Raw genomic sequence first — 144,179 nt, forward strand, 5'->3', positions numbered from 1 at the left:
CTGTACAATTATCGCAGTTCTTTTTCAATTTCCACTTTCCTCAGCATAGTATCACACAGTTGATACGTTAATCTAGGATTATTACCATTTTCTCCATTTCTCTATAAGAGATTTCTCCTTTACTATGTAAAGACTTGAGGTAATGCAATGGAAAGAAAATCTGAAGGGAGGGATTTGTCCCTTTTCAGGAACTGGTTGGATGCGAACAAATTTCCAAGCAGAAGGAGAAGCACCAGTGGTATGAGAAAGTGTAAAATGCAATACAAGACAAGAGTAAGGAATGTAAAGAAGACTGGATCTTGCCACGATGCCCCTTATGAACTCAAAAGTCATACTGTATGACCGATGTATTTTTTTTTGGGGGGGGGTTGTCAGAGTTTGCAAGATCCAAGTTTGCATGACACTAAACGTGGATTTCATCATTTGAAGTCCCCAATGATTAAGGTGGTGGTATTATCGTTTGATAAGAGTCATCTACCACCAAGTATTGCCTGCTGATACAGAAGGCGGCATTTCTCTGTGTGGTGTGTACACCCACTTTGACCCTGCTTATGTTGGTTCACACTTGGGTCGTTGCCTCTGTTATGCTAGGTTAAGTCTTTCAGGGCTTCCATTGATAATAATAGTTATTACTATCGGTGAAGTTAATTTTTGAAGCGAAAACTTTCCTTAATAAAATATCTCAATTATACTAATCAAATATGTACATGACATTATCGATGTGTGTGTGTGTGTGTGTGTGTGTGTGTGTGTCTTACTGGAATGGCATACTGGCGCGTTCTGATTCTTGCTTTTGTTGTGTTTCAGTCTTGGTATGTCAAATGTCTTTCTTGAAACGTTAGTACAGATGCACTGTTCTGTAGTGGTTACTTTATGGTTTGAAAGGTCATTTTAATTTTTTTTTATCACAATTACTTTAGCCACACTACTCCAAAATAAAAAATAAATAAATAAAATAAAATGAATAAATACTGTATAAAATAGTTATTGGCTTATTTCACACAAAGATTTTGCCGATATCAAGACAGGTGGCACCACTTTCTCTCACGCCTTGTTTTGTGACCATGGCCGGAATGTTTATACGCGTAGTCGGGCAATCATTATTCCGAAGTAAAACGAATGTAATAAATTCTTTGAGGCCAACATTTAATTGTTATGCGCCACGGTTCGTCCCAGGAAATAACCTTATATTCAAATGTTACTTGTGTAGTATTAAAAGAGATTTATTTAAGTGTAGTTCTTATGTGGGACGAAAAGCAGTAAGTCTCTATTTTTTAATTTTTTTTTTTTTTATTGAACTAATTCTTCAGCATGGTATACTAATTTGGAGAGTTTTACAAATCAGTTACATATATCATAGTTTTTTTTTTATGGATTCAAGTACTTTATGATTGCGTAGTTAAGAAAAAAAAAAGAATGATATTAGATTGATGATGCACCTTATATGGTACAGTATTTGGAAATGAAATTTGACCTCTGAGTATTGGGGTACTTTATTCAGGCTGAATCGCATTGATTTGAATGCGCTCCAAACCCAAGTTGTGATTTGCAAGCACACAACTTTGGTTTGGTGTTGTTAGTATGCCATTAAATAAATTGCGACCATTCCAAAACCTTTAAGTATTTCACATGAAATCATTGAACGTCATGTTGTTCAGATTTGAGGAAGATGACGGTGAAAGCAGTTAATTACTGCTTTAGATGCCAGATCAAATTTATGTTAGGATGGTGAATGTCACAGAACCTTATTCCCGAAAGAAAAGTAACAGGGACCCAGAAAATTGTTAGTGGTGCATCATCAAAAAAAAGTTTGAAAAGCAATGTAGTAGATAATAAGTAGAAATTTCTTAGTAAGTTGTCCAGTTTTTTTTTTTTTTTCTGTTATCCAGAAAAAAAAAAAAAAAAAAAAAATATATATATATATATATATATATATATATATATATATATATATATAACATGACTACATAATTCCTTGGCAACACAACATATTGCAAGAGAACCTAAAGTCAAAACTGGATGTGAAAATAATACAAGAAGGTACATTTTGAGTTTTGTATTTGTTTGTGCCAAATCTTTTACATGGTTACAGCCAGTCTTGGTAATTTTACCTGCTATTGCTGCTGTAAAAGCAGTAAAAGCTCTGAAGAGTTTTCAGAGCTTTTACAGCAGCCAAGGACATTGCACTGCACTTGCACTACAGGACTTTCCCCACATATTTCTCTGGTGTTCCTATAATATCCATGATCCCCTTCATGTCCAAGATGCATATAAGTTTGTTTGAAAATATGTAATTTATTGCTAGTTTCATTTTTTATCGAATTTTCAGTTCTGATTATGTAAGTATTTTTTTGATGTCATTTATTATTAGATTGCTGAGTCGACACATTCCTTCTGTACAGAACCTCAGAAACTCACACTGGAAGGTATTACACAGAAGGTTATGAATGTTTGTAGATCTTTTGATAAAATTGAAGAAAGTAAGGTATGTGGTTATATATTTTTAAAGTAGCATTGTGTTTATATATTGAAAATTTAGATTTATTTGTACATACAGGCCACGCCTTGAGTACTGTGTACAGGTCTGGAGCCCTCATTTTAGGAAGGATGTAGATTTACTTGAGCGTGTACAGAGAAGGGCAACAAGATTCATGAGGGGAATGAAGGGATCCTCTTACCAAGAGAGGCTTAAGTTCTGCAAATTGCAGTGGCTGGAGACTAGGAACCTGCCCGGTGATTTGATTGAGGTGTATAAGGCCTTGAATGGGTTGATAACGCTGAATTCTGATGGGATCCTTCCACTTGTTGAGATTACGAACCTAAGGGGGCATAAATTCAAATTAAGAAAAGACAGATGTAGAATAGATGTGTGGAAATTTGCCTTTAGCCAGCGGGTGGTTAATTGCTGGAACAAACTTCCATCTGTCGTTGTGGAAGTTGAGGTTGAATAAACTTAAGGAAGAACTGGACAGGCATTTGGAGGGAATGGTGTAAATTTTTTTTTTTTTTTTTTTTTGACTGATGCTGCATAAGCTCATACACTTGCTTTCTTGCATCGCATGCCACTACTACTTGAAATGTTTCAAATGACCGGGTAGCTAATGCAAGGGAAGTGAGCTTAAATAACTTTAAGGGGTGTGTCAGGGTAGTTAACTATACAAGAACACTAAGTCTTAATTGTTTATACAGTAATTTCAGAAGAGTCGCCAGCGAAATGGGTGAATTCGAACTGCTGGTTAGGACAAGTAACGCTGCCATAATAGGGCTTATGGAAATGTGGTGCTCCTGGATATAGGGGATGATGAGTTTCAGTACTGTATGTACAATGTATTTAGGAAAGATAGGGCTGATGGAAGGGGTGGTAGGAGTCATGCTTCTTATCAAAAGCAGCCTGGGCGCAACAAAAGCTTTCCCTGATTAAGATGTTTCGCATGCTAGTATAGAATCTGTATGGTGTGAGATAGTTGGAAGCAAAGGTATAATGAGAGTGGAAGTAATCTACAGGCCAGGTGATTGTGAAGATTATAATGAGAATCTCTACATACAGACGGAATGGGCAAGTAAGCATGAATGTCTTATTATGGGTGATTTTATTTGCCTCTAATTCATTGGAGGAAATGGGAAGGAAACTCCACACGGTGGACAAAATTTTTAAATCAACTAGATAATTTTTATTTGTGCCAAGAAATAAAATGAATGTGTATGCCTTGAATGCATATATATCATTAAAAAAATACTCCACAAGAATAATGAAGTTACTTCAGCAGAAAATGATGGCATGGAAAAGTTAGAGCAATAAAAAGTACTGAAGCCATTGACAGCTACAAAGTTATCTGTAATAGTACCACAGAGAAGGTTAGAATGGCAAAGGCAGATTATGAGAAATCCATGACAGAGAGTGTGGGGATGAGGAATTCTTCACATATATGAATGCAAAGAAGATAAGGACAAACCAGATCAGACCCTTATATAAAGGACGTGGAATAGTATTAGATACCCCAGCTGATGTTGCAGATGTTTATACAGAAGAAATCTCTATTTACAGAAGAAAAACCCTTTATGCCAAAGAGAAATTATGGAATTAAAGTTGAAAGATATGTAATTAATGATATTGAAATTTCACATGATTATTTAATGAAAAAAACTTTTGAGTCTATAGGCCAGTAAGGCTCTTGGGGTTCATGGCATTTACCTTATAATCTTAAGGGAGGCTGCAAGTGAGTGCATTGAACCATTGAGTACTTAGGAGTAGCTCCATTGGATTGGAAAAGTGCCAGTGTATCTCTAATACAATAAGGGCAGTTCTAAAAGTGAAGTGGGAAATTACTGACCAGTCAGTCTAACTTCAGTAGTAGGGAAAATCATGGTGGCACTGATCAAGGGTAAAATTCAGGATCATTTAGATAGAAATGAAATTCTGAAGGATACTCAGCATGGGTTTGTAAAGGGAAAATCATGTGTAACAAATCTGGTTAGCTATTTTGACAGAGTCACTTATGAGCTGGATTTAGGAAATAATTTTGACATTGTTTATTTGGATTTCAGCAAAGCATTGGACTCAGTCCCACATGGTTACTTTATAAGCTGGAACAGGTTGGAATCACAGGGAAAATCCTTAGATGGATAGCAGGATGGCTTTAGGGCAGGAGGCAGAGGGTTGTGATAAATGGTTATTCCTCTGATTGGGTTGATGTAAGAAATGGGGTTCCCCAAGGATCAGTATTAGGACCATTATTGTTTTTGATTTTCATAAATGACATCGATGAAGGGATAGAGGGCGTGATGTCTAAATTTGCAGATGATATAAAGATTGGTAAAGTAGTTAATGAACACTGCCAAGCAGAGCTTCTTCAGAGTGACCAAGATAGACTTCTGGGATGGTCAGAAAAATGACAGCTATGCTTTAATCCAGCAAAGTGTAAGGTATTGCACATAAGGAACAGTAACCCTAAAATAACATACACTTTGTGGAGTTGAACTAAGCCACTAGTGGAGGAAAGGGACTTGGCTGTTACAATGTGGTCCAACATGAAGTTCTCTGAGCATTGTAGACAGGCTGCAAGGAAGGCCCATGGTGTCCTATTGATGATTTATTGAATATTTGCTATTAGAGATAAGGACGTCATAATTTCATTATATAAGGAGACCACACTTGGAATACTGTTTTCAAGTATGCAGAATGCACTGAAAGAAAGACATTGAGCTTCTTGAAAGGGTCCAAAGATGGGTAACTCACCCAGTGAGATTGACAAAAGAGTGTCTATATGAGGAAAGACTTCGAATACATGGGTTGCAGAGCTTGGAAACTTGGCAGCTTAGAGGAGACTTGAGTGAGGCATTTAAGGCTCTGAGAGGCATAAGTAAAATGAATGAGGACAAAATTTTCATGGTTATAAATGATTCTAGAATCATTTCAATGGCAAGCAGCATTTTATAATTTGAGATCAGTAATCCCTACATCAGGAACAAAGAAAAGGCCATAAATTCTAGATAATTTAGGATCTAGATAATTTGGGCAGATGGGCTAAGAAGTGGCAACTGAAGTTTAACCTTGACAAATGCAAAGTACTGCATATGGGTAGAAGTAACCTCAGAGAAACGTACCAACTGTGTACTACACTTAAGGTGGTAGAAAATGAAAAAGACCTGGGAGTAATTGTGCAGTCAGATATGAAGTTTTCTGAGCAATGCAGACAGGCTGCCAGGGCAGGTCATGGGGTTTTGTCAATGATATATAGGAATTTTGCTAGCAGGAGGTGATTATCCCTCTGTATTAGGCAATGGTCAGGCCACGCCTTGAGTACTGCGTACAGGTCTGGAGGCCTCATTTTAGGAAGGATGTAGATTTACTTGAGCGTGTACAGAGAAGGGCAACAAGATTGGTGAGGGGAATGAAGGGATCCTCTTACCAAGAGAGGCTTAAGTTCTGCAAATTGTAGTGGCTGGAGACTAGGCACCTGTCAGTGATCTGATTGAGGTGTATAAGGCCTTGAATGGGTTGAGCACGCTGAATTCTGATGGGATCCTTCCACTTGTTCAGATTACGAACCTAAGGGGCATAAATTCAAATTAAGAAAAGACAGATGTAGATTAGCTGTGTGGAAATTTGCCTTTAGCCAGCGGGTGGTTAATTTGTGGAACAAACTTCCATCTGTCGTTGTGGAAGTTGATAGGTTGAATAAATTTAAGGAGGAACTGGACAGGCATTTGGTGGCAATGGTGGACAGGCAATGGTGTGATTTTTTTTTTTTTTTTTTTTTTTTTTTGGCTGATGCGGCATAAGCTCATACACTTGCTTTCTTGCATCAAATGCCACTACTACTACTAATTCAAGTTAAGGGAGAGGGGGAGAAGTTAACCGGATTGCAGGAAGTTTTATTTTTCAGCGAGTTATAAATTACTGGAATAAGTTGCCTATATGGGTGGTAGAGGCTGACAGTTGCAGAAATTCAAAGGTCAGCTGGAGTTACGTAACTATGGGAGGAGGGAAATACATAGGTTTGTCTATTTCCTTTTATTTTATTAATTATTTATTTTTTAAAAATTTCTTCTTATTATTATTTTATTTTTTTGGCTGGTGCTGCATAAGCCATAGGCTTCCTTGCACCATGTGTGTATTGCTAATACTAACTTCTGTGCTGGTATATCCTACAGCAGTGGTTTTCAACCAGGGTGCCGCAACAACATTCTTGGGGTGCCGTGTAATTTGGGTTTAAGTTACTTAAAGTTATTATTTTTTTTTAATTTGTATATTTATTTCATTATAAAAAGGTGTACGGCATCCATTGTACCATATCTTTTTAATTTTGTGGTGATCTATAATTGATCTTTATTTAGTACCTCTATATAAAGAATAAAATTATTATATAGGTGTATATATTAAAAGGTCGAAAACCACTGTGTTAGGTATTTCTTTGGCCTAGGGTTGCTGTGAAAAAAAATTACTGGGACACTTAAGGGTGCCGTGAACCGAGAAAGTTTGGATACCTCTGTCCTACAGGAAGCAAAATAGCTTCCTGTAGATTTCATAGGTTGCATAGCCTGTGATATGTTCAGAGGTTGATCTATTTGATAATCATAGCTTAACTGATGATTATTTTCTTTGTTCCTGATGTAAGGATTACTGATCTCAAATTATAAAATGCTGCTTGTCAGAGACCCAGTTATGCCCAGTAACGAGTAACATGGCAGGTGATGCAACCCATGATTTGGGCCCCAGAACAGTCAAGTGCATACTGTTCTCATTCGAGGGCATTTAGTTTTATTGGAAGATTCTCTTGTCAGTGAAACAGATAACATTTTTTATAATAAGGATGAGTGGACTATTTTAAATATAAGAAGGCTGTTCTTATATTTAAAATAGTCCACTAAATACTGCTTGTAGAAAATATAGAAAAACTGCATGAATTTTAGTACACAGGTGACAAGTTACATCCCATGCTCATATACAGAACAGTATGCATCCATCCACCACAAATATGAGAATATAGAAGTCAACTACAGATTTCTAATGAGATGCCACAAAAATAGTGACAACAGATTATAGTAGCTTGTCTTTCAGCATCCTGCTAGAAATTTGTAGTGCATTTCCATATTCTCATATTTGTAGTGGACGAGTGCTCTTTCATTGTTTTGAATGGCAGTATGGGAGTAACTTGTTTCCTCAGTGCTAAATTTCCCAATTGTAATTAATGTATTTTCTACACGCAGTACATTTTTAAAAAATGAAGGAGGTGTCTTTTTATATTTAAAATTATCAAATTCAGGATACATTGGGTCCTTTAGTCCTTTTATTAAATATTGGTTGGGTGAACTTGAACCAGAGTGTCTTGGAGCAATAATTAATGACTTTACCAATAGATTGCAGATTTTATGGGGGGATAAAGAATGCACTATTATTCATGTAGGGATTAATGATATTATGTACACATGAACTGGTGATTAGTTGGATAAATATAAGACCATGCTGGGAAAAAAAAATTCTCTGAATTAGCTCAAAATGTCTGTGTTCTCAATTTTGCCCAAGAGGAACTATGTGCTGAAAGCCTTGTGGATTAACCAAAGACTTGAGAGACGCTGCAAGTCTTTTGGAAGGGGTAATAGTAGTAGTAGTGGAGGAATGTGATGCAAGAAAGCAAGCGTATGAGCTTATACAGCATCAGCCAAAAAAAAAAAAAAATTACAAAACAATCCCTTCTAAATATTTGTCCAGTTCCTCCTTAAATTTATTTAACCTATCAACTTCCACGACAGATGGAAGTTTGTTCCAGCAATTAACCACCCGCTGGCTAAAGACAAATTTCCGCACATCTATTCTACATCAGTCCTTCCTCAATTTCAATTTATGCCCCCTTAGGTTTGTAATCTGAACAAATGGAAGAATCCCATCAGAATTCAGTGTGCTCAACCCATTCAAGGCCTTATACACCTCAAACAGATCACCGCACAGGTGCCTAGTCTCCAGCCACTGCAATTTGCAGAACTTAAGCCTCTCTTGGTAAAAGGATCCCTTCATTCCCCTCAACAATCTTGTTGCCCTTCTCTGTACACGCTCGAGCAAATCTGCATCCTTTCTAAAATAGGACCTCCAGATCTGCACGCAGTACTCAAGGCGTGGCCTGACCATTGCCTTATACAGAGGGACAATCACCTCCTTTTCCCTGCTAACAAAATTCCTGTATATCATTGACAACACCCCATGACCTGCCCTGGCAGCCTGTCTGCATTGCTCAGAAAACTTCATATCTGACTGTACAATTACAGTATTACAGGGTGGGGAGTTATTGTTATCAGATTGGCCTGTACTTGTAGCACATAATATTTTGTGCAGGGCATAGTCAAGTGCTTTGCTAAAGTCTAAATTAATAATATTAGAATTTCCTATTTCCATCTCATGAGTGTCTTTCAATATAGCTAAACAGATTATTAAGTAATATTTTCCATTTACAAAACCATGCTATGTTTCATTAAAAATACCATTTCAATTTAGATGTCCTTGTATTTTGAGGGCAGTGCAGTACATTCTCTTGCCACTTCCCTCAAAATTACGCTGTTGTGGATAGTTGGTAGAATCACTACCCTCCCCACACTGGGTGGAAAAGATCTCATTTCGAATCCCTGTCAACAATGTGAGGAATTTTTATGTGGCTGAGTTAGTTTATCAGGCAAGGGTAGCATGATTTTTTCTTCCAGTAACTAGGGGTTTTTCATCTAGCAAACAGGCAAATCGACCACAGAACACATGCGATTTACAGACATAACAATATCATAATCATTATCTTAAGCCATTATTGATCCACTGCAGGACAAAGCCCCCCATCCCCCCATATATTTCAGCAACTGCAGAAACATGCTGAGGAGGTGCTTTCTGTTGCCAATGTACACCAGCAAATTTCACAATTTCATTTATCTGCCTCATACTTGAAATCGTTGAACAAGGTGGCAGGTTCTCGCGCAAGGGTAGCTTGCACGAGACTGAATAAGAGTCATGGTGTGGGAGAAAAAAGCCTATAAAAATTCCTTGCATCATTGACAGGTTTTGGACTCAGCCATGTCACTGTCCTCCTGACACAACCGGTTGTGTCAGGTTTTAGGAGCATCGGTGACTAAAGCCATGTTTCTCCTTGTATATTGTCTGTAAATTGTGTGTGTGTTCTGCGGTCGCTTTTCTGTTTGCTGTACGAAAAACCAGAGTTTCCAAGAGAAAAGACCATTCTACTCTCGGCCTTCTTGTTGGGTATTTAGAGTCAAGTGGAATTCATTTGATCTATCTGTTGAGAGTTCTTTTTGATTTGTGAATTGACCATTTCCATTTTAAGTGCTTTGTTCTCTCATTGATGCCGCAGACCTTGGTTTGTTGGCAGATCCATGCACATGTTTTTTGGTCTCTTTTGGTTATGTTCAAAATTTGGCATTCAGTGTCCATATTTCATAACCATATTTTAGGACAGGGAGGTATATTGAACAAAAACTTTTCATTTGAGACAGAGTGGCAAGTTTTGTCTTGAAGACTTAAGCTCTCCAAATGCTTGCCATCCCAATTTTATGTGCCTTTCAATTTTCATTATGATATTTCTGTCTGTTGAAATTTCTTGTCCTTGGCTGTGCTTTTCTTTGGTCTGGTAAATTTGTTGAACATAACCTGTGTTTTCTTTATTTTCATCTTCAAACTGAACTTCTTGCTTTCATACTGTGTTCTTTAATATTTTGCTTCAATTCTTCTGGTTCATTGGCAAAGAGAATAATAATATCTGAAAACTGTAAATGATTCAGGTAATCTCCTTTTATCTTGAGTCCTTTATTATCCCAATTCAGCTTGCAAAAAATTTCTTCTAAACAGGCAGAAAATAGTTTTGTGGAGATTGTCACCTTGTCAGATGCCTTTTTCTATGTTGACCCAAACTTAATCATTGTTGACCCATATTGATGCAGTTGCCTTTTTGTATATTGATTGGAGAATATTGATGTAAGCTCTGGCTGCACCTTGGTTAATTGGAGTGTTAATTATTGCTTGTTTTCTGACCAAGTCAAATGTTTTTTTTCATAGTCGATGAAAGCTATACATAATGGAAGGTTGTATTCATTGTGCTGCTGTATAATTTGCTGCACTGTTTGTACCACTCTACAACTTTGCTGCACAAACATAATATATACAGTGCAATATGGCCAAAGTTGCTGATGTGCCTAAAACCCAACACCAACCTCAAAATTTCTAAGTATATGCCATCAACTTACTTGTCTTTAGTTTCTCAAATTTTTCTAATAGTCTTCTACAATTTCAATAATGTGATACTGTCTGTGTATCTCATACAGTTTCTGTTCTCCACGAAGGTTTTCATGTGTAAAGATTGAAGTACTGATCAGTTCATCAGCCAAGTTATATGCATTAAATAACATTAAAGTAACATTTGCAGACATGGCTTTCAGCATGTAATCTCTGCTATCATGATTGGTTTGGTTTGGTTTGGTTTTGTGTTTACTGGCACAACACTGCTATCATGAGCATATCTATATTACCCTTAGGTCCACCTTCTACTAGCAGTTTCTCTGAACCCTTAAGGCTCTTCCCAATTGGCAAAGACCTTTGTACCATGCCACCTGTGTTCAAATGTATTCCATCTTTACAAAATAAATTCTACCCACACTTGTTGGTAGTATATAGGATTAAAAACTTTTCCCCATAATCATGTTTTGTGTCCTAGGAGATTGAAGTTTGGTGTGACGTAAGCACTGCGAAAGCAAAATAAGAGTAGGAGTGTGCTATAGGCCTAATGATTCGAATGAGTACAATGAACAGTTGTACAGAGAAATAGAGTGGGCTAATAAATCAGAATGTCTTATAATGGGGTTTTTAACTTCCCAGATATAGACTGGAACTTATGGTTGGTCACTCGCACACTAATAAGACTTTTGTGGATTTATTGGGTGATTGTTTTCTGCAGCAGCATGTTCGAGAGGCAACCAGAGGGTGTAATTCTCTTGATCTGGTTATCAGCAGTGATCATTCGTGTATTAAGAATTTGCAGATAAAGGAACCATTAGGTGGCAGTGATCACAGTGTACTCATTCGAGTGGGATTTACTAAAAGATATAATTACTATCAGGGGTAAAGGAAGGGGTTTTTGCTTCCGTTAAGGTGACTATAGTGGTCTCAGACAGTTTTTAAATTCTGTACAGTGAGACCAACTGATGATGTTACCAACAACAAATTCTAAGTGGGAAGCATTCAAGGAATTAATAGTGAAGCTACTAAACGTTTCATACCTATTAAGGCCTAAACCTTGAACAAGGTTTAGGCCTAAATGGTTGTCAAATGAACTAATGACACTCGTGGCAGAGAAGAAAAATGCATGGGATGCATATAAATTATCAGGCGACACAGAAGTCTATCTAGGTCTCTCTGAAGACGCTCAGCTTGACAGTGATCATTAACTACTCTACCAATTTTAACATCATCTACAAATGTAGACATCACACGCTATCCCTTCATCGATGTCGTTTATGAAAATTAAAAAACAACAGTGGTCCTAATACTGATCCTTGGGGAACCCCACATCTTAAATCAACTAAATCTGAGGAATAGTCATTTATCAAAACCCTCTGCCTCCTGCCCTGAAGCCATCCTGCTATCCATCTAAGGATTTTCCCAGTGATTCCAACCTGTTCCTGCTTATAAAGCAACTGCTCATGTGGGACTGAGTCAAAAGCTTTGCTGAAATCTAAATAAACAATGTCGAAATTATTCCCTAAATCCAGCTCGTGAGTGACCCTTTCAAAATAGCGAACCAGATTTATTAAACATGATTTTCCCTTCACAAAACCATGCTGAGTATCCTTGAGAATTTCAGTTCGATCCAAATGATCCTGAATTCCACCCTCGATAATTGCCTCCATGATTTTCCCTACCACTGAAGTCAGACTGATAGGTCGATAATTTCCCACTTCACTCTTAGGGCCACCCTTATGTATGGGAGATACATTGGCACTTTTCCAATCCAACGGAATCTCCCCAGAGTCTAGTGATGCTCGCATAATTAGCCTCATTGGTTCAGTGCACTCACTTGCCACCTCCCTTAAGATTATAGGGTATATTCCGTCAACTCCAGGAGCCTTACTGGCCTGTAGGCTCGAAAGTTTTTTTTCATTAAATAATCTTGTGAAATTTCAATATCATTAATTACATATTTTTCAACTTCGCTCCCACAATTTTCCATCGCCACAAAAGGTTTTTCATTTGGTAAATATCGATGCAAAATAACTGCTGAGTTCATCTGCAACAGCAGCTGGTGTATTTATTAATATCCCCTTTCCCTTACGTAAAGGTCCGATCTGGTTTGTCCTGCTCTTCTTGGCATTTATATATGTGAAGAATTCCTTATCCCCCTCTTTGCTCTGTTTGCTAGTGATTTCTCATAAACTGCCTTTGCCTGTCGAACCTTTACTGTGGCTCTATTACAGATCACCTTGTAGCTGTTATAGGCTTCAGTACTCTTTATTGCTCTGTAACTTTTCCATGCTACCTTTTTCTGCTCAAGTAATGTGGCAACTTCACTATTCATCCAACTTGGAACCCTCCTCATGGAGTATTTTTTTTTAATGGTATATACACATTCAAGGCATCTGTGATTAATGTTTTCAAAGCATACCACAGTTCAAATGTATTCATTCTCTGCGCGATATCTACCCAGTTTATAGAGGCCATGTATTACCTTAAGGCATCATAATTTCCTTTTCTGAAATTAAAACCAATACCTTTGCCTTTTACTGCTGCTACCTCTGTCATCAGCATCCACCGTAGAACTCCGTGATCACTTCCTGCTACTGGTTCCTCTACTGTCAGCCCTGTTATGTCATCTGATTCATGGGTGATGATGAGGTATAGGATATTTTTTTCTCTAGTACTTTCCCTGACATGTTGATACAAATAACAGTCATCTAGTTACCTCTCTATTGAGGATACCTCTCTAAGGTATCCTCAATAATACTGGCAAAAACTTTTGCACCACATTTGTTTAAGTGTATCCCATCTTTACAAAACAAATTCCTTCTACCTACAAGTGTGGGCCAAGCTAATAGAAATTTCCCCCCTAAAACCTTGCAGAGTTCTTCAAGTCTTGAGTTAATTCACAAGGCTTTTAACGTATAATCCCTCCTATCGTGTCTGGGCAGAATTGTAGACACATAGACATTGTGGCCTAGCTCGCGGCATTTCCTCAGCATGGTCCTGTATTTTTCCAACAAATCGTCAGATCGTGTACGTTTAATGTCATTAGGCCCCACATGAATAATAATATTCTCTTTACCCCCCTTAAAATATGACAACCTGTTGGTGACATCATTAATAGTTGCTCCCGGCAGACATACCCTGGTTCTACTCCACCTATCCTTATTACAAAAAATATTTCCCGTTTCCCTGACAATGGAGTCTCCTAATAAAACAATGTCCTTCTTAACCAGAGTAGTTTGCATTTGGTTTTTCTGTTTTGAGGCCCGAATCAGGTGTGTATCACTTTGGTTACAAAGGAACTGGATGCAAAAAATAATTTTGATATCATATACTTGGATTTCAGGAAAGCTTTTGAAACTGTTGCGCATGTAATAATTGGAGCAGAATGGTATTAAGGGTAAGTTGCTACAATGTATAAAAGGATGGGTGAGTGGGAAAAGACAAGAGGGTGGTAATCAATGGGTGCTGCTCTTCGTGGACTAATGTTATTAGTGGAGTCCCACGGGGTTCGGTGTTGGATCCACTGTTGTTTTATATACTGTATTTAGCAATGATATTGATGAAGGTATATCAGGCTTAGTATCGAAGTTTGCAGATGATACAAAGGTTGGCAGGGGTTGTTAATGACAGTGTGGCAGTGTGTTACTGCAACAAGATCTAGAAAATTTGGGCAGATGGGCTGAGAAGTGGCAACTGAAGTTTAACATTGACAAATGCAAAGTACTGCATGTGGGTAGAAGTAACCCCAGAGAAAACGTACCAACTGTGTGGTACTACACTTAAGGAGGTAAAAAATGAAAAAGACCTGGGAGTAATTATGCAGTCAGATATGAAGTTTTCTGAGCAATGTAGACAGGCTGCCAGGGCAGGTCATGGGGTGTTGTCAATGATATACAGAAATTTTGTTAGCAGGGAAAAGGAGGTGATTGTCCCTCTGTATAAGGCAATGGTCAGGCCACACCTTGAGTACTGCGTGCAGGTCTGGAGGCCTCATTTTAGGAAGGATGTAGATTTGCTAGAGTGTGTACAGAGAAGGGCAACAAGATTGATGAGGGGAATGAAGGGATCCTCTTACCAGGAGAGGCTTAAGTTCCGCAAATTGCAGCAGCTGGAGACTAGGCACCTGCGAGGTGATCTCATTGAGGTGTATAAGGCCTTGAATGGGTTGAGTACTCTGATTTCTGATGGGCTTCTTCCACTTGTTAAGATTACGAACCTAAGGGGACATAAATTGAAATTGACGAAGGATAGATGTAGAATAGACGTGCGGAAATTTGCCTTTAGCCAGCGGGGATGGTTAATTGCTGGAACAAACTTCCATCTGTCGTTGTGGCAGTTGATAGGTTAAATAATTTAAGGAGGAACTGGACAAATATTTAGAGGGGATTGTTTTGTAATTTTTTTTTTTTTTTGTTTTGGATGATGCTGCATAAGCTCATATGCTTGCTTTCTTGCATCAAATGCCACTACTACTTCTATATATATTACCCCTTCTGTGTAGTCACTCCAAAGTTGCATATTTCTCCCAACTTTTAACATTAGCATTAGTAGAGGCATATGATGCAAGAAAGCAAGATTATGCAGCATCAGCCAAAAAAAAAAAAAAAAAAACCCACTTCATTTCACCGCTGGCTAAAGGCAAATTTCCGCACATCTATCCTACATCTGTCTTTCCTCAATTTGAATTTATGCCCTTTCGTGATTATTCTGAGCAAGAGAACGAATTCCATCGGCATTGAGCATACTGAAACCATTCAAGGCTTTATACACCTTTATAAGATCACCTCGCCGGTGCCTAGACTATAGACACTGTAATTTGGAAAACTTAAGCCTTTCTTTGTAAGAGCAACTTTGTAAGAATAAGGAGGTGATTATTCCCTTATACAAGGGAATAATCACCTCCTTATTCCTGCTAGAAAAATTCCTGTATATCATTGACAAGACACGATGAGCTACTCTTGCAGCCCATCTGCACTGCTCAGAAAACTTCATATCTGCCTGCACAATTACCCCCAGGTCCTTTTCATTCTCTACCACTGTTAGTGTAGTACCACAGAGTTGATACGTTGCTCTGGGGTTACTGTTTCCTATATGTAGTACTTTACATTTGTTAATGTTAAACTTCATTTTCCACCTCTCAGCCCATCTGCTCAACCTTTCCAATTCCTGTTGCAGCAGCATTGCATCAGTAGTGTCCTTAACAACCCTCCAACCATTGTATCTTCTGCAAACTTGGACATTAAGCTTGATATACCATCATCAATATCATTTATAAATACAGAAAACAACAATGGATCCAACTCTGAACTCTGAGGGACTCCACTAATAATATTAGTCCACGATGAGCAGTGTCCATTGATTACCACTCTGTCTTCTCCCCCTCAACCATCCCTTTATCCATAGCAGCAATTTGCCTCTAATGCCACACTGCTCCAATTTGTGCAGCAGTCTTCCATGTGCAACAGTATCAAAAGCCTTTCTAAGATCGAAATATATAATATCAAAGTTATTCCCTGCATCCAGTTCTTTTGTGACTGCATCATAGTATCAAATCAAATTGGTCCGGCAAGACTTTCCCTTAACAAAACCATGCTGTGTCCGAGCTATAACCGAAGTCTTGTCTAGATGGTCCAGCAGTGCTTCTTTAACCAGTGCCTCCATTAATTTTCCTGGAACAGATGTTAAACTCACAGGTCTATAATTTACTTGTGGCAGCCTTTGATCCTCCTTTGTGAATTGGGGTCACATTTGCACATCTCCAGTCTATGGATACCTCCCCTGAGTCCAAAGAAACTCTCATAATTATGGCTAAGGGTTTGCTTACTTCCTTTGCTGCCTCCTTTAATATAACTGGATAGATCCCATCCACCCAAAGTGCATTTTTTATGTTTATCCTCAACAATTTCTCCTCCACTTTCCTCTCAGTTATTACAAAATCATCTAGCTCACTGCCAGAGTTTTCTTTATCTCTGGCATTCCCCTTCCTGAATAACTCCTCATGTGTGAATGTAAATGCAAAATACTCGTTTAGTTTGTTAGCCACTTGAGCAGGATCCTTAACTGTTGAACCATCAATGTCCAGTGGACAAATCTTATTCATCCCTTTCCTTCTAGAGTTTACATAGGTAAAGAACTCTTTTCTGTTTTTCTATGCATCCTTTGCCAAGGATTTCTCATAATCTACCTTTGCCTGCCTAATCTCCTTTGTGACTTGGTTACAGACCAGCTTAAATCTATCATAGGCTTCCATGTCACCCATTAATTTATATGTATCCCATGCATTTTTCTTCTCTGCCATATGTCTCATTAATTCATCTGACATCCATATAGGCCTAAACCTTGAACAATATTTCTTAGTTGGTATATAAAGCCTAGGAGCTTCCAAGATAAGTTCTTTGAATGCTTCCTATTTTGAATTTGTTCTTGGAAACATCATCAGTTAGCCCACTGTATAGAATTTAAATACTGTCTCAGACCATCGTAGTTGCCTCTACGAAAGCAAAAACCCTTCCCTTTACCCCTGATGGTAGTTACATCTTTGAGTAAATCCCACTTCAGCACACTGTGATCATTGCCACCTAGCGGTTCCTTTATCTGCAGATTTTTAATGCATGAAGAATCACTTCTGATAATCAGATCAAGAGTATTACTTCCTCTAGTTGCCTCCTGAACATGCTGATGTAGAAAAAGATCTGATGTACAGGAACCACGAGGTGGCAGTGATCACAGTGTTCTGAAATGGGATTAACTCAAGGAGGTGACTGCCGTCAGGGGTAAAGGGAAGGGTTATTCTTTCGTAAAGCCGACTACAATGGTCTGAGACAGTATTTAAATTCTATACAGTGGGACCAACTGATGATGTTACCATCAGTTGTTACCAATAGCAAACTCAAAATGGGAAGCATTCAAAGAACTTATCTTGGAAGCTATTAGGCTTTATATACCAACTAAGAAATATTGTTCAAGGTTCAGGCCTAAATGGATGTGAGATGAACTAATGAGACATATGGCAGAGAAGAAAAATGCATGGGATACATATAAATTAACATGTGACACAGAAGCCTATGATAGATATAGGTTGATCTGTAACCAAGTTACAAAGGAGGTTAGGCAGGCGAAGGCAGATTACGAGAAATCTTTGGCAAGGGATGCAAAGAAAAACAGCAAGGAGTTCTCTAGAAGGAAGGGGATGAATCAGATTGGTCCACTTGATATCGATGGTTCAACTGTTCATGATCCTGCTCAGGTAGCTAACAAACAAAATCAGTATTTTGCATCTACATTCACACATGACGAGTTATTCAGGAAGGGGAATGCCATAGGTGAACTAAACACTGGCAGTGAGCTAGATGATCTTGTAATAATTGAGAGTAAAGTGAAGGAGAAATTGTTGAAGATAAATACAAGAAATGCACCTGGGGTGGATGGGATCTATCCAGTTATATTAAAGGAGGCAGCAAACGAAGTAAGCAATCTGTTAGCCATAATTATGAGAGCTACCTTGGACTCAGGGGAGGTATCCACAGACTGGAGATGTGCAAATGTAACCCCAATTCACAAAGGAGGATCAAAGGCTGACACAAGTAATTATAGACCTGTGAGTTTAACTTCTGTTCCAGGAAAATTAATGGAAGCACTGGTTGAAGAAGTACTGCAGGATCATCTTGACAAGAATTCAGTTAAAGCTCAGACACAGCATGGTTTTGTTAAGGGAAGGTCTTGCCTGACCAATTTGATTGGATACTATGATGTAGTCACAAAAGAATTGAATGCAGGGAATAACTTTCATATTATTTATTTGGATCTTAGAAAGGCTTTTGATACTGTTGCACATGGAAGACTGCTGCACACATTGGAGCAGTGTGGCATTGGTGGCAAATTGTTGCTATAGATAAAGGGATGGTTGAGTGGCAGAAGACAGAGAGTGGTAATTAATGGACACTTCTCATCATGGACTAATGTTATTAGTGGAGTCCATCAGGATTCAGTGTTGGGTCCATTGTTGTTTTCTGTATTTATAAATAATATTGATGATGGTATATCAAGCTTAATGTCCAAGTTTGCAGACGACAATGGTTGGCAAGGTTGTTAAGGACGCTACTGACGCTATGCTGCTGGATCTGGAATGGTTGAGTAGATGGGCTGAGAGGTGGCAAATGAAGTTTAACATTGACAAATGTAAAGTACTACATATGGGAAACAGCAACCCCAGAGCAACGTATCAACTCTGTGGTACCACACTGACCGTGGTAGAGAATGAAAAGGACCTGGGAGTAACTGTGCAGGCAGATATGAAGTTCTCTGAGCAGTGCAGACGGGCTGCAAGAGTAACTCATGGTGTCTTATCAATGATATACAGGAATTTTTCTAGCAGGGATAGGGAGGTGATTATTCCCTTGTATAAGGCAATGGTCAGGCCGCACCTTGAGTACTGTATACAGGTCTGGAGGCCTCATTTCAAGAAGGATGTAGAGCTACTGGAATGAGTACAGAGAAGGGCAACAAGGTTAGTGAACGGAACGAAGGGTTGCTGTTACGAAGAAAGGCTTAAGTTTTGCAAATTACAGTGTCTGGAGACTAGGCACCGGTGAGGTGATCTGATAGAGGTGTACAAAGTCTTGAATGGTTTGAGCATGCTCAATGCTGATGGGATACTGCCTCTTGCTCAGAATAATCACCTGAGAGGGCATAAATTCAAATTGAGGAAAGACAGATGTAGGATAGATGTGCGGAAATTTGCCTTTAGCCAGCGGGTAGTTGGTTGGTGGAACAGACTTCCATCCCTTGTTGTGGAAGTTGATAGCTTAAATAAATTTAAGGATCAGCTGGACACGTATTTCAAACGAACGGAGGGGTGAAGTTGAAGGTTTTTTTTTTTTTTTTTTTTTTTTTTTGGCTGATGCTGCATAAGCTTGTTTTCTTGCATCATATGCCTCTACTAATGCTAAAACAATCATCCAATAAATCCACAAATGCCTTGCTAGTGTGTGAGTGACCAACCCACAAATTCCAGTCAATCCCCCAGTATAAGACTCTGATTTACTGGCCCACTCTATTTCCCTGTGCAATTTCTTATTATACTCATCAGAGTCATTAGGCCTATAGCACACTCCTACTCTCAATTTTGATCTCCCAGTGCTTATGTTACACCAAACTGCTCGACATTGCACTGTCCAGTGATGTCGTCTGGCTTCACTTCCTTGGATTTTATGTGTTTCTTAACTAATAGAATAACTCCTCCTCCCTTCCTATCCTGTCTATACTTTCTGTACACATTGTACTCCCCAAATTCCAGTTCTGCATTCTTTATATCTGTGTGACACCACATCTCTGATATCCCAACAATATCTGCCTTTGATGTTTTGAGCAATACCTCAAATTCATCAAATTTATTTACCAAACTCCTAGCATTGGTGTGCACAGAAGTATACATGCACCTGTTCCTATTCTTAGCTACCCTAGCACAACCCATGTGTTTACTTGTACTGCAATGACTCCCGGCAGTCTCTGAAATACCCTGCATCTTGTTTTCCAGGCTGCTGCTCATTTGACTAGAAGCAGTGCAAGAATCACTTTCACCTCTGCCAATTGGCTTCTGTTAATCTATTGGTCTTTGTCTCCCCCCAAGCTAGCAGTTTTCCGACCCACCTAACACTGCGTCGATAGTATCAACAAATATTCTTGCACCCTTTCTATTTAAGTGTATGTCATCCCTGTAGAAGCAGTCTCCCCTTTTAACAAGTACAGACCATGCTGAAAAAAATTCTACCCCTTGAGCCTTGCACAATCTTTCCAGGGCCGAATTGATCGACAGGGCTCTCATCATATACTCCCTCCTATCGTGTCTGGGCAGAATTGCAATTACTTTCAAATTCAACCCTAATTCGTGCCTTTTTTTCAACAGTGACCTGTACTTGTTAAGTAATTCCGTCGGTAGCACTCCTTTATGCCATTTTTTAAAAGGTCTTGCTTTCCTCTTGAAACCATGCTTCTGCCACAGAGATTACTACTACATCGTGAAAAAAAAAAATACACACAAAAATGATTTCAGCTGTGGAAAGAAGAAAAGGTCAAAATGTGCCAAGTCAAGAGAATAAGGTAAATGTGGTAAGATAATAAAGATAGCAAAAACAGGAATTTGTTAATGAATGGATATTGAACTTTATCCATGATGATACTCTTTCATATTCAGATATTTAAAAAAAAGGAAATATAAGAGTTCATAGAATGCACAGAAGAAGGTCAAGGGAAAAACTTTTTGATACCTCCTTGCAAGTTCCTTCTACCTACAATTTACCCTTAAATGCCTTGTAGAGTTCCTCTAGTCTTGAGTTAATCCACAAGGTTTTCAGCATCTAACCTCTGCTATCATGTGCAGAATTACAGATATAAATACATTTTGACATAACTTGTGGCATTTTTTCAGCATGATACTATATTTCTCAAATGTTTGTGTGCAATTAACGTCATTAGTTCCCACAAGATAATTCTTCTTTACATTTCTCCTCTCTTCCTTTAAAAACTGTTTTAAAGGAAGGGAGGAGAAAGTGATGTTTTAACTCTTGGCAGATAATGAAAAGAATGGAAATCTAAAATACCAGAACTAACCTCCCAGCTACTTATGTCTTAATGAATGATTTCGGGATAAAAGGATTTAGAATGTGGTCTTCTGTGGAAGCTAAATAGATTTTCGAAAGTGGGGCTGAGATACCAGACCCATTGGAAGCCTGTATATCTGTTGGTAAATATGAGTCAAACCTAAAATGCTTGGTATGAATAAGGAAAGATGTAAATATGATAATATTGTATGTGGAGAGTGTGGTACATTATTTTAAATTAATATTTCATGTAAGCCACTTTTTTAATTTAGCTGATGTGTAATCTACATCTCTGTTAATGTGTAATGATACAACATTGAATCCAGGTGGGCAGGAGCAGCAGTGCGTAGCACAAGCTTCTTGATTAGACCGGGGTTCAAGCCTGTGATCACCAAATACAGAGGATGTGGAAAAGTCAGAGAATGACCACCACATATCTCCAGAGCAATATGGCCTTAGTTGCTAATGCTCCTAAAATCCAAATAACAATAACAACATCGAACGATGCTAGGTTGTCTGTGTCTATTTCAATATTACTAATTAAAGATTGGACGTGGGCTAGGTTCTGTACTTTATGGGTTTAATGACTAATGTTGTTTAAGTGTGCAGATGATAGCAAGGTTGGCAGGGTGATTAATGACAGTAATGACAGTATGCTACTGCAATAAGACCCAGAAAAATTTTGATTGATGGGCTGAGAAATGGCAGTTGAAGTTTAACGTTGACAAATGAAAGTACTGCATATGGGTAGCAGTAATCCTAGAGTAGCTTATTAACTGTGGTACTACACTCAGGGTAGTGGAAAATCAAAAAGACCTGGGGGTAATTGTGCATCCAGATATGAAATTCTCTGAGCAGGGCAGACATGCGGCTAGAAAAGCAAATGGGGTTTTGTCGATGATATACAGAAACATTGCTAGCACGGATTAATCCTTTGTACAAAGCCATGGTTAAGCTCCATCTCAAGTACTGTATACAGGTCTAGTGGCCTCATTTTAGCAAGGATGTAAATCTTCTGCAACAGGTACAGAGAAGGGCAACCAGATTGTTGAAGGGAACAAAAGGGTACTCTTACCTAGAAAGGTTTCAGTTCTGCAGATTGCATCATCTGGAGACTAGGCATCTGTGGGGAGATCTGATTGAGGTATTTAAGGCTTTGAATAGATTGAGTAAACTAAATGTTAATGGCATTCTTGCTCTTGCTGAGACTACATACCTGAGGGGGCATAAATTCCATTAGCATTAGCATTAGTATAGGCATTTGATGCAAGAAAGCAAGCTTATGCAGCATCAGCCAAAAAAAAAAAAAAAAAAAAAAAAACCATTTCCACTTCACCCCTCTGTTCGTTCGAAGTACCTGTCCAGCTGAGCCTTAAACTTATTTAGGCTATCAACTTCCACGACAAGGGACGGAAGTCTGTTCCACCAACCAACCATCCGCTGGCTAAAGGCAAATTTCTGCACATCTATCCTACATCTGTCTTTCCTCAATTTGAATTTATGCCCTCTCAGGTGATTATTCTGAGCAAAAAAAAAAAAAAAAAAAAACCCATTTCCACTTCACCCCTCTGTTCGTTCGAAGTACCTGTCCAGCTGAGCCTTAAACTTATTTAGGCTATCAACTTCCACGACAAGGGACGGAAGTCTGTTCCACCAACTAACCATCCGCTGGCTAAAGGCAAATTTCTGCACATCTATCCTACATCTGTCTTTCCTCAATTTGAATTTATGCCCTCTCAGGTGATTATTCTGAGCAAGAGGAAGAATCCCATCAGCATTGAGCATGCTCAAACCATTCAAGGCTTTATACACCTCTATCAGATCACCTCGCTGGTGCCTAGTCTCCAGACACTGTAATTTGCAAAACTTAAGCCTTTCTTCGTAAGAGCACCCCTTTGTTCCATTCACTAATCTTGTTGAGGAAGGATGAGGAAATCTAATTTGAGGAAGGATGGTTGTAGGATAGATGTACAGAAGTTTTCCTTCAGCCAATAGGTGGTTAATTGTTTAGAACAAGCTTCCATCCATTGTTTTCGAAGTGGGTTTGAATAAATTCAAAAGGGGTACTAGACAAATTGTTGTAGCGTGTGGATTGGTGAAGTGTGTGGGTGTTTTTTTTTTGTTTTTTTTTGGCTGATGTTACATAATCTTGCTTTCTTGCATCATTTTTTACTATTATTACTGCTTTAAGCTTCAAATTTTTATGATGCACGGCAGAAAACATCTGTACTAAACGATAGGTCGAATTGGTTTATCTGGTTTATATAGTTTGATAGTACCGAAGATATGTGGTATTGGAAGATGTGTAGATTAATTTTTGTTTTGCTACACAAAAGGTATAAACTACTTGTCTATTTTGCTTTTTATTTTAGGCTAAGGTAAAGAAAGCCAACACATGAATCATGGGAAACTTCGGGAACTTTACCGGCAAACTCGTTTCCCGCAACCGTAGTTTCTCCCTGCATTCTCGGTAAACAATGGTCCATGTTATCGGTAGTGGCAGTAGAAGTTGATAACAATGTATTGATTAGTTTTTTCTCATTATTAAAAGCAGATTATTGGAGTTCACGATTGGGCTAAAATTTACATCCTCCAGACTGCCTCAGTCGTAGGGTGTTTATCCCCCCCTTCCCGATGTTTTAACCCAATAAGAAAATGACTTCTACTGCAACTACCAATAACATGCACCGTCTGTAGAATTCGTTTTCTTATTTTAAAACATCAGGAAGGGGGATAAACACCCTAAGAATGAGGCAGTCTGGAGAGTGTACTCATAAGTAAATTTCAGCCATGAAGGCATTACACTCATTGGAGTTCTCCAATAATCTGCTTTTAATAATGAAAAAAACTAATCAATACATCGTTATCGTCTTCTACTGCCACTACCGATAACACACATCATTTATTTACTGAGAATGCAGGGAGAAACTGCAGTAGTGGGAAACGAGTTTGCCCGTTAAGTTTTCTAGAAATTTCCATTTGGTTCTCGCATTGGCTTTCTTTACCTTTGCCTTTTTTATGGTATAAAATTATTATCGATTATGTACGGGTCTTGGTCTTGTAATTTTTTTAAAATTTTCTCTTTATATTCATATTCTGGCATATCTAGAGTTACTGTAGTATCAGCTTTCTGTATTTTGATGTCTGTTTGTTGTCATAATACTTTCAGGCTATTTAGTTGTAAAAAAGTGACTCTTGATTACATACGATCTAGTTGTAAAAACTTGTTTAGCCACTGTAATTATCTTCTTATTTATAATTGTGTTTGTGGCATGCATTATTTTGTTTTTATTGAATGATTATTTAATTTTATTTGTACTTCAGCTATACAGTTTTTTATAAGTTATTGATTGCTTTTTAGGACAAAATTGAACACGTATTCCAATACTGAAAGCTGTTGGTAAACTTTTTGAATGACAGATTCATTACTGATGTAGTGGTAGTGTAAACTTCTCGAACTTAGATTTTTAAAGATAATAGCCAATTAAAAATTGTATTTACAGGAAAGAACACACACATGGAAATTTTTGCATTTTTTATTCGCATCATCCATATATAATGTTAAAAAATCTGTTTTCTTTACACTAATCTACAATGCAATAAAATAGTGTCATTATGAGAATCACTTAAACACAATTCCAATACTTTAATGCTTTCTTATAAAGGAAATATCCATGTAATATCATTCCAAATACCATATAAAAAAATAAGAAATAGATTAGAAAATCACCAGCAATAAAAAAACATTCTGCTAAAAATGCAAAAATAATCCTTCCATATCATAGTAAATTAGCTAGACTACTCAAATACATATTTTCCAACACTGACCTCACTTTAGTATTTTCACCTTATAATAAAATCAGCACATATTTTAACAATTATGAAGACTCTTTCAAGTATAATATTTCAGACATCAGTAACATAGTACAGTCAGTCCTCGTATAACATGATAGTTGTGTTCCTAGAAACCCTTGTGTAATGCAAAATTGTGCAATATAAATAACAGGCCTTATGGGAAAAATAGGGTTAGGTGCTGACCACCCAAGATTGAACACATTTTGTAATCAAAACATTACCAAACACAATAAATAATCGTAATAAAACACTTACATAGTTGAAAAATATTTAAAAATAACTAAATGCACAAGAACGGCCTCCGTAGCCGAGTGGTCATGAGCGGGAGTGCAGTAGCACCCGCTCTTTGAGTAGACTGGGGTTCAAGCCCCTTACTGCTAAATACGGTCGATCTGCCAACCCACACTGGACCAGTGTAGCAGATTATGGTCCATTTCCCTCAGCATGAATTGTTGAGGTGGTTTCCATCCTGCAGTGGGTTGATAATTGCTGCAGTTTACCTTTTTTTTAAATGCACAAGGCATAGTTTAAGAGTGTCATCATCATCAACCATTTTCAATCCACTGCAGGATGAAAGCTTCTCCAGCAACTTTCCAGTTCCTTCTGTTTTGAGCACTGGCTATCCATCTCCGCCTTTGTCTTCCAGGTTTTCTTCTAGCTCCTCTTGGATACCATTCTGTTATTTTCTTAGTCCATCTGTCATCATGTCTTCGAGCTATGTGTCCTGCCCAAGACCATTTTAGTTCTTTTGTTTTGATAAGAATGTCCTTTACTTGAGTTTGCTGCCTAATCCATGTGTTTCCCTTCTTATCTAACAGTCTGATTCCCAATATAATTCGTTCCATTCTTCGCTGTGTAGTTCTCAGCTTCTCTTTCATTCTTTTGTTGAGTGCCCAAGTTTCACTTCCATAAGTCATGGTGGGGAGTATACATTGGTTCATTGTTTTACGTTTCAGACAAACTGGGATATTGCTCTTCAGTATGTGACAATATTTCTCGAATGCTATCAATCCAAAATTTATTCTTCTCTTGACTTCCAGCCATTTATCATTATTACAGCTAATAACTTGTCCCAGATAAGTAAATGACTCCACCTTTTCAATTACTGCTCCTTCAATCATTATTTCCCTTTCTGTGGCATACTTGTTCATCATTACTTTTGTTTTAGCCATATTCATCTTTAGTCCAAAATCCTTACTAACTGTGCGTAACTGATTAAGATTTTCCTCTAATTCTTTGGGATCGTGGCTTATGACCACAATGTCATCTGCAAATCGTAAATGGTTTAGGTACTCTCCGTTCACATTGACTCCTTTCTGCGACCAGTCTAATCTTCTGAAAGCTTCCCCAAGGCAGCAGTAAACAGCTTCGGAGATATTGTCTCCCCTTGTCGAACTCCTTTCTCGATTTTAAATTTCCTACTGTCTTTGTCTAGTCTAATAAAGGAGGTAGCATTCTCATATATTTTCTTCAAAATCATAATATATGGGGTATCTATGCCTTGTCTTTCCAGTGCCCGAAACATTGCCTTATGCTGTATGGAGTCAAATGCCTTTTCATAATCCACAAATGCCAGGCATAACGGTGTTTTATATTCATTTGCTTTCTCCATTAGCTGTGATATTACGTGAAGATGATCCATAGTTGAGAATCCTGTCCTAAAGCCAGCTTGTTCTTTCGGTTGATTCTCATCAAGTATTCTTTCTAATCTGTTAGTAATGACCCTTGTGAACAACTTGTAGATGTGGGATAACAAGCTAATTGGTCTATAATTTCCAATTTCTGATTTATCTCCTTTCTTATGCAGCAAAACTATGATTGCATTATTCCACTGCTTAGGCGTCACACCTTTTCTAATGCACTTTGTGAAGAGCCTTGCCAGTTTTTGTGTTATGTCTCTTCCTCCCAATTTTAACAACTCTACAGTAACTTCATCTTCCCCTGGGGCTTTCTGATTCTTCATTTTTTTCAATGCATGTTCTACCTCATCAGGAAGAATATTGGGTATGTCGTATGTGTTGCTACTTTGCAATCCACTTACCCACTGCTGGCATCATTCCCTCGCTCCTTGTATAATTCTCTATAGTAGTCTTCTGCTATTTGAATTATGCCTTCTCTGCTGTTTATAAGTACACCATCGCTAGGCCCCGGGTGCCAAGCGTTCCGTGGCCAAGCGATTAAAGTGCGTTCATTGAAGCGATCTTTTCAAAAAGCTTTTGCTATATATAGAGTTTCTTTTTGTTGTGATTACCGTTTCTTTCATTTTATACTAGAGTAGCTCTTTGACACTACAGGAAGTAGGCAAAGGCCCAGAAAGGGAAGTTACCTTTCTGTTTCTTTTTTATATCTCTCACTAACACAACTAACAGCCGCTTGGTCACCTCGTGGCACTGCTCCTGCCTCCCCGTGGCGGGGCCGGAAACCTGGAAGGAAAAGTTATCCTTCCAGGGCTAAAAGGAGCAATCATGGAAAACGAAAATTTCCCTCCTCTAAAGGCTGCAAATCCTATGGATTTGCAACAAAATTGTGACAATCAAAACCGTAAAAGGATGAAAACTGATGTACCTGAAATGGAATACCCATCTTTCCTCATAATGCATTCTTTAACGAATCAATCATTAGGTACACTATCTCCCTTCTACATACAAAAATGTTTAGAAAGTGTAGCCGGATCACCAAAAATGGTACGCAGACTGAAATCTGGTGACTTATTAGTTGAAACCACCAACCGCAAACATTCTGAGTCTCTCCTCAAACTAATTTCATTTGGTGGAGTCCCCACTAAGGTCTCTCCTCATGCCACCCTTAATACCTCTAAAGGAGTCATATCCGAATGGGACCTATTGAACGTCAAAGAGGAAGAGATTGTTCAAGAACTCCAAGACCAGAAAGTGATTCAAGCGAGACGAATAATGTTAAAGAAGGATGGAGAATTTGTACCCACTCGCAGCATTATTCTTACTTTTTCTACACCGAACCTACCTTCATCAGTAAAAGCTGGATACCTAAACTGCCACATCCGCCCTTATATCCCCAATCCTATTCGATGCTACAAGTGTCAGAAGTTTGGGCATTCCCAAACTGTCTGCCGAGGAAATTCAGTATGTTCAAACTGCGGATCAAAGGAGCATATTCATACCGATTGCAATGCTGAATCATCGCTATGCCCAAACTGCAAAGGCAATCATTCAGCATTCTCTAAATCCTGTGAGCAATGGAAGCTGGAGAAAACAATCCAGAAATACAAAGTAATTAACAAAGTCACGTATCTCGAAGCGAGAAAACACCTTCTACAAAGCATACCTAAACGTTCATATGCTGAGGCATCCAAAAGATACCAAACGGTTTCAACTCAGACGGATACAACTGTTCCACCAAAAGTGTCAATTTCTGACTGGGCTCGGTCACTCTTATCATCTGCACCACAATCCACAAAACAAACTGTCGATAGGACTAATAATACACCAATCTCAATACCACCTACTACTCAAGCTCCAGCTATTTCAGGACAAATGGAAAACTCAGATTATGCCAGAAAGAAATCATCTGATACCACAAATATGGATGTTGCAGAGAATAATACCTATGATGAACCCATTCTAGATCTATATGCTGAAGACGACATGGACACACGTCCATTCTTCCCAAAAAAGGAAAAAATAAAATTTGACCGTCAAAAACAGAGCACGTCTAAAAAACAGACGGATTCGACTGCTAACTCTAAACCTAAACAATGAATAACATAATCCAATGGAATTGCAGAGGGTTTCGTAGCAACATAGATGACATATACGAGTTAATCGACCGTTATCATCCTGTGGGTATATGCCTACAAGAGACAAATTTAACACATCAAGTATCTGTATCAATTAAAAATTATACTCTTTTTCGTCAAGACAGGTCCACTACAAAAAATGCTCATGGAGGAGTAGCCATACTGATAGACTCAACAGTTCCTTGTAAGAAAATTGTTCTCCAAACTTCCTTAGAAGCCGTCGCAGCTCGTATAGTGGTTGGCACTGCTTTAACGATCGTCTCAATCTATCTTCCACCCAATAAACCATGTTCAATTCAGGAACTGGAAAACCTTATTCTGCAATTACCTTCTCCCATCTTCCTGTTAGGAGACTTTAACGGTCACAATCCATTATGGGGATCTCCTGTCTCAGATAGACGTGGAGAGCTCATTGAAATGTTACTAGACAGACAGAATTTAACATTACTGAACACTGGCTTATCCACTTACATTCATTTTCCTACTGGTTCAACCTCGGCAATAGATCTTTCGCTATGCTCTCCTATCCTCTTCCCAAGTGTCGAGTGGACAATACATGACAATCCTCTGAACAGCGACCACTATCCTGTCATATGCCGAATTCAAACCACCCATTCTAAAACAACTGAAACCCAAACGAAATGGAAATTTTCCAAAGCAGAATGGGCAAAATATAAAAATTATGTCTCTTTTAATGATAACATCATTGAGTCTTCTCCCGTCGATACCGTCACAGAGCATATAACAGCACAGATACTTAGAGCTGCAACAGTCGCCATTCCGCAGTCTCAACTAGGAAACCGCAAGCAGATCAATCATTGGTGGAACAAAGACTGTTACACGGTTAAAAGAGAAAAAAATGCAGCATGGAACCAATTCCGCAAATACCCAACCACTGTCAACCTTATTAATTATAAAAGACTTAGAGCCAAAGCACGATACATCCACCGAAAAGCCAAAAAAGACTCTTGGATAAAATTCGCTTCAACAATTAACAAAGATACAGACTCCAGAATAATTTGGAAAAAAATAAGGCAGTTGAATGGCAAATATCTTAAATCACCTTCAGCTATTCTTAACTGGAATGGGAAGGAGATCTCTGATCACACAGAGATTGCAAACACTTTAGGAACTGCGTTCTCTGAGTTGTCCGCCTCAATAGCTTATCAGCCATCATTCCAAAAAATTAAAGCCGAAGCTGAGAAATTCAAAATAAATTTCAAAACTTCCTATTCTTTGCCTTATAATCAACCACTCACACTATCTGAACTGAAAGAATCCATAAATACCTCTAGAAACAGCGCCCCTGGCCCTGATGGTATTTACTATATAATGCTGAAACATCTACATGAGAAATCTCTATCCTCACTCCTAAAATTCTACAATAGGGTCTATTCTGAACACACATTCCCCTGTTCCTGGCAACATTCTTACGTAATAGCTGTCCCTAAACCAGGAAAAGATCACTCGGCTCCATACAACTATAGACCGATATGTCTAACCAGCTGCTTGAGTAAAACTTTGAAAAAATGGTGCACCGCCGATTAACATGGTACCCGGAGAAAAGAAACATAATCAGCAGCAATCAATTTGGCTTTCGGAGGAATAGATCATCTTTAGATCTTATGGTAAAGGCGGAATCAAACATAAGAAATGCGTTTATTAGAAATCAACATCTGGTCATGGTTTGTCTTGACATAGAAAAAGCTTTCGATACCACATGGCGTTATGGAATCCTAAAGGATCTCTATACTATTGATATGAGAGGCCATTTACCATCTTTTATTGAAAACTTCCTTCGCCACAGGTCTTTCCAAGTCCGATACCATCAGGCTCTGTCACAAACATACATACAAGAAGAAGGAATCCCACAAGGCTCTGTACTCAGTGCCACTCTATTTGCAATTCGAATCAACAATATCACAAACAGAATTCCAAACACTGTCGACTCATATCTCTACGCTGATGACCTTACCTTATCCTGTCATTCCCAGAATATGAATTATATCGAGAGGCACTTACAAATATCAATAAATAATATTGAACTGTGGATGACTCAAAATGGATACAAGCTATCAAAGCAAAAGTCTACAGCTATCCACTTCTGCAACAAGCGCAAAATCCATCCAGAACCTGAGCTACTCTTGGACAGTCATCCTATTCCAATCATGAACAATATTCGTCTCCTAGGACTAATTTTCGATAAGAAGCTAAATTTCCAAGACCACATCAAAAACCTACGAACTACTTGCATCAAGAAAATGAACGTACTCAGGGTAATCTCCAGTACATCATGGGGTGCAGACCGTTACACTTTGCTCCGTCTATACAGATCCATAATTAGATCTCGGCTGGATTATGGAGCACCTGTTTATAGCTCTGCTAGAGAGAGTACCTTAGCTCGTCTTGCTCCCATCCAACACACTGCTCTTAGGATTGCTCTAGGTGCATACAGAACATCGCCAGTTCAAAGTCTGTATGTTGAGGCCCACGAACCTCCACTGAATATCAGAAGAAAGATGTTATTGATGACATACTCTGTTAAAATTAAAAGTCACCCCACACATCCTATTTGGCCACTACTACATGATCCTCAGTACATAATCCACTATGCAAACAAACCAAGAACAATTCGGCCTACTGGTATCAGATTCCAAAATCTAACAGAATGCTGGAATATTCAACTTCATAATGTTCTCAGTGAGTTAAGAGTTCCAGACCCTCCGTGGATTACCTTCACGCCTTCTTGTGATGATTACTTTGAGCAGTGGGGAAAAGGTGCTATACCAGATATCAACATCCAACAGCTACATCTTGCCCATACACAGAATTATTCCCTCTTTACTAAGATCTATACTGATGGCTCTAAGTCTGGTAATAAAGTGGGTGCAGCTGCTGTCTTCCCTAACAGAACTATTTCAATTACACTTCCTGCAGAATGCAGCAGTTATACTGCTGAACTTCATGCCATTAAGCTTGCTTTGGAACATATTTCACTCCTGTCAATCAATAAAAGCATCATATATACGGATTCCAAAAGTGCTCTCTCAGCTCTCAAAAACACGACACCTCACAATCCTTTGCTAAAAATCTTAAGACATGCGCTGATACGTCTTCACGAACATCAGCAAACTGTTGTCTTCTCTTGGATTCCAGGTCACAGCGGTATTAAAGGAAATGAATGCGCAGATAATGCTGCAAAACATCCCTCCTGCATAAATTCAACAAATGGCCTTGTCCCATATACTGATTGTAGATGCAATATCCAAAAAAAATGTATGGAGCAGTGGGCACTTATGTGGAGAAACCAAACACAGAACAAGCTGTTTCAGCTGAAACCTGAACCACAATTATGGAATTCCAGCCTGCGTAAAAATAGAAAAGAAGAAGTAATTCTAGCCAGAAGCCGAATAGGCCATACCCACCTCACTCATCTTTCTTTGCTCACAGGAAACGATCCTCCGCAGTGTACGCACTGCTTGAAACCACTGACAGTAAAGCATATACTCATTGAATGTAGCTTGTTTAATAATGTCCGACAGTGTATTTTCAGCTCCTTGTCAAATTTACAAGAACCGTTGTCACTCAGCCGCATAATAGGTAATAATGCAAACCTCTCCGAATTCTTTTTGTACTTGAAACGAATTCAAATGTATGATAAATTTTAACTGCTCCCAGAGCAGTCATCACATACAGCTTCACTACCTTTGGTAGGCGCAATATGGCCAAAGTAGCCCTTGCGCCAGAAACTCCCATAACAACAACAACAACAACACCATCGCTATTCTTCAGTTTCAGTATCATTTGTCTTTCTGTATTACTGCTCTTGGCTGCTGATTTAAATCCTTTGTCTTCCCTTAATGTTTGTTCTACTTTTCTTTTGTTAAATCTCATGTCCTCTCTGAGTCTCTTTCTAATGGCTTTGCATAACTCAGTATACTCAATTTTCTCCCTGCCAGTGTTTTTCTTGCTCTTCATTTGTCGTCTTCGGTTCATCATGACAAGTGTTTCTTGACTAATTTTTTCTTCTTTGGATTTCTTTTTCCCTATAGGTTTCTTGGGCTTTATCACTTTCAGAAAGTTGTAGTATTCCTCATCGATACCTTGGTCCTGGGCAGTCTGCAGAAGCTCAAACTTGTTCTTAAGTTCCAGTACATACTGCTTTTTCTCCTCCTCTGTTATCCCAAAGACCTTTGTATTATTTACTCGAGTCAGTTTTTTCCTTTCCTTTCCTACATCTATATCAAGTGTACATCTTACCATTCTGTGATCACTTCCAACATTTACCTTATTCAGGAGGGTAACATCATTCACAATATATCTTCTGTTAGCAAGGATGAAGTCGATTTCATTAGTTGTTAATCCATTTGGACTCTTCCATGTCCACTTTCTGTTCACCCTTTTCTTGAAAAAAGTGTTCATTACTGACAGTCCTTGAGATTCTGCAAATTCCACAAGTCTTTCACCTCTTTTATTTCTTTCACCAATTCCAAAATTTCATATAGTTCCTCTTTCTGCACTGTTTTGCCTTTTTCCAACCTTAGCATTGAAGTCCCCCATAATAATAGTGTAGTGGGTTTTCTGCTCATCTAGAAGACTCTCAATTTTGGTGAACATTTCTTCAACCTCTTCATCATCGTGGCTCGATGTTGGTGCATAAATCATTATAATCTTTAGCTTGTACCTCTTTGAAATCTTGAGTATTAGTCTTAGTCTTAGTTAAGAGTGTAATATCTATATAATATCGGTGTATCTACACCGATATTATATAGACAATTGAAAAATATAAAATTAATCTAATCATTTAAATTTAGATTTTTACCTTAAAAATAAATGAAGACAGCTTGTGGGAAAGGGCGTGAGAAAGGGCTGAAGCAGCGAAATTATGGGGAAAGTGGCGGCAGGTTGTCATCATTATCGGAACTGGAAGGTGGAGGAGATACAGAAGAGGGCTTTGGAAAAAACGTTTCCTGCTCCCTGATGGAGTGCCCCAGTAAAACACTTGGGTCATTCTCCCCTGTGGACTGAATTGCCAATTTAATACTTGCAATGCTGCAAGTATTAAATTGGCACACAGAAGATAATCGTCAGTTGAACTACGATTACCTACAGGATGACTTTGGAATACACGTTATAGACTGTCTCCCCAGAAAATTTTTCCAGCCGAGTGGCATTATGAAGTAGCCAGTTGGGGAAGTGTATTACTTCGCATAGTATGTCCGAATTAATATTGATCGAGATCAGTGAGCAGTACCATAGGGTACTGCGAGAATCGTTTAAATTTTAGTCGGGTGGTTAGTTAAATTCACTGGGCGGTGCACCCATTCGATGAGTCCTGGGGAAAACACTGAGACTGTACAAGTAATGAACCCATGACTCATACCTGAATTAGCTAATCCCCTTTGAGTCATGATATCTTAGGACAAAGAATTCAAAGCAGATTTTGTGGCAATCATTATTAAAGTAAAAATTTAGCTTAGGTTTTACAAAATAATGCAGTAATTAAATTAATATAATATTAAGAAATTAAGTAGATAAAAGAGATTAATCAGCTACTGAAACTTTAAGAATGTTAAATTTACAAGGAAATAATTCTTGTAAATTTAACGAAAAGAAAATAATTTTGAAGAATTATATTAAATACTGTAATGAAATGCCCTTATATCACGTGAATAATTCAAAGTTAGTTTATTAAACACTTGTGATGTCATTACTCTAAATATGAACCTTCATATCAAATTTAGGGTAATTGGATCACAAGTGCTTAATAAACGATAGGAGTGTGTAAGAACATTTCATTACATTATTTAATCTATGGATAATCACTATGTATCGTCATTCCCAAATTACAATTCAATAATAGAATATTAAAAAATTAGAAATGAAATTTGTGATATTATAAAAATTGAGCAAATAAAAATTAAGATATACCTTGACTCCTTGCTGGGCTCAGAATAGTTGTGTGATCTGTGGCTTCCAGTTACTGAATTTACGGAATGGCCTTTTTTTTTTTTTTAAGTGATATATAGGTTAGCATCACACAGCCTACGAGGACAGTGATAAGATAACTTTTATTCTGCAAGATTTGCAAGGATAAATATCATATTATGGGATTTATACTACTCCCTTAGTTAATTGTTTTACCATTTTTTTTCTTGTTAGTTGTTCCTGTCTTGTAAAGAAAAATACTTCAGAGAATAAAAATGAGAATAAAAATTAGTTGATTAAGGAAACATTGATACTTATATAGTCAATATAAAAAAGTCTACTGCATTTAATTTAATTGTACATTTTTGTATTAAATAACAGAGCAATGTGTCTTTTTTTTTTGCAGGTTACCATGGAATCACATTTTCTAAAAGATTTAGGCTTGGACAGCCTTGATCATGTTGAACTTATAATGGCCATTGAAGATGAGTTTGGTATTACTGTTTTATTTTTGCTATTTTTATTTACTTATTTTTAAATTAAGGAAAAATGATTTCAAAGGGTTGACGATATTTTCTTGTATGTGGCATTAGCGAACATTCTCCTTTCAAGGCTAACTGCTTATGATTAGCAATTTGGATATTAGCCTTGTGATTAGCTTGTACTTATAACAGGTTTTTTTTTTTTTTTTTTCTTTTTGCTTTTCTACAATCATGCCTTACACTCAGTATTTAGATACCCTTCCACAAATATTGTGTAATTTGTCAAATGTCCCCATGCATGTGTTTGGGTCGAAGAATTTAGAGCTCATGGGAATGGATAAGTTTATTGGAAATTTTTGATTAATTAACATATTAAATTGTGTTTGACAAATAGTTTAATATGTCTTAGTCATGTTCATTAGCTTATTTTTAAATTTAGCTAGTGATTTTGTAAATTTCTACTTAATCGTACCACTATTGCATTGGTGTTTTGGTGTGAATATCATAACATGTAACTAGTAGTGCAGTGGAATAGTAGGATTCAGTTGTGATAAATAAGTAGCATGACGGTTCTAATCACTTGTTAGGTGTATATGTATATATATACACACACAGTCGATTCCGGTTATTTGGGACACATCGGGACTAGTGCATTTTGGCCTGATTAAGCGGCTGCCCCAATTATCCAAAGTTTTCACGTAAATAGTTAAAAATACAATCAACCCTCGCTTTACAGTTGGTTCACTGTACAATCAAATTATGTTATGATGGACTTGCCATAGTAAAGTACCATTCACTATATGATGTGTAGTAAGCTCCGGTCATTGTGATCATGTTTGTGAATTGAATTTTAATTCTATTAAACAGCGATTCTAATCAGCGAAAATAGGAGGAATATTATCCACAGGCTATAAAAGTAAAGATATATTAAGCACAAATTTACCCATTATTACCTTACCAATTAAATGATACGTGAAAATCGGAAGAATATACGTGATAATCGGAATAATTAATATGTACTGTAATATGTACATACTAACTGGTTGATATTTCTGTTCACTGACATTTGCGGGTGGAGGTTAAAATTTAAAACAGTAAAAAGATAAGCAATCAGTAACAAAGAACACAGCACACACAAATTGCAAGTAACACAATACACGCAAGTGAGAACGGAGTAACAAGTTACGAAGCTTTAAAAATAGGAATGAAGAGAAGATTCTGAAAATTAATTTTTTTATATGATTGAAGATTCCATGAAAGTGTAAGCACATTTCACCATAATAATCCACAGAATTCCAGCTGTCAGTATTATCGCAGATTCAATAAGATTGAGTTTACTCTCCCTTTATGATAGATTGCACTAACAGAAAAGCACAATAAACAGGTGACTGCTAATTGTTTTTATTGTTTTATGGTTGTGACCTCCAGAAATCGGACTGAACCATGTGGTACAGCCGGAGACAATCGTAGGGTAATCTCCAGTGTTGCGTTCTCCTGCCCCGATTAAACGGCATCTTGTCCCAATTAAGCAAAGTAAACCCTGGCTATTTTTTCGATTGGGTTCTGTTTTTTAAGATTTTCCGCAAATAACCGAATCCACTGTATTTGTTTTTATATTCTAGAAATAAAAAATATTTCCCATGTTATTTGTAATATGGGAAATATTTTTTATTATTTTTTTATTCACAATATTAAAATTTTATCATGAAAAAAATGTATCCATTATATTTTCCTAGTTGTAAAAAAAAAAAAAAATAAATAAATAAGTAGCACGTCTGCCGAGCATGTGCGGTAGATGGTTTTATGTGAAACAGCCTTCATGTTTCTTTTAGATATTTTGATTTGTATATATTGATTACGAAATAAAAGAGCTTTTATATTGTAAATATTTTATTGATCATTCACAAATTTCCATAATTTCTGGAAGGCAACATACAATGGAAAGCTATGTTTACCTCATTTTCCATGACAAACACATCTTTCGGCATTTCTGACCTCCTATCAGATTTGCCACATGCGACCAAAATTTTTAGTTTCCTCAAACAGATAAAACTGTACAAAGCATGTAAACTTGAATAGCATCTACACAGATATAACTATGTATTTAACATCACCATAGTTAGGTGCATTATGGCCTTGCTACCCTTGGGCCGTAAAGTCTACAAACAAACAAACAAACAACAAACATCTCCCACTCAACCATCCTTTTTATCTATTTTAGCAACTTGCCCTTAATGCCATGCTGCTCCAGTTTGTATAGTAGTCTTCCATGTGAAAAAGTCTTCCAAGTATCAAAAGCTTTCCTGAAATCCAAGTATATGATATCAAAATTATTTTTTGCATCCAGTTCCTTTGTGACACACATGATAGTATCCAATAAAATTGGTCAGACAAGACTTCCCATTAACAAACCCATGCCGTGTCTGAATTACGGCAATTTTGTCTAGATGATCCTGCAATGCTTCTTTAACCAATGACTCCATTATTTTCCCCTGAACAGAAGTTAAACTAAGGTCTGTAATTACTCATGTCACCCTTTGTGAATTGGGTATACATTTGCCCATCTCCAGTCTGTGGCGACTGAATCCAAAGATGCTCCCATAATTATGGCTAAGGGTTTGCTTACTTCCTTTGCCACCTCCTTTAATATAACTGGATAGATCCCATCCACCCTGGGTGCCTTTCTTATGCTTAACTTCAACAATTTCTCTATCACTTTGCTCTCAGGCATTACAAAATCATTAAGATCTCTGTTAAAACTTTAATAAGCTTCTATCCTCCACTTCTTTACAGAATTCCTCATGCATGAATGTAGATGCAAAATACTCATTCAGTTTGTTAGCTGTCTGAGCAGGATCATCAACAAGCGAAGCATCAATAACAAGTGGTCCAATCTGATTCATCCCTTTCCGTATAGAGTTTACACAAGTAAAGGACTCTTTGCTGGTATGTAATCAAGTGACTTGATTATATACCAGCTTATATCTACCATAAGCTTCTGTGTCACCTGATAATTTAAGTTCATCCCATGCATTTTTCTTCTCTGCCATGAGTCTCATTAGTTCATCTGACATCCATTTAAGCCTGAACCTTGAATAGTATTTCTTAGTTGGTATGAAAAGCCTAGTAGCTTCCAAGATTAATTCCTTGAATGCTTCCCATTTAGAATTTGCTGCTGATAACATCATCAGTTGATCCCACTGTATAGAATTTAAAAACTGTCTGAGACCACTGTAGTCACCTTTATGAAAGCAAAAACCCTTCCCTTTACCCCTAATGGTAGCTACATCTTTAAGTAAATCCCACATCAGTATACTGTGATCACTGCCACCTAGTGGTTCCTTTATCTGCAAATTTTTAATGCATGAATAATCACTGCTGATAATCAGATCAAGAGTCACTCTGGTTCCCTCTTGAACATGCTGCTATAGAACACAATCATCCATTTAATTCACAAAAGTCTTGCTAGTGTGTGAGTGACTGATGCACAAGTTCCAGTCAATATCTGGAAAGTTAAAATCCCCTATTATTAGACATTCTGATTTTCTGGCCTACTCTGTTTCTCTGTACAGTTGTTGGTTGTACTCATCAGATTTATTAGGCCTATAACACCCTCCTACCCTCATATTTGGTTTTCCAGTGCTTATGGCGCACCAAACTGACTCAACATTGCACTGTCTAGCAATGTCAACTGGATGCACTGCCTTAGATTTTGTTTCTTAACTAATAGCATAATCCCTCCCTCCCTCCTTCCTTTCTATCCTGTCTATCCGATTTGAGGAGTGTAATGTGTACACCTTGTACTCCCCAAATTCCAATTTTGCATTCCTTATCTCTGTGACACCACGTCTCTGATTATCCCAACAATATCTACCTTTGGTGTCTTCACCAGCACCTCAAATTCATCTAATTTATTTCTATACTCCTAGCATTGGCATGCATGCAAGTATACATGCTCTTTTTCTTACTTTCACTTACTTCTTTTATGATGATTGCAAGCAGCTTGCTTTCCAGGTTACTGCTCATTCCAATAGAAGCAGTACAAGAATCACTCCCACATCTGCTTGTGGCTACTGTTAAACTATTAGTCTATGTATTCCCAAGCTAGTAGTTTTCCAACCCACTTATCACTGCCTCGATAGCATTGGCAAATATTCTCACGCCCTTTCTATTTAAGTGTATCCCATCCCTGTAGAAGCAGTCTCTCCTGTTAACAAGCACAGACCACATTGAGAAAAATTCTATCCCAATAAGCCTTGTGCAATCTCTCCAGGGACGAATTGATTGAAAAGGCTCTCATCATATACTCTCTCCTATCGTGTCTGTGCAGAATTTCAGACACTTTCAAATTTTACCCTAACTCGTGAATTTTTTTTTTTTTTTTTTCAACATTGACTTTTTTTTTTTCCAATCATATAAAAAACAAATTTTCAGAATTTGCTCTTCCTATATCAAAATTTGGTAAACTGTTTACTCCATATTTCACTTTCACTGATGTGTCAGTTCAAGTTTGTGCGTGCCGTGTCCTTTATTATTGATTGATGCTTATCTTTTTTACTGTGTTTTAAATTTTACTACCCCATAAAAATGTCAGTGAACAGAAAGAGATTGAATTTCAGTGTAAAAGAAAAGTTACAAATTATAGAAACATACGACAAATTAAACTTAAGTAATATGTCTCAAAGGATATCAGTAAAATTGGAATGCCTCAGTCATCTTTATCAAAATTATTAAAATCATGTTGCATATTAAACACTAATGTGTTTAGTAAAACCAGAAAAAGGAAGCATGAAAAAAATGCCAAACAGTAGATGAAGCTCTGTTTGGTTCAAACAGTCCAGCTCGTTTAATGTACCAATCAATTATAGCATACTTTTCAAAAAGCTATTGATTTTACTGAAAAACTACACAACGAGTTTAACACATTGACTGTCACGTCGGCCGTATATGTCTGACACCATTAGGTTTTTCAGGCGCTGTGTCTGACATATTGCCGACACTCACTGTTTCAGTGGGAGCTACGTTGGCTGTGTAGTGCTTGCGACTGTTGGAAATTTATATTATGTAGTTTTTGAAAAGCACGGCCCCTGGTGATACATGTGATGAAATTTGCATGGCGCTCTGAGAAAAAATAAGTGAATAACTGCTCATCGTTTAAAAATTCTTTATTATACGAATTTTACAATTGCAAAATTATGTAGATTTATAGTGTTGTCCAAAACTCTCTAAACACATGGAAGGCTGATGAATACAGTTTCACCAAATACGGAGGATGCGGAAAGGTCAGGGAATGACCACTACATATCCCAGAGCAATATGGCCTTAGTTGCTAATGCTCCTAAAAAAAACCAAATAACAAATAATAATAAATGAATAGTCTGGGCAATAAGTAGAAACACTTTTCCCCTTTCTGCTAGCAACTGATCTTCCCTCAGACCCTTTCAATTTTGCATAACAAAAAATGCACATTCTTCTAACTTTCTTGTTGTTTGCATCTAATTTTGTAGTTAGTATATGAGTATTACCACATTTTAGCTTTTCACGTTTCTCTTTCCATTCTATATTTAGTAAATCTGTAACTATATCTTCCCGAAAGCTTCTTATCTGGCGCCTCCATAGCCAGGTGGGAAGGAGCAGCAGTGCGTAGCACACGCTTCTTGATTAGACCGGGGTTCGAGCCCATCACCACCAAATACGGAAGATACGGAAAGGTCAGGGAATGACCACCGCATATCCCGGAGCAATATGGCCTTAGTTGCTAATGCTCCTAAAACACCAAATAACAACAACAACAGCTTCTTATCTTTATATTTTTTCGCTTGGCACTCTTGTACACCATGTAAGCATTGACATGCGATATACCAAGTATATATTCTATCGCTAATTTGTGGTACCACTTTATCCCCTTTCTTAGCGTTGTGGCATATGAACCCATTTATCCTGACAGATCGTTAGCATTAGTAGAAGCATATGATGCAAGAAAGCAAGCTTATGCAGCATCAGCCAAAAAAAAAAAATCAGTGCCTGCTTTTCCTTTATTATGCATATGCAAAAAAAGGAAGTGGTTTTTGTTTTGGCTTCTTTTCATCTTCCTTTACTGGTGGAGGGTCCGTCAACCATTTCTGGGACATGCTTTGTTGTCAGTAGTCTCACATCTCGAGCATCTTGCCACTTTAGAACAATAATTCTATTTTTTCTTCCTTGGCAATCATCTTCCCTTTATTTAGCTTTGAGTACATACCATCTTTAGGCATAAATTTTTTTTTATGCCTAAAGAAGGCATGCATATAAACCGAGCTAGTATAAAAATTGTCTCCATACAAGGTGCGACCTTCATTTAGAAATCCTTGTGATAATTCTTCAGACCTTTGCAGCTAAACCTACGGATTTTCTATAATTTTCAGATTTACCTGAATAAATCTTACTCGACCAGGTATATCCTTCAGTGGAACATAACTTAAACAGCTTGATTCCATATCTGTGACCTTTATTTGGTATATATTGTTGGAATATCAGCCCACCCATCTAAGGAATTAGAGTTTCGTCAATGATGTAATCTTGGCCGTGGAAAAATATTTTCTGATATTTGAGCTGAAAAACATCTATCAGATGTTGTATCCTACTGAGTCTGTTCCCTGGAATGGCGGTTTTGTTGTCTGAAAAGTGAATGAGGCACAACAATTCAAATCTGTTGCAAGACAATTTTTGTTACTAAGTTATTTTTATAGATAGGTTTGGTTGACCAGTAAGATGCAATACTGCCCAATCTTACTAGTCTCATCCACATAAGAAGCCTGAAAAACTTTCTTATCTTATCAGCAGTTGTTGGAACCCACTTTTTTAGATGACTCTGCTGCAAAGCTTGGGTACTCTGAATTTTTGGAACCCTAATTGCAAAACTTAAATTACAAGTCATCTTGTCGAAGCAGCAAAAAGGTTGGAACTCTGAGAAAATTATTGTAGAGTTAGTGGGCAAATCCTCAGAAGCAGATTTTACTGACATGTGACAAGGGTACATAAAGTAGGCTCATGCTGTTAATGTTTTTCTTATAATTTTTATCTACTGTACATTGTAGAAGTCACCATTCGGTGAGTGTATGTAGCCTAGCATTTGCATCAGTTTGATAACTTTAGCTGGTTCGGGTTGGTCCTAAACCTTGGAACTGGGATCATGCAGCTGCAGTAAGTGCAGAAGTTGGGTTGAGAGATGAACCTAACCTCACCTTGACATTCTTTTTTTGTATTCAGCTCCAATCACATGCAAAATTTGAGACCTCTTTTGAATGTTGGCTAGATGATGTTTGGTATTAAGAGTTGCCAACATCTGAGTTAGTGATGGAAAAAGCCAAATTTCTGAATGGTCCACTTCAACAGCTCAAATACGCCTGCAGAAATATTTCTGGGATGTGTTGTAGCAGTTAATATAGTATTTGCCATTAGTGCAAGAAAGCAACAAGTTTTTGCTGCACTGGCCAACAAAAAAAAAAACCCCAAGTAAATAAGAAATTATATGCTTGCTTCTTCATATAGATAACTATCCAGTTGATCTTCAAATTTATTCAACCTCTCAGCCTCAGCTACCTGTGAGGGCAACTGGTTAGAGCAATCAGTGATTTACTGATTTACTAGCTAAAAGAAAACTTCCTACAATGTAGTCTAAACCTCTTCCTCTGTAATTTGAATTTAGGGGCCCCTAGTTCTGGAATTCTTTATAACTGAAAATTCCACCTTCATTCAATTTACTAGCCCCTCTCAGAGCCTTATAAACCTATCAGGTCAACTCTGAGGTTGCTAAGCTCTGTAGCCCACATAATTATTCTTTCTTCATACAGTCACCATTTTGCTGATCTCGCCGTGTGAGTTGGCTGTCTTTGGACCATTTCAAGAAGCTCAATGTGTTTATATGAAGTTTCCATACTTGAACTCAGTATTCCAAATGTGGCCTTATAATTCCTTATACAGTGGGATTATGACCTTACTATCTCTACAGGATAATGTTCGATAAATCATTGGTAGGACGCCGTGGGCTTTCCTGGTTGTCTGCTTACACTCCTCGGAAAATTTCATACCTGCCCATAACTCCCTAGTCCCTTTCTTCCTCTACTGTTTTTAATTCAACCCCACCAAGAATGTAATTTATTTTGGAGTTTCTATTTCCCCAAGTGTAAGACCTCACATTTTGTTGCATTAAAACATAGCTACCACTTTACTCTTTTTAGTCTGTTCAAGTCATCCTGAAGGATTCACTGCTTGGCACTTATCATTAACGATTCTGACATCACTCCTTCTTTCACTTTGATGCTATTTCTGATTTTCAGAAACAACAGTTATCCAACCGATCCTTGGGGACCCCCACTCCTAATGTTATGCTAATCTGAGGAATGTCCATTAATCACAGCTCTCTGCCTTCTGCCCTACAGCCACCCAACAATCATCTTAGAATCTTTACAATAATCTCAACATGTTTCAGCTTATACAGTAACTTTTTACGAGGTACCGAGTCAAATGCTTCGTTAAAATCCAAATAAACCATGTTGAAGTTGTTCCCTACATCTAGCTCATGAGTAATTGTGTCAAATTAGCCTACTAAGTTGACACAATTATTATTTCCCATTTAATTAAGTTAGTTAAACATGATTTTTCCTTAACAAAATCATGTTGTGTCTTTCAGAGTGTCATATCTGTCGAAATGTCCCTGGGATTGCACTCTTAATCATTGCCTCTAAGATTTTTCCATACCAGTGAAGTCAGACTAGCCGGTCTGTAGTTAATGACTAACCAATCTAAAGGAATCTCTCCTGAGTCTAGAGATGCCCTCATAACCTCACAGGTTTTGTATATTCCCTGTCTGCTAACCTCAGAATTACTGGGTATATGCCATCAACCGTGGAACTCTTACATTCCTCTGTGCTTGAAAGATTTTTTCTAATATGCAGTCACCTGTAATTCCGAAATCACTCATTTCTAATTGCTCACATAGCCTCTTCTCAGCAAGAACACATGTCCTCTTCTCAGCAAGAAAACATAGCCTCTTCTCAGCAAGAACAACTAACTTCTCACATAGCCTCTTCTCGGTTGATTCAACTACTGCTCATCTCAGATGCCCAAATTATTCGCTGTATGATTCCTTTTGCCTCAAAGGTGGCACTTGTGCATATGTCCGTTCTGATATTCCCTGTCAGAGACTTGGAAATTTGGAATCTCCTCTCTTTGATCTTCTCTGGCTTAAAATCTCTCTACCTCATTGTGTCAAATTCATCTGTTGTTTCTACCGTTCTCCCAACTCCACTAATCACTTGGAGCTCTTTGACTTTCTCCAGTCGAACTTTCCTAACAGTGAGGTAATTTTCCTTGGTGATTTTAATGTTCACAACTCCAGCTGGCTTCCGTTTTCTAGTCACACCGACCCAGCAGGTCGAGATGCTGAGGCTTTTGCAATTACTAATGACCTAGCACAGATTGTTCATTTACCTACAAGAATTCCGGACAATCCTAATCATACAGCCAATACGCTTGATCCTTTTCTCACAAACAACCCTTCTAAGTACACGGTTGAAGTGAGAGGTCCTTTAGGCACTTCAGATCACAACTTGGTGATTGTCTTCTCCAATGGAACCTTTATCTCATGGCTATTCCCAACCTTGTGTTGTTTGGCATTACAAGAATGCAAAATGGGATGACCTGCGAGACTTCTTTTCTTCTTTTCCTTGGTCGGATTACTGTTTCAAAACTTCTGATGTCAATGTTTGTTCAGATCGTGTCAGTGAAATTATTCTTGCAGGAATGGAATCCTTTATCCCACACTCCACTTTAAAATCTCGTCCTTTATCTAAACCTTGGTTTTCCAATAAATGTGCTAAGGCTGTTCAAGAGAAGAATGTTGCATATCATAATTGGCTTGTTTCTAATTCTTCAGTTTCATTTTCTGCCCACACCAAAGCTCGCAACAATTGTAAAGCAGTTATTAATCAGTCCAAACTAGAGTTTGAACAGGCTAAGAGTAGAAAACTTGCTTCTTGCCCTAATGGTAGCCGAGCATTCTGGTCTTTTGCCAAAGCTATTGGCCGCAAGTTTTGCCCATCTCTGCACCCACCTCTGTCCAAACCAGATGGTTCTGTTGTCACTTCAGCCAAAGGTAAAGCTGACCTGCTAGCATCCCATTTTTCTTCCAGCTCATGTATTAATGATCTTGGTAAAACACCTCCCACCATTCCCAACATGTTCCATTCAATGCCTCCTGTGGTCTTCTGTCAAAAGGATATCAGAAGGATTTTGATGAATCTTGATGCTAAGAAAGCTCCAGGTCCTGATGGTATTTCTCCACTTGTTCTCAAAACCTGTGCTCCTGAACTTACTCCTATTCTTTGCTGCCTTTTTTCACTTTCTTATTACAAAGGTGTTTTTCCTTTTGCTTGGAAATTTGCTCATATCCAGCCAGTTCCTAAAAAGGGTGACAAATCCCTCCCATCCAATTATCGTCCCATTGCAATTACTTCTACTATTTCTAAAGTAATGGAGAAATCAATTAACCGCCAACTCTTAAACTACCTAGAAACCTTCCGTCTGATCAACGATCGCCAGTATGGATTCCGTCAGTGTCGATCCACTGGTGATATTCTGGCTTATGTTACCCATTTATGGACTAATTCAATGCAAAGGTTCGGTGAAACACAGGTAGTTGCCTTTGACATCTCAAAGGCTTTTGATCGTGTTTGGCATAAAGGTCTTCTAAACAAGCTTCCATCTTATGGTTTGCCAACTGTTTTTGGTAATTGGTTATCCAGTTTTCTCTCTGATCGCTCACTGAGGGTGATGGTAGATGGCTCTCTGTCTTCTAACTTCTCCACTAATGCTGGTGTCCCCCAAGGTTCAGTTCTTTCCCCCACTCTTTTCGTCTTGTATATTAATGACTTTCTTCCATTAACTGGAAATCCTATCCATAGTTTTGCCGATGATAGCACATTGCATTCCACTTTCCATTTTGAGAAACCCTGTCCTGCTCAATCAGCTTCAACTTCTCGAAAATCTGCTACCAATTCCTTAAATGCCGATCTTCAGGTAATTCTCCAATGGGGCAAAGACAACTTAGTTGATTTCAACCCTTCTAAAACTCAGTAGTAGTAGTAGTAGTAGTAGTAGTGGCATGTGATGCAAGAAAGCAAATGTATGAGCTTATGCAGCATCAGCCAAAAAAAAAAAAAAAAAAAATCACACCATTCCCTCCAAATGCCTGTCCAGTTCCTCCTTAAATTTATTCAATCTATCAACTTCCACAACGACAGATGGAAGTTTGTTCCAGCAATTAACCACCCGCTGGCTAAAGGCAAATTTCCGCACATCTATTCTACATCTGTCTTTTCTTAATTTGAATTTATGCCCCCTTAGATTCGTAATCTGAACAAGTGGAAGGATCCCATCAGAATTCAGCATGCTCAACCCATTCAAGGCCTTATATACCTCAATCAGATCACTGCGCAGGTGCCTAGTCTCCAGCCACTGCAATTTGCAGAACTTAAGCCTATCTTGGTAAGAACATCCCTTCATTCCCCTCACCAATCTTGTTGCTCTTCTCTGTACACGCTCAAGTAAATCTACATCCTTCCTAAAATGAGGCCTCCAGACCTGTACGCAGTACTCAAGCTGTGGCCTGACCATTGCCTTATACAGAGGGATAATCACCTCCTTTTCCCTGCTAGCAAAATTCCTATATATCATTGACAAAACCCCATGACCTGCCCTGGCAGCCTGTCTGCATTGCTCAGAAAACTTCATATCTGCCTGCACAATTACTCCCAGGTCTTTTTCATTTTCTACCACCTTAAGTGTAGTACCACACAATTGGTACGTTTCTCTGGGGTTACTTCTACCCATATGTAGTACTTTGCATTTGTCAAGGTTAAACTTCAGTTGCCACTTCTTAGCCCATATGCCCAAATTATCTAGATCCTGTTGCAATAGGACACTGTCATTACTGTCATTAACAACCCTGCCAACCTTTGTATCATCTTCAAACTTTGACATTAAGCCTGATATACCTTCATCAATATCATTTAAATATACAAAACAACAGTGGACCTAACACTGAACCCTGTGGGACTCCACTAATAACATTAGTCCAAGAAGAGCAGCACCCATTGATTACCACCCTCTGTCTTCTAGCACTTAACCATCCTTTTATCCATTGTAGCAACTTACCCTTAATACCATTCTGCTCCAATTTGTACAATAGTCTTCCATGCGCAACAGTGTCAAAAGCTTTCCTGAAATCCAAATATATGATATCAAAATTATTTTTCGCATCCAGTTCCTTTGTAACCAAATCATAATATCCTATGAAATTTGTCAGACAAGACTTTCCCTTAACAAACCCATGCTGTGTCTGAATTATTGCTGCAGTCTTGTCTAGATGATCCTGCAATGCATATTTAACCAGCGACTCCATTATTTTACCCGGAACAGAAGTTAAACTAACTGGTCTGTAATTACTCGTGTCACCCTTCGATCCCCCTTTGTGAATTGGGGATCATTTGCACATCTCCAGTCCAAGGTGAACCTCCCCTGAGTCCAAGGATGCTCTCAGTCTTGTCTTATATCTCGCAAAAAGGATTCTTCTGCTCCTATGCTTATCTTTAGTGACACTCCGATTTCTAGGCAAAATGATATATCTCTTTTGGGGATTACCCTGACTTCTAATCTCTCTTGGCACAAGCATATTACAAACATTGCTTTCTCTGCATCTAAAAAAACTTGGTTTTCTCTTTCGCTCTCGCCGTTACTTTTCTTCCAAACAGCAGGCGCCTCCGTAGCCAGGTGGGCAGAAGCAGCAGTGCGTAGCACACACTTCTTGATTAGACCGGGGTTCGAGCCCGTCACCACCAAATACCGAGGATGCGGAAAGGTCAGGAATGACCGCCGCATATTCACGGAGCAATATGGCCTTAGTTGCTAATGCTCCTAAAAACCAAATAATAACAACATAACAACATCTTCCAAACAGCTGCTCTCACTCTGTATAAATCGCAAATCCGCCCTGCCGTGGAATATTGTTCCCACATCTAGGGTAGTGTCCCCAAAATCTCTCTCAAGCTTCTTGATTCCATTCAGAAGAGGGCAGTTAGGTTAATTAATGATTCATCTCTAACAGAGTCTCTCCACTCGCTTTCTCATAGACGTATTGTTTCTGCTGCATGCCTCTTCTACAGATACTTCCATGGGCACTGTTCTTCTGAATTGGCTTCTATAATTCCTGCTCTCTCTTTCAAAACAGTCCGAACACGTGCCGCCACCAGCCAACATCCATTTACTGTCCAACTTCAAACCCACAGAACCAACTTTTCATCTTCCTCATTTATTCATTCAACTGTTGTTTACTGGAACAACCTTGCTTCATATGTATTTCCTGAAAATTACAATCTACAGAAGTTCAGGTCCAATGTCAACAAATATCTTTCGTCTTCTCAACCTCCAACCCAAGCACGGTACTAAGTACTATAGGTTCTAATACCTTTCGTGTTTGGGGTTCACATAAAAAAAAAAAAAAAAAAAAAAGAAGGGTCTTTCATCAGTAAAAGAAAATGTGAAGTACCTATTCAAGTTATCTGCAACATCAGCTGGGTTATTAAGAGTTTACTACACTCACTGCACAAGGGTCTGATCTGATTTGCTTTCTTCTTTGTTGTATTCACATACATGAAAAATTCCTTTCTTTGTAGTTAAGAGCAAAGAATGTCTCCATTCTTTGCTCTCGTAGCTTTTTTTCACATGCAGCCTTGGCCTCCCTAACTTATTTGTGGTACTATTACAGATCAACTTGTACCTGTTGTGGCTTTAGTACTTTTCATTGCTCTGTAACTAACCAATGTTGTCTTTTCTATTTGACCTACCAGCTCTGCATTCATCCATTTCTGCATCCTCCTGCAATATTTTTGTAATGGTATGTATGCTTTCATGGCTTTTGTAATTTTTGTTTTAAAAGTATTCCATAATTCAAATGTTTTACCCTAATTTTGCAATCTGTCCAATTAATGGATGACATCTAGTGCATTAAACTGTCAAAGCCCCCTTTTCTGAAATTAAAACCGTTACTTTTAACTACAACAACATCTTCCAACAGACAATTGCATGATCACTACCTGACAATGGTTCTTGTACTTTAAGCCCTATGATGTCATCTGATTTGTGAGTAATGATGAGGTTGAGGATATTTTCAGCCCTAGTATTTTCTCTCATATGCTGGTACAAATAATATTGATCTAGTTTATTTTAAAAATATTTTGACCATGGTGAATTCCCCTCTTACTTAATCCAGTCAGTCTGGGGCAGATTGAAGGACATATAGGTAAAAAGCATTAGAAATTGGTTTTACATTGCAGACTAAGCTGTCCAGGTTAGAAAATATTCCCAAAATTATTCATATGGGGGTGGGGGATGAAGAAACATCTCTATACTTATTCCTTTTTTATACAATTTTCTATTTTATAAGAAATATAAATTTATTTTTTATAATTAATATAATTCGCTAATATTATTACTGAAAATTATATTTTTTATATAATTTTCACTAATAATTGTAATTATTGCTGGTAATTGGTTGCTATATAGGAATGATATCTCTTCAGGATGCCATATCATTTCACTATTTCAATGAATTTAATATTCATTATAGTATTTAAATTCATTGTGGTTATGAAATGATAATTGATGGGATAACAAAGAAATAAATAAAAAAATATATAAAGACATATTAGTGGCTATAATGCATACAAGTAAATTACAGATCTAAATTAAATTAATAAATGTTTTACAGAAGGAATGTATCTGATAATTTCGAATCAAATAAAAGAATAATTCAACAAGTTCTAATGATAAAATATAAGAATAGCAGCAAGCTGTTCCTATATTACTCTCCTTAAGTAATATAAGAAATAATATGTAATATGTTCTACCGGTGTAAGGAGAGAAAAAAAAAAAAAGCTGACTAAAGACAACATGTATGTGTGTGTGTGGGGGGGGGACAATTTTCGGAGTTGCTGGAAGAATTGACAATGGACACAGACGAAAGCAGTTTTTTGAGGCCCTGGGTGATGATTTGGATAATGTGCTGAGTGTATGTTTATTATTATTATTAGTATTAGTAACGGCCACATGGTGCAAGAAAGCCTATGGCTTATGCTGCACCAGCCAAAAAAAAAAAAAAAAAAAAATCCGAACAAAACAATGATAAAAACAAAAAATAAAATAAAATAAATAACTAAATAATAATAATTAATAAAAAAAAAAAAAAAAGGAAATTAAACCTATCATCCTATGCACTTCCCTTACCCAAAAGTACTATCCAGATGACCTTTGAATTCCCCAAACTGTCGGCCTCTACCACCCATGAAGGCAACTTATTCCAGTAATTTATAACTCGCTGGCTAAAATAAAACTTCCTGCAGTCCAATCTAAACATTTCCCCCTGTAACTTGAATTTATGTCCCCTAGTTCTAGCATCATTTATAATCTTGAAAATTTTGTCCTCGTTCATTTTACTGATGCCTCTCAGAGCCTTAAACATCTCAATCAAATCTCCTCTAAGGTGTCTAGTTTCCAAACTCTGCAACCCACATATTCGAAGTCTTTCTTCATAAGGACACCCTTTTGCCGATCTCACCAGGCGAGTTACCCTTCTTTGCACCCTTTCAAGAAGCTCGATGTCTTTCTTTAGGTGCGGTCTCCATACTTGAACACAGTATTCCAAGTGTGGTCTAACATAAGCCTTATATAATGGGATTATCACGTCCCTATCTCTACTTGCAAAAGTTCGATAGATCATCGATAGAACACCATGGGCCTTCCTTGCAACCTGTTTACAATGCTCAGAGAATTTCATGTCTGACCGTATCGTAACACCCAAGTCCCTTTCCTCCAGTACTGGGTTTAGTTGAACTCCACCAAGTGAATAAGTTTTTTTGGGATTACTGTTTCCCAGGTGTAATACTTTACACTTTGTTGGATTAAAGCACAGCTGCCATTTTTCTGACCATTCCTGAAGTCTATCTACGTCTCTCTGAAGAAGCTCAGCTTGACAGTGATCATTAACTACTCTACCAATTTTAACATCATCTGCAAATTTAGACATCACCCCCTCTATCCCTTCAGCAATGTCGTTTATGAAAATTAAAAACAACAGTGGTCCTAATACTGATCCTTGGGGAACCCCACTTCTTACATCAACCCAATCTGAGGAATAGCCATTTATCACAACCCTCTGCCTCCTGCCCCGAAGCCATCCTGCTATCCATCTAAGGATTTTCCCAGTGATTCCAACGTGTTCCAGCTTATAAAGCAATCGCTCATGTGGGACTGAGTCAAAATCTTTGCTGAAATCTAAATAAACAATGTCGAAATTATTCCCTAAATCCAGCTCGTGAGTGACCCTTTCGAAATAGCGAACCAGATTTGTTAAACATGATTTTCCCTTTACAAAACCATGTTGAGTATCCTTGAGAATTTCAATTCGATCCAAATGATCCTGAATTCCACCCTTGATCATTGCCTCCATGATTTTCCCTACTACTGAAGTCAGGCTGACAGGTCGATAATTTCCAACTTCACTTTTAGAGCCACTCTTATGTATAGGAGATACATTTGCACTTTTCCAATCCAAGGGAATATCCCCAGAGTCTAGTAATGCTTGCATAATTAGCCTCAATGGTTCAATGCACTCGCTTGCCGCCTCTTAAGATTATAGGGTATTTTCCATCAACTTCAGGAGCCTTACTGGTCTGTAGGCTCGAAAGTTTTTTCATTAAATAATCTTGCGAAATTTCAATATCATTAATTACATATTTTTTAACTTCGCTCCCACAATTTCCCATTGCCGCAAAAGGCTTTTCATTTGTAACTATTGCAAAATAACTGTTGAGTTCATCTGCAACGGCAGCTGGTGTATTTATTACTATCCCCTTTCCCTTACGTAAAGGTCCGATCTGGTTTGTCCTGCTCTTCTTGGCATTTATATATGTGAAGAATTCTTTATCCCCCCCCTCTTTGCTCTGTTTGCTAGTGATTTCTCATAAACTGCCTTTGCCTGTCGAACCTTTTCTGTGGCTCTATTACACATCACCTTGTAGCTGTTATAGGCTTCAGTACTTTTTATTGCTCTGTAACCTTTCCATGCCACCTTTTTCTGCTCAGGTAATGTGGCAACGTCACTATTCATCCAACTTGGAACCCTTCTTGTGGAGTATTTTTTTTTAATGGTATATACGCATTCAAGGCATCTGTGATTAATGTTTTAAAAGCGTACCACAGTTCAAATGTATTCATTCTCTGCGCGATATCTACCCAGTTAATAGAGGCCATGTAGTTCCCTAAGGCATCGTAATTTCCTTTTCTGAAATTAAAACCCATTCCTTTGCCTTTTACTTCTGCTAACTCTCTCGTCATCATCCACCGTAGAACTCTGTGATCACTTCCTGCTACTGGTTCCTCTACTGTCAGCCCTGTTATGTCATCTGATTCATGTGTGATGATGAGATCTATTATATTCTTTTCTCTAGTACTTTCCCTGACATGCTGATACAAATAACAGTCATCTAGTTGATTTAAAAATTTTATTCCCCATGTCGAGTTTCCTTCCCATTTACTCCAATCAATTAGAGGCAAATTGAAATCACCCATAATAACATAATAAGGCATTGACGTTTACTTGCCCATTCCATTTGCATGTAGAGGCTTTTGTCATAATCTTCACAATCACCTGGTCTGTAGATTACTCCTACTCACATTATACCTTTGTTTCCAACTATCTCACACCATACAGACTATACTAGCATGTGAAATGTCTGAATCCGGGAAAGCTATCGTCGTACTCAGGCTGCTTCTGATAAGAAGCATTACCCTACCACCCCTTCTATCTAACCTATCCTTCCTAAATACATTATACAAGCCGTACTGAAACTCATCATCCCCAATTTCTGGGTGGCACCACGTCTCTGTAAGCCCTATTATGTCTGCTTTACTTGTTTTAACCAGCAGTTCAAATTCGCTCATTTTATTGATGACACTTCTAATGTTACTGTATAAACAATTAAGATTTACTGTTCTTGTATATTTAACAACCCTAACACAACCTTTGAAGTTTTTTAGGCTCTCTTCCCTGATATTAGCTACCCGTTCACGTGAAACGTTTCTTCCCCCAGAACATCTAGATAATACATCCAGTTGGGATAACAGATAAGAACTCTTAAGGTATGTGCAAGAGTTACTTTGACCAATATTATCAGATAAATGCATGTCAGTATTACCTACATCCCCCCTAACTAGCAGTTTCCCTGAACCTTTAAGGTATCCTCAATAATACTGGCAAAAACTTTTGCACCACCTTTGTTTAAGTGTATCCCATCTTTAGAAAACAAATTCCTTCTATCTACAAGTGTGGGCCATGCTGATAGAAATTTACCTCCTAAAGCCTTGCAGATTCCTTCAAGCCTTGAGTTAATCCACAAGGCTCTTAACATATAATCCCTCCTATCGTGTCTGGGCAGAATTGCAGACACATAGACATTATGGCCTAGCTCGCGACATTTCCTCAGCATGGTCCTGTATTTTTCCAACAAATCGTCAGATCGTGTACGTTTAATATCATTTGTCCCCACATGAATAATATTTTCTTTACCCCCTTTAAAATCTGACAATCTGTTGGTGACATCATCAATAGTTGTTCCCGGCAGACATACCCTGGTTCTGCCCCACCTATTATTATTGAAGAGTTATTTTTTAATTTTATAGGTACTGCAATTTATTTTAAGAAAAAACTGTTTCCATCTATTGTACTCATTTTGCTTTTAGGGTTTGAAATTCCTGATACCGATGCTGAGAAACTTCTGCGGCCAGAGGAAATTGTAAAATATGTTGCAGATAAAGAAGAAGTTAGTCAATGAGGCAAGTTTATAGTGAGACAAGTAAGTTCCTATAGATGATAATACTTGTAGAATTGGGAGCTTTGAGGGAATATTTCATACATATAAATTTGGGATGGTTAGTACTGGATGATTCAAGGCTATTTTTCTCTCCAAACAGATACAGATTATTCAGAATATAAGTAATTTGAAGATCTTTACATAGTGGAAACTTATGTAAAAATAATGGTTGTGATGAATTAATTTCTAGACAGAAATGGAACTTTGCCATTACCCAGCTTGTTTATGTAGGGATTAGGTCTATAACTAAAATGAATGTGTGAGGCTTTACAATAGTATAAATAAAAAATGTTTACAATTGTTTATTTAAAAGGGAAAGAAGAAATGTATATGTTTTTTCTTTCCCATTTAATTTAAATAGCGGATGATATAGAATATCAAAAAATTGATTCAAGTCTTTTAGTATTGGAAAAAAAGATGTAAGAAACCAATCTTCCATCCCACTATCAGGCAAAACAAAAAAATAACACTTCCAATTCATTTGCCAATCACCCTAATAACACTGTATAACAAATTTTTCAAGGAATGCACATGAACAGAAAATTTTCTGTTTTCTTCTCATCAATGCATTTCTGGTTTGTCATCCAGAAATGCAAGTCAATATGCAATATAATATATCAGATTTATTAACAATGTCTAACTCTCTATACACAGCCCAAGCTTTAATCTTTACTATGAGAAGAGGTTAAAAAAAAATTAAAGCATGTGTAGCCTTGTATGCACAAATGATGTTTTATGGGAAAACATCCTTGGCTTGGAAGAGGTTAGTGAAATCCATTTGTAGAATAATATGATGTCACAATCATAAGGAAGTATGTTGTGCTCACGCCTGCTACTTACTGTACCGAATCAGCTAGCACACGCTTCTTGATTAGACCGGGGTTCGAGCCCGTCACCACCAAATACGGAGGATGCGGAAAGGTCAGGGAATGACCACCGCACCGGAGCAATATGGCCTTAGTTGCTAATGCTCCTAAAAACCAAATAACAACAACAACAACCGAATCAGCGTTAGTGACTGAGTTAGTGTCATTTCCGTTACACTTCCATTACATTCTATTGTTAGGTGGTGCTATAGATCCTTACACATCAAAAAACTTGTGAATTAAACAGTAGAAACACTCTTTAAGTTAATTGGAAAAAAGTTCCTTAAAAATGTACATTTGAATGTTCTTTGTGGTCAAGGTGATCATCCTGAACCGAGAAACAGATGTAGTTTCTTATCATAGCTTCGTCGTACCTCCTTTGATACATCTTTTCCATTGACTGTATGCCTTGGTAGAAACTCTCCCTGCTGTTCACTAACTTTGCTCAGATTTGGTCTGAAAAAAAAAAAAAAAAAGCTTGGTAAGAGCGCAAGTAATGGAGCTTAACTGGCATTCTGTATCCTATTTTTCTATAATTTTTGATCAACTTGTTAACCAGTTATTTGTAAATTTTTGCTCTTAATGTTACCAAAAAAGTATTCTTTACAAAGCAGAATGACCGTTAGGCATTTTGTTCAGCGTCAGGTATTTTGTTTTCCAGTTCGCATGAAGCCAACATCTGCTTAACTTGCAGACCTTGCAGGGTTGTTAATGACAGTAATGTCAGTGTGCTACTGCAACAGGATCTAGAAAATTTGGGAAGATGGGCTGAGAAGTGGCAACTGAAGTTTAACATTGACAAATGCAAAGTACTGCATATGGGTAGAAGTAACTCCAGAGGAACGTACCAACTGTGTGGTACTACACTTAAGGTGATAGAAAATGAAAAAGACCTGGGAGTAATTGTGCAGTCAGATAAGAAGTTTTCTGAGCGATGCAGACACGCTGCCAGGGCATTTATGGGGTTTTGGCAATGATATAAAGGGATTTTGCTAGCAGGGAAAAGGAGGTGATTGTCCCTCTGTATAAGTAATGGTCTGGCCACGCCTTGAGTACTGCGTACAGGTCTGGAGGCCTCATTTTAGGAAGGATGTAGATTTTCTTGAACGTGTACAAGATTTCTGAGTCGACATCTATCACAACAGAATGATTTACGACGACTTTTATTTATTTTTTTCAGGTAAGATTGTATGCAGTCATTGCATATTAATTGCTTACACTCAATACATTGGATAATTGGGTCAGAGCTGGTCCCACAGATGGTGCAGACACTAGACTTTTGACAGATAGTAGTATTTGTCATATTGAATTCAGATACTGTAGTGTTACTAGACAATTTAATATTACCACCAGTTTTGGTTTTGCAAGCAATTGGCGCTCTGACCAGCCTGTCTCTTAGTTGTCCCGCAGTGAAATCCACAGGTAGCAGGGGTGTGAGTGGGTGGGGAGGAGAGCAGAGTGGCTATGCAAAACTCTAATGCCGGGTCAAAGTCAAGTGTCTGTTGGACACATGTATAAGTTGAACTACAAGATAATGGCTGAAAGCGCTTGTATAAAGAAGCAGGATGAACATGCAGAAATTCATTTAATACTTATCTGTTATCTGCTCAAATAATTTTTTGGCTGTACCCTTGAAGCATAAGGAAGATTGGATCTCACCATGATGTCTATCATAACCAACATGATGGAAGAGATGATGGGGTTGCTAGAGCTTTGCTCTGGATACTAAATTGGTTTCTCCATGTCAAGCCTTCAGTAAGCAAAGTGGTGGTAATGCACCTGTTGAGAGTCTTTTACCATCTAGTATTGCCTGGTGACAAAGAGGGGTGACATTTCTCTTGGGATATAAGTTTAGGATTTTAATTTTGTACTGAAATTGAAATTTTATTGAAATTAAATCGAAATCATGACTCAGATCAGAGCAGCAAAGCAAAAGGCTCAAGCCAATGGGAGTGCTGTGGCTCAGGGGAGAACTGAGGGGGGCAGTTTCCCTCTGAATCACAGCCTATTAAAATGCACTACTTGCTTGATGTTTGTGGAGCAGTCGGGTACGGGACATGATACTGCCATGGGGGATGTCTTTTTGTGTGCACGATGCAAGGAGTGTAAGGAAATCAGGCGACAACTCAGTGTTGTTATGGGTCTATATGAAAGCTTGAAGCACAGGGTGGATGCCCTCGAAGGATTAAAAGTGAGGGCCCATCAAGCTCTCAGTTGCCCACACCAATGCCAGAGCTTGCACTTGGTCATCACGCGACACAACGGCAGCCCCAAGGCAGAATGCGCTGGTCCCAAAGGAACTAGTAGTTGTTGGTGACTCAATTGTCGGGGAAACGGGAAACATGCTTTGTAAAAAGGATAGGTGGAACAGGACCAGGGTATGTCTGCCAGGGGCAAAGGTTGATGACGTTGTAGAGCGGATATCATCTTTTAAGGGCACAAAAGGTGATATAGTTGTACACGTTGGCACTAATGATATTAAGAGTAGGAGACCAGCGGAATTACTTAACAAGTACAGGTCACTGTTGAAAAAAAGCCGTGAATTAGGGTTGAATTTGAAAGTGTCTGCAATTCTGCCCAGACACGATAGGAGGGAGTATATGATGAGAGCCCTGTCGATCAATTCGGCCCTGGAAGCATTGTGCAAGGCTCAAGGGGTAGAATTTTTTTCAGCCTGGTCTGTACTTGTTAACAGGAGAGACTGCTTCTACAGGGATGGGATACACTTAAATAGAAAGGGTGCAAGAATGTTTGCTGATGCTATCGAGGCAGTGTTAGGTGGGTCGGAAAACTGCTAGATTGGGGGAATACAAGGACTAAAAGATTAACAGTAGCCACTGCCAGAGGTGAAAGTGATTCTTGCACTGCTTCTATTGGAATGAGCCGTAGCCTGGAAAATAAGATGCAGGATATTTCAGAGACTGCTGGGAATCATTGGGGTACAAGTAAACACATCGGTTGTGTTAGGGTAGCTAAGAAAAAGAACAGGTGCATGTATAATTGCGTGTACACCAATGCCAGGAGTTTATTAAATAAATTTGATGAATTTGAGGTATTGCTCAAAACATCAAAGGCAGATATTGTGGGGATTTCAGAGACATGGTGTCACACAGATATAAGGAATGCAGAACTGGAATTTGGCGAGTACAATGTCTACAGAAAGGATAGGAAGGGAGGAGGGGTTATGCTATTAGTTAAGAAATACATAAAATCCAAGGAAGTGAAGCCAGTCGATATTGCTGGACAGTGCAGTGTTGAGTCAGTTTGGTGTGACATAAGCATTGGGAGATCAAAATTGAGAGTAGGAGTGTGCTATAGGCCTAATGACTCTGATGAGTATAATGAGAAACTGTACAGGGAAATAGTGGGCCAGTAAATCAGAGAGTCTTATAATGGGGGATTTTAATTTCCCAGATATTGACTGGAATTTGGGGGCTGGTCACTCACACACTAGCAAGGCTTTTGTGGATTTATTGGATGATTGTTTTCTACATCAGCATGTTCGGGAGGCAATTAGAGGGAGTAATACTCTTGATTTGATTATCAGTAGTGATTTTTCATGCATTAAGAATCTGCAGGTAAATGAACCACTAGGTGGCAGTGATCACAGTGTTCTGAAGTGGGATTTACTCAGAGGTAACTACCATTAGGGGTAAAGGGAAGGGTTATTGCTTTCGTAATGGCGACTATGATGGACTGAGACAGTATTTAAATTCTATACAGTGGGACCAACTGATGATGTTACCAACAGCAAATTCAAAATGGGAAGCATTCAAAGAACTTATCTTGGAAGCTACTAGGCTTTACATACCAACTAAGAAATATTGTTCAAGGTTTAGGCCTAAGTGGATGTCAGATGAACTAATGAGACATGGCAGAGAAGAAAAATGCATGGGATACATACAAATTCACACGTGACACAGAAGCCTATGGTAGATACAAGTTGATCTGTAACCAAGTTACAAAAGGAGGTTAGGCAGGCGAAGGCAGATTACGAGAAATCTTTGGCAAGGGATGCAAAGAAAAACAGCAGAGAGTTCTTTACTTATGTAAACTCTAGAAGGAAGGGGATGAATCAGATTGGTCCACTTGATATCGATGGGTCAACTGTTGATGATCCTGCTCAGGTAGCTAACAAACTAAATGAATATTTTGCATTGACATTCACACATGAGGAGTTATTCAGCGAGGGGAATGCCAGAGGTGTATTCAACTCTGGCAGTAATCTAGAGAATCTTGTAATAACTGAGAGTAAAGTGGAGGAGAAATTGTTGAAGATAAATACAAGAAAGGTACCTGGGGTGGATGGTATCTATCCAGTTATATTAAAAGAGGCAGCAAAGGAAGTAACCAAACCCTTAGCCATAATTATGAGAGCTTCCTTGGACTCAGGGGAAGTACCCATGGACTGGAGATGTGCAAATGTGACCCCAATTAACAAAGGAGCATCAAAGGGCGGCACAAGTAATTATAGACCTGTTAGTTTAACTTCTTTTCCTGGAAAATTAATGGAAGCACTGGTTAAAGAAGCACTGCAGGATCATCTTGACAAGAATTGAGTTAAAGCTCAGACACAGCATGGTTTTGTTAAGGGAAGGTCTTGCCTGACTAATTTGATTGGATACTATGATGTAGTCACAAAAGAATTGGATGTAGGGAATAACTTTGATATTATATATTTGGATCTTAGAAATTCTTTTGATACTGTTGCACATGGAAGACTGCTGCACAAATTGGAGCAGTGTGGCATTGGAGGCAAATTGCTGCTATGGATAAAGGGGTGGTTGAAGGGGAGAAGACAGAGAGTGGTAATCAATGGACACTGCTCATCGTGGACTAATGTTATTAGTGGAGTCCCTCAGGGTTCAGTATTGGGTCCATTATTGTTTTCTGTATATATAAATGATATTGATGATGGTATATCAAGCTTAATGTCCAAGTTTTCAGACAATACGAAGGTTGGCAGGGTTGTCAAGGACACTACTGACGCTATGCTACTGCAACAGGATCTGGAATGGTTGAGCAGATGGGCTGAGAGGTGGCAAGTGAAGTTTAACATTGACAAATGTAAAGTACTACATATGGGAAACAGCAACCCCAGAGCAACGTATCAACTCTGTGGTGCTACACTGACAGTGGTAAAGAATGAAAGGGACCTGAGGGTGGTTGTGCAGGCAGATATGAAGTTTTCTGAGCAGTGCAGATGGGCTGCAAGAGTAGCTCATGGTGTCTTATCAATGATATACAGGAATTTTGCTAGCAGTGATAGGGAGGTGATTATTCCCTTGTATAAGGCAATGTTCAAGCCGCACCTTGAGTACTGTATACAGGTCTGGAGGCCTCATTTCAAGAAGGATGTAGAGATGCTGGAACGAGTACAGAGAAGGGCAAGAAGATTAGTGAATGGAACAAAGGGGTGCTCTTATGAAGAAAGGCTTAAGTTTTGCAAATTACAGTGTCTGGAGACTAGGCACCAGCGAGGTGATATGATAGAGGTGTATAAAGCTTTGAATGGTTTGAGCATGCACAATGCTGATGGGATTGTTCCTCTATCTCAGAATAATCACCTGAGAGGGCATAAATTCAAATTGAGGAAAGATGGATGTAGGATAGACGTGAGGAAATTTGCCTTTAGCCAGCGGGTGGTTGGTTGGTGGAACAGACTTCCATCGCTTGTCGTGGAAGTTGATAACCTAAATAAGTTTAAGGCTCAGCTGGACAGGTATTTCGAACGAACAGAGGGGTGAAGTGGAAGTGGTTATTTTTTATTTATTTACTTTTTTTTTTTTTTTTTTTTTTTGGCTGATGCTGCATAAGCTTGCTTTCTTGCATCAAATGCCTCTACTAAAGCTAATGCTAATATCTGAGAGAATGTCTGTGACAGCCTCAAGGACCAAACAGGGAAATATAGAATATAGGATTTTACACTAATCTAAAGAATATCCATTAATCACAGCCCTCTGGTAATGCTGACATTTTCAAGTTTATACTGCAACCTCCCGAGGGACTGAGTCAAATGCCTTTCTAAAATCCAAATAAACTATATAAAATCTGTTCCCTACATCTAGCTCATGAGTTACTAAGTCAAAATAGCTTACCAGGTTAGTTAAATATGATTTGCCCTTAATAAAACCATGTTATATGCTCTTTACAATGCCATTTCTATCTAAATGCCCCTGGATTGCACTCTTAATCATTGCCTTTAAGATTTTTCCCCTACCACTGAAGTTAGAATAAGATGGATCTGTAGTTACAAACTTCACTCTTAGAATCATTTTTATATATTGGTGATACATTGGCACTTCTGTAATCCAAAGGACTATCTCCCAAGTCCAAAAGTTCTGTCATTGGTACTGTGAGCCCTATTTCATCACCAGGTTTGCTAGTAATGATAAGATTTAGAATATTCTTCTCCCTAACATTTTCTCTAATATGCTATTGCAAATAATAATAAGGCCTGTACAGGCAACTCTCGGTTTATGAATGTTCAATTTACGAACATTCGCTATAACGAACGTCACAGTTCATTCAAAATTTCTTAAAGTCGTTATAAAACGAAATGCCAAACGTATAGTGAACATAATTATAAGATTTAAATAAATAAACTCTCGGTTTATGAATGTTCAATTTACGAACATTCGCTATAACGAACGTCACAGTTCATTCAAAATTTCTTAAAGTCGTTATAAAACGAAATGCCAAACGTATAGTGAACATAATTATAAGATTTAAATAAATAAACTTATTACAATAATTATCAGAAAATTATTATTGATAATTATACTGAACTGTTCTTAGTTAATAAAAACTAATCTAGCCAGTAAAAAAACGGTTACATACCATGCCACATAGAATGTTTTTTTGTGGGAAAGAAATCGGTAATTCCCCCTACTATAATATAATAGGATGATTATTTGCTTTGCCGAGGTTATCTTAGATGGTCAACTGTTGGTTCACTTAGGGTCTGGGAAAGGAAAGCTTCCCCATTCCTTTCTGTTATAATCGTAAAGATACCTGAAATGGAAAATAGCAGCGCTGCAAACAGCAAAAAATGCTCCTGACAGATCTTTCACGTTGCACAACAACAAACGTGGTCAGTTGTTTTATAGACACTGTTACAGACTCATCTAAATTCTGAAGTAACAGAAGACCCTGATATTCCATGGCCTCCCAGAACATTTGCAAGGCAGAAAATGGCCGCAGCTTTTAAATCAATTTCTGAGGGATTGGCAATCTTTGAAAAAGACGCAAATATGGAATGAATTGCAAAAATGATGAGGCATTTATGAAACAGCTGGAAAACCCAGCTGCTTCTTCATTATCAGACTCCCGTCCATCTTCCTCATCTGCACCTAGTGTCACTTATGTGGAAAACTCTGATGAAGATATTGATGAGTAAAAGTTGAATACATATGTATGTACAGTACATATTTATTCTTTTCTTATTTTATTTTACATTATGTATCATATAAGATAAACCATAACGTATACATACATTATAATAAAATGTATTGTATAGACCATTCGATGTTTAGTACATGGTTTTAATGCTTTAAAATGGCTGCTAACATGTACGATATGTATCATAAAAGCTCAGGAATGAAAGATACATATGACGAACAACGTCTTGGAATGGAACTCTTTCATTAACCGAGGTTTGTCTGTATATTTCTTTAATATATAGGCCATCTTATGCAATCTCATCCCCCCACCATATGATAAAGACAGCCATTCCTGTGATGGCCATAGAATCAAAATGCAAGTTGAGGTAGTGTTTACCTGTGTCAACAGGCAAAGTCAGCTAAAGGTTAGCCCATTGTTTGCCTATTACCAGATTTTATGGTATCATTCCTTGACTTTTGGAAACTACCGTATCCCAATCTGCTTGGTAACTATGATCCGTATTTATCCATCTGGTTATATCTGCTGTTTTCAGATCTACTGGGGATTGGAGGAATATTTAAATGTTAGCAATCAGGGCTGTAGTTAGCCAATATCAGGCAGAGGGAATAGAGCATTTCCCCATGAGGTATTCCAAGTTTTTCAGTGTACCCAACATATATATTTATGTGTAAACAGATGTTTCTGCAGACATGATATACTAGTGCAGTAAGGCCTATTTTATAACAAAATAGGTCTTACTGACACATTATGCACAATATGTTGCTTAATGTGTCAGTAAGGCCTATTCACAAATCAGTAAGGTCTGATGTCACAAAAACAAATTTATTTGTTTTTATGACACACAGTTCAACTGCTTGAGACTGATAAATGACTGAATTCCAAAGTTTTTAAAACCAGTATATATGTCATTTGCTTTTGATCTGATTAGAAATTGGTAACATAAAAATTTAATTTTAATTTCATTTCAGAGAAACTATCCAGTCTGGATTATGATTTCCTGCAGTTCTAGGCAGTAGAAGTAGCCTTCATTTGCTATCCAAGCTTTCATTATTCACTTCAGTCTGGTGTGTATAGAATCAATTCAGTTCAGTTTATACAGTGTAAGATCATATTCTTTCAAGAATAAAGAGGTCACTTTCAAATATTTCTTTTAAATTTCAGACTTTATCAAGTAACAAATTCCGTTAACAATAACAGCTCTGTTGTTTGAGTTGCACATTATAAATTCTGCAACACTGGTTACATTTATATTGAAAACCACAAGCCTGCTAGATTTTTTGGTTGCAGAATTGTTTTATATTAATTGAATTAAATATAGGAGAATTCCCAGTTCCTTCTCACATGCATTCCAATACATAAGTAAAAGAACCATGATTAAAATACAAAAAAAAAAGTGTTGAGAAAATTGGTTGAATTTCATACATTATTCAAATCCAGTTTATGGAAATAAAGTCAACATTAGAGCTAATTAATTTTTACAGGCATTGTTATGAAAGTTGCAGTTATATAGTAGTAGTATGCTTGTTTATTTGGGATGCGCAAAAACACAAGCAACTCCATATCTGACAAAGGTAGAAACAATGTAATTTGCAGGGCACCTTCCTAACTATTTGTTAAATAATCTTTATTGATAAGATAGTCTGTGTTATCTGTACGAGGGCTGTTCAATATAGAATGATCATAATTTTTCACAAACAACCATATTGCTTGCTGTTTCGCTGAGTTGTGGTATTTAAGACCAAATCAAGCTGCATCATAACAACTGTGCAGTTGACCTATGTGCATGGTGTGAACTTAGCTGTCGGTTTATGTTCAATTATATACAAAATGGACATGTCACTTGAGGAACAGTATGCTTGCTGCTCAAATTTTGTTTCCCTATCAAGAAAACATCAGCTGAAGCATATGAAATGTTAAGAGGATTGTATTCACAGCAAATGACCATGACTGCACCCAGACGAGTAGATGCTGCATCATGACAGTGCAATATCTCACATTGCTCATATGGTCATTGAGTGTACTTAGCCAGCATTAATGTCAAATTCACAGCATATGGCTGTGTATTTCTAAAGATTTTCATGTGCAGGTTAGTTTTTGAAATAATTTTAAGGTTTTTGTTTATTCAGTATACCAAACTGTATACTGGATATATTCGAATAGAAATTCAAATTACTATTTAAAGTTAATAGTAATTTGAATTTCTAATGGTCACGTAGGTTATTTTATTTTTGTATTTAGATAAGTATTTGGAAAGCTATAGCTTAATATTCAGATAGCCTTTGCTGTCGATATCTTGGTAGAAACTTCATAACTTTCATTGGGTATCTCAAATTTAATTTCACTAGTGGTTAAAAGCTTTTTCAGCAGTATAATTTCTGTAATGCTCTGTTAATTTAAATTCCATAGTATACTGCAAGGTTAAATTTGTAAAGTTAAATTTTTTTTTTAATTTTGGAAAGCTACAGCTTAATATTCAGTTAGCCTTTGTTATCGATGTTTTGGTGAGAGTTTCATAACTTTTGTTCAGTAGCTTAAATTTAACTTTAGTAATTTTAAGTTTTTTCAACAGTTTAATTTCTGCAATATAGTGAAAATTTAAATTTTGTAATTACAAAGTTCATGGACATTGGAACTCACACGGAAATGCCTGCGAACATTTCCGTGTGAGTTGTGACTTCATTGTTTGTACAGCCTGTGGCATTCTTGCCTGACCAATTTGATTGGATACTATGATGCAGTCACAAAAGAACTGAATGCAGGGAATAACTTTGATATTATATACTTGGATCTTAGAAAGGATTTTGATACTGTTGCACATGGAAGACTGCTGCACAAATTGGAGCAGTGTGGCATTGGAGGCAAATTGCTGCTACGGATAAAGGGGTGGTTGAGGGGGAGAAGGCAGAGAGTGGTAATCAATGGACACTGCTCATCGTGGACTAATGTTATTAGTGGAGTCCTTCAGGGTTCAGTGTTGGGTCCATTATTGTTTTCTGTATTTATAAATAATATTGATGATGGTATATCAAGCTTAATGTCCAAGTTTGCAGACGATACAAAAGTTGGCAGGGTTGTTAAGGACACTACTGACGCTATGCTGCTGCAACAGGATCTGGAAAGGTTGAGCAGATGGGCTGAGAGGTGGCAAATGAAGTTTAACATTGACAAATGTAAAGTACTACATATGGGAAACAGCAACCCCAGAGCAACGTATCAACTCTGTGGTACTACACTGACAGTGGTAGAGAATGAAAAGGACTTTGGGGGTAATTGTGCAGGCAGATATGAAGTTCACTGAGCAGTGCAGACGGGCTGCAAGAGTAGCTCATGGTGTCTTATCAATGATATACATGAATTTTTCTAGCAGGGATAAGGAGGTGATTATTCCCTTCTATAAGGCAATGGTCAGGCCACACCTTGAGTACTGTATACAGGTCTGGAGGCCTCACTTCAAGAAGGATGTAGAGCTGCTGGAACGAGTACAGAGAAGGGCAACAAGGTTCTAAGGCAGATCTAGTAGACAGCCCTGGCTCATCTAGTGATTCTTTTCTTTGCAACTGTTGTAAGGAGTGTACCGATCTCAAATTACAACTTGTGCATTACGAGAAGGGGTTGCCATTGGTTGGCTGGGACCGCTTTAACTAATAAATATCAATGTGCATTACAAGAATAATTTGAGTTTCATTTAAGAAACAAGTGCTTGCTCTAGAAACAAATGTAACTGGGAGCTCATCAGGGCCTCAAGTATCTCCTAACCTTTCAAGTGATGCACCCCCGATTCGAGACCCAGAAAAGAATAGTCTAGGGCAGACTGCTCTGTTTGAAGGTGATCTTTTTTTTTTATTGGGTGACTCTGTTGTCAGGGAAATGGGTAACATTTTTTGTAATAAAGATAGGTGATCCAGAACCAGAGTGTGTTGCTAAGAGCTACAATTGATGATGTTACCAAAAGATTGTCAGATTTTAAGGTGGGTAAAGAGAGAATTATTATTCATGTGGAGACTAATGATATTAAGCGTACACGACCTGACCGTTGGAGACATATAGCACTATGCTGAGAAGATGCCGCAAGTTAGGTCTCATTGTGCATGTGTCTGCAATTCTGCTTCGACACAGTAGGAGGGACTATATGCTGAAAGCCTTGTCCATTAACTCAAGATTTTAGAGAATCTGCATGGCTCTTGGGGGAGGGGGGAATTTTATCATTGTGGCCTGCATTTGTAGAGATGGTGTTCATTTGAACAAATGCAGTGCAAAGATTTTTGCTGGTATCATTGAGGATACCCTAAGGGTTTGTGGAACTACTAGTTAGGGGGAGAAGGGTACTTTAGAAATTGCATTTATCTGATGATATGGGCCAAAGTAACGCTTGCACTGACTGCAAGAAGTCTTGTTTGTTGCCACAACAGCCAATGTTGATAGGATGTTCTGAGGATGGCAATATTTCTAATGAGAGGGAAGATTAATCACAACCCTCTATTAAAATAATTAAAGGCATTTTAATTATTTTGTCTCATAGTATTTTAATAGTAATTTATTGATATTCCAGTGAGGAATTTTTAATTGCATGGTTTTATTGTACTTTCATCTTATTTTAATAGCATTTTATTTGTATTGTAATTTTGCGTTTACGACAAAATGTCTTCCTTCACTAGAGGTTGCATGGGGGGTTTAATATTTCTGGGGTCGGGGTGGGGTTTCCACTGTGATCCTGGGGTGTTGGACTGTCCGTGTGTCAATAGTGAGATGTACATTGAGTTTTAAATTATTTTAATTATGTAAATTTGTTTTAAGTATCATTTCGTAATTTATTCGTATAAAGAGATTTGGGAAAGAAGAAATCCTACGCACTGAATAAAAGGTAACTCCTTGTTTATTTCCAAAATATTAATAGAACGTAGGAAAAATTGAGCATATGTAAGGCTCTCATTTATGTAGTATATACATACCTTTAAGAAAATATTGGAGGTGGAGGATGCTGAAATACATGACTGCTGGTCAAATAGAGCAGAAAAAGATAATACGGGACAGTTAGAGTGATGAAAAGTACTGAAACCTACAACGGGTACAAGTTGATCTGTAATACTACCACAAATAAGGGCAGGGAGGCCAAGGCTGCATATGAAAAAGCATTGGTTAGGAGAGCAAAGAATGGGGACAAGGAATATTTCATGTATGTGAATATAACAAAGAAAGCTAATCAGATTGGGCTCTTGTACACTGGGAGTGGGAAAGTCTTACAATAACCCAGCTGATGTGGATGAATTGAATAGGTACTTTGCATTGGACTTTACTGATGAAAGACCCCCTCATGCTGAGAAGAGACTGTGTGAGTGAAGCTGAGCCATATGAAATTAGTGATGTCATGATTACAGATGATCGTTTAGAAAAACTTTTGAGCATAAAGGCAAGTAAGACTCCCAGAGTTGGTCATATACCCTGTAGTTTTGAGGGAGTGTATTGAACATTTGAGGTTAATAATGAGAGCACCTTTCAACTCAAGGAAGATTCCTTTGGATTGGAGGAGTACCATTGTTATTGCCATTACATAAAAATGGTTCTAAGAGTGGTTGGTAACTACAGACTGGTTAGTCTAACTTCAATATTAGAGGCAGTGATTAAGAGTGCAGTCCAGGGACATTTAGATGTGGCATTCTGAAGGACACACAATATGGCTTTGTTAAGGGAAAATCATGTTTAACTAATTTAGCAGGCTATTTTGACACAGTTCCAATGAGTTGGATATAGGAAACAATTTTGACATAGTTTATTTGGATTTTAGCAAAGCATTTGACTCTGTCCCTCATGAGAGGTTACTGTATAAGCTTGTACAGGTTGGATTACTGGTAAGATTTTAAGATGGATTGCTGGGTGCCTGCAGGCAGAATGCAGGCACCCAGCAATCCATCTTAAAATCTTACCAGTAATCCAACCTGTACAAGCTTATACAGTAACCTCTCATGAGGGACAGAGTCAAATGCTTTGCTAAAATCCAAATAAACTATGTCTGCATTGTGCCTGCAGGCAGAATGCAGAGATTTGTGATTAATGGATATTCTTCAGATTGCTGTAATGTCAGGAGTGGGATCCTTCAAGGATCAGTTCTTGGAGCACTGTTCTTTCTTATTTTCATAAATGACATTGATGAAGGGATAGAAGGCATGATGTCAAAATTTGCAGATGACATAAAGATTGGCAGAGTCATTAATGATCATTGCCATGCAGTGCTTCTTCAGGGTGACTTGAACAGTGATGGTCAGAAGTGTCAGCTGTGTTTTAATGCTGCTAAATGCATGGGCTTACACTTGGGGTATAGTAACCCCAAATTAAATTATACATTTGGTGGGGTTGAATTGAGAACAGGGAGGAGGAAAGGGATCTGGGAGTTACAAAACAGGCAGATATGAAGTTTTCTGAACAGTGTAAATAGACAGCCAGGAAAGCCTATGGTGTCCTATTGATGATTTATCAAACATTAACCTGTAGAAATAGGGAGGTTATAATCCCACTATATAAGGCAGTTGTAAGAGCACATTTGGAATACTGTGTTCAGATAAGCAGACTTCATCTGAAAAAACACATTGACTTTCTTAAAAAGGGTCCAAATACGAGCAACTTGAATGGTGAGATCAGCAGAGGGACGACCATATAATGACAGACTCAGATTATGTGGGCTACAGAGCTTGGCAAACAGGCACCTCAGAGCTGACGTGATTGAGGTTTATAAGGCTCTGAGAGAGATTAGCATAATGAATGAAGGTGGAATTCTCACTGTAATAAAGAATTCCAGAACTAGGGCCATAAATTCAAATTACAGGGGTTGAGATTGTAGGAAATTTTGTTTTAGCCAGCAAGTCGTTGGTTGTTGGAACAAGTTGCCCTTGCAAGTAGTTGAGGCTGACAGTTTGAATAAATTCAAAAGTCAACTGGATAGTTACCTGTGGCTTCCTTCCACTGTGATGAATACTGTTACTGTTACTATAGCTCTGATTTTTTTTTTTTTAAATGTTAAAGAAGGAGCTGCAAAGAAAACATTTCCAGTCATCAGAAGCAGTTGTAAAGATATTGGAGGCGATTCATACGTGCATGTAAAAAAAATGGTTTGCCCAATGTTTTTGAAGAATAGCAGAAATGTTTAATAATTACATTTCATCAAATGTAGACTACTTTTAAAAGGACCATCAAAATATGGACTATTAATAAAGGTATGTTGTAAAAAAAAAATTATGAACATTCTTAATTGAACAACCGTAGTATATTTACTTGGATTTTGAAAGAAAAGTTTATTTCTAATAAGTTCCAAATATGACTTTTATATTTGTATCTCAAAAGATTTGTATCTCTAATTTGCCCTGCTGTGGTACAGAAATGAAACAACTGAGGATGATTTCTCAGGCAATATGGGAAACAGAACTTCTAACCTGTGTAATTGAATTATTAATTAGAGAAAAAGAGTGATGTCTGGCTCTGAAAATTGAACTTATACATAAATTCGTTTTTGTGTCATCAACATTAGTATTAGTATATGATGATACCACATCATTGACTATTACATTCCAATTGAGTGAATGAGATAATGGTGTGGTTAAATTTGACATTAGTGTATATCTTGTGTATAATACTTATCTGATTATGTGAACTTACACAGAACAGTAAGCTAAAAGTATGTAGAGCCTAGCTCCAACAGTATTATAAAATTATAGTACAGAGAATTTCTATAAGTGATTCAACGTCATTCACTAGCTATTCTGTGGCACATTTACACTACAGTTCCACTCCTCAGCAACTTTGTAAGAAAGCATTGTCTATGTAAGCAGACACTGTGAATTATGTGGAAGAAAGCCATATGAAGAGAGAGAGAGAGAGAGAGAGAGAGAGAGAGAAAAACAGAGCAGCTAACAAATGGGTTTCAACTGCTTATAGATAATAATTAATTCTATAATTACCTTTGTTATTCTAGAAAAGCATATCAGCAGATTAGTAAGTCAATTTATTGTCTGCCAAATGGTCTTAGGAATTTTTGCTGTGTACAGATTTATTTGGCATGTATAGAAGTTCCATTTTAAATTCTGTTTCCTCAAACATTAAGTTATGTTAATCTATCATACATGTCTGTAGTTAATTGCCAATCACAAGCTGTTGCTACATTTTTGAGCAGTTTAATTCATTTCTTGCTATATCGATTATAATCTTTTGTAATGCACAATTAAATTAGAATCAAGCAATAGTATTAATTTTTTAAACATTAATATTTTGAAAGAAAAATCGCCTGCATTGCATGTCGCTAAAAAGTAGTATTACCTTATCTCTCTTCAATATGCCTATTTATCTCTTATAGCATCGACTTATGCTCGGTGATCACTAAATTGTAATTCCCCTAATCTATAATGGACTAAGCTGCACAGCTCACAGGATGCAAAGCAGAACAGGTTCGTATGCTAGAGCAGTGTGATTTGCATCTGGTCATGCAAGTCAGAGTGATCAAGTAGCAGTTATGGGATGTAATAAAGATATCACAATTTCAAAAGGGCATGATTGTGGGAGCTCGTGTATCAGTGCTTCCTTATCGGAAATGGCATGTCTTGTCTGTTGCTCGTGGTCCACTGTGGTTAAGGTGTACAAAGAATGGTATCAAACAGGTCAGGCCACCTTCTGCTGACAAACCTGGAAAGGATTATGCAGTGCCGGATGAAGGCCAAGTGATACCCTAAGCACACCCCAATAATGGTCCCTCCCCTCAGCCTCGGCTTCTCCATTGCTTAACTTACAAGACATTAAGACTCAATAAGTGCTGAACGTGAAATAAGAGTTTGAAAATTTATAACCCTTTTTCAGTTTTATTCCAGGCAAGATCCCACAACTATATTAAATAAAAACTTTTCGTTTTTTAAATTTTTATTTATTTAACAACAACACTAAATATTTAGTGTATTTAGCAGTAAAAAATATAAGCAAAGATTTACCTATTGGTTTATATTTATTTACTCTTTAAAACGTTTTATCCTAGATTTTTTACTTGCAAAGTCTATAATCAAGTCCTCAAAACTAATTTGGCGTAACAATTCTGCTTCTATACTTAGCAGAGACAAAGGCATCCAATCTATCTTGTCGCATAGCTGTTCTCTTAGGATTTTTTATGTGCCTGAGTTAAGAAAATGAATGCTCAGCTATGCAATTTGTAACCCTTAATGTTAAAAAAATATGCAAAGCAATATCTACATTTGGAAATGCATAATCAATTTTGTCTTCTACAATTATTTTATAAAGTTTTTTAAACAATTTCTTACATATAAAGTTTCTGAATCTTGTTTTTTACACTTTTCGTTGCACTGAACTTATGGCACAGAAATGCAGGTAACTGCTGAAGCTCAGCACAGAGATTATTGTCCACATCGTCTGGGTAAGCATCAATTAGTTTTTGATAGCAGTGAGAGTATCTTTCAGTTTCAGCAGATGAAGTGACATTATTTGGAACATCACTTAGAAAGGAAAATCTGTCTGCTATTTCTTTGTGCACCTCTCCTCTTCTTCTTATCTCAGTTTCCAGTTTGTCAATAATTGGCTAAAAAAGTGGATATACGAAAGTTATCTCTGCCATTCGGTTTTCTACTTCTGGTGCATCTCTGTCATTGAGTATCTTCTTTCTGATATGTTTGTGAGTTTGAATGGCTTTGTAATCAACATCTGGTAGTATTTCCTTTACAAGTGCTTCAAATCTATCAAAGTCATATCTTAAAGAGCATAGTTGGTCAGCTAATGACCTGTACAGATCACATTTTAAGTTCACATCTTCACTTTGCAGAACTTGACTTGTTCTATGAAACTTTCGCAAATCTCATCCTACATGAACAACATGAAAACAAATTCTACCTCTTGCATCTTATTTGCAATAATTTCTGCTTCTCTTCTAGTGTCTTCCTTTTGTGATGGTCTTCAGCTAAACACTCTAAAGCTTCCGATGTCTTAACGAAACACTTCAAAATTGCTGCTGTTGCCATTGCATATGCCTCTCATCTGGTGTTAGAGAGGGTTTTTAACATAGGTTCATTTCCAAGACAAGCTTTAAGAATTTTCCACCGGCTGGTTGAGGCTGAAAAAAAATGTATAGAGCAAATGCACTGTAGAGAAAAAATTAACTGCCACTTTGACAGCAGTCGGCAGCACTTTGGCCTAACAGATTTAGTGAATGGGCTGCACAGGGCACATATATGACAAACTTATTTTCTTCTAAAATTTTTTGCTGCATCCCCTTATAACAACCAGACATGTTAGCAGCGTTGTCGTAGGACTGACCCCTACGTTTTGAAAAATTTAGTTCGCAAACTTCACGTAAGTGCTGCAATTGGTTTGCCATTTCTTCACTAGTATGGTAGTAGTAGTAGTAGTAGTGGTGGCATGTGTATGAGCTTATGCAGCATCAGCCAAAAAAAAAAAAAAAAAATCACACCATTCCCTCCAAATGCCTGTCCAGTTCCTCCTTAAATTTATTCAACCTATCAACTTCCACAACGACAGATGGAAATTTGTTCCAGCAATTAACCACCTGCTGGCTAAAGGCAAATTTCCGCACATCTATTCTACATCTGTCTTTTCTTAATTTGAATTTATGCCCCCTTAGGTTCGTAATCTGAACAAGTGGAAGGATCCCATCAGAATTCAGCATGCTCAACCCATTCAAGGCCTTATACACCTCAAGCAGATCACCGTGCAGGTGCCTAGTCTCCAGCCACTGCAATTTGCAGAACTTAAGCCTCTCTTGGTAAGAGGACCTTCATTCCCCTCACCAATCGTGTTGCCCTTCTCTGTACACGTTCAAGTAAATCTACATCCTTCCTAAAATGAGGCCTCCAGACCTGTACGCAGTACTCAAGGCATGGCCTGACCCTTGCCTTGTACAGAGAGATAATCTCCTCCTTTTCCCTGCTAGCAGAATTCCTATATATCATTGACAAAACCCCATGACCTGCCCTGGCAGCCTGTCTGCATTGCTCAGAAAACTTCATATCTGACTGCACAATTACTCCCAGGTCTTTTTCGTTTTCTACCACCTTAAGTGTAGTACCACACAGTTGGTACGTTTCTCTGGGGTTACTTCTACCCATATGCAGTACTTTGCATTTGTCAAGGTTAAACTTCAGTTGCCACTTCTTAGCCCATCTGCCCAAGTTATCTAGATCCTGTTGCAGTAGCACACTGCCATTACTGTCATTAACAACCTTGCCAACCTTTGTATCATCTGCAAACTTCGACATTAAGCCTGATATACCTTCATCAATATCATTGATAAATATACAAAACAACAGTGGACCCAACACCGAACCCTGTGGGACTCCACTAATAACATTAGTCCACAAAGAGCACTAATGTTAGAAACCACTTTGGTTAAAAACCAGTGGTTTTTTGGTTAAAAGGCATTCATTAGGCTGCCCATCTTTTAAGTATTGAAGTACAACACTTAACTGATCTATGTTGATCTGGTGTTGAATCAACTGAAATGGTAAAATATCCAGAAGAATTTAGTTTGTCAACAATGAACGTGTGGACTTTCTGAGCCATTAGTACAATGAGCTCCTCACAGGTAGTTTTGGACAGATAGAAGGATTTCCTTTTCCAGTATTTCCATATTTTGAAATGTGCCCTGCTAAAAATGGATCAAACTGACTTATGAGCTCAAGCAGCTTTAAAAAATTTCCCATTCTGCAGCAAACCAAAATTTTCATCTGTTTCTAGAAAAGCTAGGCTGCATTCAGCTAACGTATGAATAACAGCTATTACTCCAAGACATGTTAGTAATTGCACTCTTCTTTAATTTGTTTTTCCAACTCTTGTCGCAAGCCCAAACCTTGCTGCGAGTTAAGTATGTTAGCATAGTCTCGGTGAGTAATGCTTCTTTCTTGAGAAATTACACCAGTATTTTGCCAGTCACTGAACCTTTCTCTTTCAACAAAACATGAGGAACATTTAGGAGCAAAAAATTTACAAACAAAGCAGTAAACTGACCCTGTTGATGGTGAATACAATAACCACTCTCTCTTGTATTGCTCACGATTGGCTTTTACCCCAAAGAAATGTTTTTGTGAACAGCATCTTGTTTGTTTGCCACTTTTGAAAGTTTGGCAAGATTTGTCATGTGGCTCATTGTGGTGTTGACAGTCACTGGGTCTGCACGCAATCCAATAAGTCACATTATCAGCAGAAAAATCTTGCCACAACCCTGGATCTTTTGATTTATTTACTTCATCTTTTGCAGACTGAATCATTTCACCTTGGTCCAGTAGATTTTCATTTTCAGCAATCTTTTCAATATCAGACAGTCTTGTAGAGCAACTTGCCTCAACATTTACAGTAGACATATCAAGAGAATTTACGGGCAAAGTGTGATCAGTAATAAGACTCATGCCACTTGAGCCAGCCTGTGACACCTCAACATAGTCATGATGTTCTGATCTTAGAAGTTGACCGAGCGGTACTGATAGGTGTGAAGCTTTATTCATCTTCAATCTTATCATAATCAGATCCAGTACAAGTAGCTTCTGATGGCTTAGATCTGTTTTGATTTGGTAGATTAGGTTGTGAAACTTTTGCGAAGAAATTAGTCAGCTTTCCAGCCTTGGCCACTAAATCCAAAGTCTTTTGTTTATTCTTTTTAGCCAGTTTTCTCTTGTTTTGCACCATATAATTGAACACATTTCATCTTGGGTCTGAAAATTACAGAAGAATAAATGTTAATAAATACACTAATTGAGAATAGATTTTGTTTAACCTTCAGTTTCGCGACAAGACTGATTTTATTATTTTTTTTTTAATAAAACTTTTTTTTTAACAGTGCGTGGGAAAAGTCAAACACTGCAGGTAAGAACAATTACAAAAAATCAATTAAAGTAGCGACTTTATGCCAACTTTCCCTTGGTGCTCTAAGCACATGCTTATTTTGCCTTTTGATTAATCCAGTACTGGGATTATGCAAGGTAGATATTCGTGGTGAGCGAAGGGTGCAACACATTGTATGGGCTCAACAGCAGGTCACTGTACAACAATTGACATTGCAATACAATACGGGGAATGCAAGAATAATATCTCAAGTGGCGATGCCCTGCACACTCAGACATATTGGGTGTGCAGCAGACAAGCCGAGAGACACACTCTCCTCACTATTGATCATCATCAACAGCAAATGTTGTGGTTTTAACAACTCGCATGTCAGATACTGGAGGACTGGAAACAAGTGTGCTGGTCAGATGTTCAAATACCTGATACAGCACACTGATGAATGCCTTTGTGTGTAGCGCAAGCAACGTGAGTCCTTATGCATGGCGGTCATAATCCAGGCAGGTGGTGGGTGGTTGTGTAACATGGCGCATGTTTTGCTGGCAAGAACCAGGGGTCCTGGTGTGTATGGGCCAACATTTCACTGGTAAGGTTCACCCTGCCATGTTGCATTTTTTTCCTGGACAGAAATAGGATCTTTGAAGATGATAATGAGCCATGTTATCAGGCCCACATTGTGCATGAGTATTTCAAGGAACACAGTGAAGATATCACACATCTCGATTGGCCTCTAAAATTGCCTGATCTCAGTCCAATTGAATGCCTGTGGGATGTTTTGGAATGAGAAGTAAGGACGCGCAACTCACCTATCATCTATTCAGACACTGGAAGGCCATGCAGGCAGCATGGCTTCAGATCCCTACAGAATCTTCAGACATCTAGTCAGTACCTTGTGAATAGTGGCTGTTTTCTATGCAAATGCTAGTCCAACATGATATTAGGTAGATGGTTGTAATTCAATGATCACTGAGGTTATACAAATTTTTAAATATAGGTTGACTGTTATTTGAGACCTTAGGTTGTTAAATCTTTAAGAAAATTTCCTGCTTAAAATTGAGTATCCATAGAAAAACTACACACATACATGGGGAAAATCCCTCCGTTTTTATCTGAAACATCCTTACAGTCCTTAAACCAACAATTGTGTTTTTTTTTCATTTTAAACTTTCATTGTATTGCATTTTAAAATGCAGTAAAACACAATTCAAGTGAAAGTGATTTAAAGACAAAGTTATAGTATCTTATTACTGCTTTCTCAACCCAGGAAGTCTCTTCTGCAGTTAATCCATAGTACCATTTTTAGAAGTTAAATGTAGACTAGAGAATCCTCTGAACCCAATCTGTCATTTGCATAGAATAATAAAGTTATTTTACTTTAAACTGTTAGGTTCCTCCTAGTTAGCCTCCTGGTTCTTCCAAAAATTCTTTTAATTGTGATATTCAAGATATCAATATCTAGTCTATTTAAATCAAGGCTATCAGTGCATGTTATGTATTGGCAGTACAACCATTAAGATCAATTTAATATGCATTACTGGTGGTAATGTGTACTATTGTCTGACACTAGTGAATATTGCAAACCAAACCATACTAATTATTCTAGGACTATTGAATGTTCTGGCAAAATTCATCCGAATAACATGAAGTTTCCAGTTTGCACTAAAAAAAAAGGGTATCTTAGGACAGAAACTTCTCTCTTTAAATGCGATTTAGTTCTTACTGTTTATTGTTTAGACCAACTGGTCTGGGAGGTTTGAAATTTTCTTTAATTTGTTCTGAGGCTTGTTTCATTCTTCCAGTATATAAGGGCTGGGCATATATGCCATATCCAAAAATTTCATTAATTCATATGCCCTCCACTTTTTATCTTATCTACTCAGTGCATTATGAATAGTCAAGTAAATAGAACAAACTTATCTTCAAAAAAAAGACCCTAAACTCCCCAGAACTTGCCCATTCATTTTACAAATATATGTGGTCTCAGATTCAGTTATGCCCATTTTCACCTATATTCTGTGAAATCCTACTTAGTTTTATTTCTGACAATCTCAATTATTGGTTACCTTATCCACCACTCATTTGCCTTTCACCATTGTAATTATGGAGCTCTTTGTGAATGCTTCAGAATCCTTCCTCTTTACACTAGATGACTACTCTATGGGTCTCTTTTTGTCTACAATATCATAAACTCTGTTATTGATTTACCATCTCTTCTTGAACAGCTACCTTTCACTGTACCCTGTTTGAATTCCAATTACAAAACTAATTTCTTACTGCCTGTTCCTTGTACTCAACTCCTCTGTTTCGTTTCCTTCAGTTATTGAATAATTACAATATTGATTTTACACTTAATCCATATATGTATAAGAATTTGCCCCTTACTCTGTTTTCTTAATCTAAATTTTGTATATAGTTTAATTCTAGTTTTGTATTTATTGTTACTGTTCTGTATTGATTCTGTAAAGCATTCTCACCATTATTTAGGGTCTGTGTGCCCTGTGTGTGAGAAGTCTGTATATAAATAAATAAATAAATAAATATTGCACTACTTTCAACAGATAGCTTTAGCTATATGGCATTTTTGAAAACTAATTTTATATGACGTCAGCTCATATTTTGTGTGCATTTTCCACTAGGAATCGCATACTGTCTGGCGAGCTAGTTAATTTTGAAATGGGCTGTTGTGGCAGTCACACCTTTTGAAGGCCAATTAATTTTTTTGAGAAGCCATCTGTTTGAAAATATTGCGATACCAGGGCAATTCATTAAAAGACAAGTTTGTTCTATAGTGGGAATTAACATCATTGCATTATCTATGTAGTTTAAATCTTGCAGGCCACAAATGAAGATTACAAGAAAGATAGTCCTGCAAACATATATTTTATAAAGAAAGAAATGTTACTATTTTTGTATGGATTCTGAAAGACAATTGTTGGCAGTGATGATGAAATATTTAGAAAGCAGATTGCTTTCTTAATATATCATCATCACTTCATCATCAATTTTTTTTTTTTTTTTTTTTGAAAAAATGCATCAGATTTTAAAGAATTTCAGATTGTAAAGTGCCAGATTTTATAGTTTACTGTATTTGTATTTTATATGTATATTTATATTATATTACAATTGCTGTATAATGAACTGAAGAATTATAGCCTGGTTACTTAATTTTTGGAAGTAAGAGATAGTAGAAGAGGGAAAGGAGGAATATTTTTTATTCACTCTGTTGTCAAGGGTTGGAAATACAGTATTTGCAATTTAGCAAAACTCGTTGTATACATACTTGTTGCTGAAGTCTAAACAGAATTTTTAAGTATGTGTCTTATTTATACCACCTTTACTTGACTATTTCTTGAATGAATTGCATATATCTTCCAACCCTGAACTTACACTTAATAAGACTTTTGTAGTAAGAAACTCAACATTAACTTAATGAATTGTCATTTGGTTCCTTCTGTTTTAAATTATTGCTAAAATTTTAAATGAAAACTGCTTTGACCGTATTATTTTTGATACAACTAGACACTTGTATGATGCAGCAGTGAAACCTTTTTTAGGCTTTATCTTAACAAATGCTAAATTTGGATATTTCAGTCTTATATTTTAAAGGCACTTTCAGATCATTATACATTCTTGTGCTTCTACTCTTCCAGTGGTACATTCTTCATCCCAACAAAAGTTGCCTGAGCAGCAAATATAACAGAATTAAATTTTTTTAAAAATTTTATTCCAACTTTTTATAAATCATATTAGTAATGCCAAGTTTATTTATTTTATTATACTTTATTTATTTTATTTATATTATATTTTATTATATTTATATTTTATTTTATTAAATATTTATTTTATTTATTATACAGGGTGTCTCAAAAATATTGGTACAAACGTTTAGGGAAGGTAGGTAACATCTAAAGGAATGTGAATTGCATGGGAACCCATAACCGGAAAAGTCACTGTAAGTCGGTACATGGCTCTGTTCATCAGTTCGCGAGAGGGAAAATTTCTGGTTTACTCATTCAAGCAGTAGTCGCCGCACAAGGAGCATGCATCGATATACAAACTGTGAGCTGGCACACATGCACCTAGTGTATGGATTAGCAGAGGGCCCACACGGTGTGCGCCCCCATGCGGCACAACATCGCTTCGCAATAAATGTGTGGGCAGGTATGGTCGGTGACTGCTTAGTCGGCCCATACCTGTTACCATCCTGCATGAACTCCGCTAAATATCGGATCTCACTTGAACAAGTTCTACCAGAGTTACTTGATGATGTTCCAGCAAATGTGAGATGCAACAGTTGGTTTCAACATGAGGGGGCGCCTGCCCATTATGGAAGGTGTGTTCGTGACCATTTGAACAGGTGTTTTGGACGTCGATGGATTGGCCGTGGTGGACTCGTTGCCTGGCCCCCATGCTCACCTGATTTATCAAGCCTTGATTTCTTTCTGCGGGGAGGGCCCCCTCAAATCTATCATGTATGAATCGCCTGTGGAGACGGAAATGGATCTCGTGGCGAGACTCGTCTGCGCTGCTGCCTACTGTCAAAGAAACTCCAGGTGTGTCTGCCAATCCATGCTGCGTCGGTGTCACGTATGCATCGCGTCTCATGGTGGAATCTTCGAGCATCTGTTATAACATCATAAAATGCATCCATCTCGTACTCCATTGTTAATATTATGTCAAATAAATGTTTGCCACTAATGACTGTCTTGTGTCATTTCTGCTTCTTGTGCGTCTGCTACTACTTTCCTGTGATGTTTCCGGTTATGGGTTCCTATGCTATTCACATTCCTTTATATGTTACCTACCTCCCCTAAACGTTTGTACCAATATTTTTGAGACACCCTGTATACATGTTTCTCACACACAGGGCACACAGACCTTAAATAAAGGTGAGAACGCTAGGAATTACATAAAATACAAAACAGTAGTAATCAATATAGAACTAGAATTAAAATACATACAAAATTTACATTAAGAAAACAGAGTAAGGAGCAAATTCTTATAGATAGATGGATTAAGAATAAAATCAATATTGTAATAATTCATTACCTGAAGGAAACGAAACAGAGGACTACTAAGTAAGTGATGAGTACGAGGAACAGGCAGTGAGAAATTAATTTTATAACGAGAATTCAAACGGGATATAGCGAAAGGTATTTGTCCAAGAAGAGATGACAGAATCGATAACAGAGTTTATGATATTGTAGACAAAAAGAGACCCATGGAATTGTCGTCTGGAGTGAAGAGAAATGATTCGGAAGCAGCCACAAAGAGTTCCATAATTTCGACTGTGAAAGGCAATGTGATTTCAATAGCATACGAATTTAATGAATTTAATTTGAATTCTCTCAAGTTTGCGAGAAAGATATTCCTGTTGTTGGGACCAGATAATATCACAATAATCAAAAATGGGAAGTATAAGCTACTTGTAGAGAAGAATTATAACTTTATCACTCTTGAAAACAGAGGAAGAACGCTTGATTAATCCAAGAAGTTTAGAAGTGTGAGATATTACATGAGCAACGTGGGAAGAGGGATGAAGGCCAGATCGAAATAGGACACCTGAATCCTTGAACGAATCAGTACTTGCAATTAAAGAGTTTCCAATATAATAATCAGTAAGGGCAGGGGGATCTCACTACATTATTTGAGCGAAAGCAATGTAATTTACATTTTAACGGGTTCAGAAACAAGTTATTTTTATTGAGCCAGAGTGAGAGGGAATCAAGACAGGACTGGAGTTCATCTCTGTCAGTTGAATGAATAACTTTATAAAGTTTAATATTATTTGTATAGAGTTGCCACTCAACATTAACAGACTGAAATAAGGTTGACAAATCATTAGTATAAACAATAAGGAAGAGTGGACCCAATGGTGAGCCTTGAGGAACACCTTGCGAAACAGTAAACGGAGTCGATGAAGTGCCATTGATTATTACGGATAGTTTACGATTTCTAAGCAGTGAATCAAGCAAATCTAGTAAAGGGGATTGTAGACCATACAATGACAGCTTGAATATAGCAAAAGATCGATGTGGACAGAGTCAAATGCATGTGAAATATCAAGGAAAAGCAAATCAGTTTGATTTTCTTTGTCCCGGTTAGTTTGTAGGAAATGAGAAAACAAGGCAGGATTTGAAACAGTTGGTTTCCTAGGAAGAAAAGCATACTGATGATTATTGATAAAAGGGTGAAGATAGGAACTAAGATATTTATAAAGTAGGAGTTAAAAAATTTTTGCAATTGTATTCAGTATAGTGATAGGTTGTAGTTATTAGGCATTACTTTATCACCCTGTTTTTTATAAATCCGGATGATATAAGCCTCTTTGAACGATGAAGGGTAACAGTCATGAAGAAGAGATTTGTAAGAACTGGAGCTAAAGACTAATTACTTTTCTTGAATAAAAGAGCAGGGAGGGTATCGGGGCCAGGAGAAGTGAAATCTTTAAGCCGAGAAATGGCTGACTGGGTGTCATCAGTAGTGAGAACTAATCGATCAAAACTGTCATTACTATTATATTAAAAGAAATAGAGCGTTGCTGTTCGGAAGAACAAAGTTTCGAAAAGTGCGTAGCAAACATATTAGCAATGCTAAGAGGACAGTTGATAGAGATATTTGAATCATTAATTAGCATAGGAATTCTAGGAGATCTCGATAGCTGTTTGAGATAGGACCACAATGGTCTCAAATTGAAAATGTTGCAAGAAAGCAAGCTTATAGAGCATCAGCCAAAATAAAAAAAAAAAAAAGTCCTTTTGATCTATGTAATCAAAAGGACTTTCCCTCCAGTAAATTATCTAGTTCTTCATTGAATTTATTCAAACTATCGACTTCTTCAGCAATGGATAGAAGCTTGTTCAAGCATATTGAAACATTCTTAAATCAGGAAAAAACTCATTGCTATATTCAAAGAGTTCCTGTCTAGCTCCTTGAATTTTGCTAAACTCTCTGCCTTCTCCCACCACCACCTTACAGAAAATTTATTAGAACATTCCACAAAATGCTGTCCAGAGGTAAACTTCAGAAAATATAGTCTACTATTACTACAAGGTTTTAATTTTGCCCCCTGGTTCCTTCCTCACTCAACAGTGAGAATTAATTTTTCTAATACTCCCCCCCCTCCCAATTGGGATAATTAATATTAATTCTACTATTGAGAATATATTATTGCAGTTTTAAGAAAGAGGGTTAATAGGCTAATAGAAAAGCTGAAGAATATCTATTATAAATACTCTTAGTAGTAAGGATTTATCAATAAAGCAAAGATCTTATTAAAAGATCGTAAAGTTACTGATAAAACATCTTTGGATAGCTGACGATTTTGTTGAGTTATTAGTAGTAGTAGTAGTGGCAAGAAAGCTAGTGTATGAGCTTATGCAGCATCAGCAAAAAAAAAAAAAAAAAAAAATTACAAAACAATCCCCTCTAAATATTTCTCTAGTTCCTCCTTAAATTTATTTAACCTATCCACTTCCACAATGACAGATGGAAGTTTGTTCCAGCAATTAACCACCTGCTGGCTAAAGGCAAATTTCCGCACATCTATTCTACATCTGTCCTTTTTCAATTTATGCTCCCTTAGGTTCGTAATCTGAACAAGTGGAAGAATCCCATCAGAATTCAGCATGCTCAACCCATTCAAGGTCTTATACACCTCAATCAGATCACCTCGCAGGCGCCTAGTCTCCAGCTGCTGTAATTTGCAGAACTTAAGCCTCTCCTGGTAAGAGGATCCCTTCATTCCCCTCACCAATCTTGTTATCCTTCTCTGTACATGCTCAAGCAAATCTACATCCTTCCTAAAATGAGGCCTCCAGATGTGCACGTATAGTACCCAAGGCGTGGCCTGACCATTGGCTTATACAGAGGGACAATCACTTCCTTTTCCCTGCTAACAAAATTTCTGTATATCATTGACAACACCCCATGACCTGCTCTGGCAGCCTGTCTGCATTGCTCAGAAAACTTCATATCTGATTGCACAATTACCCCCAGGTCCTTTTCATTCTCCACTACCTTAAGTGTAGTACCACACAGTTGGTACGTTTCTCTGGGGTTACTTCTACCCATATGCAGTACTTTGCATTTGTCAAGGTTAAACTTCAGTTGCCACTTCTTAGCCCATCTGCTCAAATTATCTAGATCCTGTTGCAGTAGCACACTGCCATTATTGTCATTAACAACCCTGCCAACCTTTGTATCATCTGCAAACTTCGATATTCAGCCTGATATACCTTCATCAATATCATTGATAAATATACAAAACAACAGTGGACCCAACACCGAACCCTGTGGGACTCCACTAATAACATTAGTCCATGACAAGCAGTTCGTGAACTAATGTTATTAATGTTATTTTTGCATCCAGTTCCTTTGTAACCACATCATAATAACCAATCAAATTTGTCAGACAAGACTTTCCCTTAACAAACCCATGCTGTGTCTGAATTATTGCTGCAGTCTTGTCTAGATGATCCTGCAATGCATCTTTAACCAGTGACTCCATTATTTTACCTGGAACAGAAGTTAAACTAACTGGTCTGTAATTACTCATGTCACCCATCGATCCCCCTTTGTGAATTGGGATACACATTTGCACATCTCCAGTCCGTGGGCATCTCCCCTGAGTCCAAGGATGCTCTCATAATTATGGCTAAGGGTTTGCTTACTTCCTTTGCCGCCTCCTTTAATATAACTGATAAGATTCCATCCACCCCAGGTGCCTTTCTTATGTTTAACTTCAACAATTTCTCCCCCACTTTGTTCTCAGTTATTACAAAATCATTAAGCATCCTGTTACAATTTGATAACCTTGTGGCATTTCAAACCTTAATAACTCGTGTGAATGTAGATGCAAAATACTTATTTAGTTTGTTTGCTATGTGAGCAGGATCATCAACAGTCGAACCATCGATATCAAGGGGACCAATCAGATTCATCCCCTTTTAGAGTTTATATTCACTGTATTTTCTTGAATACTCTGCATTCTTAAATAAGTTGTTTATTTAAGGCTGCAGGGTATTCAAGGAATACACTTTTTTTAAAACATGAAAACAAAAAAAAAAAAAAAATAGGTGAATAAATTTTTTGCCAACAGCATGATTTCTGATTATTTTTCTACCTCTTGAATTATATCAGTTTTTAATTAACTGTGAAAGATCATAACTGCATGCTTTTAGTAGTCGTATTTCACAGAACACATTGAAGAATGCATACCTTATAGCTTTTTATTCACTAATAAAGGACATCAGACTTACAATTTTTTTGTAAGAAGTGCTAGCAGAATTCTTTCATGAGTGAGATGATGAATCTTGCCCACTGTTTGGTGCAGTTGCACCAAAAATCACATAATTTTTATATTTGAATGAATTGCATGTTACGAGGAAGCAAGAATGTTAATTTCCAAAAGAGAATCTTTTATGCAAGGCAACAATAAATCACATTTTAATAAATAAATAAATAGTGGTAAAAAATTTGTAACAAAAAAAAATATTTGTGTCTGGCTATAGCTTAAAAGATGTTATAGCCAGATGCAAATAAAAATGCTTAAGTTAAAAACAACCTATCAACACATGCTCATGCATGGCTTTAGGAGAAATCTTAAGCTTTAGATTAAATTTATGAACAGGTCTCATCTGTAGGTGATGCAACAGAGAAAAAATAATAAAGAATCAAAACAAGTGCAAAATGACAGTCAATAAAAAATTAAAAACTTAAGGCAATTAATCAATCATGAAATAAACACAAGATCAAACTTATTTAGGTTATACAAACTTTATTACAATATATTTCAGTTGATTAGACTGAAGTCGGCTGCCCAAGCTGAGATGGCAGACATGGAACGGGAAGCAATTCAACAGCAGGGCATTATTCCTGGGCAGTTATACATTGCAGTTCTTTGTAAAGAACTGCCATTGAAAGAAAAACTAGGTTCCAATGAGAATATTCTATTACTTAGAGCTACATTCTCGGTAATGTCCTCTAAACCAGTGCTGAGGTTAGACTTGGTGACCAATACATTGAAATCAGAATTTAAGACTGAAAATAAAGCAGTTGCTGGAAACTGTATCTAAATCAGATTTGATAAGTATTTCAACATTGCTGTACTTTATCTTCTGCAGGGATCTTTAATGGATTGATGGATTACTCCCCATAGGAGTAATCCATCAATTTTCATTTATTATGTCCTATAGTAACTAAGAAAAAAAAATTTTATAATAAAATTTTGACTATGGAATTACATTAGAAGATGTTAAGGATACGACATTCAGATTTATGACCAATCTTACAACCAATCTCATTCTCCCATTACAGATAATTGGGTTATTAGCTGTACTCTTCACATTTATAGGTTCATTTCTACCATGGTTTTCTGTAATGCACTTTGCATAAGCACTGATGTTTTGTGATAGTTACCAACTGCTTTCAATGTTTGGGTTAGCATTAGTAGAGGCATACAATGCAAGAAAGCAAGCTTATGCAGCATCAGTCAGAGAAAAAAAACTGCTCCCATTTCACCCCTCTTTTCGTCCAAATACCTGTCCAGCTCAGCCTTAAATTTATTTAGGCTATCAACTTCCACAACAACAGATGGAAATGTGTTCCACCAATCAGCTACCTGCTGGCTAAAGGTAAATTTCAACACATCTATCCTACAACTGTCTTTCCTCAATTTGAATTTATGCCTTCTCAGGTGATTATTCCGAGCAAGAGGAAGAATCCCATCAGCATTGAGCATGCTCAAACCATTCAAGGCTTTATACACCTCAATCAGATCACTTCGCAGGTGGGGCCTCCGTAGCCAGGTGGGCAGAAGCAGCAGTGTGCAGCGCACACTTCTTGATTAGACCGGGATTCGAGCCTGTGACCAAATATGGAGGATGCGGAAAGGTCAGGGAATGACCACTGCATATCCCCGGAGCAATATGGCCTTAGTTGCTAATGCTCTTAAAAAAAAAAAAAAAAAAAAACATCGCAGGTGTCTAGTCTCGAGACACTATATATAACCTGCAAAACTTAAGCCTTTCTTGGTAAGAGCAATCCTTTGTTCCATTCACTAATCTTGTTGCCCTTCTCTGTACTTATTCCAACAGCTCTACATCCTAAAAATGAAGCCTCCAGACCTGTATACTATGTCATATGACTTGTCAGTCCACTCAAGGTGTGGCCTCACCACTGCCTTATACAAGTGGATAATCACCTTATCCCTGCTAGAAAAATTCTTCTATATCATTGACAAGTCACGATGAGCTGCTCTTGCAGACCGTCTCCACTGCTCAGAAAACTTCATATCTGCCAGCACAGTTACCCCCAGGTCCTTTTCATTCTCTACCACTGTTAGTGTAGTACCACAGAGTTGATATGTTACTCTGGGGTTACTGCTTTCCATATGTAATACTTTACATTTGTCAATTTTAAACTTCATTTGCCACCTCTCAGCCAATCCGTTCAACTTTTCTAGATCCTGTTGCAGCATCATACTGTCATTAGTGTCCTTAACAACCCTGCCAACCTTCGTATCATCTGCAAACTTGGCCATTAAGCCTGATATACCATTAATATCATTTATAAATACACAAAACAACAACAACCCTGAGGTTGTTGTTTTGTGTATTTAACAGACCCAACACTGAACCCTGAGGGACTCCACTAATTAAAGTCCGTGAAGAGCAGTGTCCATTGATTACCACTCTCTGTCTACTCCGACACAACCATCCTTTTATCCATAGCAATAATTTGCCTCCAATTTGTTCAGCAGTCTTCCATGTGCTGCAACAGTATCAAAAACATTTCTAAGATCCAAATATATGATATCAAAGTTATTCCCTGCATCCAGTTCCTTTGTGAACACATAGTATCCAATCATATTGGTCAGACAAGACTTCCCCTTAACAAAACCGTTCTGTGTCAGAGCTGTAACTGAAGTCTTGTCTAGATGATCCTGCAGTGCTTCTTTAACCAGTGCCTCCATTAATTTCCCTGGAACAGAATTAAACTAACAGGTCTATAATTACTTGTGTTGTCCTTTGATCTTCCTTTGTGAATTGGGGTCACATTTGCACATCTCCAGTCCATGGAAGCTCTCATAATTATGGCTAAGGGTTTATTTACTTCCTTTGCTGCCTCCCTTAATATAACTGGATAGATCCCATCCACCCTGGGTGCTTTCTTATGTTTATCTTGAACAATTTCTCCTCCACTTTCCTCTCAGTTATTACAAAATCAACAGGCTCACTGCCAGAGTTCAATTCACCTCTGGCATTCCCCTCCCTGCATAACTCCTCATGCGTGAATGTAGATGCAGAATATCATTTAGTTTGTTAGCCACCTGAGCAGGATCATCAACAGTTGAACCATTGATATGCAGTGGACCAATCTGATTGATCCCTTTCCTTCTAGTGTTTACATTGGTAAAGAACTCTTTGCTGTTTTTCTTTGCATCCTTTGCCAAAGATTTCTCATAATCTGCCTTTGCTTGCCTGACTTCCTTTGTGACTTGGTTACAGACCAACTTATATCTATCATAGGCTTCCATGTCGCCCATTAATTTGTATGTATTCCATGCATTTTTCTTCTCTGCCACATGTCTCATTAGTTCATCTGACAGCCATTTAGGCCTAAACCTTGAACAATATTTCTTAGTTGGTATGTAAAGCTTAGTAGCTTCCAAGATTAATTCTTTGAATGCTTCCCATTTTGAATTTGCTGTTGATAACATCTTCAATTGGTCCCACTGTATAGAATTTAAATACTGTCTCAGACCTCAGTAAGCGCCTTTACGAAAGCAAAAACTCTTCCCTTTACCCCTGATGGTAGTTACCTCTTTGAGTAAATACCTCTTGAGCACACTGATCACTGTCACCTAGAGGTTCTTCTATCTGCAGATTCTAAATGCATGAAGAATCCCTACTGAAAATCAGATCAAGAGTATTACTTCTTCTAGTTGCCTCCCAAACATGATGTAGAAAACAATCATCCAGAAAATCCACAAAAGCCTTGTAGTGTGTGTGACCAACCCACAAAGTCCAGTCAATATCTGGGAAATTAATATCCCCCGTTATAAGACTCTAATTTACTGCCCACTCTATTTCCCTGTAGAGTATCTTATTATACTCATCAGAGTCATTAGGCCTATAGCACACTCCTCTCAATTTTGATCTCCCAATGCTTTTGTCACACGAAACTGACTCGACACTGCACTGCCCAGCGATGTCGACTGACTTCACTTCCTTGAATTTTATGTGTTTCTTAACTAATATCATAACTCCTCCCTTCCTATCCTTTCTGTAGACGTACTCCCCAAATTCCAGTTCTGCATTCCTTATATCTGTGTGACACCGTGTCTCTGATATCTCAACAATACCTCAAATTCATCAAATTTATTTACCAAACTCCTAGCATTGGTGTACACACAAGTATACATGCACCTGTTCATATTCTTAGCTACCCTAACAACCCATGTGTTTACTTGTACCGCAATGACTCCCGGCAGTGAAATATCCTGTATCTTGTTTTCCGGGCTTCTGCTCATTCCAATAGAAGCAGTGGAAGAATCACTTTCACCTCTGCCAGTGGCTACTGTTGTTCTATTAGTACTTGTATCTCCCCAAGGTAGCAATTTTCCAACCCATCTAACACTGCCTTGATAACATCAGGAAATGTTCTTGCACCCTTTCTATTTAAGTATCCCAACACAGTATGTTCCATGATAGAGTCGCCGACAACTAGTTCCTGTGGGACCAATGCATTCTGCCTTGGGGTTTGCCGCTGTGTTGCGTGATGATCAAGTGCAAGCACTGGTGTTGATGTGGGCAGCTGACAGAGCATGATGGGCACCTCAATTTAGATCCTTTGAGAGCATCCACCTGTCCAAGCTCTCAAATAGGCCCATAATGCTGAGTTGTTGCCTGATTTCCTCACACTCGTTGCATCGTATGTCTTTGTGAATCACAAAGACATTCTCCTTGGCAATATCATATCCCATACCTGATTGCTCCGCAAACATCAAAAGGCAGTGCATTTTAAAAGGCTGTGTTTCAGAGGGCAACTTCCCCCTTGAGTTATCCACTGAGCCACAGCACTCATTAGCTTGAGCCTTTTGATTTGCTGCTCTGGTCTGCGTTATGATTTCGATTGAATTTCAATTTCAGTACAAAATTATAACCCTAAACTTATATCCCAATGCAGTTGTAATAATATATACAGGGTGATTCACTACCAGTGCCACAAACTTGCAGGTGTAGGGGGCACAAAGACGAATCGGAATCAGCATTGCAGGGTCCGAAATGCCTTCGTCATGCGGGAGGTTGCATGTGAACAAAGAAGCAAAGAAAAAACAAACAGCAACTAGTTAGTGTAACAGAAATCATTTTAATGACAAGTTTTACATTGGCAAAAAGCCGTGCTACAGAAGGTGTTCGAAAGTTCGACCAGAAGCAGTCAACACAGGCTTCACAGCGCCGCTGCATGGAATCCCTAAAGTTCTGGAAGATTGCTGGTGTGTCTCGAATCTCCCCGGCAGCTACAGAGATGCGAGCGACGAGGTCTTCAACTGAATCAACGGGGTTCTCGTACACCGATGTCTTCATTTGACCCCAGCAGACGTCCAGGCATGATAGGTCCGGCGATCTAGCAGGCCAATGAACCGGACCACCACAACCTATCCAATGCTGTCGAAATGTAACGTTTAGGTGTTGGCGGACGTCATTGGTGTGATGTGGGGGAGCCTCATCATGCTGGAACCACATTGAGCGGCGCAACAACTGAGGAACGTGCTTCAATAAGTTCAGGCAAGACTTGCTGTAGAAAGATCAAGTATGCCCTACCATCCAGAAGGTATGTTCCAATGAGGTGGTCTCCAACAATGCCGGCCCAAACATTGACAGAGAAACGCCGTTAAGTTGCACGTGTTCGCGTACCATAGGGGTTCTCCAAAGCCCACAAATGGGCATTATGTTGATTGAAGGTTCCCTCTCTTGTGAAACTTGCCTCATCTGTGAACAATACGGACGCAGCAAATGCGCTGTCTGCTGCACCCTGTTGAAGAAACCAAGTAGCAAAAGTCCTCTGGAGTGGATAAGCCGCAGGCTCCAATGATTGGACGCATTGCAGATGGTATCAACTCATTTGGTTTGTTGACAGTATCCTCCATACAGTGGATTGGGAAATACCCAATCGGCCTATCGCTCGAGTACTCGTACTCGTATTGCCTTCTGCAAGACATAGGACATTCTCCTCATTGTCTGGCATCCTCGTCCGCTCTAGATTCATAGTACCTCTCGTGAAACAACCAGTCCTGCATAACCTGTGCACACGTGCAAAAATCATATGATGAGTACGCCTGTGCGGGAAACGTTCCTGGTACAAGCGCAGAGTGGCATGCCCATTACAGTCCGCAGCTCCACACGCGAGGTGCATGTCGGCCAGTTTAATGTTTGAATACTCGTCCATCCTACTGCCTCAGGAACCGGTTCGCAAATGCTGACTTCCAGCTGGATCGCTGTTCACACGACCTCCCGTTCCAACGTCCTCTACCGCATGACGAAGGCATTTCGGACCCTGCAATGCTATGTGATTTCGATTTGTCTTTGTGCCCCCTACACCTGCAAGTTTGTCCCACTGGTAGTGAATCACCCTGTATATGGTTTTTTTTTTTTTTTTTTTTTAGTATCAAGTATCTCCGAGTTTCGTTATATAACTTCCGTATCAAGTTATGTATTAATTATGTTACATTTGTAAAATCTAAGTCGTTATATGTATTTAGTTAAAAAAAGTAGTATAATTTAATTGACAATGAAGTTTAACAAGATTAATAAATTTTACTGATTAATTGATGATAATATATACTATAATAAGCTAACGCTTTGTGGTATGGGATATAAAGTTGTATTGTATAACAATGGCGGCAAGTCATAAATGGTGAATCTAGGGACACTTAAGTATTAACTTCCAAAATCTCGCTATCTAAATTCAGAATAAACCAAGGATCTTGACTAGGTCTATAAGCTACTTATAGAAAATAATTTAATGTAACAATTATCAATGAAGCGGCTAAATATAGCTAAAAACTTCGCTGGAGCTGCAAAACTCGTAAAAAATGTGGATTGGATACCCTTACCAATACTAAGTAATATCCTACAAAATCTCTATTGAAGTTAAAAATTAAACTAAGTATCGTAACTAGGAAGAAGAAGTGCAGTGTATTCAGCCATTTTGTATGGCGCCGTATTGTGGGCTTCAGCCACCCCTACCCACAGGAGGATATATGCGAGTGAATTCTGGCTGCTGAAGTGGGCAAACATCATCTCCCTCAACAGTTAAGGACCACGCAACTCTCTGAGCAGCTTAAACTGCAGCGTTTACCTGTCATTGTCTGGAAACGATTAATAACCACAATCAAAATGATGACTGGCATGATATCAGCACCATGCTTCTGGCAGCTTTGTGAGCGGCACATCCCACCATCTGCATTAAGAGGCACAAAATCTTTGAGAATGAAGACCAACAGACAAAATCTGAGAATGAAGACCAACAGACTGAAGATGGCCGAGGTTTATACCCTCCAGTGCGTTAGAATCAATTCGGTGCCTAACATATCAGAATTAACCTACTAAGGCTCATAGAAGACCCGAAAAATAGGAAACAAACTGCAGTGTGGATTGCTGAGGCTATTGTTGCCTAGTAGTAGTTTGAATTTCTGTCAAAAACTGTGTATGCAATTGAACAGTGTATGGCTCACACAAGTTGATTCAGTGGATGTGATGTTAAGATGAACTTTTGTATTACAATTGTCAGGACTAGACAGAAATGTAGTGATGAGTGATGCAGTTTATATTTCATCTTTTTGTGTATATTTCAGGCATGCTTTTATTCACATTTTATGGTAATCCGCTGGTATTTTCTGCCGTTAAGGGAATTTGTCACCAGTGTACACCTATATTTTAAATTTTGTAGGACAAATAAAGATTTATTTATAAAGCTACTCTAGAAAATAAATTAATATGCCAATTTAAGTTAATAAATCAGAAAAAATTTAAAAAAACTTCGCCTGCACAAGGCTACTCTCGTTCCCGAAAAAAGGGTTATGTACATTTGACACAGTATTTTACTCACAGCTCACCATCTTGTGGACATTATACTCATAGTGGCCATGTTTTCAGTGAATGTCCATACAAGGAGTAATCTGCTTGTGTTAACTGCAAGAGATGAAAAAAAGATTTCTCTCAGAGATCCAAATTGTAGTGAATACAAAAGAGCCATAGACTATGGCTTAGGACCATAGGTGAGTAATCCAAAATGGAGTGAATTGGATGATGACAATATCGATATACAAATCAAAATTCTGCAGTTAATGGTCACAAGTAGTTGTGGACCATCAGGGTTGCTTCAGAAGAGAATTCCATGGATATTGCCATAATTTGCCAAGGACAAGTTTGACAGTCTTCTAGGATAGGTTTTTCTATATGACCAAGAGTAATGCAATCAGCATTAGTTAGACATGTATAGCAGTTTTAAAAGTAATATGGATTACTGTCATCATCAGTGGTTTATGTAATACTTGTGCGCATGTTGCTTACAACTCTTCTTTTTTACTTATTGTCTTTATACTGCCCACCTGAAGACTTTAATGACTCCTTAAACTTTTTAGAATATGCTATTACTTTTTTTAGGGAAACAAACGTTCTCATGGCTTCAGATGTGAAGCTGTGAGAATGCTAAATCTTTAATCTGTTTAATATCACTGATTTTCGTGTTCAGCTACTTCAAGATTTTTTACTTAGCCATAATTTGCATATATTATACCTATTAAACCCTCACAGTTCTTGACATACAGTATCTCTACAGGAAAATTGAATGTATATGTGACACAACTGTATTTGTGGAGTCTATCATAACATTGAACTGTAAGTGATCATAGAGCCATAGTTTTCTTTATTACAACTACATTTCATTTCAATATCTTATGCATTGCCCGAATCTCAACTATAGATTCTCTATTAAGAATGTTAATTGCGTATTTTTTGAAGAATCAAAGAATCACTTGATTGCGATTTTTCTACAGATATGGGCTTTTATGAGAATAAGACTGCTTATGAATTAGCAAATTTTATTGAGAAATATTAATCAAATTGATAAGGCAATCTGCAAAATGAAAATAGTGAGTAAAAATGGTCTGTGTTGGTCATCTTAACTTTCTAATTTTAGAAGAATGGTTGCTAGAAGACTATATCAACATCGCCAGCGATGTTGATATAGTCGATATAGGTATTCAGAATGAGAGGCTGCATAGTAATTATGTTAAAAGAATTCATACAGCAAAGAGATAATAGTGAATGGGCATGTTATAAAAAAATTACAAGAAATGGAATACTTTCTTAGGAGGTATTTGGAACAATCATCTTGGGTACTGATTGGACTGAAGCAGTTAATTAAATCTTAGATTGGCTTTTTCTTTTATATGAGGTCAATATGCACACAGAATTTCACTCCCCCTCTTTGTTTGGCTAATAGAAACTATTAGAAAATCGATAGGAATTCTGAACTTATTCGTGCTGGATGAGCTTTGCACTGTGGTCAGAAAAATTAATGTAAACAAGTGCCCTGGAATTAGACATGCTTTTATTTTACATCTTTTTAAGATGAGACCTTGGAATCCTGACTATATAATAAGTGTTTAGCAGAGGGTTATTTTTCGGAAATTTGGAAGGTGGTATTAAATTAATTCCTAAGCCAGAAAACCTTTAAATAGGGAAAAATTTTATAGGCCAATAGCATTGTTGGCTAATATGGGAAAACTAATGGAATGACTGAGAATTGCATCTCTTTTTCGAGTACGGACCTGATTGCCTCTACAATATGGATTTTGTCGTGAAAGGTCATGCAAAGACACATTAGTTCAGTTTGTGACTCATAGAACTCAGGATAAATATGTACTTGCAGTCTTTGTGGATTTTGAAGGACCCTTCGATTCTCTGTGGCCAGATAGCTCCCTGGAAAGACTAAGACTTGCTCAATGTCCCTGGCAACTATATAATCTTGTAAAGAGTTATTTTAATCAGTGAAAGAATTGTAATATTTGTTTCCAATGCTCAAACCTTGGATCACTATTGTGGAATGCTGTAATTCAGGATTGCCTGGCTCTTATATTTTCAAAGACTAAAATTATACCCTTCACAGACGATCTAATTATTTTGATTGGAAGCAATTCCTGAACTGCTTTGGAGATCGTGACTAAAGAAGTTCTGGAGGGTCCTTATAAATGGACCTTCCAGAATAAACAATATCAGTGCTAATAAGACTAAAATGATTATCTTTAAAACTAAGACCACCACAATTGAAAATTAATGGCTAACAACTTCCTTTAGTAACGCAGGATTGCTATTAAAGTAATATGGATTTTTTTTTACTTAAAGTGGTAAAATATTTTGAGGATAATTAAAAATTACAAACAACTAATTCACACCTCGTTTGAGAAGATTGAGAGGTTTCCTAGAGCAATATGTAAAATATCGAGAACTGAGTGGTGTCTCTAGGAAAATTTTACCATTATGTTATTATGTTGTGTTCGTCCCTGTGGTGGTGCACTATGGCCGTAGATGCTGATGTGCCTAAAAAAATCCCCAAACAAACCTCCCTGTGGTAACTTATGCTGCTGGAGAATGGTTCCATAAAATTGCAGCCATTATCAACCCACTGCAGGACGGAAGCCTCAATAATTCATGTTGAGGGAAATGGACCATAATCTGCCACACTGATCCAGTGCGGGTTGGCAGATCGACCGTATTTAGCAGTCAGGGGTTTGAACCCTGGTCTACTCAAGGAGTGTGTGCTGCTGCACTCCCGCTCCTGACTACTTGATGTCTATAAGAAAAAAATCAATTTTCTTGAAAAAGAAACGATATTCAAAACGAATTATGAGTCAAAAGCTACTAAATTTGAGATAGGGGAAACCACATTCAGACATTGGGCTAAGGAGTGTTTGAAAGGCTGTCGGTTGAAAGGAAAGCTAGGGATGTTCAAGAATATCAGCCGGAGGATTTGACTTAATATGTTTTAGCGAGAGGCGACGTTTGTCGGAATGCATTATTCAACGTCACTATTTCTAGAGACCTCATCAATGGTATTAATTCCTTGTCTAACAAATCTACAATCAGCCCCAATGGGTTCGCTATTTTTATCGGAAAAATATATAGCGCCTATATTTTAGATGTGTTTTTGCGCATATTCCAAAACATCCTTAAGGATGGAGTCTCTCCCCCACCCCCCAGAGATGGATTTGCTACTATGTGAGGCCAGTGAAAGTACGCGTGCGCCGCTTGTTGGAAGTTGAGTATTTCTTAGCTCCGTCCTCTAATGAAATTTTAGTGTTCATAATGAAAGAACAGTTGTTATATTTTATATCAACAAGACTGTCAAGATCTTATCTCTATGAGGGTTAAATCAGCTTGCTAGAAAGTAAAAGGTAATTTACTTTTTTTTCAAATTTTGATTGATCATACGTTAACTCTTTTTAACTCTCTGTGTTGTGTTTATTCTGCATATGCCTGTAGAAGGACAAAGACTATAGCTTGTCAGTTAAACCTCCCACCAAGGTCAAACCTACTACACGGTTTACCTTCTGTCTTCCCCTCGGTTTGTGGTCAGCCCTGAAGCAAAAGGTTAAATTTAGATTGTGCTCACGGGTTGGAAAAAGAATACAGTACTGTACACTGTTTATTGCTATACAGCTTAGATTATCAGAACAGTTTTCTTCAGTAACAAACACACTTGTGATTAAATTCTCATATTCGTAAAAAACTGACTGCTTCTCCCCAAAATTATCTGGGTAGCTATCGAAATCAATATGAATGAGAAAGAAGTTCAAAATCTTGAAAATGAACGTGTAAGCTACTCTACAGGAGCGAAGCTCCCTCTGCTGCGGAAGAGATAAACAAGCCCTCCAAGGATAATTGCAAGAAAAAGGAGAGAAGTAGAATGATATCGGCTACAGATTCTCCAACACCTAAAGACACAACTGTAGAGGGCGGAAATGAGTCCTGCAGCGATTCAGAATGCGAAGAACCTAAAAGTCAAGTGCCTAAGCGTCAAGATCCCCCACTAACGGGTTCTCCGATTGATCAGATCAAGACAATCAGAGTGTCATTAGAGAAATATATGGCAAAGCAATCGAGCAGGATCACTGCTGCCATCAGGTCTGATTTAATTGGTATCTTCAGCAAAATAGAGACAGTGGTTTTAAACCTCCATGTAGAACATGAAAGATTAGAAGCCAAAACTGACGTCCTTACACAGGAGCGAGGGAATAAAATGCAACAACGCCCCCGCTCCTTTGCAGAAGCGTTGAGGAATGGTGCAACACAACCACCAGTTTACCTGAAAAGTACAAGATAAAAGGACAGCCAAGAAGCTTGAGTCGCATGTAATCATAATTAAACCAGCTGAAGATGCACAACTGGAAACTAGCGATGCAGTTAAAGACGCCTTAACAAAAAAAAATATGAAGAACCAGATGAAAACCGTCAGAATTAAGAGCATCAGGAAAACCAGACATCCCGGAGTCATAATTGAAACTGGTACCAGGGAGGAGGCATTAACCATCTTAAATAACACAGAAATGACCAACTATGGATTAAGAGCTGAAACCCCCCCCCCCAAAATGGGCCGTCGATTATACTTTTCGATATATACCAGAATATGACCCCAGAGGAACTCAAAGAAGAGATCTACCATAAAAACTTGAGTATGTATCTACTGGACGAGACTGCAGTAGAAGACATCAAACCAAAATACAGAGCTAAAACGAAATTACCGACAAGGGTTAATTGGATAATTGAACTATTCCCAAGAGTGTGGCAGCTTGTTGAAACCCAAAATAGAATTTATATTGGCTGGGGCAGCCATAGATTTAAAGAGCACATATCGGTTCCTAAGTGCTATAGGTGTCTCCGCTTTGGGCATACGTCCCATACCTGCAACCAGTGTGAGACCACCTGCGGCCACTGTGCTCAAAAGGGCCATGTTTTTAAGAACTGAGGGGGAGTAGACAGAGAGTGGTAATCAATGGACACTGCTCGTCGTGGACTAATGTTATTAGTGGAGTCCCTCAGGGCTCAGTGTTGGGTCCATTATTGTTTTCTGTATTCATAAATGATATTGATGATGGTATATCAAGCTTAATGTCGAAGTTTGCAGACGATACAAAGGTAAGCAGGGTTGTCAAGGACACTACTGACACTATGCTGCTGCAACAGGATCTGGGAAAGGTTGAGCAGATGGGCTGAGAGGTGGCAAATGAAGTTTAACATTGACAAATGTAAAGTACTACACATGGGAAACAGCAACCCCAGAGCAACGTATCAACTCTGTGGTACTACACTGACAGTGGTAGAGAATGAAAGGGACTTGGGGGTGGTTGTGCAGGCAGATATGAAGTTCTCTGAGCAGTGCAGACAGGCTGCAAGAGTAGCTCATGGAGTTTTGTCGATGATATACAGGAATTTTTCCAGCAGGGATAAGGAGGTGATTATTCCCTTGTATAAGGCAATGGTCAGGCCACACCTAGAGTACTGTATACAGGTCTGGAGGCCTCATTTCAAGAAGGATGTAGAGCTGCTGGAACGAGTACAGAGAAGGGCAACAAGATTAGTGAATGGAACAAAGGGGTGCTCTTACGAAGAAAGGCTTAAGTTTTGCAAATTACAGTGTCTGGAGACTAGGCACCAGCGAGGTGATTTGATAGAGGTGTATAAAGCCTTGAATGGTTTGAGCATGCTCAATGCTGATGGGATTCTTCCTCTCGCTCAGAATAATCACCTGAGAGGGCATAAATTCGAATTGAGGAAAGACAGATGTAGGATAGACGTGCGGAAATTTGCCTTTAGCCAGCGGGTGGTTGGTTGGTGGAACAGACTTCCATCCCTTGTCGTGGAAGTTGATAGCCTAAATAAGTTTAAGGCTCAGCTGCACAGATATTTTGAACGAACAGAGGGGTGAAGTGGAAGTGTTTTTTTTTTTTTTTCTTTTGGCTGATGCTGTATAAGCTTGCTTTCTTGCATCAAATGCCTCTACTAATGCTAATGCTAATGCTAACCGCCCCAACAAAGAACAGTCTCCAACCTGCGCAAACTGTAAGGCAGCTATGGCACCACACGATCATTCGATTCGTGACACAAACTGCCCGGTATACAAAAAAGTGAAGAGCCCTTACCAAATGAGAGTAAATTATGGATAGATGCCTCACAAGAAACAGACGACAAGAGATCAAGTTACTGCAACTAAATGCGCAGAGAGCGAGAGTAGTCGCAGACCAGCTAAAGATCAAAGCTGAGGAAAATGAAATTGACGCTATGATGTTGCAGGAACCCTACGTTCACTCTGGGAATGTCGTGGGATATCCCACTTCATATAAAATCATTCACTGCACGGAAGACCATCCATGGGCTGCTGTTGTTGTGAGGCGTCCAGAAATAACGGTGACTAAAATCGCGCCATTATGCACCTCCATCAGCGCCTGTGTGCAGATCATGACATCTCTCGGGTCCCTATATCTTCTCTCACTATATTCTCACCCTGGTGAGGATATTACTACTGCAATGTCCATCATCCAGGAAGCACTCCATCTCCTCCCAGGTGGGCGGTTGCTGATAGGCATGGATGCTAACTGTCGCTCAGCACTCTGGCACAGCCCAACTCCAGACAGAACACCAACCAGAAATGGTACAAGACTTTAAGATTACATAATTTCGTCTAGTCTGCGGATCCTGAATCGTCCAGGTCACCTCTCCACCTTCAGCAGTTCCCTCTGGGGAGAGCACAATTGATGTCACTATAGCAACACCTGACATTCAAAGTAAACTGATCAACTGGGCTGTTCAAGAGTCATGGACAACGTCAGACCACAGAGCAATCACCTTCTCTCTCATTCGTTCTGTGGAACGTGCACCACCAATTCCTAGAGACATAGTGAGATACAACACCAAAAAAGCAGATTGGGGCCGATACCAAGAGGAATTGGTCAAGTTTCTTCAGGAAGACATTCCACTACCTATTACACTCACACCTGAAGAAAGCGTTACCAAGGTAACAGCTGCCATCAGGAGTGCCTGTGATGCTTCCATCCCGCGTAGAAGACAATACAGGTACGCGGTCCCCTGGTGGAATACAAATTTGCGAGATCTGAGAATAAGATTCCACCTAGCCAGGAAGACATTTCAATGAGCCCGTGTACACCTTCCCCCGAGAGAAGTAGCTGCAGCACGGGAGGCTTACTGTGTGATAAGAAATGCTTATTCCAAAGAAATATGCAGATGTAAGAAGGAGTCATGGCAAACTCTAGTTTCCACAGTGGGAAATGGCGATCCATGGAACATTGTAATTCGGATCATTACAAACAGGCTACCCAGAGGTGAAGTTTTGGAAACCACACTCAGGCCGGATGGAACCTCAACATACTGGGAGGTGGCGCTGACCAAGTACTGGCCAGACGCACGTTTTTTCAGTGCTCTTCAAAATGTTAAAATTTAGTGGTGTATTTGGATATTTCTGTTAAAATATCAAGTCTACTGGATTTCTATTGGGTTGGCGAATTGACTGATGTTATTTTTGTGACAAACTTCTAAGGCAAAGCTAAATTACGGACGTTCATAAATTTCAGCTTGACCACGTTGTTACACCGTACGTTAAGGAAATATGGCCGCCGAACCAGCGTGGACGTCTGTCGTAACGCTCCGTAAAAGTTCTGTTTAAATATGTGGTTAAACCATAGTTTAAGTTTTAAATTGTGGTCTCCTTCAAAGATGCTGTTTAGAGGATCCCCCTGGTAAGAAATTTTGAACATTCTATTGGGAATTTAGCAGATTACTAGCGTTAGTATCTATATCCTTTGTTTGCCAGACTGCACTGGTCACCATGTGGCTGGCAGCAAGGCTATAGAAAGGCGCCGATATAACGCGGTGGCCACGCTAGTACGCTGCAATTGACTGGGAAGGGTGCCCCATCAGTGTAAACCCGAGCTGGAAGACTGTTCCAACAAACTGTACCCTCAATTGTGTAAAATGAACTTAAAAACATGTATTTAGTGACTCCCCCCCACCATAGACTCTACATGGTTTTTGTCTTCAAATGTAAAGTATTTAAATTATGCAAATATAAGTGTCGCTAACGCCTCCAGCTCCCTGAAATACCCCCACAGAAATCTGCTCCGTTCTGGGAACATCTCTTAATTTGACTGTTTTCCCCCCCCCCATCTGTATCAGTGGGGGATAGCCCAAATCTGCTGCCAGCTGTAACTCAGCTACTATTATAGTTACGGACTTGTGGCAACTTCCATTCATCATCAACTTGGCAGTCCTTTCTAGCTGCTGACCCAGTACCCGCTAATCCGAAGTTTTTCCGATTATCCGTAAAACCCGAGAACTATAGAAGGAAAAATGGAAAAAAACACCTGCAGATGCCCAAATGGGACCGGGAATCGACCCAGCCAGCGTGGATTTGCAGGAAAGCCCAGACAAGGTGAGGAACACCCCAGCACCAAAACGCAAGAACAAGAGGGAGACGCGTAGCCAGACAGAGCAACAAGACCCTGCAATACCACAGATAGACCTGGCAGGTGATAGTAAAAAACAGGACAAACATGTCCTGGACCCTAACATCCCTGAGGGCCCTGTTCTCCAACAAATACTTGTGCTCCGAACGGCACTCGAAACACTCTTTAAAGAACAAACAAATAGAATAACAACAGTGCTTCGGGCCGACATAGTCACCATATGGAGCAAACTAGAGACCATACTTCTTGACACTCAATCAAAGTATGAAATCGCAAACGCCAAACTGGAAGTCTATCAGGAAGGAAGGGCGAAAGAAATGCCACAGCGCGCCCCGTCCTACTCCGACGTGCTGAGGATCAAAACACAAGAACCGCAAGTGTTAACCGCAGAAAACATACCCAAACGAAAGATTCTCCTGCCAACACCACATTTGGTCATCCTCCGACCAACCTCCACAGAGGAACATCCCACAAGCGAAGAGGTAAAAAACACTGTCATTACAAACCTCGCAGGCGATCTAAAAACGACTAAAATAAAGTCAGTCCGCAAAACGCGTAACATAGGTGTGATAATTGAGACACAGACAGCAGAGGATGCTAAAAAGATAATTACAAATCCAAAGATTCAAACCCTTGGCCTGGAAGCAGCGCCACCAAAAAGAAGAGGACCGAGTATTGTAATCTACGACACCGACAAGGATCTGACCCCAGAAATGTTGCAGAATGAACTCTATACAAGAAACCTCCAGCGAGATCACCCAGACATGGAACCCACAAGCCTAATAACACCAAAACATCAAACGAGATCCAGATCAGGCATGGTCACAAATTGGGTCGTGGAACTATCGCCAGCTGCGTGGAAAACCATCAGCCAGCAAAACAGAGTATTTATAAACTGGGGCAGCCACCGCTACAGGGAGCATGTGTCTGTACCCAAATGCTTTAGATGTGGCCGCTTTGGGCACACAACACATACCTGTGCCCAAACCCAGCCTACATGTGGCCATTGCGCTGAACGAGGCCACGAATTTAAATCATGCCCAAAAAAGGACAAACCACCTATGTGTGCAAACTGCAAGTCACAAAAGCTGCAGGCGGATCACTCTATCAGGGACAATAAGTGCCCTATATACCAAAAAGCAAGGAGTACATACCAATTGAGACTCGATTATGGGTACACATCTTAGACCATATAATAACAACAGGGTACTATTTGCACAATTAAACGCCCAGAGGTCCAAGGCAGTTGCCGCGCAGCTGACCAGGACAGCAAACGAGGAAAACCTGGATATCTTGCTCATCCAGGAACCATATACGCACAGTAAGAAGGTCAAGGGATATCCCCTGAAGTATAAAATCGTGCAAACTGATGATGAAACGCCATGGGCCGCCATTCTAATCAGAAATCCAGACTACACAGTCACCAAAATCACAAATTACTGTCTCTCGTGGGCTGTATGTGCCCACGTCATCACCACTGCACTGGGCGAATTTTATGCAGTATCGCTTTACTGTCGGCCAGGAGAAGATATCCTCCCAGCTATAACTTACCTGCAAAATGTTCTGGAGGAATTCCCGAATGCTAAAATCGTAGTGGGCGCTGATGCAAACTGCCGTTCGCCGGCGTGGTTTAGTGAAACCCCGGAGCGACGTGGCGCGGTAAATGGACAACACCTGGAGGAGTATCTGGCAAACAGTTGCTATATGATCCTTAACAAACCAAACAACCTACCAACATTTTCAAACACGATGTGGGAGGCCACGATTGATGTTACTTTGGCTACCAGATCTCTAGCGGACCACATTGCATTCTGGACTGTCAGAGAAGACTGGACCTCATCTGATCACCGAACAATTACCTTTCAACTAAACCGGAAACTAAATAGACAAATGGTACATAGACAAATGCAACACAGATATGCTGTTGAGAAGGCAGACTGGCCTCTCTTCCAGGAGTCATTACGTACAGCTGCTCAAGCACTTGACACAGAAGGACTAGACCCAGATAGACACCAAGCTAAAATTGTCAAGCTTATCACAGATGCAGCAAACAATTCCATAAAGCGGAAAAAACCTACTCCGGGAGCTGTTCCCTGGTGGTCCCCAGAATTACAACAACTCAGACGTGTGGCAAACACCTGCCGAAAAAATTTTCAACGTGCCAGGCGTAGCTGGCCTGCAGTAGAGGTGGAAGCACTACGACAACAGTACCGAACGGCCAGGAATCAATATACAGCAAAGATCCGTGAACGAAAACAACGCTCCTGGGAGCACCTAGTATCCACAGTTGGAAACGACAACCCCTGGGGAGTGGTCTACAGAGTGACAACAAATAAACTCCCCAGAGGCGAAGTTATCCCCACAACCAAGAAGCCACAAGGGGAGTACACCAAAACGTGGCAGGAATCCATCAATAATATCCTAGATGCCATGTTCCAGAAACACCTGGATCCAACCACCCCAGAACAAACATCGCTCTGCCTAAGAAATAGTACCTACACAACAATCGAAGAGGAGGAGCCCTTTACTAGGATCGAACTGGACATTGCAGCCGCCAAACTAAGAAACAGGAAATCACCAGGTGCAGACTTATTAGAGCCAGAAATCGTAAAAAAGGCAGTTGAGACTATCCCAGAAAAAATACTAAATTTATTTAACCAGTGCCTAAAAGAAGGCTATTTCCCACACACCTGGAAAACGGCAACGCTTCGGCTCATCCTCAAAAATCCAACAAAGCAGCAGGATCTCCCAGGGTCCTACAGACCCATAGCCTTACTGTTTGTACTGAGCAAACTGATGGAACACCTTCTACGAAATCGGATAGAAACTCACTACTCAAACGCAGGCCTTCAATCCCGAAATCAGTTCGGGTTCAGAAAAGGATACTCCACCGTAGATGCATTGGAAAATATTGTTAACGCCGCAACCACAACCAACCGAAAGTACTTCCTCGTCATCGCAATAGATTTTGCTGGGGCGTTTGACACTCTCTGGTGGCCAAGTGTCCTCGGCAGGCTCCGGGAGGCTAACCTGCCAGCAAATCTATACAAATGCATCAGTACATACCTCTCAGACAGATCAGTCACAGTCACTACTCCGTATTGCTCCGTATCACGGTTGATACACAGAGGATGCCCACAGGGTTCCGTTCTGGGCCCTCTTCTTTGGAATGTCGTCCTAGACGGCTTCCTAAATCTCAACCTTGGAAACGTCACATCCCAGGCTTATGCAGACGATCTTATTCTGATGCTTGCTGAGGACTCCAGAGCACAATTAGAGAACTCCGCAAATAGAGCAGTCACTATCCTGCAAGACTGGGCTGACAACAACAAACTCACAATTTCTCCAACCAAGACATGTTCAGTCCTACTCAGGGGGAACCTAGATATTAGGAGGCCTCCCCAAATCAAAGTCCAGGGGAAAACCGTCAAACTCGCAACGGAATTAAAATATTTGGGAGTCATGCTCGATAGGAATCTATCCTTCACACCACATCTGACATACATCAGGAATAAAATCAGAAACTATTCTGCACTCTTTGCAAGAGTCACCCGTAAGGACTGGGGCTTGAGGAAAAGGACCCTCGCCCTCTTCTATACGACAGTATTCCTGCCAGCCATTTCATATGCCTCCGGAGTCTGGTACCACAAAGCGACCACCGCGGTCAACAGGAGAAAACTCGAGACAATACAAAGATATACCCTGCTAACGATCTCCAGAGCCTGCAGGACGGTGAGTACTCACGCGCTGCAGGTCCTTATGGGTGCCCTCCCCCTGGACCTGGAGATCGTTCGTCGCGGAATGCTACACCACCTCAGCAAAGGAAAAACGTCCACCTGCCTGAACTACACGATTGACTTAGCCAATGACCCTAAAATGGAAAAGAAGCGACTCACACTGCATCTCCAATAGACCTGGCAAACCCGCTGGGAAAATTCAATCAAAGGTGAAATCATTCGGAAATTCGTGCCGACAATTCAGACGGTATATCCAAAATATCCCCACTGGCTGTCTCCAGGACTCCTCGTCACATACCTACTCACCGGACACGGTGCATTCAGACACAAGTTATCAGGCTTCCGACTCGGTGACACTCCTCTCTGCCACTGTGGCCAAACAGAAACATGGGAACACCTCATGTATCACTGTCACCTGTATCAAGATCTACGCTGCCGGCTCATCACTGAAATTCGATTCACACTGCAAAACCAGGAACACCTCATCCTAGAAGAAGAAGACAGCTACAAAGCGCTAACAAAATTCACTCAGGGCCTCTTCAGCAGAAGACGGACCTTCCCCCAGCCGCAACCACTGCAATGAAGAGAATGCAAGTACCCATCAAAGCTGCCCATAATCAGAAAAACAATTCGACACCACTAAGGACCACCAGAACAAATCAAACCCCCAATGATCCGACTTCATAACAGAAGAAACAAAATGAAATCGCAAATGCACATCCAAGCTGACTGGACTAAATAACCTCGGATGGGATCTTAACCAATGAATGGCTACAAAATAAACTGGACTTTGTAAACCTCGGATGGGACAATGTCCCAAAAATGACATTCCACCGACTGAAGAAACTGCAGAGCCTCTCTGCACACTAGCCTTATTGGCGATCTGACCTGGCGCCCTTGCCTGGTCCACTTTTCTTCCCTTTCCCTGGCCGGGGGGGAGGTGATGGTCCCTCTATCTCCTTCCCTCCTTGCCACCCACACTTTCCCTTCTGGTGGGGCATGGGCATGCCCCACCAAATCTTGGAGTCACCCTCCCTATCGACTCCATTCTTCTGTCTGTCGCCCCCCCAGCCTTCAGTCTCCCTCCCACTCTGCCTGCACGCAAGCGAAAGCCCCACACATCCAAACTTAGTTACAGCCAAATTTGATTCGCCCACAATTTTCGGCCTCACAATTCTAGCACAACCACCACGCGATAACCTCTCAAATTTTTTTATTTTTTCTATTTTTTATTTATTTATTTATTTATTTATTTTTTTATTTTTATTTTTTTTATTATTTTATATATTTATTTATTTATTTTTTTTTTTTTTATTTATTTATTTTTTTTTTTTTTTTTAGGTCCTAGCCACTGAAATCTCAGGAAACTAGGTGGCAGGACCTGCCAGAGTACTTATTTAAAATATTGGTGTATCTGGTCTGCCTCCACGGGGCAAAGTGTGGGCAACGTCTGGCCTCAGCAGAGGCCTGGCGGCTAAATGGCCAGAAGAACAACGGTACACAACACTACTCATCTACAATATCCATACACTTTTAAGTCTCTGGCCTTTACAGTGTACTGTATCACACGACAATGTAAACTACGCGGAGATGGGGGAAACCCCTGGTGCCGTTTGACCCCAAACACACTTTACACTTTACACTTTACCTCAACATACTCTTGGTCTGATTCTCTCAACAACATACTGGACAATATCTACCCAACTGATGACTTGGCACCGACACTGGAGCAACAAGAAATCATTGACAGGAACAGGGCATACATATTAGATACTAGTGAACCGCTCTTCACATCCCTGGAAATGAATATGGCCCTGGTCAAAACGAAGGAGGGTAAAACCCAGGCTTGGATTTGCTGGAAGTTGACGTAGTAAAAAAGTTCGCAGAACACTATCCTATAACTCTCTTAAGTTTATTTAATAGATGCCTAGCTGAAGGAACATTTCCTGACTTCTGAAAAATTTCAACACTCAAGTTAATCCTAAAACACCCGAAAAAACCACCTCAAGTACCGGCTTCTTACAGACCAATAGCCCTGCTTCCTGTTTTGGCCAAACTCCAAGAACGTCTTTTGCTCTCCCGTCTCACCGACTACTACAAAAAAGCAACAATTACCATCTCCGCATCAATTCGGTTTTAAAACAGGCTGCAGTACAGAAGATGCTATCCACAGATTAATCTCTCTAGCTACTCAGACAGAATCTAAATACTCTCTAGCCATAATGGTGGACTTTGCGGGGGCCTTCGATCGACTATGGTGGCCCAGCATACTTCAAAGACTTCGGCAGGCCAAGACGTCCAGCATTCTATATAACTGTATAAAGTCCTACCTCAGCAATAGAACAGTGCAGGTAACCAACAAATACCAAACAGTCACCAGGAATATACTGCGAGGTATATTCCTGGGGAACAGAGCCCTGTCCTCAGGGCTCTGTTCTTGGACCCTTTCTTTGGTCCATTGTCTTGGACGAGTTCCTGGGGATGGATCTCGGCGGGGTCAAGCCCCTGGCCTTTGCTGATGATCTGGTACTGGTTCATTCTGGTGCAAGAGCCACATTGGAAGTACAAGCCAATTTTGCACTGGAAAAACTTCAAGACTGGGCTGCCATGCACAAATTAACAATCTCCAGTGAAAAAACAAAGTCAATCCTTCTAAAAGGAAAGCTCCAAATCCGACGGCCACCAGTGATGAAAATTAACAACACCCCAATACGTCTCTACCCAGAAATCAAGTATCTGGGCCTGTATCTAGACGCCAACTTATCCTTCCGTCCCCACTTAAAATACCTGTCAGCTAAAATCCGAAAATACACTGCAATGATAAGGCGGATTAGTAGAGCGGATTGGGGCCTAAAGAATAAAGCTCTATCATTAATATATTTTATTTTTATTTTTTTTATTTTATTAATAGCAAGATACACAACAGGTAACCATGAAGAGTGTATCTGAGATCAGATCAATAAACATAATAACAATAATATGAAATCCAACAAGACGATAAACATTGATATAGATTCAAACAATAAAAGCATATGTACAAAAGAGGATTGCATTAAGTTAAGTTACCGGTAAAACAAGTAATAATTAATCCGTTAGAGAATAGAAAAATAATATAACAAATAATAATAAACTACAATAATTAGATGTGAGCTAGTCACTTTGCAGTTTAAGTGAAGAGGCAAACTTGTGGATGGAGTTCATCAGTGATTGGGAGTTGTCAAAGAAGTCAATGCGAGAGTCATTTGCTGATTTGCTGATTCTGTTCAGTGGACTGAACTTCATTAAGTCCGTGTTGGCAGAGTCAAGGCGAAACGGTGTAAGGTTCCTGACTTGTCTACAAGGAGCATTGAAGTTTATTTTACTCAGGATATCAGATACTTCATAAATTCCAGTGATTACTTTGGTTAGAAGGGCGATGTCAGCATTAACTCTTCTAGTGCACAGAGGCCTCAGATGAAAGTAATCACACAGCGATTCATAATTTTTTTGGACTGCTTCAATTTTGTTAGTTAAAGTCTTTGTGTGAGGATTCCAGATGGGTGAACTGAATTCAAGGATTGGCAGAACAATAGTTTTATAAAGGATAACCGCATATCTGTAGTTTTTGAACTTGTATGTGTTCCGTTTGATGAATCCCAGTGTTTTGAATGCTTTGCTGGTGATTTTAAGAACATGGGCATCGAATTTAGCACTGCTGGAAAAGAGAATCCCCAAGTCGTTAACTTGGTTACACCTTTCGATGATCACAGAGTTAACAGTGTACTCCGTATTCATTAGTTGTGGAGATCTGCAAAATGAGAAAGAGATTACTTTGCACTTCGAGCGGTTAGCAGACAAGCCATTCAGAGATAGCCACAGAGAGAATTTATTGAGAGCACATTTAAGCTGTTGAGAATCGGTAATCTCCTTCACTGCTGAGTAGATCTTAAGATCATCTGCATAGAGAGCAACTTGAACATTGGAGGTGTAGATGAAAGAAGGAAGATCATTTAGGAAAACAATGAAGAGAAGAGGACCTAAGGGAGAGCCTTGTGGTACTTCGCTTAGTGGTATAAAACAGTCTGAGTTCACTTGATCGATGATAACTCTCAAGGAACGATGCGTAATATAGCTGCGTAGCCATGAGAGCAAAGGGTCACGGACACCATATAGCTTACGTTTTTCCAGAAGTTATTCGTGCGGGACTTTATCAAATGCCTTAGATATGTCTGTGTAGACTGCATCAACTTGTAGGTGGTTATCAAGAGCTTCCGAGGTGTATTGCCAGAAAGGAAGTAAATTTGTGACTACTGACTTGCCACTGCAGAAACCATGTTGATTCTGATCGATGAAAGGCCTGAAGAATGCGAAGAGATGTTTGTTTACTGCTGTGTCGAAGAGTTTAGCCAGGCTGTTTTGCAAGGTTATGGGCCTGTAATCAGATACGTCATTTTTATCACCTTTTTTGAAAATAGGAACTATATTGACCTGCTTAAAGTGTTTAGGATACTTCCCCAGCCTGAGAGACAAGTTGAAGATCCGCAGTATGAGGGGTTTTAATGTAGTGACAGTCATTTTCCAAAATAAGCCTGGAATGTCATCTGGGCCTCTAGTATAGTTATTTCTCATGCTTTTTAATGCCGAATTTAAATCTTCATCAGTGATAAAGAGGGTAATGAGGATATCATCTTTAACAGGTGTGAAGTCAGGAAATGAGGCAGGTCTCAATGTATCATTTGTTTGAATTCTAGAAAAGTGTTTGGCAAACTCTTGAGCAATACTGAATTCGTCAGATAAGAGAATTCCATCTGCGTTATGGAGTTGTAACTTTCTACTGGTTATATTCTTATGCTTCATGAAATTCCAGAATGGTTTGATATCTCTGTGAGTAAGCAGACTATCCTGAACTGACTCTGTATACATGTTGTAGGAGTTTAATATGAGAGTTTTCACTTCTTTGCGGAGTTGGCTGAATATTTCATAGTATTGACTGTCACCTGTTTGCTTATACTTGTTTCTGTAGAATTCTTTGGATTTAATTTTACGTATTAGTTCACTGTTATACCAGTGCGGGTAGGTAGAGCGTGTGGTAAGATGGGATTGAGGAACAATGTCAGATATAACTGAATGGACACAGTTAAGCAGGTTGCTAGTGAGCACATCGATGTCATCCATAGCGTCAGTGAGCTGCTTGTCTACGTTTCTTAGAGCTAGGTTGAGCAGAGGCCAGTCAGCCATTCTGAAATTGAATCGTGGAGAACGAGAGCTGCATTTGAAGTTATGAGAGGTCACTGTGATGTCAAAAGTAATTGGCGAATGATCCGAGTGAAATATAGGGTTGTCATTGTGAACATCTATATGAATAGAGGCAAATATTAGGTCGAGGTAGGCATTTTCTCTGGTTGGAAAATTGCAAATTTGTTCAAGACCATATAAGGCAGTATATGTCCCGATTGGGTGCTATGGAGCCTCCATCTGGTGTGAAAAGGCAATCCTGGGAAGGAACAAGCACAAGCTTGATTCCATTCAAAGGTTTATGTTATTATCGGTTACCAGGGCGTGCTGTACTGTCAGCACCCCTGTATTACAAGTCATTGCAGGATACTTACCTCTCTATCTGGAAGTTGTCAAGAGGGGGTCTCTTCCAGCGCCTGAAGAAGGGAATCCCAACGCAACTGTTAAACCTGCAATTGAACCATACAAATGATCCTAAGAAGGAAAGAAGAAAAATTGCAGACCACCTACAAAACCTCTGGCAAGAAACATGGGACACAACGCCTAAAGGAGCAATCACGAAAAGGTTTATTCCCTCAATTAGTCGGACTTCCCCAAAGCCTCCTCGCCTGGTACTCGCCTGGATTGCAAGTCACCTTCCTGCTTACAGGCCATGGACCGTTCCAGCAAAAACTAACAGCCATGGGAATAGAAAATAACCCATATTGCCACTGTGGTGAAGAGGAGTCCTGGGAACACCTTATATACGAGTGTCTCACATACGACAACGGCAGACTTCAATTTCTCACAAATTCAAGGAAACCCCCGCAATCAGGAGTCAACTTTACTTCAAGAAGAGGCCACATACCTAGCCTTAACACGCTACGCCCAGGCCGTTTTCAATTGTAGAAGAGCAAGACTTGCGGAACTCAGGGCAGAACAGAATAACGTGCCACCCCTGCGATCCCCTACTGGGATAGGATAATGCAATTTACCCTGGGTGCAGGATACTCACGGGAGCACTTTCTCCTGTAATTTTCAACTTCCTTCTCCATCCTCTTCCTTAGAGTGGACTGCCTTCCCTCTTTGGTCCACTCCAACTACTGTTCCTCACATTTGACCTCTTGTTCTTCTTCTCTTACTCCCCCCATATGCTCTCTTATCTTTTTATTTTATTTTTTTTTAGCCTCACTCACGTGATTTTGTTATGTAATATTCCTCTGTTATCTGTGTAAGGAACTAATGACTTATAGAATAATGATAGATGGAGTATAGTCAATGTACAACGGATTTAATGCTCTATTTTGTAAATTGGAAAGTCACAGACCACGGAACTAGAATTTTACCAGTTTTTCATTAAACCCAGAATGGCATTATTTTTTCATCTTCAAGAATATAACACTGCATATTCTTGAAGAAGGAACATTCTTACTTCAGTAGTGGAGATACTGTTGTGAAGACATTGGTATGAAGAGATGCTCCTTGGAAGTTTTTTTTTTTTCGGGTTATATTTGTATAAACAAAGATCCATATAGAGGTAAGAATTTTTGTTTAACTATTTTGAAGGGAAGGTTTTTGCTATAGTGTTTTTTTTTTTTTTTTTTCCCTGTCACTTTATAGAATGACCCGCCAGAGGGTTAGTGCCTCCCCATTGGTTTCGCACTTCCTCCATTGGGTGACGAACGTCTCTTATACCTGACGGGACTCTCCATCTGCTCTTCTCCAAAGGTGTCCATCTGCTGGACTCTCCACCATTCCGTGGTGTGGACGAGTGCTGAGAAGCAGCTTTCTAGGAGATTGGTGTTTTTGGGTAGCTAAGTGGCCAGGACAAGAACACACTAAATCACATGTCTGGCCCATTGCTACGTGGTAGAGTTGAACTGACGTTCTACAAGCCGCCCCTTTCAAAAAAAAAAATAAAAAACACACATGCCCACGTCTAAGTGCAAACAAAAAACAAAATACAGGAAGGAAATCTTTAGGAATATGTACGGCCAGATTGAAACACGAACTATGAAGTAAAAAAAGAACATGCTCAATCAGCTTCCTTCCGGATCGTGAAGAAAAAAATGTTTTTAGTTTCTTTTAATTACGTTGTACGGACCTATTTAGGATTTTGTAAATTTTGAAGTAATAAGGGAAGTCGAAGATGTAAACACACCTGTTAAAGGCTGTTAAAGATTAATAACGGCAGATCACAGGATTTATTTAATAATTGCTTAAATTTTATATTTTCCTAAGGTTCTCAGTGCAAACCGTCAGTGACTCGCTATTTTACACAAACTAAAAAAAATAAAAAATGCAGACTGATATTTTTGTAATTAATTATCGCTAAGGATGGGATGAGGGGAAGGCGAATCAAGTGAAGAAGATGTAGTTGCGATTCTTTTTGTGTCGCTAGTAATAATCATCTCCCTGTCACTGCAAGCAAGGACAGGGAGGGCCTGTCACTGCAAGCAGGGACGGGGAGGTGGTTATCCCGTATACCAGGCAATGGTCAGGCCACACCTATAGTAGTGTGTACAGGTCTGGAGGCCTTATTTTAGGAAGGATGTAGAGTTGCTAGAATGAGTACAAAGAAGGGCAACAAGATTGGTGAGGACCATTGAACACTTCAACACCTTCTCCATTGATCCGATCAAGTTTGAAGTCAACAAAACCTACAGAAGGCAAATTATAGACCAAATCTGGACTAAATCACCAGGATTGCTGTGAAAATTGAGTAGTTTTTATTAGAAATTTGATGATATGACCAAATAAAATGCAATAATGTAATGAATAAATAAATCTGTTATGTTAGTTGCTGATAAAGAAGTTAACCTATGTATTTAACTCTTCACTTATCAAAATTATGATATTTCAAAGTGAATACAATTAAGCAAGTGTGTATATCTGTTTAATAGTTTTTATTATACAATAATTATATTGTGAAGAGCTGAAAATTTGTACAAAAGTGTATAATGTATATTTTATAATTTCTGTATACCCTTCTAGCCCACTTGCTGTACAGGGGTGAACCTTGTGTTAATAAACTGATAAAAAAAAACAAAAAAAAACAAAGGGGTTCTCTTAACGAGAAAGGCTTAAGTTCTGCAAATTGCAGCGCCTAGGTACCTGCAAGGTGATGTGATTGAGGTGTATAAGGCCTTGAATGGGCTGAGCAAGCTGAATGCTGATGGGATTCTTTCTCTTGCTCTGACTAAGAACCTGAGGGGGCTCAAATTGAGAAAAGATAGTTGTAGAATAGAGGTGGGAAACTTGCCTTTAGCCAACGGATGGTTGATTAGTAGAACAGACTTCCATCGTTTGTTGCGGAAGTTGATAGCCTAAATAAATTTAAGGCTCAGCTGGACAAGCATTTGGAACGAATGGGGGGGGGGGGTGTAATGGGAGCATTTTTTTTTTTTTTTTTGGCCGATGCTGCGTAAGCTTGCTTTCTTGCATCGTATGGCTCTACTAATGCTAATGCTAATATCCTCCTCTGCCGATAGATGGCAGCATCCAAGTGTTGTTTTGCTTTACGCGTTTTCCACTGATTTTGTGCGCGGGTGCACCCTCCAAATATTTCTAAATGTTACTTTCGCCGTCCAACAAAATCTGTCACGTCACGTGAAGAGCAATAATTTTCCTAGCAACGCCCTACGAAGAGATCGCGGGGGGGGGGGGGGCAGCGAAGACTTTCACCAATATGAGAATTAAGAACTGCGGAGGAAATTAGAATAGAGCGATACCTTTATTTTATTTTACTTCAGTTTTCATTTTCAAACGAAATTCTAAATGTGAAATAAATAATGTACGTAAAGGGAAAAGAAATAATAATAGAAACGAACATTATGGCTCAAATAAACAGCAATGTCGCGTTTTGGAGACTCTGCTTTCACGGGTAGACAAAATGTCGAGAGACAGAGAGAGAGAGAGAGAAACAGTCGGTAAGGCGAGTGCGACGTGCAAGAAATAAATTCCTTTTAAACTGATAATTAAAGAAGCGCTTTAAGAAAGAAACACGCGTAAGATGCGGTTAAGTAAAAGGTGAGTGGTGTTAAGCAGGGCCACGCCTACAGGTTAAGGGACTCCTGAAAACCATTAATGTTGAGGCTGCTCAGTCCTCCCTGGATTCAGCCTTGGATATGTTTGCTGCTATTCTTAAGATCTTCCTCTTTGGTTATTTTAAAGACTAATAAATTACTTAATTTTGTGGCTTTTTAAAGCCCCCCTGGAGTACAGGAATGGAGATATGAAAATTTAATAAATATACTGGTGTGCAAAACTTAAGGACCAATATTTCTAAAGGTTACAACCACAAAATCTTTACTTAAGGTACTCTTTACTGATGAGAGTAGATTCAGTCTCAGCAGCGATCCTCGTCAGCTAATCTGGTGAGTGATTGGCACACGGTACCACCCCGCAAACATCACTGAAAGGGATCGATATGGCGGTCGAGGTGTTCTCATCTGGGGAGGCTTGTTTGTTATTTGGTTTTCAGGAGCATTAGCAACTAAGGCCATATTGCTCCGGGGATATGCGGTGGTCATTCCCTGACTTTTCCACATCCTCCGTATTTGGTGCTCATGGGCTCGAACCCCGGTCTGATCAAGAAGCGTGTGCTACGCACTGCTGCTCCTGCCCACCTGGCTACGGAGGCGCCTCTGCGGAGGCGTTATCTTGGATGGACGCACAACTCCAGATACTGGAAGGCGGTACTGTAACCGATGCACGCTACTGTACTGAAGTAGCCCAGTGGTCAGGAGCGAGAGTGCATAGCACGCGTTCCTTGAGTGGACCGGGATTCAAGCCCATGAGTATTAAATACGATAAATATTTGTATTTACGATTTACTGTAAACTCTACTGACTTGGTTGTCATGCCGGAGTATAAACAGAAAATTTATTTTAATCCTTTCCCATGTGCGTCTGTTCTGAGGTGCCACTGGCCCACCCCGAGTTCGTGTTTATGGATGATAACGCCACACACCATCGCACTGTAGCTGTTGATATGCTTTTGGAAAGTGAGGACATTGTTCGTATGGATTGGCCTGCCCGTTCTGTCGATCTAAATCCCATCGAACACATATGAAACGCTCTGGGGAGACGCCTTGCGGCACTTCCACACCCATCAGAAAATGTTCACCAGCGGAAGATGGCACTGACAGAGGAATGGACGATGTTACCGCAAGGACTTATCAACAACATTATTCTAAGTATGGACAGGCGGTGCAAGGCCTGCATCAACATTAGGAGTGGCCATATCTCCTACTGAGGATCACCTCTTCTATCTTTGGCATTGATGCATCTGTATCATGGCAGCCAATGCTATGTTGCCATTTTTGAATAAAGTCCCTCTGTACCGTTTTGTTTCCTTCATCATTTCTGTACTTCACGAGATTCCTTTGGTATGCTTTTCTCATATCCAGGCCACTCCTATGAGAAGCTACAGGTGAAAACCCGACTGGTCCTTAAATTTTGCACACCAGTGTAATATTCTCAAAGTAGCATGCAATTTTCATGCCGTAACTGATATAGGTTCATAATGGGAGAACCGCATATTGAAAATTAAAAGAGTATCTTGAGCATTAGCATTAAGTAGAGGTATTTTAGTAGCATTAAGTAGAGGTATTTTAGTAGCATTAGGTAGAGGTATTTTAGTAGCATTTAGTAGAGGTATTTTAGTATCATTAAGTAAAGGCATTAAGTATTTAGCATTAGTAGAGGTATATGATGTAAGAAAGCAAGCTTATACAGCATCAGCAAAAAAAAAAAAAAAAAAAAAACCCTTCCCATTTCACGCATCCATTGGCTCGAAATATTTATCTAGTTCTGCCTTGAATCTATTTAAGCTAAGCAATAGTCAGGCCACACCTAGAGTACTGTATACAGGTCTGGAGGCCTCATTTCAAGAAGGATGTAGAGATGCTGGAACGAGTACAGAGAAGGGCAACAAGATTAGTGAATGGAACAAAGGGGTGCTCTTACGAAGAAAGGCTTAAGATTTGCAAATTACAGTGTCTGGAGACTAGGCACCAGTGAGGTGATCTGATAGAGGTGTATAAAGCCTTGAATGGTTTAAGCATGCTCAGTGCTGATGGGATTCTTCCTCTCGCTCACAATAATCACCTGAGAGGGCATAAATTGAAATTGAGGAAAGACAGATGTAGGAACGTGCGGAAATTTGCCTTTAGCCAGCGGGTGGTTGGTTGGTGGAACAGACTCCCATCCCTTGTCGTGGAAGTTGATAGCCTAAATAAGTTTAAGGCTCAGCTGGACAGGTATTTTGAACAAACAGAGGGGTGAAGTGGAAGTGTTTTTTTTTTTTTTTTTTTTTTTGGCTGATGCTGCATAAGCTTGCTTTCTTGCATCAAATGCCTCTATTAATGCTAAAGTTTCGGGTCATCAGCTTATGACTGGAAGTCAGTTTAGGATGCCAGGAAAGGCTCCAGCTTTGCGGCAAAATAGGTTTGATGATAGGACTCCCCCTTTCGGAACACCCTTATTAGTAATGCATTTTATCCCAAAGCTGTAATGCAAGATGATGAGATGTCTACTCTCCAGGATCGATTTAATGATGCTAAGAGTATTTCCTGTAATGTTGAAGTAATGCTGGAGAATGGTGATTAGAGCTGCTATGTCTATTTTGTCATAAGTCGCTTTTATATCAAAGAAAATAGCATCAAGCTGGGTCCTGTCGTTGAGGGTTTTCAGGATTCTGATAAGGGTGGCCATGAGGTTGCTATTAGTACATTTCTCCCTTAATCATGGTATGGAGGTACGGGGGCCTGTGATTGATATAGTGGTCTGCAATGGAGAGCTGAATTACTTTTCAAATATCTTAAGGAACCTACAGCTGATGGGTTTCCATAGTCCTGAAATCTTGTGGCCGCTTGGGATCTCTACATATAAGGACTGGATGGACAAATTACGTGTTCCTGATATTTGGGATCTTTTCTCTTTCTAGGATTTTATTGGAAATATGTACCAGGGGGGGTCTATAATATATACTACAGACATTTATTAGAAACAGAGGAAATCAGTCGGAGACCGCTAATGCTTTCAGTGGTAGTTTTTTGACGATCCGGTTATGGTTAGGAGTGATACTAGAGGTTTGCAAGAGCGTCAAAAAGTGTAAGGGGGGGGGTTGTGCGACTGGTAAGTCTATTGAAAGGTGAGCTCAGAGTCCATTTTTTAAATATTCCTTCCTTCATAGTGATTTGCAGTCTTTTAGATCATTTCAGCTTATCCGGGGCAAATTGGTTGCAGGCTAATCTTTTCTGCCTTAAGAAGAGAGCCCTTACCTTTTTTTTGTCAGCGCTGAAGTCTTCGGAGTCAGCAGATGTTTTCCATCGTTGGCAGGCCTTCTGCTTCTGCAGAAAGGTTTGTTTGATTGTTCATTTAAACCATGCGAGGTTCTGGAGGTGATACGTATTTCTTCTGCCGTCCTCTCTTTGGCTATTCTATAAAGTTCTTCGGGTAGATGGCTTAGGGTTACGTCAGGCGGGACAGTGAAAAGGTGTGTCTAGTTAAATTCTTTGAGTCGTCTGAGGATGATTCTGGTTTCAACAATTTTGTGAAAAAGATTAGTTCTCCACAGCCCGGTCCAAATTGTACTGTCCAGTTAACTGCATGTTATGTGTTTCTAAAACCTCAGTGATGATGTTGCGAAAATTTCGGACAGTGAGATACTGTGAAATGGTTACTTGAAGTAAGTTTGTTTCTTGAGTGTGATATTCAAGCCTTGATCTGACTGATCCTGGGAATCAGTCAGATACTGACTGATTCCCAGGGTATGATACTACGTTTAATAACATTACAATTGATACCCAGGCAGATATTAAAAGGAAAAAGAAGCCGTTTATAAAGGAGATAATTAACCGTTGGTAAACGAGATGAGACACTGGAACTGCGGAAGGGTGGCAAATTTATTTCTTCCAGAGGTGACGTTTCTCCTAGATAAAAGGGTAGCTAAATGGTTTACAGCTGGATTTCAGTTGCTATTTATAATAACAGACCATGGCTCATTCAATGAGAAACTATTTGCTCTAAATTAACAAATACCGAATTGTGTTTTTGTGGAGCCAAGGAAAATTGGTTTCACATTTTGTGTCAATGTAATATGTATGTATGGTAGTGCGCGATCAGTAATTAATGATCTCCTGATGAATCTGATTCCTGGACAGCAGTTTCATCTCTTGATAGAATGAGATAAACTTCAACTGTTACAAGCCTTTGCTAAAGCTGCATTTGATCTAAGAAAAAGTATGATTCCACGGTTAAGAACTGGTTTAACTTTGGATAATTATTAACGTGGTGTTTGTAGTTACATCTGTTGAGATTTTTTTTTTATTTATTATTATTATTATTATTTATTTACTTAATTTAATTTTATGATCCTCCCTGTGGATACCCTCAATAACTGTCATAACGAAGCACCCAAGTTAATCAGTTGCAAAACACCGGGGTGTATCAGGGGTGAGATAAGTTTTTCGTCGCAAAGCTTGTTGCAACCGTCGTGTACCAAAGACAAATTAACTGTTTCTCAGGCCCGGAGCACTAATAATGCAACGATCCAAACTGATATCTCTTTGCCAGGAATAGTGTCAACGGCCGCACTGTCCGTACAGGACAACCCAAGGCCAGAAATTCAGAATGAGTCAATAAGCGAGTCTGTCGCAGATGAGTTGCAAAGAAATTTCATATCTGTGTTAATAGATAAACTGATGTCTGCTCTTAATGATCTGTATATTAATATGCAAATCAAAATCGGATGCTTCAAATTCATAAGTTTTCCAAACAAAATGAACCAGTTAACAGAATCAACACTCAATTCACCGCCCAATCCGCAGAGTTAGATATTTTGACCTCACACAATCCCGCCGAATTGGAATGTTGCCCAAATACTCAGGGAGCCAATCACCTTTCAGATTATTATTATTATCATCAGTTTATTTCTTTTAGGAGAACACACGATTACAGCCACTGGCTAGGGGGTGATCATACATATACAACTGTGTTACAAAATGTCATACAATTATAAAATACATGAAATACATGATATCTGATTTATAAGTACATTTTATCTGGAATATAGAATATTTGAGTTATTAATCACTCGCAAAGGCTTTTACTACTGTAAACTGGTAAGAACATAATACCGTGACAATTGAAGCATACCTTCTGCTCAAACACACACAAGTGGGAGTTGCACCATATTTACAGCCAAACAACGTACAGCATATGAAACAACATGGGGACAACAGGAATGACCGCGATACAGCAAAATAAAAATTTGAAAGTTCAATTTTCCAGCAGTCGTCTTCTTCTGTGGGGATTATATTTGGGTGGGGTGGGTAGGACAATCCTGACACCTATTTCTTGATGAGGTCGGGTTTCCTAAAGCCCAGTGGCTTGTGCCTGGCCGAACAAGGTGCTGAAACTGTATCCTTACATCTGTATTTGCAAGTAAGAGTTTCTGAGAACTTCCTTTCTGTAGGATTTGCAATTGCAGAGCTTTTCAGGATTCATATCGATTGAGGTTGTTGAATAGCTGGATGGTGTTTGCTGGAAAGAATCTTCCGAGGCTATCCAACTGCGTAAATGCCGATTTCAGTTGTGGTTCCTTATCTGCAACTCGTCTTGATTTTTCGCCGGGTATTTTTATCCACTCTCGGGCTTTCGGTGCATCCAGTCGTCCCGTTAAAAGCTGAGCGAGGGTCATTATGTTTCTTGACGTGATTATTTGTCTCCAGGGTGTGACCTCTAAATTGGAGTATAGTATAGCTCTTGAGATGGTAAAAGGCTTAGCTGAAATTCTGTTCAGCCATTCCAAGAGCCAGTATTCGAGTCCTAGAAAGGCTTTGATACTGCATTCGGGAGCTGAAGACCAGATTTGTGCCGCGTATAGGGGAATAGGAGTAACACATCTGTTGATGTATTGCTTCATCAGACCGGGGTCTTTAATACCGGTGAGCTCTTGCCTGGTTGCACGAAGCGCCGCGTATGTTTTGTTACGGATGTATGCGAAGTGCGGGCGGAAGGTCAGGCCTTCATCCCACTTCAGACCAAGATCAACGTGTGACTGCGCCTTTTGGACGAGGATGCCGTTCACAAATATTTCCATTTTGTTTGGCTTTATTTTATTTGTGAAAGTCATTTGTGCCGTTTTCTTTTTTCATTCAACTGCAGCCCGATACAATCTTGAAGTTCTTTTATTTTAGTATTAGCCACTTGGTTGTGGTAGTCAGCTGATTTCTGATCTCCTGAGGTAATAAAAAAATTTATATCATCGGCGTATGTGATGAAGTGTTTCTTGTTCTGGGCTAAGAAGGGTTCGAGGGCGATGGCAAAAATTGTGGTAGACAAGACTCCGCCTTGCGGGATACCTTTATCAACCTCATACGTTGTTCACATGTTTTCGTTTGTCACCACAATTTGTCTGCGCCGAAGAGTGCTCTTTAATAAATGGAGGGCATTTCCTGTAATGAGAAAGTAGTCCCGCAGAATGACTATGAGAGCTGGGATGGATATATTATCGTACTCGGCTAATAATTAGATGAATCTAATTCCCAAATGTAACGAGCAGCAAAGTCCTTGTCATGAATTCGTGTTAAGCAGCTGAACAGAGGTGCGATCCACAAGTGGCAGCCCACCAAATTAGCATCCCACCTTCAAAATTGACCTCAGTTTTACCATCTGTGCTGCTGTCTGAAAGCAGCCATTGCTCACCGGTCATGAACAAACAATCTTGTGCAGAAATCGCTGCTACTCGTTCATCTCAATTAACAGCTAATCAGAACCATCATTTCCCCAGGTCACCCTTTCAAATTAAGAGCCACCCTGCCAATATCAAGGAAAAGTGTCAGATTAGGATTGGTACCTCCACGTCCTCTATTCTGAGATCGATGAGGAAGCCTTCCACCTCCCAGCCCAGAAGCCTTTTTATTTCCCGACTGGGGCCACTGACAACTGCTGAGGAAATTGAAGCTGGAATGAGTAAAGAAGTGCATACCAAAGTATCTGCAAATTTACTCAAGGAAACGCAAAATTACTCGTCCTTTAAAGTAGTTTGCGAAAGTCGGGCATTCAGATCTGTTGCATCCACATCTGCATGGTCAGTTGGCACTCTAATCAGGCCTTTTTATGAATGGAAAGACCCCAAATCATTTCAACTTCATCTTATGAGCAAAACCGAAAGATGACACAGATCGCCCCTGCATGACTTAACTAATTATGAAACTACACTAGTGTCTCTCGACTGTCGAAAACCCCCGCACCACATGTCCAGCTCCAATCACTTTCGTGCCCCAGCTACTGCTTATAAACATACCGATGTGACAGCACATAACCCTGCTTTTTAATCACTTTCAATTAACAGTATAATTTCCACCAGGCCTAATCTGCTGAGGTGTTCAAAAGCATCTACAAAGAGATCAGCACTTATAAAAATTCCCTTTCAACTCACCCTTAGAGTTTTCTACCAAAATGTCCGGAGCCTCCGAAATAATCTTGAAACTCTCGAACAACTCTTGTTGTCCAACAGCATGGATGTAATTTGTCTTTCAGAAACATGGCTTGAACCTGACCAGGAGTCGATAGCCTATGCTCCGGCCGCAGGATTTTCATCGTTCTTCACAACAAGATCTCAATTTAGAAGCGGCGGTGTTGCCATCTTCGTCAAAGATTCCAACGTGAAATTTGTGCACGTCACATCTAGCAACTCCTTATTTTATGAAGCAATACTTGTGACTGGGAAGTTAATTTTTTTTTTTTTTTAATGAAAACCTCAAACACGAAAGGTATCAAAACCTATAGTACTTAGTACCGTGCATGGGTTGAAGGAGAAGTATGGGGGGGGGGGGTGCCGGAAACTTTGCTCTAGAGACTAAACATGGGTTTCACCACTTCAAGCCTCCAATAAGCAAAGTGGTGGTATTTCACCGGTTGATGAAAGTCATCTACCACCTAGCCTGATTAATCGATTTAGCGGCAATCTGCATACCCCCAGCTCCAGATATCCAGATATTGCAACAATTGACGATGCTACCGGCTGGATAATGAGTAAGTTATACCCTTCTGCTACGCATATTCTCTGCGGCGATTTTAACCTTCCACTCCAGCTGAGTCCTCTCCTTCAACGACTAATGAACAATCTCTCTCCATTAAAGTTTACGATTATCAATGAGGAGCCAACGAGAGGCACCAATCGCCTTGACTTGATTCTATGTTTTGGAATTTGCAGAGTCGACATTCCACCAGAAACGTCCTTCAATTCGGATCACGATCCAATTGTATTACTTCTTGTTCTGCCTATGCCCAGCTTCAATTGCCATAATACTGTTGAAAAGAAAATCATATTAGTTAGTTTAACTTCTGTTCCGGGTAAAATAATGGAGTCGCTGGTTAAAGATGCATTGCAGGATCATCTAGACAAGAGTGCAGCAATAATTCAGACACAGCATGGGTTTGTTAAGGGAAAGTCTTGTCTGACAAATTTGATACGATATTATGATGAGGTTACAAAGGAACTGGATGCAGAAAATAATTTTGATAACTTATAATGGATTTCAGGAAAGCTTTTGACACTGTTGCGCATGGAAGTCTATTGTACAAATTGGAGCAGAATGGAATTAAAGGTAAGTTGCTACAATGTATAAAAGGATGGTTGAGTGGGAAAAGACAGAGGGTGGTAATCAATGGGTGCTGCTCTTCGTGGACTAATGTTATTAGTGGAGTCCCACAGGGTTCGGTGTTGGATCCACTGTTGTTTTGTATATTTAGCAATGATTGATGAAGGTATATCAGGCTTGATGTCGAAGTTTGCAGATGATACAAAGGTTGGCAGGGTTGTTAATGACAGTAATGGCAGTGTGCTACTGCAACAGGATCTAGATAATTTGGGCACATGGGCTAAGAAGTGGCAACTGAAGTTTAACCTTGACAAATGCAAAGTACTGCTTATGGGTAGAAGTAACCTCAGAGAAACGTACCAACTCTGTGGTACTACACTTAAGGTGGTAGAAAATGAAAAAGACCTGGGAGTAATTGTGCAGTCAGATATGAAGTTTTCTGAGCAATGCTGACAGGCTGCCAGGGCAGGTCATGGGGTTTTGTCAATGATATATAGGAATTTTGCTAGCAGGGATTTGCTAGCAGGAGGTGATTATCCCTCTGTATAAGGCAATCGTCAGGCCACGCCTTGAGTACTGCGTACAGGTCTGGACGCCTCATTTTAGGAAGGATGTAGATTTACTTGAGCGTGTACAGAGAAGGGCAACAAGATTGGTGAGGGGAATGAAGGGATCTTCTTATCAAGAGAGGCTTAAGTTCTGCAAATTGCAGTGGCTGGGGACTAGGCACCTGCGCGGTGATCTGATTGAAGTGTATAAGGCCTTGAATGGGTTGAGCACGCTGAATTCTGATGGGATCCTTCCACTTGTTCAGATTACGAACCTAAGGGGGCATAAATTCAAATTAAGAAAGGACAGATGTAGAATAGATGTGCGGAAATTTGCCTTTAGCCAGCGGGTGGTTAATTGCTGGAACAAACTTCCATCTGTCGTTGTGGAAGTTGATAGGTTGAATAAATTTAAGGAGGAACTGGACAGGCATATTGAGGGATTGGTGTGATTTTTTTTTTTTTTTTTTTTTGGCTGATGCTGCATAAGCTCATACATTTGCTTTCTTGCATCACATGCCACTACTACTACTACTACTACTACTACTACTACTACTATATTCTCTCCGAATTTTCTGGATCCAAAAAAGTGCCTCGAGGCAGCACAGTCTATTCCATGGCATGTGCTTGATGGATGTGACCCAATCCTCGCAGTTGCTCTAATCACAAGATGGATAAATACAGTCACCTTCTATGCGTCAGCCAAAACCGCACACATTTCTCCAAGAACTAGGGCTTGGTGGACCAAAGATCTAGCTCGCAGTTTCCACAACAAGCAGTACCTTCACAGGCAGTGGAAAATCTCTGGCACAACCGAAGATCGAATCCTATACTCCAGAGCAAGAGCTATGTTCAACAGACTCCAGGCATCAGCAATAATGAGATACACCGATGCTACCTTGTCTAAAGGAAAAGCGCCATACTCATCAAGACACAGTCGCATTAATTCAAACCTTAATCTAGATAACTGGATGGACTACATTTCAAGATTCAAAACCAATACCGCTTCTGCTGAAATTCCTGTCCAAAACTCTCAATTTGCTTTTACTGATGACCTTTCCATAATTTCCATCACAAGAGAGCGACTGATATATGCTATGAACTCCTTGCGTCCATCTAGTACTGCAGGCCGTAATAAGATACTTCATTTCATAATTAAATGCCTTAGTCCTTGTATCCTAGATGCATTACTCTCAATCTACAACTCTGTTCTTCCCACACGAGTTTTGTCTGCCCAATTGAATGAATACTCTGTGAGGCCAGTACCTAAGGTTAAAGCGCCAACAAGCCTAAAAGAATTCAGACCAATCTCAACTTCTTCCACCCTCCTCAAACTTCTATAAAAGGTATTCCTTCCAGCATTAAACAAACAGCTGACGCTACAGAAGCCGAAACAGTTCCACTTCGCAGTCGAAAATAGATCCACCATAACAAACCTCATGGCTGCACAGACATCAATTCTTCAAGTCTTTGAAACTAAATCTGAATTAGCTATTTGTACGCCAATATTGAAGCTGCTTTTGACAGCCTAGACGTCAAAGCCCTTCTTAGGTTTCTGCAATTCTTCTTCAAGATTAATGGAGACCTACTAGCTTTCCTCACCGCCTTATTGAAGAATAGAAGTGTCCACCTCACTTTGAAGAAGACCCACTTTACAAGAAAAATCAATGCAGGAGTCCGACAAGGTGGTGTCCTGTCTGGCCTTCTCTTCTGAGCCATTCTGATTCCTTTCATGCGTCTTCGTGATGATGCTATAATATATGCCGACGATATAAAGTTTTTGACCTTAATCCCACCGTCTGCAAACCCAATGGCAATTATGTCTTCCATCACACAGAACTTGACCGGCCTTCAAATTACTTGAAGATGTTTGGATTAAACCTTAAACCTTCAAAATCTGCAATAATAATTTACTCATTGAAACAGCAACCAACAATAATTCAACCTTCAGTTTTAGGTACTCTCATCCCAGTAGTTACTTGCCATAAGGACCTCGGTGTCTATTTTGATCCGAAGCTGAAATTTAATGTTCACACAGAATACCTCCGGAAGCGATTTAACACCTTCGCTGGAGAACGAAACAACACTTACTTCGTTCCAACGATGCCGCAACCACTACCAGATATCTTCAAGCCACTGTTTATCCGGCTAATTTATACGCTGCTGAAATTTGGGCATGTGTGTCGCCCTCACTTCAAAAACGGTGTTCTCGTGTGAATACTGGACCCTGAAATGGGCTACAAATAAGCATCGCCGACCCCGTCAACGGAGAACAACTGACATGGCTGAGCAGCTAAATGTACCCAGGCTCCCGAGGTTAATTGACAACAGGCGTTTAATGACCTCAGTAAAAATGTACACAGGAGTGATAAACGCCCCAAACATCTGGGATTTCTGTCAGTGGCACAATCCTCCGCCATCCTTGAGGTCAGAGCCCACACTAATCCTCAAATACAACCGGTTGAAACAGTGTAGTCGGTTCCTACCTTCCCAGGCACTCCCCAAAATTCAGGCACTGCTCCGTCTTGGAGTCGACCTTCAGAAATTGGCTACCGACTACAAATACCGTCACATGCTCCTCGAGTGGATTCCATCTGTGGAACTGGGATAATTTCCTCCAAAAGACGTTCAGTCCTCATATTTTCAATTTTACACGTTTAATTTTGTGTAACTCATAATTTCCCATGTAACGGTAGATTTGTTTTTTTTTTTTTTGTTTTTGTCAATTAATCTCATTTTAATGTAAAACTCCTGGCCATGACGCCGTGATGAGTATTATTGTCTCTAATAATAATAATAATAATATATAATAGTTCAGCGATTTCCAAACTGGGAGGCGCGAAAAGTTAAACAGAAATGTAATTTTCATAACGCAACATACATAAATTAAAAATATAAATAAACTTTCATAACATTAAATTTTATAGCCTATTTTTTAAAGCATTTACAGCCACCTATCTTACTCTAACTTCGATATAAACATGAGATAAACATTCGGAAAAAAAATATTATATTTTGCTGAAATGGATTGATGAATTATGATTGATACGATGTAATGAAATACAGTATATACAATTTAGTGCGTACTAATGACGTATACTGTATAGGTAGATTGCGTAGTATAGCATTGGCTGCACCGTTGAAAATATGGTTTCAGCGGTGTGCGATTGTGTTTTTTATTGTTTTTGGCGTGATTACTCACTGATAATAATCGTTAGTAATTTAGAACTACAGCAATAAAGAATTATCAGCTTATCAGCAATAAAGAATTTATTATTTATTTTTATTATCTATTTTATTTTATTTTTATTATTTATTTGTTATTAATATTTTTTAACTCTGGAGCGGGCCCCCAGAGTTGTTTTTTTTTTTTATTTTTCATTTTAGAAAAAAAAAGACCTAAGGCGTCCCATCTACTGGAAATGGCCCACCTTCCTCCCGTGGTGTGGACGAGTATCTGGAAGCAGCATTCCTGGCAATCGCTGCTTCTAGGTAGCCAAGAGGCCAGCACATCGCAGCATACATAAAATACACAAACATCACAGTACTCCAAGGCTGGCCTAGTTTACAGAGTCTGTTAAAACCTACAGTAATACGAGGCGGATTTGAACTGATGTTCTATGAGCCGCCCTAACAATAACAGATGTCCACATGATCCTGGGAATCCTCTTGGAGTTATCAATTCTCTAACGCCGATGTTAGTCTCCTGTTGTGTTTCTTCTATTTCTTTACGAGTTACTCGTGTCTTGTTGGAGTTATGCAAATTTTCTTCATTCGTTCTATCATCTGTGCATTGCGGGCGCCTGAAAGCAAAAAGAAACAAAAATTATGCGCTGTCGCTCTTTAGCCACCAAGTGAGGGCCCCCCCTCAGCAACATTGCAACCCTCAACTGCTGTCTTTCTTTCTTACTTTCTTGTGTTTCCTCACCGCTTAACGGTTCAGAGATCGCACCTTTTACGGGGGAACGTTCTGTGCCCTCTCGGAAGGGCGGGATGTCACCTCGTTCAGCGTTCGCTTTTAATGGCGGAATGTGTCTCCAGCCAATGACTGTCTTTTAAGATCGGGGAGTAAGGGGGTGGAACTGGCGAGTAATTTGATTCCGCATTGTTGCCGAACAGCGGCGAAGAGCGACATAAAACTTTACGACCGCAGCGCCACCCGGATGCGATGGGCGAGCTGCAGATTTCGTGAAGAGAATCCCCTAAAGGGTATCGCAGAAAAGGCCCCGCTACGACTGAGGGCCACTCGCACATCATTTCGGATGCAGCGCTCCGTGGTGATTCGGGTTGTTCCGTCACTCCGCCATACGGCAGCGATTAGTGAACCCCCTCACATTGCGGACAGTTTCAGAAATTCCGTCCCTTTTTACGCTGCACGCCCTGATTCCGGCAGCGTGCAAAATTTACATAAACGAGCGAAAGGTCCCCGAACGAAAAAGGCGTTCTACCGAAAATCACACCGAGTGGGATGCCGGTTTTATCTCGAGCATTCAGCGAACGAGAAGTCATTCGAGGAGCGACTGAACCTCTTGGGGATCTTGGAATGGGAGGGGATGGGAGAACCCGCCTAAAGTAACACTGTTGCGTCTCGATTAAGGCATCGTAGCCGCTGTCCCAGTGACCTCAAATTGATCGGAAAGGACCTTTCACTTTATCTTCAGAACCAGTTGTTAGTTGAGTTATGGTGTTCAGCCCTGCGTGAAGCACTTGGAGGGTGGACGGGATTCTCTCGTGCCGCGCATAGTGTTACCGCCGAATTATTTGTAGGATTGAAGCCGTTCGTTGCCCGTGAAGTAACTTTGGTTTCTCCTTCGGTGGAGTGAAAATCGTAAAATTTTATTTTTATTTCTGTCGGAGGACCCTCCGAGCTTTGTCCAAAGTTCGTTAATCGAGCATCGGATGAAAAACCAGGGGAAGATCGTCCAGTCGTCGACGGGCTTTCAGGCCCCTCGTTACCGACTAAGCGATGGAAGTCCTTAGAGAAATTGTCACGAGAGGAAGCTGAATGAGGATATGGATTGTCGAGTAAACTGCGACCGTTCATTTATTTATCATTCAATCAGTTTAGGTTTTCGATCATGTAGGCAACTTATTCCAGTAATTTATAACTCGCTGGCTAAAATAAAACTTTTGTCCCGTAGTTCTAGCATCATTTATAATCTTGAAAATTTCGTCCTCATTCATTTTACTGATGCCTCTCAGAGCCTTAAACACCTCAATCCAATCTCCTCCAAGGTATCCACACTCTGCAACCCACATATTCGAAGTCTTTCTTCATAAGGACGCCCTTTTGCCGATCTCACCAGGCGAGTTACCCGTCTTTGCACCCTTTCAAGAAGCTCCATGTCTTTCTTTAGGTGCGATCTCCATACTTGAACACAGTATTCCAAGTGTGGTCTAACATAAGCCTTATATAATGGGATTATCACGTCCCTATCTCTACTTGCAAAAGTTCGATAGATCATCTATAGGACACCATGGGCCTTCCTTGCAACCTGTTTACAATGCTCAGAGAATTTCATGTCTGACCGTATCCTAACACCCAAGTCCCTTTCCTCCAGTACTGGGTTTAGTTGAACTCCACCAAGTGAATAAGTTTTTTTTGGGATTACTGTTTCCCAGGTCTAATACACTTTGTTGGATTAAAGCACAGCTGCCATTTTTCTGACCATTCCTGAAATCTATCTAGGTCTCTCTGAAGAAGCTCAGCTTGACAGTGATCATTAACTACTCTACCAATTTTAACATCAACTGCAAATTTAGACATCACGCCCTCTATCCCTTCATCAATGTCGTTTATGAAAATTAAAAACAACAGTGGTCCTAATACTGATCCTTGGGGAACCCCACTTCTTACATCAACCCAATCTGAGGAATAGCCATTTATCACAACCCTCTGCCTCCTGCCCTGAAGCCATCCTTCTATCCATCTAAGGATTTTCCCAGTGATTCCAATCTGTTCCAGCTTATAAAGCAACCGCTCATGTGGGACTGAGTCAAAAGCTTTGCTGAAATCTTAACGAACAATGTCGAAATTATTCCCTAAATCCAGCTCTTGAGTGACCGTTTCAAAATAGCGAACCAGATTTGTTAAACATGATTTTCCTTTTGCAAAACCATACTGAGTATCTTTGAGAATTTCAGTTCTATCCAAATGATACTGAATTCCACCCTTGATCATTACCTCCATGATTTTCCCTACTACTGAAGTCAGACTGACAGGGCGATAGTATCCCAGTTCACTCTTAGAATCACCCTTATGTATGGGAGATACACTGGCACTTTTCCAATCCAAGGGAACTCTCTAGAGTCTAGTGATGCTCGCATAATTAGCCTCTATGGTTAAATGCACTAACTTAAAATTATAGCGTATATTCCATCAACTCCACGAGCCTTACTGGCTTGTAAGTTCGAAAGGTTATTTCAATATCATTAATTACATATTTTTCAACTTCACTCCCACAATTTCCCATTGCCACAAAAGGCTTTTCATTTGTAAATATCAATCCAAAATAACTGTTGAGTTCATCTGCAAAGGCAGCTGGTGTATTTATTACTGTCCCCTTTCCCTTACGTAAAGGTCCGATCTGGTTTGTCCTGCTCTTCTTGGCATTTATATATGTGAAGAATTCCTTATTCCCCCCCCCCCTTTGCTCTGTTTGCTAGTGATTTCTCATAAACTGCCTTTGCCTGTCGAACCTTTTCTGTGGCTCTATTACACATCACCTTGTAGCTGTTATATGCTTCAGTACTTTTTATTGCTCTGTAACCTTTCCATGCCACCTTTTTCTGCTCAAGTAATGTGGCAACTTCACTATTCATCCAACTTGGAACCCTTCTCGTGGAGTATTTTTTTAAGGTATATACGCATTCAAGGCATCTGTGATTAATGTTTTAAAAGCGTACCACAGTTCAATTGTATTCATTCTCAGCGCGATATCTACCCAGTTAATAGAGGCCATGTAGCACCTTAAGGCATCGCAATTTCCTTTTCTGACATTATAACCCATTCCTTTGCCTTTTACTACCAGCTGTTTTAGTAATGTTATTTCCCCTCTTGGGAGAGAAAGCCAGAAAAATCATTATGCAGTTTAGATATGGTTCCCAAAATGATAGGTGCGTCCATTTCATTTAGCTTTGTTTGTAAGTTCAATTCACCTTCGGAGCCTGTATCCAACTTGTCATTCGTCGTCTTCCCCCTTGAGATATCACTGTCCAACTCTGACTGTATATTTTTAGCCAGTGTTTTTTGCGTTGCAGAGTCCTGCAATGAGCCATCGAATTCCATCTGTTCAGTGGAAAGAGATTTCTGAAGAAAAGTTTCATCTTGCGAAGACTCAGAATCATCCGATCCCTTGAGGGCAACTTGTGGATTTAATAACCCAGAACTTTCAGAGGCGCCTCCGTAGCCAGGTGGGAAAGAGCAGCAGTGCGTAGCACACGCTTCTTGATTAGACCGGGGTCCGAGCCCATCACCACCAAATACGGAGGATGCGGAAAGGTCAGGGTATGACCACCGCATATCCCGGAGCAATATGACCTTAGTTGCTAATGCTCATAAAAAAAAAAAAAAAAAAACAAATAACAAACAAACAAGAACTTTCAGCTGGAGATAGTGACTGAGGAAATACCTCAATGTTAGGAAGTTGTTTGTCATCCATGTGTAGGTTTAAGCAGTTTAAATAAAACACGAACTATATACAGTTTAGTTATGTCCTGTTCAGATGTCTTCCAGCTATAAAGTTTGTCCCTTAAAGGCACACGAAAGAGTAGAGCTTCCTAAAATATCTCAATCCCTAACTTTGTCGCCACGTGACGTTGTCCTTGACCTTGTAAGCATCGTATTGTCTTAAGCGTCTATTGCTGCATTCCGCTGTTGAGTCAACTATAGACTGACTGTTCATTACAACAAAACACCGAAGCATGCATGCCTAAAAATTAAATATTAACATATTACCTGTCCAGGATTCCTTTAGCGGACTCTATATCCAGATTCCGGTCATCATAAGCTCTCTGTCAGTATGCAAATCGTGCATAATACTTTCAAGTTTAACATATTCATGTATTCATAGATGAGGAAGAGACACAGACAGTGTCGAAAGCTTCTGTAAGTATTTCAATTTATTTTATCAAAAGAAGCGAGCGCAGCGATCAGGGGACGAATCCCCATAGTTGTTATTATTATTATTAGTAGTAGCATCTATTATTATTAGTATCTGTTTATTGCTCTGCTGAAGCACCACTCCCTGGACAGCAGTTAGCTGGGGGGGGGGGGTTGATATTTACATTCAAAGATTAAGCAGGGACATGTGTCCGGCCGTTACATGGAGCACATGTATGCTTAACCTGAAAGGTACAGAGCTTACAGTGTTTATTATTTTATATACTTGAAAGTTGTGGGATACCGAATGCCGTGGTTAACAGAAAACTTCTCGACACTATACAGCGAACCATACTCCTTACCACAACAAGAGCCTGCGGGACAGTGAGTATGCACGCCTTGCAATTCCAGGCTAGCGCTCTGCCCTCGGAACCTGGAGGACGTGCGCTGCAGTACGTTGTACCAAAGGGATAACAACAAACCTGATTGGTTATACCACAGACCCAGTAAATGCCTGAAATACAGAAAAGATGCGACTACTGACGCATTTACAACACGTGTGGCAGAACCGTGGGTTCACATCTACAAAGAGAGAAGTAACGAAAAAATTCCGCACATAGACAGAATGTATCCCAATCCACTCCCCCAGAGCTAAATGCAACCTTCCTGCTGACGGGGCACGGATCGATAAAGGCCAAACTTAAAAGCACTTGGGATTATTGAAGATGGGGCATGCACCTGCGGCAAAGAAGAATCATGGAAACACTTGATGTACGAATGCACATTATATGAAGACCTAAGATGTAAACTTATTACGCAAATCATGTACCTATTTAAAAACTGGGAACACCAACTCCTTGAATCCGAGGATGAATGCAAAGCCTTCAGCAAATATGCACAAAAAATATTTGCAAGAAGAAGACAGCGAGCGATCCCGTAAAACAACACGCAGAACAAGCTACCAGCACAAGGACGGACACAGTCAAGTAAAGGAGATAGAACCATGGAGCTGACAGAAGCTGCTGCCTGATGACGCAGGAAACCACAAAGAAGAACTACAAACCCAAGGATTAAAGTGCACCCACCTCGTTGACAATACACCAATGAACTGAAAAGACAGACGTCCCACGAGCGACCGCAAGACTGACCTTCACTGAACTTTGTCTTTCACTGAGCTATATCAGAGTTCTGACCTCCACCCACTCTCAAGTGGTGACCAGATGGGGGAGTGGAGGGCCCCAGCATGAGGACAAAGAGCCTCCCAGGCCTCACCTATCACAATACGTCCACACAGATAAAGATGACTCCACCTACAAATGGAAAATGGATGAGACCGCACCTCAAGTGCAACCAAAGCCTATACGACTCGGATCACACCGGACAGGAACCTGGTCCCATGAGTGACTCCCAAATTCTGGTGACCCGGATAGGAACGACATGACGGCAAAAGAGAGAAGCAGCGTTGCTGTATGGCCAAATTGGCCTTCATGACCGCACTCCCTTGTGTGGTCCTATCTTTCCCCTCCCCCTGGCGGGGAGTAGGAGGAGATAGTTTCTGTAGTTTCTTCAGTCCTTGCCGCCTCCTCGTTCTTCATCTGGTGAGGCATTGGCCTACCTCACTGACAATCTGGGGGCTTCTCTATCGTCCCCATACTTCTGCCTTTCACCCCCAGCCTTCAGTTTCCTCCCACTCTATCTATACGCCAGCACATATCCCACACTGTAAAACTCTAAATAACAATGTCTAAATTAAACTAACCATGCAAACTTTTAGGCTGTACAGAATCTAGTGTTTACCCCTACGATGCTTTTTTTAAGGCCCTGGCCACTGAAATCCCAGGAAACTAGGTAGTAGGACGTGCCAGAGTAAAAATTTCAAACTACTATGCACCTGGTCTGCCTCCACGAGGCCAAGTATGGGCAACGTTGGGCCCCAGCAAGAGTCTAGCAGCTAAATGGCCAGAAGAACAACAATACGCAACACTACACTTATAAAATCCATACAAATCTCTGGCCTTTACAGTGAACTGTATCACAACACAGTGAAAGCAACACGGAGATGGGGGGAGGGGACCCCTGGTGCCGTCAGACACGAATCCACTTTACACTTACCGAAGTGTCCCAAGTTAAGAATGATATTAATTTTTTATCCATTATGCACTGAAACGCAGGTCCACCATCACCAACCTGCTGGCAACCACTAACACCATTCTGGAGGTCTACAAGACAGGGAGGAGATGGCAATTATGCATATAGATATCCAGTCTGCCTTCGACTGCATTGATGTTCAGCCCCTCCTTCAGCTACGTGAGGAGGGATACCAGATTAAAGGAAATATCCTTGAATTCTTAGTTGCTTCTTACAACCAGGGTTCTTCACCTGACGGTGAATAAAAAATCCTTCACTAGAAAAGTCAATGTAGGTGTTCTCCAGGGCGGAGTTCTGTCTGGGCTCCTCTTTACTGCTGCCATTCACCATTCTGTGCCAGGAAATGTATTTTCTCAGCTATGCAGCAGATGATTTTAAGCTCCTCTATAGGATCCATGGCACCGACCAACCTGAGACTGCTTCCTACACCATCATCAACAGCCTAAAAACTCTTGTTATGTACTTAGCACAGTTATTATTATTATTATTATTATTATTATTATCTGTTTATTTCCATAAGGAAACCACCCCGGGACGGCAAAGTGCCAGGAGGGTGCTAAGTACATATCAGGGTACGAGATACTACGTGCAGTGGGTTACATATACTGAACACGTAGTCTCGTCCCGAAATATTATATACACATTTTATGTTTAATACATACATACAGTATTTACACATTTATGATTGTGTATAAACATTATACAGCTCATATATTTACAATTCATTAATAATTCCACATATAACTTACATATTAACACAACTGTTACAGAAGGTATATTTTTACAGTCAACAGATTATTATTGTTCTTAAAGCAGAAAGCTTCACTTTTATTCACAATTCTTTAGTACTTTGCGGCCGATTCATATTTCGGTAAGTCTGTACGAATCCTGGAAGATCTCTTTCCGGTATGTTGCATCCTCACACAGTTTTTCGGCATCTATCTGTAGTGAGTTAAATATTCTCGCTGCATTTGATGGGAAGAATCTTTGCAGGCTACTAAGATTGTTCAGGACTGAACGCAGTGGATTATTTAGTTCTCCGCAACGTCTAGCAGTGGCACGCGGTTTAACTAGAATATTATCCAGGACTGGAGCATCCACTCTGCCTGTGAGCATTTGTGCGAGAGTGTGTATGTTCCTGTTAATTGTCCGCTGCATCCAGGGTGTGATGTTAAGGTTTGAGTAGAGAATGGCCCTTGAGATAGTAAAAGGGTGGCCAGCAACTCTGTTAAGCCATCGCAAGAACCAGTACTCGATCCCAAGGACGGACTTATAATGTGAATCTGGAGCTGAAGACCAGATTTGCGAGGCATACATTGCAATTGGCAGGACACACATTAAAATGTACTTGGTCGCTAGCTGAGGATCCCTAATTCCTACCAGTTCCTGCCTAGTAGCCCATAAAGCGGCGAATATTTTTGTCTTCATATGGGCGAAGTGTTGAGCAAAGGTGAGTCTGTCATCCCACTTAAGACCCAGGTCCAGGTGAGAGTGCACTTTTTCCACACTAGACCCGTTCACAGAGATTGAGATGTCATTTTTATTCTGCTTGTAACTTATGGTCATTTGGGCAGACTTCTGTGCATTAATACGGAGCCCGATGCAATCCAGGTAGCTCTCAAATTCTCGGATTGTGCTATTTGCCATCTGGCAAATACTTTCTGCTGATTCATGGTCTTTGGAAGTGATGAAGAATTTTACATCGTCAGCATATGTTATAAAATTGTAGTACCGTGCAAGAAACGGCTCCAGGACGGCCGCGAAGAGAGTAGCCGAAAGAACTCCCCCTTGAGGCACTCCTTGCGAGATGGTAAAGCAAGATTGTAGCTTTTGGTGCTTAACAATAAGTTTCCTATGTTCTAGCAGGCTGGTTATTATAGTTAACAGATTTCCTCTTACATTAAAATAATTCTTCAAAATCGCAATGAGCGCTGGAATTGAGACGTTGTCGTAGGCTGCGGAGATATCCAAAAAAATAATATCAATTTGCTTTTTCTCATTTAGTGCTTTCTGCACGCGAAAAAGGGTTTCCAGTAAGTTTGTTATTGTTGATCTACCCGAAATAACTGAGTGCAAATGTGGTGGTCTATGGCTGAAGCAGTGTTGATTGATGGTGGGAAGAAGCGCTTTTTCGAATACCTTCTGTAGGGTGCAACTAACAGAAATTGGTCTGTAATCCTTAGCCAATTTTGGGTGTTTAATCTTTGGTATTGGGGTTACAATGTAATTTTTCCAAGCTTGCGGGAAATCTCCTGACCTGATGATTTTCTGATAGATGTGCAGTAATAGATCTATTATAAATGGGCTACTTATTTTAAGGATGAACATTGGAAATTTGTCTGGTCCAACAGTGGCCTTATTGGGCAGATCGTTGATTGCTTTCATTACGCTCTCTTTGGTGATTTGTATTTCACTCAATGGAGGTCTTGTTGGTTCCTCTCTTGCCGAATAGTTTCGCTTGTTTAAATCTTTCAGGAATTCCAAAATTTTGTTACCATTATCAGTGTTCTCAATTTGATTCAGTCCATGCAGGTTACTAAAAGTGTTATTAGCAGATTCCTTGAAAATGCATTCTGTCATATTCTCTGTGCTATTTCTATTGCTAGTAATTCTTTTTGCTCGTTTTAGTTTGTTATGAATAACACTGCAGTGTGCCTGTCGTTTTGCTTTGATGAAATGTGCTCTTTCTTTCTTATAACGAATGTGATCGGCAGGATGACCCGTTCTTTGCCATTTTCTATACAGTTTTTGCTTCCTGAGGAAACTTGCTTTCAGTTGTGGGTTAAACCATTCTTTTGTTCTCTCAGATATTTTGATTTCTTTTGCTGCTCCTTCCAATGCTGTTTGGTATAGCTTTTTAGTGATCCTTTCTAAAGCTTCGTCTACTGGCTTTTCTTGCAGGTCATTCCAGTTGTAACTAGTCAGGTGACTGAGAATGACCTCTGCATTAATATACTTCACGGAGAAAAGATACTTACTTTGCTTTTCCCAGTTCGTGTGGTTACCCTGCATGTATTTGTGTATCTTCAGTGCTGCTTCTATTTCAATGGGATTGTGGTCCGACTTAAATTTTATGCAGTTTTGCGTTAGCCTTATGTCTAAGGAACTATGGTACAACAGGTCAAGTTGCTGCATTCCCCTTGTTACTGGTGTCGGAAGCTGCGTCAAGTGCAATGCACCCAATGTAGCATCCAGCTCTTTCTTGGCCTCCCTGTGTTTCGGAAGAGGCAAATTAAAATCTCCCGCTATTATTGTGTCGACTGATGGCTTTAGATTTGCTGCAAGCCAAGCATAGAGTTCGTTTCTTGTCTCCTTTGTGTGCTCAGGTGGGAGGTATATGATGCATAACTGTATTTTCACGTGCTCTTTTGAAAAGGTAACGCAAATCCCTTCAAAATTATTTGAATTGGTTTTTCGTTCTCTTATAGACTGGTATTTATTTTGATAGCAAATTATAACTCCCCCTCCTCGCCTATCTGTTCTTCCGGTTCCCACACATTTGCAGTTTGCTGCCGCAGTTAGCCGATCTAACTGTTTTCCATTTCCCAACCAGGTTTCGATTAGGCAAATGAAATCCAGGTCCCCGTACATCATCATCGTTTGTAGGGTGTGGAGCTTATTTGAGATGCTCCTCACGTTTTGTGCAAACAGGTGGATGTGATGTTCTGCATCCCCAGCTGGGGGTAGTTTTCTTGATTGCTATTGAGCCCGATTCCTTGCATCATTTTTAACCAGTGGTCTGGCCCATCTGTCTCTGTAGGGCTTGACTAAGGTACCTACTGGCCAGGCGCTTACGTCTTGTAGGCGAGTTGCCTTATCTGGTGGACAAGAGATTATAAAGGAGGAGTAAGCTGGGTGTCGTGTTTTCACTTGCTTTACTTCCACAGTTATCCCATGTTCGCCCTCACACATGGCTTTAATATTTTTGGGCTGTGTTGTGGGTCCCAGCCTTGATACAAAAATTTGCTCTCTGGTTGCAACGGAAGTAATGTTGTACATTTCAGAAAACCGTTTGTTTGTTTCTGGTGTGTTACAGGAAGACACATTAATACTTTCTCTGTGAACTGGATTATGTCGTCGGCTGTCCTCGGCAAGACTAGGCATGAAATTTTGGGATGGGCCGGTTTTTCTACCCTCAAAAGTGTTATGCTTTTTAGGTAGCATAGTGATGTGCGCATAAGTGAGTGGGTTTGCAGGAACATGATTTGAGGGGGAAGATGTAACTCTCGCGATCGTACTCTTGGAATACATGGATGCCCCAATCATTTCAGTTGATTCCTGTTGTCCTAATATTTCTGAGACTTCTTTATTTTGGTTTCGACTTTTCCTAGTGGAATGTGTGGAGCCATTTCCTTGTGCTGCCCCTAAAGTTTCACTGGATTTGGTGCTATTGCTTGCGAGGTCCTGCTGCAAACAGACAGTTCCCGGCTGGGCTTGAAATTCACATATTATTTGGCTGTCTTGTAGTTTTGCAATTCTTTCTGATATGTTTTCCCTTCCCCCGAATTCAATTCTTTTCTTGTCTTCTGTTTCTGATTTTGAATGCTTTCTGTCATCCTGTACAATCCATGCATACCACTTCTACTTTTCTTTGGGTAGCTCTGCCTCGCATAGCAAGTTTCGTCGGTTACGGGGGCCGCTGAGCCACCTTGTGCAACGAGGACTGATTCAAAGCATCCTAGCTTTTCCTCCAGTCGTTTAAGGGTGTGCAATATTTTACTGTTTTGTTCTTTGAGAAGAAAATTCTCTTCCTGCAGTTCCTGTAGCATTTTATGTACAGGGATGAAATTGCTCGCGAGGTTTTCAGCGTATTCCACAGCCTGCATCGAAAAGGGGCTGATGCAGTCTGCAAGGATATCCTTTAATTCCGTACGCGAGACATATTCTTTACGGTTCTCCTCCTGCCTTTCATCCGGGCTATGATTGCTCCTCTGTCTAGCGAAACCCCCTTCAGAGTGCTTGCAGTCTTCCGGGCAAATATCGCATCCCAAGGTTTCAAAAATTGATCTTTCAGGATGGCCCAAGATGCCATTTCCAAGGTCAGTCTGAGAGAGGATTTCTCTTGTTGCTTGTTCAAGGTCATTAATCTGTTCTGTGCATGAATCTTCACAAATGACTTCATTAGGTAATTCTTCATTATTTTCCCCTGTTTGTTGCCTACAAGCGTCACATTCAAACTTGCGTTTTCTAGTTTTGTTTAATCTCTTAATATCTACAGAAGTACAATCAGGCTTATTGCAATAGTTTTTGTGACAAGTAACGCATTTAATTATGAAGTCATCATTGGTCAGACAAATGCAGCAAGTAAGCGGCACGGCTGATGCGCTGAAATCTGTCATTCTGAAATGCAAATGGGAGCCGGAATTTCAGTAATTTCGAGGCAGGTAGTCTTTAGTACAACAAGATAGGGCACTTCTATCGTTCGATGACTAGCCTATGAAATATGCAGGTGGAAATGGGGGAGGTTTTAATCCCCAACTTTGTCACCGTTTGACCTTGTCCAGAGCTTAAGTACCGTATTGCCTTAAGCAGAATATTGCTATGTTCCGCTGCACTGAATCGCTATAAACCAACCGTTCCTTTCAACTATTACGCGAAGTATGAATGCTTAAAATCAAGATTAGACATATTACCTGTTCAGGATTCCATTAGTAGACACTATATCCAGATTCCACTTCTCATAAGCTCTCTGTCAATATGCAGTTCATTTATGATTCTTTCAGTTTAACTTAGGTATTTGAGTATTTTTAGGAGCACATAATTCAGTAACTCACTGACCTTCGCCTCCTAGCGGCCGAATCTCTCTTCAGATTAACCCAAATAAATCTGCACAAATGGTGTTCTCACTAAAATCACACCCAACTCAACTAAACCTGAAAATCCATGGAACCTCCATCTCTCCAGTAACCAAGCACAGAAATCTCGAGGTTATCTTTGATACCTAAGTTCAGCTTTAAACACCATGTGGCAGATATTCACAACAAGGTCTGCCGATCCAGATGCCTTGCCAAACAACATCCCCTTCGTGTCACAAAGTCTCAGTTCACCATTCAATATATATTTATCGGTTTCTTCAGCCAGTCATCATCTACGGTTCAGAAATCTGGGCGTCGGCAGCAAAAACCACGCTAAAAACCATCTCATCTGATGAGTACTGGCTTCTTCGATGGGTGCTCTTCAAGCATAAGTTTACACCCCTCACACATACTTCAGAAATGACCAAACTTCTAACCTACAGGAAAGTCTCAGAACGGATCTTCACACTCCGCTTACTCGTCACCATTAAAATGATAGCGTGTGAAATCAATATCCCATGTTTTTGGCAGATTTGTAATTGGAGAATCCCTCCGAAACCCTTAAGGGCTTGGAGGCTCAGGAAGAGCGACAGATTTCTGCCAATGGAGATGCTCCAAAACGTTCAAGATATGGATGGTGACTACAAGAAATTCATTGAGGACAAAGCCGACAGAAGACGTATCATCAGGGAGCAGCTCTCGTCTTCAACCGAGTGACTCTCACTGTTTCTCCTTGATCGGTTTGTAGATATTGTGAAAAAAAACAAAAAAAACAAAAAAAACTGTTTTCATGTGTTTATAATTTGTTTTTTTTTTGCTGTTAGAGTTTTAGCTCGTTTCTCCGTTAAACCCCTAGCATTTTTGCTGTTATGGGCATTGCATCAGGCATACATGGAAAATTTACTTCTTTTCGCTGATTGCAATAAAAATATTATACAATAAAGATTATATAAATTTTATTATATAAAGTTTAAATTTATAAATAATTTTATATTTTAATTTTTAAAATTTAAAAATTTAAATTTATAAATAATTTTATAATTTAATTTTTTAAATTTAAAATTTTAATTCAATTTTATATTTTAATTTTTTAAATTTAAAAATTTACATTTATAAATAATTTTATTTAATTTTTTTAAATTTAAAAATTTATAAATAATTTTATATTTTAATTTTTTAAATTTAAAAATTTATAAATAATTTTATATTTTAATTTTTTAAATTTAAAAATTTTACATTTATAAATAATTTTATATTTTAATTTTTAAAATTTAAAAATTTAATTTAATTTTATATTTTAATTTTTTAAATTTAAAAATTTTACATTTATAAATAATTTTATATTTTAATTTTTAAAATTTAAAAATTTAATTTAATTTTATATTTTAATTTTTTAAATTTAAAAATTTAATTTAATTTTAAATTTAATTTTAAAAAATTATATATATATGAACAAAAATATAAAGGATTGAGGCAGTCCTTCACCGGTTGTTGCCCGTGGTATCTCTTCAATCTTGAATTGTCCTTGCACATCTTTGGATTAATAGATGCCAAACAGAGGGGTCCAATGATGGCTTCAATTTATTTTATTTTGCATTCATCGTGTCATGGGAAGCATTGTCGTGGCAAGTTATTTCCCATCTGATGATGTTCTTGTGAGTCATGACGGTACATTTGTGTCCATCAGCTTTTGGAAAAGGTTGAGGTAACAGATTGAGGAAACCCATTTTGCTGAACACGACGTGCCCCTCCCGATCCATTTTGGGTCATCCGCTTTAATTTTGTTTTATGTTCTTCTGGGATTGACTGCCGATGTGAATTTGCCTCATTGCCGCCGCTGTTACGATCGTTCATTGTGGGCGATGATCGTCCCGATAAAGCTAAATTAATTAATTAAGGCGCTCGAGCGTGCTAACTGTGGCCGTGGGCTCATTACGGCTAATTCTGGAAGCTTCAGTTCGGCACCGCAGGAAACTGACATCACCCACGAGAAATTCTGCCTTTCCCCGTTACGGTATTGCGAAAAATAAGTACCCTCGAGGGGCCAGCGTGAACTTCGAGAAACATTATCGGCAAACCAGCCTTTGGAGTCTGAAGATATCCCTCGCGCCAGATACTGCGCTACGATCGGATATTTTCGCTTCACAACCGTAGGGAAAGGGCTGACCTATACTTGCGTTCAGCGGGGATTTTTTTTTACAGACCAGTCTCTCAACAGCCTTATCAGATGTGGGGGAGATAGATTTACACCCCACACGGCTATCGAAATGAGGCTGTACTCGGACATTCACATTTGGCGTGTTCGGTCCCTCCAAACGAGAGAAAGATAAGTGGAGATCGTCATTCACCGAAGGAGTGACGAGGGCTTCCAAAGAAGGGAACCCCCGAAGGTATCAGGAAGATTAGGTTAGGGGCGCGATAAGAACCGAAGCAATTAATGCTATGAGGGGTCACTGTAATGTGGCCGAAAGTTGTGTTTCGTCGATGTACTCTTTGCCGGAAAGGAAAAACCCGAGTTTCCGGAATTCAGAATAAGATCGGGCAACACCCCCACCTCACCAGACAGGCTAACTCAGCCATTGCGCAAAAAGCCAGTAAAAATTCTTTCGCCATTGGCAAGATTCGAACCCAGGCCTTTAACACATGGTGTGTGTAGGGAGGGGAATGATTTTATCCACTGCGCCACCAACCTCCATCTCTCTTTCTGTGGTGACGCGGTTTTCATAACGAGCAGTGTTGCTCCACAACGAGTCCTGCACTGAGTCAGCATCCACTCAGTCACCGTCCTTTTCGCAGTTCGTTTCAAGGATTCGTCTGCTCGTTCGGTCAGGTGGGACCTTCGTGAACACTGACAAGGAAGGAAACGGAATTAAAGAAAACGAGAGGAGATGTACTAAATATAAATAATAAGATTCTTTATTAACATAAATTTTATACACTAGTGATTCCTTACACAGAAAGCCAGAGGAATCTTACAATTAGTTGTTTATACAAGGGAATTTGTTTTATAAATAAAATAAATAAATCAATCAATAAATAAAATAATAATATTAACTAAATAATAATTAATAGATCAAAGCAAAGATAATAGTCAAAATGTAAAAATGAATGAAGTAGTAATTACAGCGAAAAAGGACTACAAGTTGAGCACAACATGAAATTACATCGGCTAACTAAGATCGGCACTCACATAAATGTCCTTTACAAACAGCAAGATAGGACAAGATGCTATCGCGATATGCCTTGTCTATCGTCCACAGGTCGATGTCAATGTTGAACGAGTTTAGAGTGTCCAGAGTCACATTAGGGAAGTGACTCTTGAAATTCTGTAACCGCTGGAGTCTTGAGCACAAGGAGGGAGTACTACGGAGATGTCTGCCTGGCAAACGCCAGATAACCGTGTTCCAGATGTTGATGTGATCCTGCTTAGCTGAGCACAGATGAAGGGATGACTTTATTTTTAGCACATGGGCTCTGTGGACTATGGGCGTATATTGCAGGTTGCAGCAGAGAGTAGATTTAGATGTTGTGTAGATCGAGTGCGACCACAAGTTGGCCCACTGCAGCACCCAGAACCGAGGCCCCATAGTTTCCTGAGGCTGGTGGGTGGCGCCGTCGACCAAACTTCCACGGCATAGGAGAGCACACTACAGAAGTAAGTTGTTAGGTATTTATTGATTATTTGCTAATTTTGCGTTTTGCACAGATCAATTTTCATTCCCCAGAACGCTCTCAGGGCTTTGGAATACTGAGCTTGGATTTGTTTTTTATAGGTGAGGTTGGCATCAAGGATTACTCCTAGGAATTTGACACTGTTCATGGGAGTCAGAACATCTCCTGCCAATTCCGGAAGTAGAGAAGATGCAGTATCAATAGAAGTCATCCGACTTGGCGTAAAGATGAGATATTTTGACTTCTCTGGATTTACGGACAGGCCAAAAAATTTGGGATACTTACAGAATGTATTTAGGTAGCTGTTTACAAATTCAGAGGAGGTTTGTCTTTCTTGTGAAGGACCAACATGGCGTTTGCAAGGCAAGTAGCAAACAATATCATCAGCATAAGATAGGAACGCTGGAATTTGATCCATTAGTGGAACGAATATTGCTGCAAATAACAAGGCTGAGAGACAACTACCTTGTGGGATCCCTACTTCGACGCTTTTAGTGACCTTAATGCCATCACCTTTGAAGTGAAGCATTCTCCTAGATAGCAAATTATTGAGGATCTCGAGCATATTTCTAGATATCCCGTAGAATCTCTCAAGTAAGGCAAGAAGGGATGTTATTTGGACTCAGTCGAAAGCAGATTTCATGTCCAGAAAAATGGTGTGAAGATCTTCGTTGTCATTCCAGGCCCGAAGTATTTTCTGTGATAATGACTGTAGGCAGGTTACCGTAGATCTATTAGGCATGGCATAATGGGTGTGTTCTGGCCTATGCGCAAAGATTGCGAGTGCTACATCATTATAGATGCACTTCTCGAGGCATTTCAGGAAGGGAGAGGCAATTGATATTGGCCTGAAGTCAGCCGGTGTTTTAGCACCAGGCTTCTTTGGAACTGCCACTACTCATGACAATCAACTTGAAGGCACCTGTGAACAGGTGCCTTCTATATTTAAGAACTTTGTTGTAGAGTTGAATGAGCTCTTTGCTGATGAAATAAGAAGCAATTTTTAGACTAAAAAGAGGTATTGCGTCAATTCCTATGGTGGACTTGTCAGGTAGTGAATTTGTTATTTTTATTAGCTGTTCTTCGGAAATTTCTGTATTACTAGTAGGTGAAGAAATGTTAAACGCTTCGTTCCAAGGATATGCTTCGGACACACGGTGATCTCGCTTAAAACGCAGCACATGCTCACACCATTCCTGGACATCTAAAGATAGAGGGGTGCAAGTATGACTTGTGGACCACACACGTTTTCCCCTGGATAGCCGGCCGTTCATGAAATTGTCAATAGAAAATTGTTTCCTCTTCTGGAAATCCATCCTTAATTTGGAAAATTTGGCGTATGACTCTTGTGAAGGCGACTTCTTGTAGGAGGCATGGGCTGCCTGTTTTTCCCTGAAGG

The 144,179-nt window shown here is 39.2% G+C and overlaps 1 protein-coding gene across 2 annotated transcripts; it reads left to right on the forward strand.

Moving 5' to 3' along the window:
* The first annotated feature begins 1,049 nt into the window (after positions 1 to 1,049).
* On the forward strand, positions 1,050 to 63,747 carry LOC150076632 (acyl carrier protein, mitochondrial-like). 2 transcript variants are annotated; one of them, XM_090386069.1, is made up of 5 exons: positions 1,050 to 1,259; positions 2,372 to 2,485; positions 35,289 to 35,376; positions 54,199 to 54,311; positions 63,568 to 63,747. In XM_090386069.1, the coding sequence occupies exons 1-4, from the start codon at positions 1,065 to 1,067 to the stop codon at positions 54,288 to 54,290; spliced, it is 489 nt and encodes a 162-aa protein (XP_090242195.1). In that variant the 5' UTR covers positions 1,050 to 1,064; the 3' UTR covers positions 54,291 to 54,311; positions 63,568 to 63,747. The 2 variants fall into 2 exon arrangements, with proteins under 2 accessions (XP_090242195.1, XP_090242196.1); XM_090386070.1 differs by having other exon boundaries at positions 54,199 to 54,291.
* The last annotated feature ends 80,432 nt before the right edge of the window (positions 63,748 to 144,179 follow it).

The sequence above is a fragment of the Mastigoproctus giganteus genome, chromosome 12, assembly GCF_048544385.1.
Source record: "Mastigoproctus giganteus isolate SK-2022 chromosome 12, ASM4854438v1, whole genome shotgun sequence".
Classification (NCBI taxonomy): Eukaryota; Metazoa; Arthropoda; class Arachnida; order Uropygi; family Thelyphonidae; genus Mastigoproctus; species Mastigoproctus giganteus.

Coding starts and splice junctions, on each gene's coding strand:
- LOC150076632 (XM_090386069.1), top strand. CDS start 1,065: ATGGCCGGAATGTTTATACGCGTAGTCGGGCAATCATTATTCCGAAGT. Junction 1,260..2,371: donor CTTATGTGGGACGAAAAGCA/GTAAGTCTCTAT, acceptor ATTTATTATTAG/ATTGCTGAGTCGACACATTC. Junction 2,486..35,288: donor ATAAAATTGAAGAAAGTAAG/GTATGTGGTTAT, acceptor TTTTTTTTGCAG/GTTACCATGGAATCACATTT.